The following is a 130308-nucleotide window of genomic DNA, read 5'->3' as shown; positions in this document are numbered from 1 at the left end:
GACTACCCATCACTGCATTCTCCATAGTGCAGGGTTAAAAGACACTTTGTAATGGCAGGCAAAACAAAGTAATGTGTAAATAGCTATGTCCAGCAGGTATAAACCAAGCCTCACTAGTAACAAAGCAGAAATACACTGGTTTAAAATGGCTGCTGCTATTCCTATCCCCCTCTGCTAGTCCTCCCCCTCTGCTAGTCCAGCCCCTTCATTACAATTTCAAAGGCCCATCTGACGACGGTCGCATGTGTTCTTGCAAAAAAAACAAAAACCAGCGATCCGACCGTCTTAACGACCATCGCGGGCACATCGGGATCGGATCTAGATCGTTCCGCAAAAAAACCCACAATTTTTGCTAATCGTTTGCTGGGGACTGCCTGGGAGCTCCCGGGAAGTCCAAGGGAAATCGTTCCATGGTCGTCTATCGGTCGTGAACGACGGTGGTCGTCCTGGTGTGTACCCTACATTACTTGAAGGATTAGGACTGAGTAAGTGTTAACCCAGACATGTCCAAACTATGGCTTACACATCCCAGCATGCATTGCCATAGTTTTAGCATTACCTAATGGCAAAACTGTGGCAAGGCATGATGGGACTTGTATTTTCACAACAGCTGGAGGGCCATAGTTTGGACATGACTGTGTTAACCTGTCAGTCATATGGGAAGCTAAAGGAGAAAGCTAAATCTTGGATCAACACATCTCATGTATGAGATTTCTGTAACCATGGACCTACATGGCAGGATAAGATAGCTTTTAAATGCATGGCTTGATAATATTGTCAATCATCTGGATACCCAGAACTCTTGTATCAGTGAAATAGCAATGTTTGTTAGAGAAAAAAGTTAGATCTCTAACGGAAAATAATTGGAACAAGAACAAGAGCTTGGGCAGGACTTTCCTTGTTAACAGCAATCACTCTGCGATACCATGAGATATAAAGAGGACTCCAGGCACTCAAGGGCGAATAGTTAGCATAGAATAATTGGCTATAACTCTTTGTAATTAAATGCCCTAGTAGAGGATCACTAAAGGTCTCTATGAAAATTCATATTTAAATTAGTTCCAAGGTAGTTTCAAGGTATGTAGAGAGATGGAAGACTAAAGCCTCTGATTTTGTGTTGTTTATCAATTAAACTGATAAAGAACGAGATAGAACCATAACTCTCCAATACCATAAATATGTTAGGTAGTGACTCTTGGGGGAATGCTCCAGTGAACACCACACTGCCTGCAAACAGTAAGATGTATATTTGCTTTGTTTTGATCTGGATTTCTTTTATATCCGGGAAGATGAGAACTCTATCGGGAGCACAGATGTGCCTAGTACCGTTACTCAAACCAAACACAGATTAACTCAATATAGTCAAATAGATTATAGATAAAAAAATACAATATAAAAAAAAATAAAAATAAAACTTCTGTACAAAGAACAGATTTTTTCAGCATCAGCACCTGTAGTGGGATGCGGTCAATATGCCGGCGGTAGGAATCCCGGCGGTCGAAAATAGGAATTTGGTACTCACCGTTAATTCCCTTTCTCCGAATCCGTAGGGGACACTGAAGTCTACGCTGGGGAATAGAGTGGTGTATTGGAGGAGTCGGCACTTTAAGAACTTTGAAGTGTGGCTTGGCTCCTCCCCCTCTATCCCCCCCTCAGACCTCAGTCTTAGTTAACTGTGCCCGAGAGGAGAAAAGAGACCAGGGAATCCCCGATAGAGAGAGAGATACCAAAACCAAGGAACATAAATGATAACCAGCAAGTCACCCACAGACAGACGCATGCACAACCAAACACAATTGCATGCGAAAAACAAAAACAACAAACAAAACAAACCCCCCCTTCAGGCATGAACAGCGCCGGGAGGGCGTTCAGTGTCCCCTACGGATTCGGAGAAAGGGAATTAACGGTGAGTACCAAATTCCTATTTTCTCCTTCATCCTTGGGGACACTGAAGTCTACGTTGGGGACGTCCCAAAGCCATCCCCACGGGTGGGAAGACACTGGGCATCCTGAAGCACCGCGCGGCCAAAACTAAAAGCAGAGGCCGCAAAGGTGTCAAACCTATAAAACTTAATGAATGTATTAGGGCCCGACCAGGTGGCCGCCCTACATAACTGTGAAAGGGAAACTCCCCTGGCTGCAGCCCAGGAAGGCCCCACCGAACGGGTAGAATGGGCCAAAATCCTAATTGGCGGCGACTGAGAAGCATGAAAGTAAGCCTGCTTAATGGTGAGACAAATCCACCAAGCCAAAGTCTGTTTGGTAGCCGGCCAACCACGTTTCGCCGAGGAATAAAGAACAAAAAGAGAATCTGATTTCCTGAGATCCTTAGTCTTATTCACATACACCTGCAAAGCTCGGACCACATTCAGCGAAGCGGAATAACCCGAGAGAGCAGGAACCACAATTGGCTGACTCAGATGATAGGAAGACACCACCTTTGGTAAATAATCCAACCGAGTTCGAAGTTCAGCCCTGTCTGGGTGAAAAACCAGATAAGGTGAACGGCACGAGAGAGCGCTAAGGTCGGACACCCGGCGTGCCGACGCTAAGGCCAGCAGCAAAACAGTTTTCCACGTTAATAAATGCAAATCAATGGTGTCCAAAGGCTCAAAGACCTCCGACTTAAGATAGTCCAGGACTAACGAAGATCCCAAGGTTCCTCCGGGGTCCGAACTGGGGGTTGTAGCCGGAGAACCCCACTCAGGAAGGTCTGTACCTCTGGAATAACGGCAAGCCGCCAATGAAAAAATATGGATAAGGCAGATACCTGCACCTTCAGGGACCCTAGGCGCAGGCCTGCCTTAAACCCTGACTGCAGAAACCGCAGCAAACGGGACAAAGAAAAGATGGCAGTAGGCAACTTACGGCACTCGCACCATGCCACATAGGCCTTCCAAATGCTGTAATAAGGCCGGGAAGTAACCTCCTTCCTGGCTCTCATCATTGTGGGAATCACCGATTTCGGAATTCCCCGTCTGCTCAACAGCGTGGCCTCAACAACCATGCCGTCAAACGAAGCTGCCGTAAGCCTTGGTAAACAAACGGTCCCTGTTGTAAGAGATCGTCCCTTGGAGGAAGCTGCCATGGATGATCTATCAGGAGCCCCTGAAGCTCGGCATACCAAGGATGACGAGGCCAATTCGGGGCCACCAGAATGACCGTTGAACTCTCCCGTTTGATCCGTTTGAGTACCAGCTGAATTAAAGGCAACGTGGGGAACAGATATATAAGGGAATAATTCCAATCCGCGGTCAGAGCATCCGTCGCCACCGCTTCCGGATCCCGTGACCTGGAACAGTACAGCTGCACCTTCCGATTGTGTCTGGAAGCCATCATGTCCACCTGAGGCATTCCCCACCGGTGGACAATCTGGGAAAATACCTCCGGATGTAGCGCCCACTCCCCAGGGTGGACATCCTGGCGACTCAGATAATCTGCCTCCCAGTTGTCCACCCCGGGAATGAAGACCGCCGACAATGCCAGAGCATGACGCTCTGCCCATTGGAGAATCGGACGCACTTCCTGCATGGCCCCGCGACTGGGGGTCCCCCCCTGACGGCTCACGTAAGCCACAGCCATGGCATTGTCGGACTGAATACGAATAGGTTTTCCCCGGAGGAGCAAGTCCGCATTGGACAAGGCCAGGCGAATTGCCCGAAGCTCCAAAATGTTTATTGAGAGCTTCGCCTCCTGAGGAGACCAAAGTCCCTGAAAGTGATGTCCCAACACTACAGCCCCCCAACCTCGGAGGCTGGCATTGGTCGTGACTATAGTCCAATCCCAGATTCCAAACCGGCGGCCCTCCAACAGATTGGCCGTCAGAAGCCACCACTGGAGAGACAGCCGACTGCATGGAGACAATATCACCATCTTGTGCATGTGCACATGGGAGCCCGACCACTGCTTGAGGAGATCTAATTGAAAGGTCCTCGAATGGAAACGGCCGAAGGGATGGCCTCGAAAGAGGCCACCATTTTGCCCAGCAACGGAATGCATAGGTGAACAGACACTCTCCGCGGCCGGAGAACCTGCCGAACCAAATCCTGCAGGGACAAAATCTTCTCCCGGGGTAGGAAGATCCTTTGAACCGCCGTATCCAAGATCAACCCCAGAAACACGATCCTCTGGGATGGAGTCAACTGCGATTTTTTGTAGTTTAAGATCCAGCCATGGTGGGTTAGCGTCTGGCAGGACACCTGAATCGCCTGATTCAACTGATCCATGGACCCGGCCTTGTACAGTAAATCGTCCAAGTACGGAACAATCTTGACTCCCAGAGAATGCAGTAAGGCGATCATGACTGCCATTATCTTGGTGAAAAGACGTGGCGCTGAAGAAAGGCCAAAGGGCAGACCCCGAAACTGAAAATGTTGGTCTTTGATTGCAAAGCGAAGAAACCGCTGATGAAGATCGTAAATGGGGACATGCAAATAAGCATCCTTGACGTCCAGCGATGCTAAGAATTCCCCCGGTTCTAGCCCCGCGACCACAGAACGGAGTGATTCCATCTTGAATTTGTGGTACGCGATGTACCCGTTTAAAGCTTTCAAATTTAAGATTGGTCGAACCGAACCGTCCGGCTTCGGTACCAGAAAAAGAGGAGAGTAGAAGCCCTCCGTGCGCTTTTCGGTAGGAACAGGCATTATTACTCCTGCGGACAACAACCGCTGAATCGCTTGAAGAAGCAACTGGCGGTCCTTTTCCGCGTGAGGCAAGCCGAAAAAACTGGTGGGGAGGAGTACAGGCGAACTCCAGCCTGTACCCTTGTGCAATGACGGCGAGAACCCATTTGTCTTTGCAAGACTCTTCCCAGGCTTGCCGGAAATCCAGCAGCCGAGCTCCTACTCTGGGATCCCCCAGGTAGGAAGGGATGGAGTCATGCTGCGGGTTTATCTGGTTGTTTGGAGTCAGGACGACGGGAGCCTGGGGTCGAGGAAGTGGTTGCGCCACCAAACCCTCTGCCTCTGCCACGAGAAGCGGTAAAGGAACCTCTGGATTTTCCTCTGAACTTGGGTGCACCTCGAAAGGAACGAAAAGCCGGCCCCTGATAAGGCCTTTTAGGAGGAGGAGCCGCAGAGGGAAGGAAGGTAGACTTCCCCCATGTGGCCTGAGCAATCAGCTTATCTAATTCCGGCCCAAAGAGGACATCCCCTGTAAAAGGTCAGGGCCTCTACAGCTTTCTTAATGTCTGCCTCTGCTTGCCAGGACTTAAGCCACAAGGACCTTCTAGCCGTAATAGACTGAGCAGAAATCCTTGCTTCCAGGGCCGCAGAGTCCCTTGCTGCCTCTCCTATGTACATTGCAGATTCACGCATCTGCTCTGCCAACTGAACAAACTCCTCAGGTGGACCCTGATCATCCAGACCAGGCTTGTCCAACCTGCGGCCCTCCAGATGTGCTAAAACTACACATACCAGCATGCCTTGCCACAATTTGGCTATTAGGGAATGCTAGAATGATGGCAATGCATGCTGGGATGTGTAGTTTTAGCACATCTGGAGGGCCGCAGGTTGGACAAGCCTGATCCAGACCCTTGGATAATTCCTCCGCCCATTTCTCCATGGCTCTACTGACCCAGGAAATAACAAAAATCAGGCGAAGGGAAAAACCTGCCTTTGAAAAAATCAGCTTTAACCCCGCCTCCAGACGTCTGTCCGGCGCCTCCTTGAGGGCCACTGCCCCGGAATGGGAAGCGCTGCTTTCTTCGAAAGCTTCGACACTGAAGCGTCTGCTAACGGCGGATTCTCCCATTTAGCCCTTGCCTCCGGAGCAAATGGATAGGACGCCTTAAAACGCTTGGACAACTGAAATTTTTTCTCTGGAGACCTCCAAATGTCCAAGAGAGGTTTCTCCAATTCTATCGACTCGGGAAACATTACCACCGCCTTGGTAGAACGTCCGAAAATAGAGACCTGAGCCGGCGGCTCCTGCTCGCCTACATTGAGCGTAGACTTAATCGCCTGAATCAGGGCCTCTATGCCCTTGGCCTCCTCCTGAGGCACCTCCTCCGCTGGAGCAAGAGGGTCCTCCTAAAACTCACCCTCTTCTTGAGGATCCTCCGGCTCCTCATCCGAAGAGTCTACCCGTAATAACAAAGGGACACCCCGTTTCCTAGGAGGAGGAGCACCGACCGAGCTCCCAGGCACCACAGTAGCCTGGACTAATGCATCCACTGATTTAATCAGATCTCTGGCCCAGGAGGGCTCTGCTGAGGACACGGAGGCCAGTTGCGAATGTAAGATTTCCCTATCCCTACGAGACGCAGCCAACTCTGACGCCAGAGTGGCTAAAACAGAGGTAACCCCCTCAGTGTTCAGGAGGGAGACAGGCTGACTCTGTCAAGAACCCCCCTAAAACACTCTTTACACAGGGATACCCCTTTAACATGCTGTGTAAATTGCTTATTACACTTAGTGCAGGCAAACAGCTTCTGAGAAAAGGTCGGAGAATATCGCCATATTTGCAAGCCATACTTCACCCCAGGATTACAAATTAAGTATACCACTTCTGTGGGGACTGAACTCAGTACTAACCTACTAACTGGCTCTATATTTGAGTAAAATCTTCCGCAATTGCACCTAACAAAGCCTAACCAGCACCAGTTATTTAAGGGGGAGTTTCTGTGTTTTGTGTATGTAAGTCTTTTCTGTCTATTATTGACTGTTATAATATGTAAAATTGCAAATTTTTATTACATTTATATATATTCAGTACAGCGCTGGTCCTACCTCTTTTTTTCTTGTGCATACCTTGGAGGGGTTTGTGGTAATTTCCCCTTAAGGTCCAGCAGCAGTACCGAATATTCAACCAGCGCTCAGTATCATTCTGTGGTGTTTAGCTTCTGAGAAGCCTTTGACTGTGACTTGGCTGCCATATTTGTAGAACACACAGTCCCACACACACACACACACACCACCCTTACACACTAACAGTGACAGAAGGTGTAGGGCAGAATATAAAGCACAATAGGGGGAGAGGAGCGCGCCTTCCCCGAATCAGGCCCATGTGACAAACTCTCCAGCAGGGAACTCCCAACAGGAGAAAACCCCTTTCACTCACCCAGCGCAGACTAGAGAAGAAGCGCAGCTTGAAGTGAAGGAGAGAAATTCATGCTGTCCTGTTCCGGAGACCGTAGAGGCACAGCAAGCCTGGGAAGCAGCGTGGACAAAGAACGGCATCTGTACACGCCGAGGACCGCAGCCAGGAAGAGACAGCTAGGGCCCGCCTCTTCCGTCCATCGTCACAGCGCGCGCTGTAGACAGCGGCGCTGATAGGCAGTCTGCTTCCCTAGCTGGACCAGCGCGTTACACTGGTCCAGCCGTCACCCAGCGTCTTGCGCCTGCACGCCCTGCTCTCTCCGGTGGGTGACTAGTCATGGTCCCGTAACACAAGGCGGGACCCCAGCGCCGATGCACCAGTGGCCGGAGTCAGCAGCGTGCGCCGCAAGCGGTGCCGCTCTGACCCCCCCGGAGAGCTATCCAACGTAGCAGGCAGCCAGCAGGGTATCCCTGGCTGCCTGTTCACTTCCATCAAAAAAATAAAAAAAAAATCACAAAGAGCCCCAAACGGAGCCCCTTGCCCAGGGATCCGACTCCTCCGGGCACTAAACTAAGACTGAGGTCTGAGGGGGGATAGAGGAGGAGGAGCCAAGCCACACTTCAAAGTTCTTAAAGTGCCGACTTCTCCAATACACCACTCTATTCCCCAGCGTAGACTTCAGTGTCCCCAAGGATGAAGGAGAAATACCGACGCCGGAATCCCAACTGCCGCATTGCCGGCAATTTGTACCTCTACCCATAGAATAAAATAGTGTGGCAAACACATCAAACCCGCAAGGGGGGGGATATCCATGGCCCCCCCTTGTCAGCATTGCAGCGGTCGGGATTCCGGCGTCAGTATTTCATCCGCCAGCATATCATACAGGACCCCCTATAGTATTGACACTATACTGTAATACCACTTTCACACTGCAAACCCATGTCGCACCCAGGACTTTGTACACAAGTACATCCCAGGTGCGACCTGGCTGAGACCCCTTTCAGACTGGCAGCCCAACCAGGATTATTGACAGGTCGATGACATCACTAGAGACATGTCTAGAGCTGGCATTGGACATGAGATTATGAGACCAGTTTGCTTTTGCCTCTTTAAAAATACAGGTGCACAGTCCTTGTTCTTGTGTTCAGGTCGTAAATTGGCCTTTAGTCCATAGTTTTAAACTAAGGATTAAAGCTAATAATGACCCAAATGTAAACTGGACAGGTCCAAAATCTGGTTGGCAGAAGACCCCTGCCAGACTGACTGTGAGAACATATACTGACCTCCCTATCAGACCCTATTTGATTTTTACTATTTGCCATCAACTGCAAATGAATGGTCTCTTTTGACAATCAGGGAGAGATTACTCATACGTGACCAGTGAACGTTCTGTGTTCATTCAACTGCAGGAAAATTGCTGGAAAGCTCTGTTCCGTTTTAGGATTGTCAAAGGTAGAATAGAGATATTTTTGATGCCTAGTATATAAATGTTCCAAGCCAAAGCATTAATTTTAATAGAATTTGTGAATACGGTGTTATTCTACAGAAATGTGTTATCCTACAGAAATGTGGCATGAAGCCCTTGAGTTATCCTGTGAGGGAAAACATTATATAAATTACTATTTTAATGCACAGTTATCTAAAGAAATACTTGTCTGATGTTCTAAACTCAACAAAGTTTGTTTATGCCTCACATGCATGAAATAAACACATTTCCATTGGTTGCCCATAGCAACCAATTAGATTCGGTCTATAATTTTCTAGGATGCAATAGAGAAATGACAGACATATTCTGATTGGTTGCTCATTCTTGGAAACTTTAGTAACTTTTAGCTGGTAGCAAAATAAAGGCATCTGCACATAAAGATATATCCATGCTCCTCATGGGTGCGGTTAGTTTTTCTGCAATGCACATGCCGGTATGCACACACAGGTGAATTTGTGGACATTAAGATAACAAGTCATAGCCTGGTGTACTGAGTTGCCCTTGTTACCGCATTGGAGCCATGATGAGTGTGCCTACATTTGTAAAGGCTGATATGGAATCTTATGCCCCATACACAAGGTTCGATGTGGTCTATTTTTCTATCAGATTTTGCTTATAAAAGCAAAACAAATCAAAATTGAACGGAAATCGAATGCATTCAATTTCGATTTGATCCCAATGTGTGGCCCTGCGGCATCAAAATCGAATAGAAAAACAGACTATGCAGGTAAGACTTTATGCCCCTTACACATGGTTCGATGTGGTCTATTTTTCTATTCAATTTTGCTTATATAAGCAAAATCTAATCTAAATCGAATAGAAAGGAAACACATTTGCTTTCGATTTGATCCTGATGTGCGGCCCTGCTGCACTGAAATCAAATCGAATAATAGACTGTGCAGGCAAGACAAATGGAACTGATCTGTACTATATAGTCCAAATTGAATGCGTTTGCCTTGCCATGGGATTCGATCCCGATCGAATCGGAATTGAATAGCAAGGCAACCGCACCATGGAGGTCATTCTAATTCATACGCTCCTCTGTGCGTTCGAACAGGGGAGCGATGGGGAGCGATGTTTAGCTACTTCATGCACATGTGCAACCTATTTTTGTGAGCGGGAGCAGCAAATTGATTATTCGCCTGCCCGTTCGCATGCAGCAGTGTGGACGGGGGGGGGACATGGGTTGGGCTGGCGTTTGCATGAAAACGCTGGGTGTTCCCATGGTGGTTCACCGGTGACGGGTGCCCGTACAAGCAGAGTTTGAATTAGATTTGCAAGCGTTTGAGAAATCATTCAGTGGTCGGAAACCATAGAATGCTTTCTGCCCCGCGCGCAAGCTGTGAATCGATGTTTATGAAAAACATCTATTTGCATGCGTGCGTGGGAATTCTGCGTCAACTAGAATGAGGGCCAATATGCACACCCCTTTACCCAGATTATGTAACCTAGTTCATATGGGTAAATGGATTGTATTTATTTATTTATTTTTAAATCTACACGTAATGTTACATCAGTTGGGAAAGGAGACATAATCCAATAGGTTGGCAGGTATTCAATGCGGCCGGCGAGGGGGGTTAAACAGCGAAGATTGCAGAAAACCAGCAATCCTCGCTGTTTAACCCACTGCGCCGGCCGCTCGCTCTATTCAATGATCTGGGGAAATCTTCACCATCACAGGACGGCGAGAATTCCCTAAAACAGCGAGACTCGCGGCTGATGCAGAAAACTCGCTGTATTTAGCTGTCCCGTATAGAGTCCCGCTGCTTCTGGAGCGGCATATGCCAATTCCCCCTCGCTCAAAAAATGGAGCGAGGGGAAATTGGCGTATTACGGAGGGCTGCGTTGAATCCTGGCAGGATGAGCGGTGACAGCTCGCCCACAGCATTGAATACCCCCACATTTAATCTCGGTGTGCTTTATTGTGTTTGTATATAATATATGCATAGGATTTAAACTTACACAGGAGTGTGTTTTTGAAAGATCTGAAAATGAGAAGACATACCAGGGGCGTAACTAAGTTTTTAGCGCCCCCCCGCCGGATGGTTTTTCGGCGCCCCCCTCGAACCCCCCCCCCCCCCTGCCGCCACCCGCCACCTAACCTGACCCCCCCTTCTTACACTTACCTGTCCCCGCAGTCTGCATCTCGCCCGGCTCTCTGCCGGGACCTGCCTGACGTCACGGTCCCGGCTGGCTCCTGCTGCTGCAATGAAAACTGACTCTTAGAAAATGGCTGCCCCCATACTGCAGACAGAAAACTGTCTGCAGTATGGGGGCAGCCATTTTATAATAGTCAGTTTTCATTGCAGCAGGAGCCGGCCGGGACCGTGACGTCAGGCAGGTCCCGGCAGAGAGCCAGGCGAGACGAAGACCACAGGTAACTATACCTCCGCAGCCCCCCGGCGGCGCCCCCAATTTCTCTGCGCCCCCCCCGCCACCGCGGGGGCTGCGGAGGTATAGTTACGCCACTGAGACATACTGTATATTGCATCTGCATTCTTTCCTGACAAAAAGAGACCGACACCAATGTGGGAATACGGTAATAAATGTGAAGAAACAAAATGCTCTGTAAACAACCAATCGATCATGGAGATGTTTGTTGGGGCAACATATTATTATTACATGCTGGGATAAAGGTACACTTCTCTCACAAGAAGGAGTTTTCCTACAGCATAGAGAGCAGGTTTTATGGTTAATACAATATAAGGATAATTATTATAATAGAAGCGGCTGAGGTTTTAAATCTGAACACGCAAGATTTTATCTGAAGGTTAATCACCTTGTGCTCCATCTGTCTCTGGGTTTAAGCAAAATATACCAGGGATAAAACGGCAAAGGATTTATGAATGCCAGCCCAATTTACTGCAGAGAATAAATTCCTGAAAAGAGATTATTGTGCAAGGTCACAGCTTGGGAACATTACGGGGTTCAGCTTTCACTCCTTTGCTGAAATGACAATTGTTGGATCAGAATCTGCAGTGAAATGCTTGAGGATCCAAGCACAACTCTTTCACTGGGGTCTACAGTATCTGCCTCTTTAAAGTAATATTTTCACATTACACTTAAGGGAAGAGATGTGATACCTGACTGATGCTTTCCAATACAATCTGCATGCTTCATTTATAAATAAATTGTTAGATTTAAAAGAAAAAAAGTGTATTTTTGTCTGAGATGCAGCCCATGGGGGTTATTAAGACTTGATTGCACGGCAGTGATTTGGGGGCAGGTTGATCAAGTGATTTCACATTCGTACAGCTTGCAGTACACATGCGCAAAGCATCCTGCAATAAAATCCTGCTTTTTTTTATATCATCGGCTGTACGCAAGTTGATTGACATGAAACCATCGTTAAGGCGTTGTAACTGGACATTTTCTTGGAGTTTCAGGGAAAACCCAGGCACTTTCAGGGAGTGCGTGTGACGTCAGCTACGGCCTCGATCAGCCTGTTTCTATCGCACCGCCCTGGGTTACGCACAGACCGCACACACTGGGAAAATTATTGGATGGTGGGTGAGTGAGTTGTAAATAGATTTGCGGCTAATCGCAGGGCTGCAATATTATCGCACGCTTTTTGCAGCTTGCACAGGGCCGGATATCACTCTGGCTGGGAGGTGATTACCTGTTTGCAGGGCTCTACAAATTAGCTGCTATGCGATCAGGTCTGAATAACCCCCATATTCGCAGGCATCACTCAGAGGGAGATGTCTTACACCAAGTGGTGATTTTCCCATTAAGCACAGGAGGCACATGCCCGGGAGCACCACATTTTGGGGGACAGCAATTGGACGCTTGTTTTAAGGTGCCCATACACGTTGTAATTTTAGGAGGACAAATGGATTCGATCACTTAGTGGCAAAACCGAGGATGTGTTTAGTGCACCTGTGTGATGTATTTAGACACACAGTCCACCCACACTCCAAAGTATGCAAAGAAGTGGTCAAAAAATCGGGCGCAAACTGTTCTGTTACTACAGAATAATTGGTCTAAATATTTGACACTCCAATAAGTGTTTTTGCAGCTCTCAATTGGGGACTTCTGTGTACCCCAAAGAACAAAACAACTCTAAATTACCAAAAAAGATAATAAGAGAGCGCAATATAGGTACCAATATTTAATAATTCATTCATATATATTACTACAAATTCAACAATCATAAAATTGCATACTTTAAAACATATACATTAAAAAACATAATATTTAGGCAGATCAATGGTAACCATGCAGGGTGAGTGTAAATTGGATAAGGCCACAAGAACTCAGTCCAATGGCACTAATATTTAATGTAGAATTTCAATTACACAGAGTCCTGCTCCAGGTGTAAATAGTATTTGTAATCCACAGGATGTTTTTATCACAGGACCCTTCAGGGTCAGTTGCAGTTTTAAGGTGTAAATATAATTCTCAGTCCATAGACACCTCAGTGTCTAGTGTTGTTAATCCTTAGACTGATAAAGATGCGCATACGAATCTGCACACTCCAGCAGACAGTAAACGTTATAGATGGTATGTCTATATATCCGCGGAGACACAGTGACAATACAGTGTGGCTTTTAGGAAAAGACTACCGGCTCTTACCAGACCTCGGTCGGGAGCTTAAGTTGATGTTGCCGTCTGTAGTGATGAAGCGCACGGCTGTGTGCGTGCTCGCTTCTCAGACCGTGTCTCCGATATCAGCTGTCTGCCCGCACCTCTCAGGGAATCAGTTCCCGATTCACAGCGCTGTTTTACAAGTTGCAGTCCGAGATAGGTGCTGCGGCTTCTCCTGCTGTTTTGGGGTCCGTTCTGTGGAATACACCTGAGGCTCCAGGCGGGGAACACCTCTTAACCAACCCTGCAGGTACAATGATCTGTCCACAAATGCCTTGACGCGTTTCTCTGCCTTGCTCTCTGGCAGTTTCCTCAGAAGGTTTTAACCCATAAGGGCATGGAGGTCCTTTTTAAAGGTCAACTGGCCAATCATTCTGGCCAGTTAATTATCACACGCATGTGACAGCTATTAACAATCAATCAGAGCCTTTGTCTGTATTACACCAGTAAAAAAACACATTTGTGTCTACTTGTTTGCAATGGCAAGTCTCTAAATACATTCATAGCAATATTTATATTTATAGAGTGGGACACATTAGGTCAAAATCATATAAAGAGGAAAAAGAAACAAATTATATAGAAAAGGACACAAATATACAGAGATCAATTTTTTAGAGAGATGTCAATGAGCTACTAATACACACGGAATGCTCATATCAATCAGGTTGTGCTCTGTGGCACACCTCATAGTGCAACAGTCTCATATATCACTGGGTCCCTGGTTCAAATCCCTCATCTAACCACCTTAACCGGTGGGGAGTTCTTTTTAATAAGTAAATAACCAAATATATAAGAAGAGGACAGATAATTTAAGTGCCTAAACCAAGGGATTGTTCACATACAACCACATGTAGTCTCATTTTAATCCACTTTATCTTTTGTTTTGTTTATCAAGACTATAAAATCACCAGATACTATACATTACAGTTTAGGCAATATCCCCTTACGCAAAAAGAGAAAAGGAAAGAAGGAGGAGAGGAGGAAGGAGGATTAAGGGACTAATTATATCACAAAAATAGTTCCTAAACCGAGATGACCCGCAGATGCCCGAGTCTTCATCACCATGAATCCAATCTATAACCCTATCTGTATAGCTATTTTTATTTTTTATTTTTTATTTTTTATTATTTTTATATTTATTTTTGTTAATATTTTTGTCAACAGCAGTCTTCATCCATTTTTCACCAGTCATATTTCTTATTCGCCTATAAGGTAATATCAGCACATTCCGAGTTCATTCAATTCAATGGATTCGTTGAGACCAAGGGGGGTCAGCGAGCCCAATGCAAAAATCCAGAAAGCCTCTCGTTTACATAGCATGGAGAAGCGATCCCCACCTCTTTTGGAGACTGGGATCCCCTCAATAGCCTGTATTTTTAGAACTTCTACATTACCCTGATGTTCATGTTTCACGTGTCTTGAAATACTGTGTGATTGCACTTGATTTATAACGTTTCTTCTATGTTCAAGGAACCTAACATTCAGGGTACGGGTGGTTCGACCCACATACTGTAGGCCGCAAACACAGGTTATTAAATATATCACGTATGTTGAGGCACAGTTCAAAAAACTTTTTATCTGAAATATTGACTGGTTCGATGAAGACCTAAATTGTGTGCTCTTATTTATCAAAAATTTACACGTGATACATTTGTTTCTACCACATTTGTGGCAACCAACAATTTGAGAGTGCTTGGTGGATTCAACTTCTAATGATTTAAAATGGCTAGGTGCTAGGGCATTTTTTAGATTCTGATTCTTTTTAAAAAATGTAGGTGTCCTATGGTAGGTACATAGATGATATGTTTTTTGTTTGGCACGGGGGGCACGAAAAAGCACTTCAGTTTATAGATTATCTTAACACTAACACGTTTGGTTTAAATTTTACACACACCATTAGTCACAATTATATTACATTCTTGGATATTGCTTTAAGCATCCAAAATAATAAAATCATAACCTCAACCTTTGTTAAAGAGGTAGACTGCAACAATTATTTAAATTATAAAAGTTGTCACCACCGCCCTTGGATAAACAATATACCAAAGAGCCAACTATTGAGACTGAAAAGGAATTGTTTAGGTCTTCATCGAACCAGTCAATATTTCAGATAAAAAGTTTTTTGAACTGTGCCTCAACATACGTGATATATTTAATAACCTGTGTTTGCGGCCTACAGTATGTGGGTCGAACCACCCGTACCCTGAATGTTAGGTTCCTTGAACATAGAAGAAACGTTATAAATCAAGTGCAATCACACAGTATTTCAAGACACGTGAAACATGAACATCAGTGTAATGTAGAAGTTCTAAAAATACAGGCTATTGAGGGGATCCCAGTCTCCAAAAGAGGTGGGGATCGCTTCTCCATGCTATGTAAACGAGAGGCTTTCTGGATTTTTGCATTGGGCTCGCTGACCCCCCTTGGTCTCAACGAATCCATTGAATTGAATGAACTCGGAATGTGCTGATATTACCTTATAGGCGAATAAGAAATATGACTGGTGAAAAATGGATGAAGACTGCTGTTGACAAAAATATTAACAAAAATAAATAATAAAAAATAAAAAATAAAAATAGCTATACAGATAGGGTTATAGATTGGATTCATGGTGATGAAGACTCGGGCATCTGTGGGTCATCTCGGTTTAGGAACTATTTTTGTGATATAATTAGTCCCTTAATCCTCCTTCCTCCTCTCCTCCTTCTTTCCTTTTCTCTTTTTGCGTAAGGGGATATTGCCTAAACTGTAATGTATAGTATCTGGTGATTTTATAGTCTTGATAAACAAAACAAAAGATAAAGTGGATTAAAATGAGACTACATGTGGTTGTATGTGAACAATCCCTTGGTTTAGGCACTTAAATTATCTGTCCTCTTCTTATATATTTGGTTATTTACTTATTAAAAAGAACTCCCCACCGGTTAAGGTGGTTAGATGAGGGATTTGAACCAGGGACCCAGTGATATATGAGACTGTTGCACTATGAGGTGTGCCACAGAGCACAACCTGATTGATATGAGCATTCCGTGTGTATTAGTAGCTCATTAAGAAAAGTTTTATTGTTCCTCAGTGAGAAAAACAAAATAGCAATCTAGCAAATATGATACCTTTTAATGGCTAACAAAAATAAATGTTGTTAAAATGCAAGCTTTCGAGACTTCTTAGGTCTCTTCCTCAGGCATGGTATAACAAGGTGTGCGAAGAACCACATATATATACAGCAGAGTAGGAACAAGATGTGATAGATGGACATTCTTAAGATCAAAACAAAACAAAATAACAGAATGAGCTTGTAAATTGAGTCATTGTAGATAAGTAGTGTGAAAGTTTTATTGTCTCTAAGTTGATGACAGACCAGAGTTAGAGCTCCGATGCCCTCACTCTCTCTGGGCCAGATTCCTCAGATGTTGTAGTGGGCCATAAATCCCTCGGATAGATTCAGTCCTGTGTTAAGGGTGTCAAACGTTGTCATTAAATTGTATTCCCAGACCCTCCTGTCTCTTTGTGATTTGAAATTTCCTTTTAGTATAATCACTTTCATATGATCCTGATTGTGTCCTGGGCTGCAGAAATGTTTGGCCACAGGAAAGTGTGTCTTTTTTCCTTTATTGTGTGGCGATGGGACCTCATCCTTGCCTTAAGTTTTTGTCCTGTTTCTCCAACATACAGACCCCCAATAGGACATTTGGTGCACAGAATCAGGTACACTACATTGGTAGTAGAACATGTGAATGTCCCTGGGATCTTATAGTCCTGTTGTGTGTTGGGGATCCGTACACTGTCTGTAGTGAGGATATGGGCACAGGTTTTGCAGCTCCTTACATTGCAGGGATAGGTTCCTCTTTGTGTAATGGATGGCAGTCAACTTCGGATTATAATATTTTTCAGGTTTGCAGGTTGTCGGTAACATAGTAGTGGAGGGTCTGGGAATATTGTTTTCAGGCGGTCATCTTTGTGTATGATGTGATGTAGTTTTTTTGCAGTTTTTCTTAGCACCTCAAGCTGTGGGTTGTAGGTGACTACCAGGGGTACACGGTTGTTTCTTTCTCTTTCTTTATATTGGAGAAGTTGATTTCTGGGTATCCTGATGGCTCTGATAATCTGATCGTTGATTGATGTGGGATGATATCCCTGATTTAAAAAGGTCCCTTTAAGTTGTTTTACCTGGCCGCAGTACCATTTTGGACCTATATATTGACTCTTTTAGAAATGTGGTCCAGTCAACAATATTGGAAAAACATAAAAAGGAATACTTTAACATCAGTGTGCAAGAAAGAAGAGCTATTCACACCTTAAGAAACAACAAGAAAATCACCATCAAGCCTGCAGACAAAGGTGGGGCCATAGTCATCATGGACACATCGGACTATACTAAGGAAGCAAATAGACAGCTGATGGATATCCAATACTATACCAAACTAGACAAAGATCCAACTCAAAAATATTTAAGGGAGTTGAGAAGGCTTGTCAGGGGGCTGTCAGCAGAGTCTACAGAACTTTTGGACTTGATACCCGACAGTCCCAGAATTGGAATATTCTACATGCTTCCCAAAATACATAAGCCCGGCAACCCAGGGAGGCCAATCATCTCATGCGTGGGAACCCTCACTGAAAAAATCTCAGGATGGGTAGAGGGTGTCCTGAAACCACTGGTGAGACATACAACCAGCTTTCTCCAAGATACCACGGACCTACTGAATCAATTATCAACCCTAGGTCCCCTCCCTAATGGAGCCATCCTTGCCACCATGGATGTGGAATCCCTATATTCCAATATCCCCCATGAAGATGGACTGACAGCATGCCAGATATATCTTGAGTCCAATGGGATTGCTCCTGGTCCTGCAACACAGCTTACAAAATTCATCCTTACACACAATTATTTTTCCTTTGGCAAAGAAATATTTCTACAGCGCACCGGGACCGCCATGGGCAGTAAAATGGCACCGCAATACGCCAATCTGTTCATGGCAAAACTCGAGAGTGACTTCTTGGCATCCTGCTCAATCAAACCCTTGGCTTACTTCCGTTACATCGATGATATCCTGATCATCTGGACTGATTCTGAACAAGAACTCATACATTTTCATGAAAAATTTAACAGATTTCATCCAACAATAAACCTGACAATGAATTACTCATATACCGAGATAAACTTCCTTGACACCACTATAACAATTCAAAACAACGCAATACAGACAACCCTATACCGAAAACCCATGGATCGGCCTTCATACCTCAGATGGGACAGCTTCCACCCGAAACACATCAAAAAATCCATTGTCTACAGCCAGGCCATCAGATATCATCGCATCTGCTCCAGCCCAGCAGATAGAGATGTCCACTTAAAACAACTTAAAGGGACCTTTTTAAATCAGGGATATCATCCCACATCAATCAACGATCAGATTATCAGAGCCATCAGGATACCCAGAAATCAACTTCTCCAATATAAAGAAAGAGAAAGAAACAACCGTGTACCCCTGGTAGTCACCTACAACCCACAGCTTGAGGTGCTAAGAAAAACTGCAAAAAAACTACATCACATCATACACAAAGATGACCGCCTGAAAACAATATTCCCAGACCCTCCACTACTATGTTACCGACAACCTGCAAACCTGAAAAATATTATAATCCGAAGTTGACTGCCATCCATTACACAAAGAGGAACCTATCCCTGCAATGTAAGGAGCTGCAAAACCTGTGCCCATATCCTCACTACAGACAGTGTACGGATCCCCAACACACAACAGGACTATAAGATCCCAGGGACATTCACATGTTCTACTACCAATGTAGTGTACCTGATTCTGTGCACCAAATGTCCTATTGGGGGTCTGTATGTTGGAGAAACAGGACAAAAACTTAAGGCAAGGATGAGGTCCCATCGCCACACAATAAAGGAAAAAAAGACACACTTTCCTGTGGCCAAACATTTCTGCAGCCCAGGACACAATCAGGATCATATGAAAGTGATTATACTAAAAGGAAATTTCAAATCACAAAGAGACAGGAGGGTCTGGGAATACAAATTAATGACAACGTTTGACACCCTTAACACAGGACTGAATCTATCCGAGGGATTTATGGCCCACTACAACATCTGAGGAATCTGGCCCAGAGAGAGTGAGGGCATCGGAGCTCTAACTCTGGTCTGTCATCAACTTAGAGACAATAAAACTTTCACACTACTTATCTACAAGGACTCAATTTACAAGCTCATTCTGTTATTTTGTTTTGTTTTGATCTTAAGAATGTCCATCTATCACATCTTGTTCCTACTCTGCTGTATATATATGTGGTTCTTCACACACCTTGTTATACCATGCCTGAGGAAGAGACCTAAGAAGTCTCGAAAGCTTGCATTTTAACAACATTTATTTTTGTTAGCCATTAAAAGGTATCATATTTGCTAGATTGCTATTTTGTTTTTCTCACTGAGGAACAATAAAACTTTTCTTATCAACTGGCTAACACGGTACCAAACTTTTTTCTTTTGACTTAGTAGCTCATTGACATCTCTCTAAAAAATTGATCTCTGTATATTTGTGTCCTTTTCTATATAATTTGTTTCTTTTTCCTCTTTATATGATTTTGACCTAATGTGTCCCACTCTATAAATATAAATATTGCTATGAATGTATTTAGAGACTTGCCATTGCAAACAAGTAGACACAAATGTGTTTTTTTACTGGTGTAATACAGACAAAGGCTCTGATTGATTGTTAATAGCTGTCACATGCGTGTGATAATTAACTGGCCAGAATGATTGGCCAGTTGACCTTTAAAAAGGACCTCCATGCCCTTATGGGTTAAAACCTTCTGAGGAAACTGCCAGAGAGCAAGGCAGAGAAACGCGTCAAGGCATTTGTGGACAGATCATTGTACCTGCAGGGTTGGTTAAGAGGTGTTCCCCGCCTGGAGCCTCAGGTGTATTCCACAGAACGGACCCCAAAACAGCAGGAGAAGCCGCAGCACCTATCTCGGACTGCAACTTGTAAAACAGCGCTGTGAATCGGGAACTGATTCCCTGAGAGGTGCGGGCAGACAGCTGATATCGGAGACACGGTCTGAGAAGCGAGCACGCACACAGCCGTGCGCTTCATCACTACAGACGGCAACATCAACTTAAGCTCCCGACCGAGGTCTGGTAAGAGCCGGTAGTCTTTTCCTAAAAGCCACACTGTATTGTCACTGTGTCTCCGCGGATATATAGACATACCATCTATAACGTTTACTGTCTGCTGGAGTGTGCAGATTCGTATGCGCATCTTTATCAGTCTAAGGATTAACAACACTAGACACTGAGGTGTCTATGGACTGAGAATTATATTTACACCTTAAAACTGCAACTGACCCTGAAGGGTCCTGTGATAAAAACATCCTGTGGATTACAAATACTATTTACACCTGGAGCAGGACTCTGTGTAATTGAAATTCTACATTAAATATTAGTGCCATTGGACTGAGTTCTTGTGGCCTTATCCAATTTACACTCACCCTGCATGGTTACCATTGATCTGCCTAAATATTATGTTTTTTAATGTATATGTTTTAAAGTATGCAATTTTATGATTGTTGAATTTGTAGTAATATATATGAATGAATTATTAAATATTGGTACCTATATTGCGCTCTCTTATTATCTTTTTTGGTAATTTAACGTTGTAATTTTAACATGCATTTTTATTATTATTATTATATTTTTATTTATAAGGCGCCACAAGTGTTTTGCAGCGCCGTACAAAGGAAAAGTACAGGGAGACAAAACAGTATTACATTGAATAAATAACAAAAATAGAGTACAAATAAAGAGCGCCACAGATCAATACACATTACAGCTTAAATGTAACATACAACTAGAGGCTTGAGGCCAATGATGGAGATGAGTATGCAGAAGAAGATGGTCACTGAGTGTTTGAGTATAGGAGAGCTGTGAGTGAAATGTGAAGAGGAGAGGGCTTTGACAACAGGAGGGAAGAGGGCCCTGTTCGGAGGAGCTTACAATCTAGTAGGAAGGGGAGACAGACAGATTACAAGAGGTGCAAGCAAGTGGGTGGTGGCTAGATAGCAGGATGTAAATAGGCAAGGGGTCGGAGAACCAGCTGGTTTATGCAGTGTAAGGGTACGCTTTGATGAATAGATGAGTTTTCAGTGCCCGTTTGAAGCGTTGCAAGGTCGGGGAGAGTCTAATGGAGCGAGGGAGTGCATTCCTTTCAAAGTTCAAAACGCATCGCTTTGGTTAAAATTGCACCGTGTACCTGCGGGGATGCAATGCGCGTCCCCGCGGGTACGTTATTGTATAGAACAAAAAGTATCTGCAGGCAGTACTTTTTGTGCTACATTGCATCACATCGCATCAGTGCGTATGCGATGCTATGTCCAATTAGAGACTATTAACTAAAAAAAAATCGCATCGCATCCCCTACAAGTGCCAAAATCGCATGGCACAATGAAGTACCTAAAAATCACAACGTGTATGGGCACCTTACGTGCTCAGTCTGAAACTTGTAACCACAAAATACTTGTACTTTTCTGTACGTACCGTATGCTTTACTAAATAGTAAAAACATAGGACATTCAGACACTGCCCCTGTGAGTTGTACTACTCAATAAATATGTATATATAATGACTTTTTATTATTAAATTAAGTTTTTAATGTTACGTTATGTTAAGCCCTTACATGAGGGCTTATAACCAAACAATAACAATTATTTGGGCAGCATGGGGGGGGGGGGGGGGCACCGTTACTGTAACTGACTAGGGGCTCCCTAACCCCTAAATCCACCCCTGCTTACACCCAGGATGCATTACTATTAAATACACATACTTTTCAGCTGGGCCATCTGGGGAATGCCAGAGGGGAAAGGCCAGTGGGAAGAGAGGGTGGCATTGCTCCAGGAATCATGCATGGCGTTGTGTGGAGACGAGGGGAGGTGTGATGACACAGAGCAAGGCAACTCTAGTCATTGAGCCCAAGATAGTCAGCGGGTAGTGATCTTACTAGCACCCTGCATCTTCCAAAACCCATGCAGTTCCTCTTCCCTGCCTGGGGTGTCGCTCTCCGCTGCGGTGCTTCAGGCAGGGAAGAGGAACTGCAAGGTTTTTGAAAGATGTAGGGTTCTAGAATTGAAACTATCAGCGAGTACAGTACAATTTACAAGGGGGGGGAGCACAAATGTAACTTCATTTGTTATACACCCTGTAAAAATATGGCGAGTGCATAAAAATTAATATAGTGCATGTTGTTATAGGTTAATAGTTTATTTCATTACATGAGTCAGTTTTTAAATACATGGGGGAAAAAAGGCACACATTAAAGTGGAGATAAACAGATGATGATTAAATTACTTATTAAATGTCCTGGGCATCTATTCATGTATTTCAAAGTGCTGAGCAATTAAAGGGGAGGGAGAATACTCCTAGCGCAAGGTGGAATAGAGTTAAGGAAAAAAGATTTGTTATCTCCACTCTACGCAACACTAAAACAGTCATGACATTGAGAATTAATTAAATGTAAAGTTTGAGCAACAGAACTGTTCATGCAGTGCCTGATTGTTAAGTATTACATTATACCAGCCGCTATAAATCTGTTTAGGATTGTGTTTGCTCCTAGATTTCTATTTGGTAAGTGTGGCTCTAAATTTTTACAAACACCTTGACTGTGTTCAGGCTCAGCATTACTTTTACTGAGCAGCCTTTCCTGAAATAAGGGGGAGGAATATATGCATTCTATGATTATCTGCCGTGTACAGGAAAGGCCGATCATTGTACTCTGACATGCCATGATTGCTGCTCTCTGCTGGACATAAAGAAAATGGCACACTCTATGTAGAGGAATGTTAAGGTGTATACAGTAGTTATATGGAACAAGAAAAACACAAGCACTATCCGCCTACTCAACCATTGCAAAAAGTTCTAACGTTTTGAGATTTTGAACAAAGCTGATATACAGATGGAGTCCCTATCGCCAGAATGTCCCCGCTGGTTGAGAGGGACTCCATCAGATTAGGACGTGCGTTCATCTCACACGCACGCAAGTCCCAGTCACTCCACTTCAGGGAGATGGGCAGGGTTAGTGGGGGCTGCGGGGAGGCGGTGGGGACCAGCAACGTTGAGCAGGGAGGCGGTGGATGGCAGCAGAGAACTCTGTCAGAATGGGGCCTGTGAACGTCTCGTGCGGGTATGCCCCCTTCTGACGGATAGTGGGGCCTGGCGTCTGACAAGGGCTGGCGATTCTATCGCCAGCCCTCGCAAAGCTGACAGGGGCTCCATCTGTACGTAGACAGGGAATGATGGGAAACCTGACATGCTGCCATTCTCCTTCTTTATGATTTTAGGACATGCACTATGATACTGCAAATTTAATTTTGGGATATCTATTAACAAAAAAATACATTCCAAGTCACATAGAGGTTTACTTATCAAGCAGTGAAAACCACTCTGTTCCCGGAACAGTAATTGTGACAAATGAGCATGCTTTCTTGTATCTCCACATGTGCAATAAAGAATTAAGATGTGATTGCTATGAAGCTTTTGCTGGAGTATATTACATCACAATAGGGCCTTAGGTTTCATTGTTAATCATCTGAGTATTTCGATAAATTGCACTAGCATAACATTCTGTATCATTGCAGTAACGACACAGAATGCTTAGTTGGGTGTCAAATAGGAGGACAATAATAATAAGACTACACAATCTGTGTCAAATAATTGCAGAGCCGCAACAAGGCTCAAAATGTGTGATTGGCTGCACAGTCTGCAAGGTGCCCATCTGTAAGATGCACTGGCAGCATGGCAGCAGTCATCCTGGCTGCTCAAACAATAGAGGCCCTTGTGCTCTGTGTGGTGGCACCCTTTTTATACAGCCATGCACTATCATCTGTGAGATATAATACATCAATATGAATATCATAACATGCCCAAAGGGAAGTAGCAACTGAAAATACATATGGATTGTAAAGGCAATGTAGCTGTAGTTTGATTGACAGGAAGCCGGCGTTTGGGGGAGGTAACATGCCGCGTGAGTGTGTGTGTGTGTGTGTGTGTGTAAAAACACTGGGGTATATTTATCCTAAGTTCCACAGGCCCATATAGAATCAGATCCCTGTATCCAAGTTTACTTCCATCAGATCCTGAGTCCATGTGGTCAGGTATGGCGACACTATGGCACTCAGATATTCCACTGGTTACTTCCCAAGACATTCTGACTAAACACCTAGAAAAACTATGAAAATCCTTCATTCCGCTATGTTACAGGAGGTAGACCTAAACACCCTACATAGAGCGTATATATCGCAGGCACAGCGCAAACACTTTGTCCCAGGGGAGATGGGTCTTTGCCTGAAATGTAAAAGTACACACTCCAATTTTTTTCATAGAATGTGGGATTGTGGCAAAATAAGAAGGTTTTGGGACAAGGTAATGGGACTAAATAATAGTATATGCGGCTTACACCTTGTAAAGGGCCCATTGGCTATATTAGTGGCAAACTTTTCTAATTGGAACCTGGAGGGTAGGAAGAGAATATTGAACCCATTTTTAACAATAATAGTGACATTGGGCGAAGAAGGTGGTGTTGCGTTCTTGAACGTCACTCACGGCACCCCTATTGTCCTCTGTTAAGGCGGAGTTGACAAACTTGCTTTATTTTGATAGACGTGCCACGTTACCAGATATTGAAAATGGAGTGAAACGCTTTCATAAAAATTGGGGTTTATATTGACTCAGTAGACCAGAACACAAAAACACATATCTTCAAGATGTTTGAAGGCACCACATGGTATTCAATTAGGACATTGTTATGAGACAAACTGGAATATTTTCTGCAGGGGGGGGGGGGGGATAGGGATGAGGGGAGGGATAGTACTTAGAAGAGGTTTAAAGGGGAATTTGCTAAGTAAAGTATGGAAGTACATGTCATACCAGATATTTTACATTCCAATTCTTCCCTTGTGTTATTATGACTCATTATGACTTTATTTTGTATTATAAAATTAGCAATTTGTGAAATGAGTTATATTGTCAACTGAATAAGACAGCTGGACTGTAATTGATGTTGTAAAAAAATCACAATTGCTTAATAAAATAGTTTGGGGGGGGGGGGGGGGAGACACTGAGGTGCTCAGGCATTTTTTGGGGTAAAATCTTTGACATCAACAATGACCACTTCCAGCCTGTCTCAGATCTAATTGCATTTGCACAGACGGCAAAGACTCTTCGATGTTTTTGGATCTGCGTATGGACCTGCAAGTGGATTCAGGTTAGTGACCTATTCCCAAATCATTTGTAATTTAGCACAGGGCATTTTTTTTTTTCAAGTTGGGTGGCGGCTTTCTCCTCGCAGTCCACTGTGAATTCGCTGATAAGCTATTTATGCTGAACAAGGCCCTAAATGGGGAGCAGGTACGCACAAACGAAAATAAACAATGAAAAAAAAAAAAAAGAATCCACTCAGAACAGCAGAACAAAGGACAAAATATAATAGTAGTGCCTGTTTTCATGAGTGACTGTAGTTGGGTTTGTATTTATACAATTCACAGTTACTCTTTCCTGCCTGCAGCGCTCTCTGCTGTGATGTCTCTATTACATTGTGGCCTGAATCTCAATACAGACCCGACTTTACTAGAAGCACCAATGCAGACAGCAACACCACAGGGAGGAGAGAGGAACTGCATGTGTTTTGAAAGGTGCAGGATGCTAGAATGAACACTACAAGAGGTTTTAAACCCATTCTTAGACATCAGCAAAAGTGCACATTTTGTGGGTCTCCTCTCAGGTGTATATACTGTACATATATTGTATAATGGATGTGAGTATCACATGACACCACATTAGCCTTAACTGCACTGTGCATAGTCTCTACAGCAGATGGTGTTAAATAATGTAATTGACTCTTTCAGCCAGATATTCTCATAGCAATTATTGTATTTATTTGCTACAATTCAAAAATGATTAGGGCTGAAAGAAATGTCACTAATATTACACTGATTACACTGTACACTTGTCTGTTAGTATACATAACATAAGTTATGTTTGCCTGTTACTTAGCAACCCTTATAATAGACTATTTACATGCTATGTGCTACTAATTTGTGATTATTTGTTTCCCCCCTAAAGATCAAAAGTAATTAATTTTAATTGATTGTGTAATGATTTTATGTTGTATTTATACCACTTCATGGTGTTACACACATCTGACTACAGGACTCTCTCAAACAGATTTAGTTTATTAAAATGTTGTGGTTTGCTTAAAGGCCTAGAACCATTAATAAAACAACAGCTATAGTGGCAGCAATGATGCTTATATAATTGGTGAGCTCTGAGGTCATTACTTCAGGGTACAATCTGTGTACAGGAAAATCTATACTACAGGTTGAGTATCCCGTATCCAAAATGCTCGGGACCAGGAGAATTTTGGATAACGGATTATTCCGTATTTCGGAATATTTTAATATTTCAATGATGTATTTTGAAGTATCTTGCATTTATGCTGTATAAACACATAATATACACACAAATATATTTTATTACCACATAAAATACACACAAATATATTTTAATTGTTCAAAAAACAAGGTTTCAAAACGTGAAACAAAATTTGTGTACTATCTCAGCACTGAATTTGAATGCCAAGCAATCATTGTCTTGCACATATATAGTGCCAGTTACATATCATGTCCCCAGTGATGCTGTTACAAATGTCCCCAGGGAGTTTTTAGCAAAAAAAAAAAAAATTTCACTTTCTGGAAAGTCCGTATTTCGGAATAATTTGGATAACGGATATTCGGATACGGGATACTCGACCTGTATAAGCAATAACATACCTTCCAATGTACATTATTGGGAAGATCAAAATGGTGTACACTTATTATGGCCCCCATACATCAGCAATTACAATTAATTGCTTCTCAGATCCAGTGATTTTTTTCCCCCAGATAAATTGTTTCTTCAATCTATTTTACTTGCCCGCAAATACAGATTTGTTTCAGTGATCGGCAGATTTTTCCTGTGAATGCCCACACATACAAAAATGAAACTCCAATAAAATCAGATTTTGAAACATGTTTAAAAATCTGATTCCGTCCCCGACGGCCTCTATCTCTAACATACAGGGTGAGATTTAATAGGATGAGAGATTCAGAAAGTGAGAGATTTTGTGAGAAATCTCCAGTTTTTTTTAAAGCGGCAATCATTTACACTGCAAACCCAGTTTGATTTTGCAGTGTAAATGATTGCCCCTTTAAAAAAACTGGAGATTTCTCACAAAATCTCTCACTTTCTGAATCTCTCATCCTATTAAATCTCACCCACAGTATCTATCAATACTGTAGTGAAGCTAATACCCAATTAAAATTTAAACATATGGAAGACCTGTGGTGTCGTCTCCTTTGGAGACATTTTAGACGCCCACTCTCTACTCCCCTTCACTTTCCTACAACGACATTTCTCAATACCTATATCGGAATATTTTCACTACTTACAACTCGCACATTGGTGGAAAGCCCATTTCACGACCTACTCTCCCTCAGATGCCTCTTCCCAGATAGTTCTTTCCAGGCCCTTTTTGATAAACTCCAGAGGAGATATATCTTTCTGGTACAAAACTTTGATAACCCCCACTGCTTTCTACAAGACGTCCTCACACATGAAATGGAAGACAGATTTGGGCAGATCTTTTACGCCCGCACAATGGCGACAGATCTTCCTTTCCTTCTACACAATGGGGGTTATTCTGTTTGGTACGGTGGGACCGTATACGGTTGGATCCGGCTTTTTTTTGCGTATCTTTTGCAATGCGCATGTGCGGCAACCGTGCGAAAAAACCTGTCCGCAAGAGCACAGTCATTGTGGGCGGCATGTGGGCGTTTTTATAGGAGCGGCCGGAATAATGAGGAAAATTGGGCATAAACATGGGCGTACACGGGGGTGTACACGCCACGTACACGGGTGTACACTTCCTATCACGATCGGTGACACACGCTAAGTTTTCCAATTAAAAAAGGCGAGACCCGTCCGTGCACTGTGGCGTACGCTCAGATGTACGCCAGGTATTGGTGTCTAGGGGGGGAGATCCGTCTTTGCACTGCGGCGTACGCTCAAGTGTACGCCACTCCCCATTGTCGGTGTCTGTGACCGTCCGTGTGCGGCTGTTCTTTGGGCGGACTTGCGCTCACCGTGAGAAAATGCACGGAGTGACGGACCTACGCACATTTAACTGTACCAAACAAAATAGCCCCCAATGTCCCGTTGCCTAAATCATACTGAGATGCACATCAAGCTCATTAACAGACTCCAGATCGTTTGCACACCTTCTGGCCATCTTGTTCAAATCAATGCTGGAGAATGTGCGGATGCGTGGGTAACATTCACCACGTTTTCTAGTCCTGCCCCAAAATCCTGAAATACTGGGCTGAGGTTTTTAATCTAATCTCAACTGTCATTAAGACAGCTATTACTCCTGATCCATCTACTGCTTTATTCCACATATACCCCCAGGAAGTATCGCCAGATAAAAGATATGTCCTAGGACATATACTCATAGCCGCCAGCGGGAACCTAGCCCAGCAATGGAAGCAACCCTCTCCTTACTGCATGTTATTCTGAAAACAAACCACCATTTCCATATGGAAACCAGCTTGGCCCCATTCTCATCCACACCCTCCTCCCCCCATACACGTTGGCTCCCATGGCACATACGGTACAGACGGAGAGGGTGCCAAATTCTTCCCTCCCACTTCCCTAACAGACAGTTCAGTCTAAATGAACTCCAGGAGGCTCAACAATAATAGGACCTTTCACTGCTGCCTGGACACTCTAGTGCACAGGCCTTCAACCTGTGGCCCTCCAGATGTTGTGGAACTACATTTCCCAGCATGCCCTGACAGTTTTGGTATGCTCTTATAGGAAAAAATGTGGCAATGCATGTTGGAACATGTAGTTTCACAACATCTGGAGGGCCATAGGTTGAAGACCCATGCTCTAGTGGTTACAAATGTTCACACTGTGCTCCATGTTATATTCCGTACCTACTGTATTTTACTAATTGTCATTCTGTCGATCGCTCTGCGTAGCGACACTAAGTATATTGTTATGTATCCTGATTATATTTGATGTCCACTACCCCCCCTCCCCCCAAATGTCCCTTCTTTCTTTTTGTACCCCATATAAAAAATTTGTTCCAATAAAAATGTATTAATGGAAAAAAAAAATCTGATTCAGCAATCGATTGGCGATCACTATAAATTTTTGATTAAGATTACCAAAAGGGGGAGCACACACATTAGAGATTAATTGTGGCAATCATCTTCAGAACGGATTGTCACAATTAATTGCTGATGTATGGGGCCCATTAGTCTCTTGTTTGTTTGGGATTTTTTTTTTGTTTGTTTGTGTCTTTTTCTTGGGGGGGGGTGTTTTTAAATATATTTATTGGGGTCTTTTTAGAGGCAGAATATCAAAGAAAATCAACATACTCTCATAACGTTAACAGATTCACAATGACAATATCAAATATAAAGAGTATAGGCAAAGACATAATTGACATTGCACTAAATACAATTTGTGTGCATGCTTAAACTAAGAAAGTCAGTAATTATCATTGTGTATCAAATACAGAGCATTATGTATAATGCATCTTACTAACAATAAAATAATACTGAAAAAAATGGTGCATGTATATTTCTTTCTCTGCTACTATAAATAATAACTAAGGAAGTGGAGGGAAACGGAAACATTTCCCAGAGTGGGGAGGGAGGGAAGTAGGGGGAAGGTGTCAAGAAAAAAATGGCCAGTGTCTGCTATCGTGATTAGTCTGAGATTCAGGGGCAGATTTATTAAGCTTGGTGAAGTGTGATAAAGTGTCTATTTTTTCTCACCGGCCAATCAGCTCCTAACTGTGAAGTTAAATGACAGGTAGGAGCTGATTGTCCAGTGATAAAAACCAGACACTTTATCACTTCAAGGAGCTTAATAAATCAGGGTTGCCTACCCTCCCGGAATGGCCGGGAGGATCCCGAAAATCGGGTTCTCCTCCCGGCCCCCCCAGAAAGGTGGGAAACCCTCCCGGATTCCGGCGGACCCCCACGCCACCCCCCAATTGCGGCGTCTTCCCCCATACCTTTGGATTTGAATGCAGCAATCTGCGGGTCTCAGAGGAGGGGGCGGAGCTAAAATGTCAATCGCGTCATTTTAACCCGCCCACTCCACGGAGATCCGTGAATTGTTTTTTTTTTTTTTTACATCCTGGGGGTGGGGCTTCTCCCGGAGAGGAGACAGAAAAAGTCAGCAACCCTGTAATAAGTCTACCCCTCAGTCTTTTATTTTAAGAGACTAGGGGCAGATTTATTAAGCTTGGTTTAGTGATAAAGTGTCTCATACAGTACCTGTGAAGTTACAGGCTTGGTTTGAAAAATAACAGGTAGGAGCTGATTGGCCGATGATAAAAACCAGACAATTTATCACTTCACCAAGCTTAATAAATCTACCCCTGGATCTCCTACCTCTGGATCTTACTTACCTCACACTAAGGTTTTGAATTTGATTCCCATAAAAACCCTATCATTGCCAAAATGTATTGCCGACTGTTGATGAGGGCAGGGTTGGATGCTGCTCGCCATGACGTCCGGCACCTTTGAACATAATACAGGGAATTTAAGATCTATAAATCGTGTCAAATTGGCCCCACCTTCTCCTTATGGACCTTATATACTTACTTACAGTATTGGGATCCATTAGGATTATATTCCTCAGGATTCTGTTGTTGGGCTTCTGCTTGTCAGGATTTCATACCCAAACAGGTGTGTGTGTGTGTATATATATATATATATATATATATATATATATATATATATAGACAAGTCTTAGTGGTCTGGCACTCACGCTTCGAAGTAAACTTTCGACCAGGTGCCTTCTGTTGCAAATGTGTAGATAGAAGAAGAAATGCAGCGGCACTCATGGACTTGTGAAAAAGAATTGCTTCTTTATTGTAGTATTTCTACGTTTCGGTTTGTCTCCAAACCTTCATCAGGAATGATGAAGGTTTGGAGACAAACCGAAACGTAGAAATATTACAATAAAGAAGCAATTATTTTTCACAAGTCCATGAGTGCCACTGCATTTCTTCTTCTTCTATATATGCACAGCTCCAAGGCAAAGATAACTCCCAGATGGGAAATCCCACCACACGGCACTCCAAAGGACTTTACAAAGCTGGTGACAACTTTTTTATTACAATGCTTCGAGACACTAAATGTCGTGTGCAGTTCACTGTACACCTGACGACGAGACTTAGTGTCTCAAAATGTTGTAATAAAACAGTTGTCACCAGTTTTGCAAAGTCCTTTGGAGTGCCTTGTTTTGGGATTTCCCATCTGGGAGTTATCTTGGTTGTGGTGTCGGGATCCCGACAGTCATTATCCCGACTGGCCGGACCCAGACAGCATGGCAAGCGCAACAAAGCCCTTTTCCATGATGCAGGCACCTATACTATTCTCCCTCTCTGGGGGAAAATAGCCGACGGCCGTCGGGAACCCGGCTGTCGGTATTTTGACAGTCGGGATCCCGACGTCGGGTGAATGCTTGTCGGGACCCCGTCCGGCACCCGTTATCTTTACCTTGGAGCTGTATATATATATATATATATATATATATCTATAGACGTCCAGGAATCGGCACTCCCAGCAAAGGTATATAGCTGTAGTCGGTGCCCTCACAAGAAAGGGTATGTAGACAGGAATGGTGCGGCACTCTCGGCGTAATAAAGACACTCTTACAACCTTGACCACACTTCTTGTAAGAGTGTCTTTATACGCCGAGAGTGCCGCACCATTCCTGTCTATATATATCTATATATATCTATACACACACACATAACTAGTGTTTGTGTCACTCCAAAACCCTGCCATCTCTTGGCAGCAAGTGATACTACATCTACTAGCTTTCGGAGCTTTGAGTGGGCTTACTACTAAAGTGCTGCGGAATATGTGTGCGCTATATCAGAAACTGTTTAATGTTTGGTTATAAATATATATGTATATAAAATTATGATTATTTTACAGAGGAGCCTGCAGCACATAAGGCTCACTGTGATTTGCAGCTCATGCTTGCTTCAGTGTTATATAATACTAGAGAAGAAGCCCATTTTCAGGGCACAGGAAAGGAATAAGCACAATTAATTCAAAGACTTTGTATGCCATGGTTTTATTTACATTTCATTTTAAAGCTAGTCTTACAGTGAAGCGATTAGAATAAATGGAAAAAAGAAAAATATTTAAAGCAGGACCCAAGTGAATAAAATAGTCCCTGAGTAATGAGAGACAAGAAATGTGGTGAGCACTTGGACAGTTTTGCTAAATTAGGCCACCACAATTAATCCTTTGCACTGACAGAGATACCCCGGGAGCATTGTGGCTTCTTTACTAGTAAAACGGAGTAAAATATTTATATTACTGAGACCAGAAATTAAGACAAACAGAGAAAGATTATATTGAGCGCTAGAACCAAATGGGGATATTACACTGGGCAACATAAGGAGTTAGTGGAATACTGATATTAATTGTGCTCATAAATGATAGAAAAAGCTTTACCCATAACTCTTTCATGCTGGATATTGTGACACAACCTGCCCTTTGATTTCAAGGTATTTCTATTGCAAACATTGTTCTTATAGGTCAAGCTATTATTAAACTATTACTTTAAACCTTGAATTATGTAGTGCTAATAGATTACACAGCGCTTTTCAGAGAATGTTTAAGCTTCAGACCAGGCCCTGCCCCAGTGGACCTTATGGATTCTGTACTAGCTGCCAAACACAGGCCCTTATTCTGGTTCACTCTCAAAGGCAAATTCCTTCTCAAATGGACAAAACCATTGGGCCTCAGCAGTAGCGTAACTAAAAATGTTGCCCCCCACCCCAAGCCAAAATATTTAGCTCCAGCTAGGGATATACAGCAGGCAATGCTCTATGGAGGTCTCTCTGCTGGCTTGAAATCTGCACAGCCGTGCAGACTGGAGCTGGAGGGTTCTATGAGGCAGTCAATTAAATAGCGCTGCAGGCGCTATGCAGGAGACATCGTCGGGTGGTGATTGACAGCTCCCCTGGCACACTGACACAGTGTCTCCTTAGAGTCCACTCTCCTCACTACAGGAGGAATGCTGACAGGCACACTATAGCGCTGGGACACCCCACAGCGCTGCAGACACGGACACATAGCGATGGACTCCTGAGGCTACAACAGCAAGCAGCTCTACAATTGGCTGGTAAGGGCACACTGAGGGGCTAACGACGCTGTCACTACTCAGAGATGTGACAGCACTGGATTGTGCTGGGGACCGCCTATAGCCACCCTGCAGCCACCATCTGGGGATGGTGGCTGCAGGGGGCAAACAGCCTGCGGGCTGCTGTTGGGGTTGCCATGGAGATGGTTGCCGAGTACAACTTTCCCCTGTTGCGCCGGCTCCCCTCCGCCACTGCTAGGGCTGTTGAGCCTTAGTTACACCACTGGGCCACAGTTGCAATGCTATGACCTTACCCCTCCATTACAAACAGGCAACATCATTAGTACAGCCTTTTTATTGGCTGTAGCATCAAGGTAGCACCTAGATCCCCTTCACTGAAAATACCTTTCCCATCATGCACTTGGTCCACATTATCTTCTATTTGGAGTAACCTGCTTGAAGCAAAGTGAAGTGGCAGTGCTGGGGTCAATTATAACTCTAATTGCAACAATATATCATATATCACTACACCAGTACCCTGCACATCCCCTCCCAGAGTAGAGTATTAAAAGTAGGCAAGTATGATAATGTGCGTAGCCCTAATTGTGTCAGTAGCTATTACTTTAAAGATACAATTGTTGGCTCTTTATATATGGCTTTTTCTGTTAATATTTTTCTCTCACACATCATTGTGTGGGATAACTATGATTTATCATCTTCCAACTACATCTACAGACTGCAATGGGGCAGGAAGGTTACCTGTTTGAGCAGCCCGAGGAGCTTAATGCGCAAATCTTGACAGAATGAACATCCACATAACAACACAATTGACAATAATCTTGTCACTAGGCACTATTATTTGTATATTAACACTTATTTATAGAGTGCGCACATATTCCACACTGCTTTGGACTGCTTCAATATTTGGTCATTGTCACGGACCCACCGGTCGCCTGCTCCGATACGTCAATCTGAGCAGCTCCGGCCGTGACTGGGGTTCACTTAGGACACTCGGGTCCTTTCCTTGAGGTACACTGCCACCAGCCAAAACCTGATTTTAGCGCTTGAAACTGAGCAAGGGGCGGCTTGGCTCGCACCTGACCGCACAATACAATATATAAATGGTAACACGCTGGAGCGTTCTCTTCTGAGGCTAATGAGTCTTAAGAACACAGAACCAGAACTGAGAATATGTATTATTTATTCCTAGAAATACTACAGAGCTTTAGAAAATAGTTACAAGATTTTACAATGATTTTAAAAGTACACACGAGTTTTAAATGGAATTTCAGAAATAAAATAAAAAGGGAAAAATGACAGAACCGTAGCTTACACTTAAGTACCAATCCTGACGTGGGGGGGTTCTCCACAAGAAATCTCTCGTCGCTTACAGCCTGTTTGCTAGACCCCCAGGTAGTGACACTGACTATAGGGAGAAGGGTCTTAGTTATACCTTGAAGACTCCCTCATCCCTCCCACCCTTGGGATTTTTAACCATTCCCTTGCTGAGCCTAGTGAAGGTCCCCAGATATAGGATCTTTCCCATAAAGAATTTGTCCCTGCTTTGAAGTAGATTTTCTACATTCCTCAAGTGATAAGAGGTAATTTAGGCCCTTATTCTGGTTGGTGCGGCCGGAGCCGCACACGGTGCTCCGGCCGCACAAACCAATCCCCGCCCACGAGACGGATCGCCACGGCCGTCCGTACACGGACGGCTGGCGATCCGCATAAAAATGGTGGGGCGTACGCCTCCACCATGGTGGGAGCTGCCCCCTGCATTCGATGGTCGTCGACCATCGAAGGCAGGGCCGCACGCCACAGCAGCTCCCGCAAGCTGAGACCACACGGACAATCGTCCGTGTGATAGCTTGTATGGGGGCTGAGAGCTGACATCCGGCGACGTCAGCTTTCCGCCCCCATCAGTGGCGTCATACCCTGATTAGCATGCATACGCCCCGCGTTTGCATGGGAACGCCCATGAAACGCGGGGCGTATACATAGGGAAATGAGGGTATGAAGCCCCTCACTCCCCTATACGCCCCCTTTGCGGCGGACGAAATACGTCTGCGGCGAATGGGGCTGCACATGCGCAGATTGACCTCTGTGCATGTGCAGACTAAAAACATCGGCGGTACGGCCGCACGCGGGCCGTACCGTCCGATTCAGAATAAGGGCCTTAGTGTGGAGGGCCAGAGCACCTTTTGGCTGGACCCTATTGCTCTCCCCCCCAATCTGGTTTATGAGGGGTCTCAGATCTTATCTTACATCCTAACTCCAGAGAAGTCCACAGATGGCTACACTCCCTGGGTTACCAATAGTCCACACACTTAATACATGACATGTTCTGATCTCCCACATAATAATCACAGGCGGCATGAATTTACCAAACATACCAGACATACATTGATTGCACAGATAATCATAACAGGAGGCATACGTTAATTTGATCGATCACCTGATCTGATCGTTACACCTCCCCCTTTTAAAATGGCGCACAGAGGCGGTGACCCACGTCACCGTCTCGTCAGTGCGCTATTCACTACATCACCTGGACGGGCAGCAGTGGTCTCTGTGCTGAGACAGACTGCCACTGATTCTGCGGGATCTGTACTAACACTTCCCTATACTTGACGTCTGTCATGGCACCGCCTGACGCCATAGCCGTGGCTAGGGTGGGCAATGGGCATAGTCCCTGTCCCTCTCGCAGGAGATTGCAAACTAAAAGCACACAGGTGTCCTCGAACCCATAGTCTGTGAGCACACTGATATAGTGGGAGCTGTGCCCTTCCCGGCTGGTATTGACACAGCCCACCCCAGCTGTGCGTCGGACTCCTGGACACGGATTCTCCCCTGCAGCTGGCAGTTTGGCCTTACTCACTGAGATCAGTACCAGACCATTCCGCCACACCCCAAACGCTGATCCCCCTGGGACTCGTAACTCAGCACGTCTAACTATACCACAGGTGTGGGGCATTCTCCCAGCACTATATACAGACTTAAACACGTCTTCCCAGCACCTCTCCTGAGCTGACTGACCCCCCCTCCCCTTCACTGGGGGGAAGGTCCACTCACTCAACACCTCATCCTTTTGTGAGGAGATTCGCCCTCTGTGTCTGTGTGTGTGAATTGTGAAGGGGGGCACGTTTCTGCAAGGGGGAATACCAGCAGGTCATTGTCCCCTGTCTTGGGAACATCCAAGCTCAGCCTTTCTGAGGTTAATAGAGCTGAGTTTACCTGTGCTTCGCGGGCCCTCCCACCCTTCTGGTTGCACACAGCAGCTTCCCTACTAGCCACTGGCTCTATTCCTGAAACAACCCTCTCACTGTACCCAGGGGTATCTTTCCCACTTCCCAGGTATGGGGCAGCCTGTGCAGGGTTGATTCTCAGTTCTGCGTGGAAAGCCAAGCTTTCCATGGCAGTCCAGGACACCTTCCTGAGCCTGACCTTCCCTCCCAGACCCGCAGGTTCTGTGGCTGGGGTGGTGCCACTGAGGTTCTCAGGAGAGGCATCCGTTATCCAGTGATGCTGGAAAAATGCACTCTCTGGAGGGTTCTCAGTGTCTGGAGGTAACCCCTGCTGTGTTCCTGTATCTGTGTTTGTGTGGCTACAGTAAGGAGGGGGGTTTGGGGGGAAAGCTGCAGTAAGGGACACTCTCTCCCTATCTGACAGGTCTACAGTGCACACAGGACCCACCGGGTCACTTATTATACCTGGTACCACATTTCCCACAGTAGCGCAAGACATCACATTATCAACAGTAACATCAATATCATAACCTGGGGAGACATCCTGCAATACCTGCAAATTAGCCTGTGCATCTTCCACAACACATGGGGCCCATCCTGCTGGCTTACAATTGCACCGTGGCAAAACATCTATATCTGGATCCCATGGTCTCTGAGCAGGAATGGGGTTATCTGAGCATGTTGTCACCAGTAACTTATTGGCAGGTACATGAGCTGCCTGCAACCAACTCAGATCTGTCCCATTTGTGCAGTTAGCGTCCCCGGGCACCATGTCACAACCAGACATCACTGGAGGAACAGGGTTAACGTCTAGCACAGCAACCTTAATGACATCACCAGCAGCACTCCTACCACTGATGAGTGAGGGTGTCTCATTCCCAACTAGATTAGGGCATTCATTTAACCCCACAAACTGGCAAGGATTACCCACTATACCTGTCTCTAACTCACCCTCCACCTCCACCGAAGGTACGGCACTATCACAGATCATCCCAGGGGCTTCACACAAAATAACAACATTGCAATGTTCAGCATGGTTACATACTACCTGAGATGCATCATATAGTTCAGAAGGGTTAGCGACATTGACAGATATGTGTGGAGTTAATAAAAGTCCCACATCAGTAGTCCCACACATACTTGTGTGCATACAGTCAGAAAGTCCCATTCCTATTTCCGACATAGTCTCTTCCCTGCATACTTTCACTATGCAGTCAGCCTCTCCCGGCAACAAATCTGGAGCAACGGGTGGGAACATGCTGCTCACATCTTCCAGCAGTTTAAACTTGGCCTTGTGATGTGAGGTCTCTGGAACAGGTTCCACACCGATTGTAGCAGGCCCGGGTACCATGTCCATGAGGGAAACCCCGGTAGGCTGTGTCGTTGGTTCCATAGCTGGTGATAGAAGCTGTTCCAGGCGATTCCTTTCAGCATCTGCCCAGCGGCACTGCTCTTTCCACCATGGAGTATCGAGCTTTTTACAATCATAAGCATATTGCTGCGCTATTTCAAAACAGTCCGTCAGGTCTCTCAGCAGCAACCAAGGAGTCGCATCGGGACCCCAGGTTAGAAACTCGCCGCGATACATGCCGAAAACATTGCGCTCATCATTTCGTGCATGGGTGAGCCGCTTGATCATCTCCCAGCGGGAATTGTTGGGGCAGGAGATACCTTGCAGCTGACATTCTGTAGTGAGTTCCTCTGGGCTCATAAGCCTAAACGGATAATCATCACCATATGGGTCAGAATACTCACTGAGCTCTTCTGGTGCTGTAGGGGATTTGTACTCTGCAGTCTCCCTGACTGCCACACATCCTACAGTCTCCCTGGTGCTAGCAGAGATGTCAGCTCTCTGAGCATCGGTGGTAGTGTCCAGGGCCAGCTCTTTACTCACAACCAAGCTGACACTCACTTGGCTTCCTCTGTCTGCTTCCAAGACAGGGAACTGTGCATGACACGGTCCGGTGAAATTCGCGTCAGCTGTGATTTGGGACCTCTGTCCCTTGTTAGGTTCCCCATGATTGATAACAGAGTCCACATCATGATCCAACACATTATTTACTTCCGCAGACAGTAAAAGTTCAGTACGAAGCCCATCTCCTGCTAACTCAGTAGCCACGGCAGATAAAGTCTCACGTAAAGGTTCGCCATCATGATGCCCTGTTCATTCTCCACTGGTTCACCAACAGCGATCAGGCCTCCGAGCCTCACCAGTTCCAACTGGTACTCACGCTCGGCCTGACGCTCTGCAGCCTCACGTACGGCTTTGCACTCAGCAACCTCAGCCTCTCGTCTGGCTTTGCGCTCCGCAGCCTCTCTGTCCACAGTGGCTTTGCGCTCCGCAGCCTCTCTGTCGACAATGGCTTGGCAGAACTGCACCAGCTGCAAAGCGAATACGGGGTTCACATTCTTCATTTGCCTGCTAGCAGCTAGAAGGTCGCTCTGCAGAGTAGACTTGCTGGGTCCAGCAGAAGGGTTTAACCCTGGCGCGGCATCGTTTGTACTGTCCAGTGCTGACTGAGCCCCTGGGGTAGGATTGTCCATGGACTGGTTTCCTCCAGCAGCTAGAGTCCGATCGGCATCCACTAGTGCCTGAATCATACGTTTTCTACTCTGGCCAGACCAAGGGATATTCCTCTGCACACACACGACCGCCAGGTCATCTCTCCTCATCTGCTGGTAATCAGCCATCCGGAGTCTCACACTTGTCAAATAAAATGATAGGAAAGAAAAACAAGAGAAGGGAGGGAACAGAAATTGCATCCACTGTGTGACTTTTAAAACTATAGTAAAGCTCTGAGTTCTGATTCTGGTGATGTGGGTATTTCTCACAAAATTCTACCCACACTCACTTAAGTTCTTAAAGAGAAAAATGAATTCTCCACCCCACCGCTTGCCGCCAAATGTCACGGACCCACCGGTCGCCTGCTCTGATACGTCAATCTGAGCAGCTCCGGCCGTGACTGGGGTTCACTTAGGACACTCGGGTCCTTTCCTTGAGGTACACTGCCACCAGCCAAAACCTGATTTTAGCGCTTGAAACTGCGCAAGGGGCGGCTTGGCTCGCACCTGACCGCACAATACAATATATAAATGGTAACACGCTGGAGCGTTCTCTTCTGAGGCTAATGAGTCTTAAGAACACAGAACCAGAACTGAGAATATGTATTATTTATTCCTAGAAATACTAGAGCTTTAGAAAATAGTTACAAGATTTTACAATGATTTTAAAAGTACACACAAGTTTTAAATGCAATTTCAGAAATAAAATAAAAAGGGAAAAATGACAGAACCGTAGCTTACACTTAAGTACCAATCCTGACGTGGGGGGGTTCTCCACAAGAAATCTCTCGTCGCTTACAGCCTGTTTGCTAGACCCCCAGGTAGTGACACTGACTATAGGGAGAAGGGTCTTAGTTATACCTTGAAGACTCCCTCATCCCTCCCACCCTTGGGATTTTTAACCATTCCCTTGCTGAGCCTAGTGAAGGTCCCCAGATATAGGATCTTTCCCATAAAGAATTTGTCCCTGCTTTGAAGTAGATTTTCTACATTCCTCAAGTGATAAGAGGTAATTTAGTGTGGAGGGCCAGAGCACCTTTTGGCCTGTTGGCTGGACCCTATTGCTCTCCCCCCCAATCTGGTTTATGAGGGGTCTCAGATCTTATCTTACATCCTAACTCCAGAGGAGTCCACAGATGGCTACACTCCCTGGGTCACCAATAGTCCACACACATAATACATGACATGTTCTGATCTCCCACATAATAATCACAGGCGGCATGAATTTACCAAACATACCAGACATACATTGATTGCACAGATAATCATAACAGGAGGCATACGTTAATTTGATCGATCACCTGATCTGATCGTTACATACAGTATATTCACTGCACCAGAAAAGCGGACAATCTAGATTCTCTATCACATGTAAAGGGCTGCACACATGGGCTGCAGGATGGGTGATTTTAACAAAGCGATTTTGCTTACTCAAAATTGCCCAGTTGCTGCCGGAGATAAGCCGGCGGCCATTCCCAGTAGAAGCCTGTGAAAACAGCAGAATAGACAAGGTAGGTCTAGATAATATATTCTTGCCTATAGTGTCTATTTGGCTATAGCTATGGTGCGGGGCTGAACATTGCTATCGCCCGCTGTGTATACACAGGGAAATGCACAGGGAAACATTGTAGGCGATTTTGACGATGTGGATACAATCTATCCCACGGTTTATGATATATATAGAGAAAGAATTGCCACTGGTATACAGGTAACTGTAATGGTTGCAGACCTTATTATTAAAGGTTCTCGAATTCCCCAATCTGGGTATTTGTAAGCAAACCATGCCCTCGCAGCTATAACCTTGGAAATGTTGGAAAAGCCTAGAACATATTTGCAAATACCTTTATCATGTGTTTTTTCCAAGTCAAGACCAAATAAACAGATCAGGGCAGAGGGGAATTTGCATAATATTAACCACACATGACACATGCCGGAAACCAGCATCAGAGGAAACACAAATAGTATCGACCCTATGATCCACTACTCTTTACAACACATACAAGTGAACATGCTGATAATTCACACATGGACCGGTGTTCTTTATAGAAGCAAGCATCCTTCTCCATCTTTCACAAAAGGTCTGCCGTAAAGTGATCTTTGAGATTGTTATTTAGGGGAGAAGAGACCTTGGCCCTTATTCTGATTCACACGCAAAGGCAAATTTCTTTTCAAATGAACAAAACCATGCGCACTGCGGGTTAGGCACATGTAACATGTGCAGAGAGAATTAGATTTGGGTGGGGTTTACTTCAAAGTGAGATCTATATTGCAGTGTAAAATCATGCAGTCAGTATTTTCCCTGCACAGAAACAAAATAACTCACCCAAATCTAAATCTCTCTGCACATGTTACATCAGCCCCCCCCCCCAATGGCTTTGTCCATTTGGGAAGGAATTTGCCTTTGCGAGTGAACCAGAATAGGGGCCCTTACGTGTGGTCTTGAGTGTGTAACATACAGTAGTTTCAATAATATCTCTATACTGATTCTCACAGATGGATACTATAGGATGCAATTTTTCTCTATACACCAGCAAAATAAAACATTTACTTAATGAACAATAATTAAATAAAGGTAAACAACAAATCAGAATTGGGAGTTAACCTGCAATTTTGATGATGATTCACCATTCTTGTAATCTTATGATTATTGATTAGTAGCAATTGATTGTGGTTTGGCTAGGCGCTTTTTTTTTCTCTTTTTGGGAGAAGGAATGTTAAAAGTTATGAGAGACAGTTCAATTATTCATTATATAGAAACTATCACAATGCATTCTTACAAACAGTAAACATTGAAGCCCGTTCTACTTATCCAAGGAACATTAATTATGAAGCTAATTTGACTAATTAAATGTGCAGACCCAAATGTGGTGGGATATTCTTTTCTTTTTTTGTAGTTATGGTTTAATCTGTAATAATAAACAAAGGATCAGAACATTTCTACCCACTCACATTGCACACAGTTCAGAGTGACTAGAAATTCTTTGACAAGCATCAGATTAGTCCATTGAAGCATTAGTATGAAACACAGTCCCTACCATCCGCCTCAGGTCTTATTGATTTCTGGGAACAACAAGACCGGTTTATAAAATTTCAGAAAGTTATTAACCAGCTAAGACCATTAAGGTTCATTAGGTTCATGCGCAGACAATTGCTTTCCTGGCTCAGAAGGTACAGTAAGATGGAAAGGGTCTGTCGGAATATAAGTGCACATGCGAGGAGCTAGCAGCTAGCAGGCTCACCTCAATGGGAAATATTGTAAGGAGAAAAGAGCTGAAATGAAAAGAACGAGGACTGAAATGCACTGAGTGTGGCTGCCTAGAGACACTGCCAGGTCATGTGTAAATACATGCCCTTTTTTTGCACCATGTTTGAAGCTAAAAGCAAAATAATTTGAGTTTAGGATTGGAAGAAAGTATTAATAATACTAAAAGCAGATAGCGCCTCCATAGCAAAGAGGTGACGGAGTTGCTTAGAGACGTAGAAACCTAAAACAATATACGGTAAGGAAGAGTAAACTCTTTGTTTGTAAGAAATGAAAAGACTGAACCTCAGCCAAAAACGCCAATCTGTTTCATAGGATGCCCACTGGAGGATATAATGCATATAAATACATTCTGGGAGGAGGGTATTGAATCGTATAAGGAGAAAGATAGTACATTTGTTTCTGTTATATTCAATTTACAACCATAATCAAAGTACTGAGTGTGGTGGCAAAATGGGCAGTATGGATGGTGTAATGGTTAGCATTACTGCCTCACAGCGCTGAGGTCATGGGTTCCACTCCCACCATGGCCCTAACTGTGAGGAGTTTGTATATTCCCCCCGTACTTGCGTGGGTTTACTCCGGGTACTCTGGTTTCCTCCCACAATCCAAAAATCTACTGGTAGGTTAATTGGCTCCCAACAAAATTAACCCTAGAATGTCTGTCTGTGTGTGTGTGTGTACATGTGGTAGGGAATATAGATTGTAAGCTCCACTGGGGCAGGGACTGATCAAATATTCTCTGTAAAGCGCTGCGGAATATGTGTGCGCTATAAGAAACTGTTAATAAATAAACACATCTACGCATTTACCCCTCTACATATTTATTCAGCAATTACACCTCGCTAATGCAGATTCATTATGATAAGCTAAGTGAGGTTTCAGAAAGTATAAATATAAATTAGAACAATCAAGTTCACCTGTCCATAGCAAAGCCTGAAAGGTTAGTCTGGGGCTACACATAGTGGCCAAGTGGGTCCATTCAGCTGTACCTGCTGGGCCTCAAGGAGGCTGTGTAGATTCACACACAGTGATGTTGCCAGATCTTGGAGAACCGGATCCAGGCACTGCCGACTGGATTTCAGGGAAAACCCAGTGTGGGATACATACATTGAAATGTATGTGTTTGCACTGAACTGCTGTCATCCCGCCGTCCAGTCCAACCGAAGCATACTGTGGTAGGACCTTGCGGCCCCATTCGCAAATGTGTGGGCAGACACATAGGAGATTGTATGCAGACTCCTTAAGCGGGACCCTCTGTGCCGCTATGGGTGCCACATATAACACATTTCAGAATACAGTAGACCAATACAGTAGACTCCTGCAATTGAAAGAATCAAAATCAAGAAGGCAAAATGCAAAGAATCATCTGTATTTATACCTTGACTTCCACAAACAGGTAGAGGTGCGGCAGTGATGTATCAGAAATGTTTCCAAATTACTTCTGGGCCAGCTGAGCCAAATGTATGGACGGTATAATGGTTAGCATTACTGCCTCACAGCACTGAGGTCATGGATGGAGTTTGTATATTCTTCCCGTACTTGTGTGGGTTTCCCCTGGGCACTCCGGTTTCCTCACACAATCCAAAAATATACTGGTAGGTTAATTGTCTCCTAACAAAATGAACCCTAGAATGTCTGTGTGTGCGTGTACATGTGGTAGGTAATATAGCTTTTAGGGAATATAGCTGATGTGAGTGTTCAAATATTATCTGTAACGTGCTGCAGGATATGTATGTGCTATATAAAATTCTGGTAATAAATAAATAAATGTGTAAAGCAGGCAAGCCCAACCACAGTCCTCCAGGAATTTTAAGTTTTAAGGATAGTCATACTTCAGCAAATGCATACCTCCCAACTGTCACGATTTTAGAGGGACAGTCCCGATTTTCGGGTCCTGTCCCGCTGTCCCACCCGCGGCAGGCATTGTCCCGCTGCGGGGGGTGGCAGTTGGGAGACCCCCAATCTAGTAGAATAGACGCTGTGCGCATGCGCACAGCGTCTATTCTCGTATGAAAATGAGGTTGCGGCTAATTAGCATAAACCGCGCCCTCATTTGCATACGCCCGCCCCCTTTTCGGGCGCGAGTGTCCCTATTTCATACGGACAGAAGTTGGGAGGTATGCAAATGTATCTGATCACAAGTGACTAATATGAGGTATGATGGCTTTAATAGAGTCTGCTCTGGGATTTAAGTTCACTGAGTTGTAGTACAGGTTCAGTCTCTCATATCCAAAATGTTTGTGACTGGAGGTATTTTGAAAATCTGATTTTTCTGTGTTTTGCGACATGTATTAAACATAATGAGATATCTTCGTGATGGGACCCAAATTCTAAAACAAAGAATGCGGTTATGTTTTATATACACTTTAAACACACAGCCAGAAGGTCATTTAATATAATATTTATATTAATTTTGTGTAATTAAGATTGTCTGCATGCACAAAATTAATTTATATTTCATAAACACCTTATACAGACATCCTGAAGATAATTTTATTTTATACAATATTTTTTTTTTTTTTAATTTGGTGTATACTGAGAGTGTGACACATTTGCTTTCTGATAGTTCAGTCATATACTCGGGGGAAAAAAATCAGTAATTCTGAACATTTTGTCATTATTTTATACGAGAACCTCAACCTGTGCTTCATTAAGATCCAGTACATTGAATCTGTGGATACAAAAGACCTCTTGAGTGCAGAGTTTTTAGTGTAATTGAGCACTGAGACCCATGAGTCTTAATGAAAGACTAAAAATTAATCCTTAATCCTCTGCCTGGTGACAGCATTATTTCTTAGTGACAGTTAAAACACTTCCTGTGAAATTAAGGATGTTTTTAATGGCAAACAATACCGGGCTTTAAGGGGCATACACACAGGGCGATTTCAGACCCATTTCTAAGCATTCTGAATAGATCGCTTTGGAATGGAGCATGGATCGCTCCATGTGTATGCCCCCCAGCAATGCCAATGCCCGGTCCTGCAAGTCGCCATCACCCGCAGGGAAAGACAGTGCTTGCAAAAGATTGTGGGATTTTGCCGCTGAGCGCAGACCGCTTAGCACACAACACTGGTGCACCGCGCGATCCTGCTGAAGCTCCTTGCTCAGCATCTCCAGCTCCCGTCGCTCCATGTATACGGGGCTTTACAGTACACATAAACAACAGTATCCATAGCATTTAAGTAGGGATAGATTATAATGACATAATTATTATTCCACTTTATGAATTATTTGGGGGTCCTAATTAGCATATATTAGTCCTGTGCGACTGGCATCCCTATATTTTCCCATAGATTATAATTAGCAACTCCCTTTGATATATCCAGTCACCTCTGTTGGCCTTTCCTAGTCGACTAGGAGAACACAAGACTGACACCAGAGTGACCAGACACAGCTGTTTGTATTCTAATTTTATTACAGCTAGTTCACATTCTTATACACCGAAAAGGCATAATTGCAGCACATCTGGCCAGCCCTGTGGGCTGTCTGTACACATTAATCTTCCCTTAGGGGAGGAGTTAAAGAATTGGTTTTACGTAAGTATGTGGACTCCATGTTGTATCATAAGGGACAGTCTTTCCTATAACGAATTAGAATGTCACCTCCCCTAGTTACACCTCTCTGGATCGTTTCTCATGTCCTTGTACAGTTACTTTCTGGTGGGAAGAGACTTGTTTATCTCTTCAGACATTGCTTACGTTTCCTAAACAATCCATGAGAGACACAACTATTTACCTCCTCATAGTACAGAATGAAGGGTGCTCTTTTCTCTTGAGTAGAGACAGTTTCTGTAAATCTCAGCATGTAATAAATGTCATGGCTAAACCTTATTAAGCAGTTTAACTCATTGTAAATCTATATGTCCCATATGGGATATAATAGAACGTATGTCCCACATAGACCATAACTGTAAAGGCCTTTCATAAAACTCTTTCAGCTCAAAGCCGCCCAGTGTGTATGCCCCAGAGAAGAGCAGTGAGTAGGGATGCCATCGATGGTTGCAATCGATGGTGATTCTGCAATGAACCATCGATAGTAGTAAACTATTTGATGGGTAGCCATTGATAGTTTTAGCTATCAATGGTCATCCATTATATATGACTGAATGGCCTGTGGGCCAATCAGAACGTTGGGGGGGGGGGGGGGGGGGGGACTTCCGGGTGTCGGGGGCGGAGCTATGCTCAGTGTTTTGGCACCTTGAAAAAAAAACATTGGCTATCCTTTGCCATCGATGTATAGAAACCATCTGGTTCTTCCACATCGATGGCAAAAGTATTCGACAACGTCCATAAACCATCGATGAATTTAATTTATCGATGGTCGATGGCCATCCATAGTGGTGAGCGCTGCTGCGCGCTCACACATCATCTCCGGGAAAGCCGTTCATCTGCTGATATTTCCAGCAGATAAGCGGCTTTGAGGACGGCTCTGCATAGCAAAAAGCCGTCCTCCCCCCGCTGTCAATGCCGGGGAAGCGGCTCAGTGTGTATGCACTGAGCGGCTTTCCCCCAGTGATGAAAACGATCATCACTGCCCATACACGCTGGGCAAAACCGCCCAGTGTGTATGGACCTTAACAGTAGCAGTTTATCAAAGTAAATATTACAGGAAATAACACGCTGTCATTTTTTTGCGTCAACCCCTTCCTGTTATAATACAAGCTCTCGCAGTCAGTGCCCTCTACCTTATTACATGTTTTAACATGTCTCTATCATACTGTACCTGCTACTCATTTGTTTCTGTATTAATTTGGATTAAGCTGTATCCTTTTATCTTATTCTGCAGAAGTGTTACATTCATGCCCGTTCCACACATCTAATACAGAATTACTCTGTCTGCCTTGTGACTTGGTTAAAATCCCATTAATTTTTTTAATTCTGCCTATTCATACTGATCATGATGTATGTCATTTTGTCACCTTATATCCCATTGTCTGCTGTGTGGTATTAGAGCAATGTTTAGTACTGCCCACAATTTTTGTCTCCTTATAAATGATAATAATTATAACAACGTAGCACAAGAAGGGTTCTGCAGTAGATTTGTACTTTAAATGTAGCTTACATTTATGGTTTATTATGAGAGCATAATTCCTTATGTGCCGTATAATATCAGGATTCTGTGTGGCTGCACTGTGAAATCACTTGACTATTCTTCAGGGAAGCAGCAAACATGTCAGAGTGCGGAAAGTTTAAGCCGAAGACGGTGATGGAGAACAGAAAGGAAAGGCTGCTAATTGCAGGAGATGGAAGTGGTGTTTTATTTTGCACAAACATACGCTTGGTCTGAATTAATTAACCTTCACCCGTTTGAGTCACTTTGCAAAGCTGGAATATGTATTTAAAGTGGCAGATGCAAGCTCTTCCAATGACTGGGTCATATACCAGTGTACTGTATGCAGACAGCAACAATGAGTGCCAGAGCTTCTAAATGCAGGGAGACAGACACGCAGCATATTTTACAGTGTGTGTGTGTAAACAGATACTCAGGACCATTAAACCTTCATTACCAGCGCATAGACACTCAGCATGAGACAAAGTGCCATATTCATCTTAACATTACCATTACGCAAAGCGCCATATCTACTGCGCAATACACAGCATCGTTATCATAATATGTATTTAGGAATTGATATTTAGTTAGGCAGAGAAGCAAAAAACTATAAAGCAACATTGGAACAGATTTAAGAAAATACATCCTATAACGGTTACGCCAATTCTGTATGAAGGGGAATTACAAATTCAAGCAATTAAAAACAATGAAAATAAAATGTTCCCACAAAGGTATTTTATCACGCTGGCTTCCATACTGCATCCTTACTGCCTTGTGGCCTGGCTACATTCTATCATAGCTGGCTACCCTCCTGCATCCTGCAAGAGACTCCCTGAAATAGCAGCAATCTCCCTCTCTCTCAATATTCTAGCAATCTCCCCCATGTCACCTAGCCCACATTACACTGTTACACCATAGTTACCTCCCCTTCCGCATTCTGCAGGAGACTCCCTGACATAGCAGCAATCTCCCTCTCTCCCTCATTAGTCTAGCAATCTCCCTCATTTCACCTAGCCCACATTACACTGTTACATTTTTTGGGAAAAAAGGAATGAGCAAGAGATATAATTACATTGAATTATCAGCACCATTCCCAGCACTTTACCAAGTATAGTATCTCTTACTAACTGCTTTGGGGCTCATCTACATTTGGATATAAATAATTAAAAAATATTCCTCTCAGATGTATCAGCACACACCCACGCTTCTAGGTGTCACATTCACAATCTCTTTTCACAATCTCTCCATATATGTAACTAGACATGCCCTTTGGGGTGAGCATGACAGGCTGTGCAAAATTCTACTACCAACTATAATCTCCCTGAAACTAGTTTTCAAAAGTATGCAAGTATGATTCTATTGTCAGATATTCAAGTGTGGTTTCCGAGAGTTGTCCTCTAATTTAGTGATGTGCTATTAGTAGTATTTCATTGCACAACTGCACAATTAACTGCGCTGGCTGATTAATATACACAGGACGGTTCATAATGATAAATAATATTTATTAACTAGAATTGTAATAAATGTAGAAATCAATAATAATAATAAAACTCAGAATAATGTAAAACACAATATATACAAAATTTGAAAAAAAGTCAATGTCACATTTGTGACTTCAATTGAGGTATAAATTGTTGGTGAATTTCACTTTAAAAGTCACACATTTTTTCCAAACTGGGTATGCAATTTTGACAACATCATAATAGCACACATAACAATGAAACATCCTAAAAGCATACATAGGTGTGTGTGATACATAAGCATCACAGGTTGAGTATACGTTATCCGTATATAACTATGGGGCAGATGTATTAAGCCTTAACAAGAGATAAATCCAAGGGTGATAAGGATAGATAAACGTCCAGCCAATCAGCTCCTTACTGACTTTTTGCAAACACAGCCTGTAACATGGCAGTTAGCAGGTGATTGGCTGGACATTTAACTCTCCTTATCACCCTTGGATTTATCTCTTGTTAAAGCTTAATACATCTGCCCCTATATATCCAAAAACTGAAATATTCAGGGGGGTTTTTTAAGTTTTTTTTTACCCAACACCATTTTTCATACTCACCTGGTCTCCCGTTATCCAAGGCGTCCAAAGGCACTCCCGGTCCCAGTCATGCAATGCGTAGTGGGTGCGCCGAAGACGCCAGGATGTCACCTGCGCAATGCATCATTGGGCCAGGGGATAGTTAGATCCTTGTAACTGACAAGCGTGTATGGTATCCCTCCACCAAACAAGGTGATACATCTGGGTCTGAGAGGGTTAATGCCATTCAGCCACTTTGTATGCCAGTCAGAGAATTTCCATATATATTCCAAATATCAGTACACCACATTTCCAACTCGCTGCTGCCACAACACAATGTAGTTTAGAACAAACATAGAATTGATTGTTCTGCCTTAGGTAATTCACATAGGATGAATGGTACCAAAGACTGGGTTGTCATCCGTTGTTAGGATGACATGTTTCTCAACACTCTTTCCTACCAGATTCATGGGGCTCATTTATAGACCTGATGAATGCAAGAATGGAGACATTACAGCCTGACAAAGGATGACAAGTAATAGCTTTTATCACCTCCAGTTGCCTTGGTGCATTTTAACCTAGTAACATTATTTTAATATTCATGTATTAGTATGCCCTGTGACATGTGACTCAATAAATTATTTTCTATGACGTCATTATGAGATCAATTCAGCTATTTGAATACTTTTAATACTTGCTTCTATCCTAGGGTGAAGCACTTTATTATTATGGGTCACTCCATGAAATATAGGACACACAATGTTATTTTTTACATAACCACTAACATTTTAGTATATTTATGCTGCTAAATGCTACTGATGAACTTAATGTAACCGTCACGGTGACTTCAGATGATGTAGTTAATGCTGGTGACTGGTTCTATGTCAAAATTGATTGAGTGGAGAACAAGGACATCAGAGCCTGTGAATACTTAGGAGGGTATTCAACCCAGGATTCTGACTGTCAGAACATGGAGGCAGTCGGAATACCGGGACATTTTTGCTGGCTTCCAACACTAATTTGACAGCCGGAATTCAATGTTCTGACTATCGAGAGTCAGAAAGTCCGCAGATCGTTGAAAATGGCCACGGATTGATGGAAAACGGCAGCAGTTTAAAAAATCCACAGACATTTCCGACAAAATAGATTCGACTTTGAAACTGACAGCCTTCAAATCAAATCAAAATTTGTCACATACAAAAATCATACATAGTACAATATGTAGTGAAATGCTTTTTTATACAACTGTCCTACATTACATTGGCTGAGGAAGAGTGTAGAGAGAATGTGTCGGGTGGGTCCAGAAGGAAAGAAAGAAAGTCCCGGTACTAGGAGTTCTGGTTGAGGGATCTAATGGCCTGCGGGAAGAAGCTTCTTCTCATGCGCTCTGTGTTTGCCTTCACCGCAACAGAGAGAATAGTCCATTGTTGGGATGGCTGAGGTCCTTCATTATCTTCCTGGCTTTGGTCCGGCATCGCTTACTGTATATAGTGTCCAGGTCTGGGAGCTCGAAATGTCAGCATTGAATAGGTGAGTGCCAATATTTCTACCTGTTGGAAATATCGGCAAAGATGGTATACTCCCTTAGTGAGCATGATGGAGCAAGCTGGCAGCAACTGGAAATGGTCATCATCTTCACAGGTGATCAGGAATATAATCAGGCCTACACTAATTAATTAATGTGGATACTACAGGTTTAAGTAATTTGTATCAGAGTCGTTTGACTGAGGCAGAAATGTAACGTGAGTCACGTTTGTTTCTACCATGAGTCACATGTCAAAACTGATTTTAAGTACAGTTTGGTAAGCATTCAGCTTTTGCTGTGTGTCAATCATAAGTATACCGTCTTATAAGTGTATGGCATAACAAGTATACTGTAAAAATAATTAGGCGAACAGGCCAGAATAAATATATAATTCCCCTCAGATCCTATGTCCATTCTGTGGTAACATGAGCCACACAAATATATAAACAATAAAATGAATCTACATTTTCTTTCTGCTTCCAAGCATTAATAATGACTACCTACCCCATATATTATGACTACCTACCCCATATATTTGTAAGTAATCTTTATTGTTAGATGTTGAAAGGAGGAAGCACAGGAAGGGGCAGGGGGTTCTGATTTTTGTGCAACAGTCAGGATTTTTTGTGACTGTCTTGCTGTTCAGTGTCCTACCCCCTGTACCCCCTGAGCAGCGATAAATACATGTTGTGCACATATATGCACAGCACCTATTCAGAGAGACAGATGGCTTTGGGGCCCACATAGTGACAGGAAACGGGCATCCCCATGAGGCCCTACCGCTTCCGCTGAGGATACACCCCTTTTTTTCAGGTGCGCATGCAGGGCTGATTCCCATAACTGAAATGTTGGGAGGTATGGATAGATAGATACATAAATAATAATAATAATCATTTATTATTATTATTTTTATTATCCTTTAGTTATATGGTGCCACAAGGGACTCACCGTGCCAAATTACAGAGTACATAAACAAGTTAATCAAAACAGGAATAAGTGGCTATCAGTTGGAAAACAATAACATAAACATCAGCAGACTCTGAAATAAGTATCAGTAGTGTTCATTCTAGCACCCGCTATCTTTAAAAACCCATGCAGTTCCTGTTCCCTGCCTGGGGTGTCGCTGTCTGCTGTGGTGTTTCTAGCACAGGTCTGGTTTGCATATCAGTGCTGATATACAGACCACACTGTGCTAGAAGCACTACAGCAGACAGCGACACCCCAGGCAGGGATGAGGAACTGCATGGGTTTTCAAGGATAGTGGGTGCTAGAATGAACACTATATCAGGGTAAGAGAAAACCGCAGGACCATTGGCTGTCGAAGATGGATTAGGTAAGAAAAGGAAAAGCAATGAGCGGGCCCTGCTCAAGAGAGCGAACATTCTAAAGGGGAGGAGCAGACTGGCAGGGGTGACACAGGTGGGGTAAACAGTGAGAGTGGAACAGAGGGTTAGGACGACAGTTTGCTGAGTTTGGTGGTGGAGCAGGTCTTGAGAGCCTGTTTAAAGCTTTGTAGAGAGGTGGAGAGTCTGAGGGAGAGAGGTAGAGAATTCCAGAGGTAGGGAGCAGTATGTGAAAAGTCATGGAGGTAGAAGATGGATGAAGTAATCAGTAGGCAGGAGAGGCAGCATGCATTAGTGGAGTGAAGAGAACAGGCAGGAGTATAAAGAGAGATGAGGTCAGAGTTGTAAGTGGGAGAAGAGGGATTTGTGAGGGAGTGTGAGAAGCTTTTATTGAATTCTGAAAGGAAAGGGAAGCCAGTGAAGATAGAGCTTTGAAAAACAGATAATTTTATTTTGATTCTGTAGGTATTGTTTCCCACTTGACTTGCTTTCACTGGTGGTAAAAATCATTGTCATTGCAACAGATGGATGAGTGCTTAGAGTATTGTCACAACTACTAGATGCTATGCACTATGAATATGCACTACTTATAACACTGCTTACAGAATGAGAAACATTGGTTTATAGCTGAATAGAGATAACACACATCAGATGCATTATTATCTGCACACAAGGGTCCTCAGCATCACTGCACACTCCAGTATATTTAATCACAGTCAAAGATTTAACCAACATTTATCATGCTGGCGAAATAACAAACATCAGGGATTTGTTCTCCCTAGAATTAGAGTGTCCTATAACACTAGAGAGCAAACAGAAATACCACATTTAATCTACACTGCTCATAAATAATTATGCATACCGAGGGAAATTAAGTCCGTTTGCAAAACAAGGCCTGCTAACTTATTTGCTTTTGTTATCGTTATTATTTTGCCTGGGTAACATGGCTGCAGCTGTTAACTCATTGCAAACAAAATATATTAACACATCCATTGCCAAGAAGTCCAATCCATAAAAGGGATTTTTGTGAAGACATTCCAATAATTGCTATTATAGGACAAATGGAACCTTTTTCCCATCTGTCCATCTATGGACTTGACACTTTCTCAAACTGTGGGTCCTGACCCGGAAGTGGGTCCTGACCTTCTCAGCATGGGGTCATGACTCCATGTTGCTGACCATCAGGCTGATGACTTTTCTAATATCAATCAGTCTGCAAAATGTGTTGAATTGTCTGTTATTTTAGACTCCTCCCATCATTTTGTGCCTCCACAATGCTGCCATATATGTGCTGTCTGCTGACTACACATGTGATGTGATGACCTTCCGCAGTCACTTGCTGGGGTCCTGTCATTATTTTCGTTGTCTGATGGAGTCCCAGAACAAAATAGTTTGAGGACCTCTGATCTAAATCATTAATAGGTCAAACCCATATAGAATAGAATAGAATAGAATCAACTTTATTGGCCATGTATGCTTGCGCACACCAGTAATTTTTTGTGGATTTACAGTGCAGCATCAAGCAGGGATGAAGGGGGGGGGGGGGGGGGGGGGGGGGGGGGGGGGGGGGAGAAGGCATTACATACATTTCATTAAGACATTACATGTGGGAAAAACATGCCCACCAAGTTGCACAGCGCCTAGGCAGCCATCAGCGTCGCCACTGGTCACTGCTACAGCCAGGTAGGTAACATTAAGCAGAGACAGTACAGTTATCACACAGGGAACACATACCCACCAAGCTGAACAGTGCCTAGGCAGCCATCAGCGGCGCCACTGGTCGCTGAAACATCCAGGTAGGTAACAATACAAGCAGACAGTACAGTTATCACACAGGGAATATATTTGACTGAGCTGCACAGCTCCTAGGCAGCCATCAGCGGCGCCATCTTGATCATGCTGCTCAAAGGCAGCAGTAATAATAATATTTGTATTTATGAACCACTTTTCTTCCAAAGCTGACACACCCTGCCAGCTTGTTGCTGGCAGGGTGAGCAATCAGTGAAGGAACAGCATACAGGCTTTGCATACAGTGGGGGTAGAGGTATATGATGAAGATCATGGTAAAGAAACAGTAAAACAAAGAGTAATACATAGCTTTCCTCAGCTCAGAGGCGGAGACAGATAGTAATTTGGGAAAAGCAAAATAAAATGTGGCAGTGTTTCGGTTTATGTCCAAATCCAGTCCAAACTCCAGATCTAACTCATTGCTTGCTTTAGATGACTTGCTTCAGATGATGATGCCAGACAAGCCTTGACCAGGCTTCTCCAAATTTCCCATTTTAAAGGAAAGTTAGGTCAGCTGGTACAGGGGGAGGGGTTGGTGTTTGCACACATTGCTCAACTTATCTGATTAAAGGTGGGGGATGTTGTAGGCTCCCAGTAGCAAAACACATTTCCATTGCAGACTGTTCTTTTAAATGAAAAGCATCAGGTTTTGGAAAATGGCATTCATGTACCTGTACAGAGGAGATGAGAGATGGTTTGAAAACTTCATTCCAGTTCTAACTCATTGCTTGCTTTAGATGACTTGCTTCAGATGATGATGCCAGACAAGCCTATGGTTGACAAGATCTAAAGGATCGACAGGTAAATGTTTGACTGTCAAAGGTCAACAAGTAAAAATGGTCAACACACGCTTTATTTACCATCCAGGTTGACTATGATTGGGAATAGTAACCTGTGACTAGTGCAGAAATAGAGGGGGAAGCTACAGTACCTTGCCTGAAGTGTGGCGAGCAATGCGAGACTGGCAAGAGGTATGGTACTGCAACTGTGGTCACATATGCTGAAACATAAAAAATTACACCCCAAACACTTGTGCAGGTATTGACTTTTTTTTGTGCCGACCTTTTGTAGATGTCCCCATTAGACGCAGTCAACCTTTTGCCTGTCAACTTTTTTCATTTTGCCCACATGCGGTCGACCTATTTAGATTGTCTATACCTATCTATTGATCCACATTCTAGTAGAACAATGGGAGGTATATTGTATATTACAATATTTGCAGCTGGCACATTGAAATAATACTGAAATGACCTAGTGACCATTACCAGAGATAATTATTAATTGGAAGAACCATCCACAACATCCAAACCAAAAATATAAAAATATATATTTTGATAATTGGATTTGATTGTGTTTTTTTAACTCAAATAAAAATTGACTTTAATACCAAAGGAAGCCAGCTTCTTATAATACAAAGACAACTTTTTTTGATAGCTATTTAGCATTCACAGTATTTACAGAAATTTCTATATTTTTACTTTGTTTATTAAATCACGATTAATAAAGTTAGGAACATGATATTTTAATGCAGAATGTTCAACATGCCCTGCCACAGTTTTAGCATACCCTAAAAGCAAAACTGACAGGACATGCTGGAATGTGTAGCTCCAAAGCAATTTGACAGCCACACATTAAATACTTTTTTTAAGGCATACAGTACCAATAAGAAAATTTATTTGAATTACTAGTGCATCTCAGGGAAATAACCATCTGTTTTTCATACATTTTGCCTTCCAACTGATTGTTGGGTTACTGGAGGCAGCAGTCTCCATAGATACATATGGAATAATATCACAGAAAAAAATGTATTAGAATTTGAAAACAAATCAACCAGTGCAGCTGAGTTCTCATCCCCCCCCCGACTGCCTCCACTGTGCTGCCTGCTTCTTCAATGCAGTACGCCGGTGGCCAATTAAACTGCTGCACCTGCTTTTGAGCCAATCAGAGCGGCTGCCGGTACACGCGTTCTGATTGGCTTACCAGCCGGTGCTGCATTTTAATTGGCCGCATGCGTCCTGCATTGAAGAAGCCTGTGCTTCGGGACCTGCAGCAGGAGACAGGCGGTAAGTGAAGGAAGGGGAGCGGGGACGAGGGGGGGAAAATGGGGAGGGGGTGTGGGGGGCAGGACTGGAAATCAGTCCCGGGACCCAAAATTCCTAGTGGCAGCCCTGTACCCTTGACTGCCAAAATCCCCAAACTCCTCTTTTCCCCTTCATGTTTGTCTAACCAATGTATTGTGTTTCCCTCTGTATGTACCGCCCTTTTGTACTGTGTGCATCTCTTAATTTCTGTGTCCCCACTGGTACCCCTGTCACTTTGTATGTTTACAAATGTCTCAGTGTCTATCTGCCTCTATTGAACTGTTTGTGTGTTGGGCTGCATAGGCAGACACATGTTACAGCGTACTTAGGACCTTATTCTGGTTCACACGCAGCACTGCAAAGTACACAGCGCTGCATGTCTTTTTTAGCCCGTCCGACAATCGCAGGGCGAATTCGCCTACACGGCTGCGAATGGATGTTTCTCATAAACATCCATTCACAGCCTATGGGGCATTACCCACATCAATCGATGGTTGCCGACCCGGCAATCAGGTCTGAATTAGGCCCTGTATACAGAGCACAACAGTCCTTTTATCATAAAACAGCTGTGGCTGCTGCATCTTAGTGCTTCATACACTGATTCAGAGACTGAGTTGCACACAGATGTAGAAAGGTAACATACAGTAATTACTCAGCACAGCCCCTTAGTGCGTCTTACATGCATTGCATAGCGACTAAGAAGCATTTTCTGCAAACAAAATATGCCCAATGCTAGCAGAGTATTACTGAATCTAGCATGTGGAGAGGGGCTGTGGGGTGTGACTGCAGCAATGATGCCTGAGGACACAGAGCAAAAACATGGGTGCCACATGAAGGCTCGTCTGAATCCCAACCGACAGTATACCAACATCACAATCCTGACTGTTTAAATGCCCGACAGTCGGGATCACAACTGACAGGAGCTATTTTCCCACATGGGGGACCACGAGTGAGAATAGAACCCGTGGCAAGCGCAGTGAGCCACCGAGCCCCCAGCATGGTGAACTCTCCCAAAATACCTCACACCTATTGCATTTGGGCCAAGGTGTATAAGTGGGAAAAATAAAAAATAATATTCCTGAAACCTTCTCACCATGCAATTTTAGTATGTAGCTATTATTCCCCAAATAAGTGCTAGTAATAATACTAGCAGCTATTGTGTTTCTATGTATGTATATGAGAAGATGGCACCAGGAGACCATGTAACAACTGACTCAGAGACAGGTGACATCTCGAGGGGAAGACATTCACAATTAATAGATCTGGAGATTGAATGGGAAGTGACTACATGAGAATCTCACAGGGGGACAGATCTCTGTGCTCTAACACTATGTAAAACAGTAGGGAAATCAAAGCAGGCACAGCTGAATCACTGCATGGAATGAAACCTGCAAACCATCCATTTTCCTGAAACCTCACTATACTATATTTAGGGTGACATTTTCAAAGCTCTGATAATTATCATCTGGAATAAGATGCGCTTTCATTTTGCTGAGTTTTGACCATTAGCTAAAGGGAATCTATCAGTAATATTACATTCTTTCCCCAGCTATGCGCCTTTTAGGTAAGGCTGTATCAGTAGGTATGCTGTAAGTGACAGCAGGTGGAAGTGATTGATGTTCACAAACAAACTGCTAGGTGTACACATTTGAAAGCATATATACTCACAGAGATCCACGCTAATTGTAATAAAGTGACTGACAAATAAACACATTCAATTAAAAAAAGTGAAGAAAAAAAAAACCAACCGTTAAGAGTCCAGCAAACAGACAAATATAATAAAAAGAGAATAAGGTCCTATATACAATATGAAACCCTTCCAGCCTGACGGCCATCATATTCTACCAAAAAAACCCCGCATATTTGCCAAGACTAAATATGGCCATACACTTGTCCGATTTGGCCACTTTTCACCCAATTCCCACAGATCAGGCTAAAAAGTTGTATAAAAAGCAGACAAATCAGATGTGTTGACATCTGAACCGATCCGATACATGGTCATGTGCATATCGGATTGGAGTCAGAGACGTCTTCCAACAAGGGCAGCCTCCCAGCAGCGCGGAGTGGGATGGCATGTGATATATTGCATACGATCTGCGCCGGACGGTTCAAGGCAATTCTTATGCAACTTCTCCCTCCGAGAAGTCGCATAAGTTTATGGGTGCCTCAAGGGGAAGAGCTGTCCAAACCCCCAGAAGATCCCTTTTCATCGATGCATGCCCTATGGGTATGCCTAATTTTTCATGGGATTACAGCAATATTAATATGTATTGCTATTTAGGAACACTATAATGCAGGAGACAACAGAGACATCTTCTGTGCCTGGTACTAAACCAAACACAGCAGCCATGAAGCCACATTTGTAGCAGTTTCTTGGCTCTCCTCAACAAATCATCTGTCAAGCAAAGGATAATGGGCCCACACATTTTAATAAATAGACCCTCCTATCTTAAATGAGCTCTCTTTGTTCATCTTTATACACAATAATCTATTGAAATCTCAAGTTTATGATATAACATGTCCACATTATTCACATCTCACATCCACATGTTAGGTATGACAAACCAACGTACAAGATACACATACAGGTACATGGGATAATATTCAAGATGCACAGATATTAGGATATACCAAATACCATGACTAAAATGTATTCTAACATATTGAAATATCTTGTAGCAAACCAAGCTGATACGATACCTTTACAATAAACTTCTAAAATAAAACTGTAATGTGATATAAGCTGGAAGCAACTTCTAGAAGTGCGGGCAGTATACAAACCTTATTGCTAATAATGCACAATGCTGTTAAACTGTCATCACTATATAAATGTCTCACTGGCTGGGCTCAAGTCATCATTTATTCACATCATTCATTTGAAGCATTGAGCACCACTGTCAGCTTGGCAGTTCTAGTGTTATCATCACTGCAGAGAGCGGGATCGGAGTCATGGAAAATACAATATCTCATACATTCAGGCTGTGGCTAAGAAGGTTCTATAGAGGTTTGTCGCTGGGGCATGGACCCCTAGTATTGCTCAAAACTAACAGAATGACCAGACACTTGTCTTGAGCTATTTCGTATCCATGACCAACATGACCAACATTATCAGAGTCAAGGAATGGGATATATTAGGCAACAAGTGAACACTCTATTCTTGAAATGTATGTGTTGGAAGCCGGGAAAATGGATAAGCGTAAGGATCAACTTTGTGCTAAACAACTGGGTCAGGTGTGCCCGGTATGCTGTTAGTACCAAACGAATGTGATTCAAGGTAGGATGGGGTCATGGGTGCCCAAGGCTTACTGATGTGCATGGCTACAATTAAAGGTGTCAAAGCACACAATGCATCACAGCTTGCTGTTGTATGTGTAGCTGCAGACTAGTCTTAATTCCCATGCTGACCCCTTTCCACCATTGAAATCGCTACAATGTGAATCTGAGTGACATAACTAGTCCATGGAGCATTGAAAGAAGGTAGCCTGGTCTGATGATTTACCTGGAGAACGGATAGCACTATGAGAAGAAGGCATGCTGGCAGAAGCAGTTGGACACCCTGGGAAATGTTCTGCTGGGAAACATTTGGTCCTGGCATTCATGCAAATGTTACTTTGACCAGGCCAGGCCCAGGTTATTTTGGGAGACATGACATAATTGGTGGAGGCGTGGCCAAAACCACTTATAAACAGGTAAAAAGAGGGCACAGGCAAAGGACAGTACTTCTGCAACAGTCTACCTGGCCAAGCACACATCGGCATCTTATGGCCATGGCATCTTTCAGCAGGATAATGCACCATTGTAACAATCGGACAGCAACATACAGGACTTAAAGGATCTGCTGATAATGTCTTTGTTCCAGATACCACAGGACACCTTCAGAGGTTGAAAAAAGGTGGCAAAAGGAGGACCTACAGTACAAAACATTAGGTGTTTTTTTTTTGTTATGACTGTACGGTGCCCTAGAGGAAGTTGCTTCTGTAGCAGCTGTCACCAGGTACCAGTACTACAAAACAAAGCAGGCTTGGCCATATTAATGATGGACTCAATGACAAGCGCCCTTTAAATTTCTGTAGGTTTCAGTTGGATGCAGTTGTTAGGTCGGCACAATAAAGTTTGACAATCCTTAGGTCGACAGGCAGTAGTTCGACAGGGAGGGAAGGTCGACAGGGTCCTTAGGTCGACCGGTGAAAAGTCGACAATGCAGAAGGTCGACACTGGTTTTATTTTCATTTTTACCCCATTGTGGTTCCAGAACAGGTGGTAGTTCATGCTCTACCATCCACTAGGTCATGATGGTAGAGCGTAACGAGGCACCGTGTCTGAAGCATTGTGAGGGGCTGCCGTACACGTAGACAGTGGCCAGAACTAGACGTCTAGATCTAGAAGACTATAAAAACCCAGAAAGAAATAAATTTCGACCTTCCGCCAGTCGACCTAAGGACCCTGTTGATCTTCAACCCCTGATGACCTTCCGCTGTCATCCGTTTTGTATTTTAAAAACTATTTGTTAAAAGTGCTTGAGTGTAGGTCTCTGGTGATTAGACTGGATTTCATTCTATTTATACAAACACACACACACATATACTGTATATTGGCATAATAATGTATTCAAGTGCAGAGTCTGTATTATAGACCCTACTATACATATTGTTCCATTCAGATTTCTTATTGTGGACCAGTATTATGTGGCCTATTGTGAACCAGTGGGATCTTAAAGAAACTTTTTCATACTCATAATTCAGTTTTCTGAAATACTTCAGTATAGTAAATGGTAGCCTGGGTTTTATCAAACCTTCTAAAAAGGGCAAGTGCAGGTATTGCTCATAGAAACCATTTAAACTGAGATTATAGCTGTGATAATCTAGTACTTGCCATAAAATAATAGCTAGCATCTAGTTGCTATGGCCATCACCTCCGTCTTATTACTTTTAGAACATTCGATCAAACTCAGCCTCTTCCCCTGCAGCAAGACTTCCACATGTTGGAACAACAGCTCTAGGGAAGTGTCAGAACAGAATTTATGACCAATCAGATGGAAATGACTGGTTAGTACAGCACCTCTCTATAATATAGAATCAGAGGACTCTAGTGCCAAACATCAGAACACCGTATGTTTCACCCTCAATCTCCGAACCAAAGAAACTGAAAGTGGAGCAATAATGATTTGATGTGTTGGCTAACAGGAGGCAGTGCAATAGCTTGAGTATAAGTGGTATCCATGGAAATATCTCCCCCACAGAGAATAATAGACGTGTTAACCAAAATCTTCAACCAAAATACTAAAGAACTGAATAAGTGGGCTTTCAGATGGAGAAGCCAAGAAATATCCAGGTGCAGTTCATTTGGTTGACAATGTTTAAATCAACACCAAAATATGAACATGCACAAGGCTAACCATGATAAAAGGTCAACACATTGAAAAAGGTCGACACAGGATAAGGTTAAGATGAGTTTTTTCTGTTAGTGTCAACACCTGACTATGTGGAATCCCAACTAGTGTACCCCTTGGCTCGCAATGCCTGTGAACCCAATTTTTTTTTTTAGACATGGTGGAGTCAACTTTGTCTCCTTCACTGGCTACGCCCTGCATGGCATCTCCTAAAAAGAGAGGACTGATCAGGGGAACTCTTTGTGCATTGGATACAGATGGCGGAGGGAGCTTCTGTCCAGGCCAGCTCCCAGTAGCTCCGCTACATAGACATCTGTTGTCTGACTCCAGCATTCTGCCTTCTGCACTTCAGAACCCCTTACCGAAAAGTTCTGAATTTGCCCTTTTCTGTGAAGTGCTACTATTTATCCTGCTTCCATATGGACCATTGAACATAAATAATAAAAACGTTAGGAAAACTTTGTCAATTTTTGGTCTTAAATTTATATTTTATTAAGAGTCTCCCCTGTATGCAAAGCCAAGGAACTGCCTAACAAAAAATATTTATCTGCTGAAAAATTGGTTTGGGGATATTTTTTGTAAAGCGATGAATCTTGTCAGCAACACATAATGAAATACACAACACAAAATCGAATCAATTTGATGCATTACACACTACATTATCAGATCACAAGCAATAAAAAGAAAAGTATAAAACTGTAGCCAGATTTAGGTATTGTTTACTTTCTTGGAAAATTAATTAACTACTTCTGCCGGGGAACATTACATTACATGGAAGATTTAGTTACGGACATACTGAAATGTATCCTTCTGGCAGTTTCATATATAACATACTACCTATTTTAAAGTATCAGCAAGAAATTGGACATAATAGTGGAAAGTGGCAAATGAGGCAAAACATCTAAACATATCCCACTCTTAAAATAATGGAAAATGATAACTGCTTTATTTAAAAGCAGCACAAGCATACAGAGAGAGTACAGGACATTTCCACTTCCAAGGATACGGGGACATTTCCAGACAATGCTTTAAAAAAAATGACTTATTCCATCAAGGAAGAGCAGCTTTCACAAAGAACAATACTGTAGGTGTGCTAGTCAGTCGCAAGCCAAAAAAATGAGTGACTGGTACTGTTAATTTATATTGATTCTAGTACAGTAAATCAAAATCAATTCAGCTGTGAAATGTTTCGGTTACTGTGTTGATTACTCTTGCTGTGCTAGTCTCATCTTTTTTTGCTATCAAACGCCACAAAGCTAAGTAAAACAGGAAATGACTATCACTGGAACTTCGTTCATAGTACTTCATAACAGCTGGTTCTACTGAAAAACTCCATTCACAATAAATGTCACTCATCTCTATAAGGAGTACTGTTGAGGTTATTTAGCAAAGCTTTGTATTAAATCATGCTGAAACTGCAGTATATAAATATCTAGCATATGTAGCAAAAAGTAGCACAGTCCTATTTGCAGGATGGGTGTGGATCAGTTGGTCACCAACAAGATGGTCGACAGGCTTTAGGTTGAGACAATTAGGTTGACATGCATTTAGGTCGACATGCGTCTAGGTCGACATGGGTTAGGTCAACACTGTTGTTAGGTCGACATGGGTTAGGTCGACAGTCAAAAGGTCAACATGGGGTTTTTCACAATTTTTTAACCTGATATGGACACAGGTTAAAGTGCACCGCATCCGCCCGTATGGCTTGCTGCATTTGCCATGCTTTGGGCTCGGTGCCTCGCTAAGCTCGCTGACACAGCTTGCAAAAGTCAGTGAATATAGCCCATTGCATTGAGATTAAGACACACGTTCTGCAAAAAAGTTTGCTCGCGGCCGAGATCTGAAGCTACCTGGTATATTAAGGCAAGATGCATGAGGATACATATGTAATTTTACCATTTATGTGGCAAAACGGACTCTGATTTCAGCCAATCATAGCATTTGTGCTCGGCATATCTACACAAAAATTAAAGCTTTCTGAATCTCCTGCCATTACCAAGTACGCAATAGGAAATATGTTACCCAACTATATATCTACAACTAGAACCGATTTCCATAAAGTTCAACAAAACGCATGCTTAAAATTTGTAAAAAAAAACCTTGGTCTCTTTTACTCTACGAACATTCAACCTATTGATGTTCAATGTCAATTTGCCTACTTACGGTTTGATAATGGCTTTGAGTTAGATTAACAAAGTCAGAATCTATAATTTAATTTGGTCTCCTCAGGAATGGACTCCATAGAAACCTTAAGTCTTTTAGAAGAATACAGCACTTGCAGAAGTCAGAATAAATGTCATTCCACTTGCGTGCGCTCAACAAAGACAGCAAAATAAGAGTCTCCATAATCATCTTTTATGTTTCGATGCGGTTCCGCAAGGAAAAGAGCATATGCTACCATTTCTATTAAAACACATTTATTTTTACCGTAAGAGTGAGCCCAGGTTTGATTTATTAAGAGAGAACACTCTTTTGAAACCAATCGCCTAGCAAACACTTCTCATCCGTGGTAGAGATGAGGCCATTTGCATTATATCGGCTCAGCATAGAAACGCACAGGAGATAATTATTCACAGCTAATGACTTTAATCAGGTCAAGAAGAATTTAATGGACAAGTATTATATTCACGCTTTGGACTTATACATATGAATTAAGCACATATGGGTATCCAAAAGGCTGGAGAACAGATTTATGGAGCGCTGACAAACCTCTTGTTAGTTAAAGCTCTTTATTCTTTTAATAAACAGGATGATTTATAGTCTCTAGAGATTAATTTCCTGCCTTGTGGAAACAGAGCGGAGGAGGGGGGGTGTGAGGTGCAGGATGCTCAGCTTCGACGATGCCCTTTACCCGTACAAAATTGAGATTCGTGCTTCTTAAAACAAACAAGAAGGTGTGCCAGGGCACCTAGTACTCTGAGCTAATGAATGCCCGGCTCAGAAAATAATTTGTCACTGCGCAGTCTTTAAAAGCTGACCTGAGAGCTTTCCAGCTCTGGAAGAAAGCATTGATTCCCGCAGGAGAGGATTAAATTGTATATATATGTAAAAAAAACACACATTGAGCAAAGTGAGAAAGAAGACACAGCGGAAGGAAGAAATTACAGCAAATGAGTAGATGTGTGCATAAATGGTCTGGATTCATTTTTCATCTTCATTTATTAAGATTAAGAGGCTTGTCAAGTATCCAGCCACTTCTCCATCAAAGTGAATGTTTAACCACGCATTGTCATTCTGCATCTAGGAAGAATATCAAGTACACTGCACAAATCAAATTATAGCTACAATGCAACATTTATTTCCTCACTGTCTGCAGAAATACTCATTTAGATTGACTTATACAACCAAGGATAACTTAATGACAAACAGCGGTTTGAATGAAATTTCTAGAAGTTAAAAACGCCACATGAATTTACTCCATATGCTTCATGAAGACATTTGGGTCCTGATTCTAGTTGACTTGTCAAGCTGCGAAGCTTGCAGCTTACCGAGTCCCAGAGGGTACTCCCCGCTGCCCCGCTGAATCTCCACCCAACCCCCCCACAGTCGCATCCCCTCGCAAACCATGGGAAGACACATCCCCTAACATGTCCCGATGGCAAATAAATCATTTGATGGTCATGTCAACTGAAGCAGCCCATACACGGTCCGTTTAACGGATCCGTTTGGGACTTAATTAGCACACATCGGATCGGATCCCTAGTGCATGCAGTGTGCATGCACTGCAATCCGATGTGTACCTAGTACAAAAAGTATGTGCAGCACATACTTTTTGTACCGTGCTATGTGATGCGCGGGAGCGCGCATCACATAGTACAGAACGGAGCCGTACACAACGGACCGTGTATGGGCTCCTTGACTCATGTTTGCGGCCATTCTGCGAATGACAGGGCAGGCAACTGACGTCATGTGACGTCAGCCGCCCGCTGCCGGCACACCTCATCCTGCCTGCACACCCATGGGAATGCCCAGCGGTTTCATGTGGATGCCCATGAAACATTGGGCGTTCCCATTGGCGTGACCTGGGCCCACCACCCCACACCCGCACTGCTCCGTGCGAATGGGCCATTTACCAAGAAAGAGAGAGGGGACCATCACTTCCAGGACTCCTTGTTCTTCTTAGCATTGAAGATAGTTCTTTATGACATCGGTGTACTGTATGCTTGTGGTCGTCGCCCTGCTACAGAATACATTTGGAGCCAATCAGATGCCTCCCTGATGTTACAGCATGATCGATAGTTACCTGCCTGTATTTCTCAGGATTGAGGACACCATTTATCCTAATTTAATCCTGAACTTTATTCACCGAAATGCAGCCCCAAACCGGCAAGGAACCTCCACTTTGCTTCACTGTTGCCTGCAGACACTCATTATTGTACCACTCACCAGCCCATCGGCAAACAAACTACCTTGTGTTACCGACACATTTTAAAGTTTTATTTTAAAGTCACCTGTGAGTGCCTTTGTTTCTAATAATAATTATATATACAGACATATACTGTACAAGAAATGAGTGTCACTCCGGGACTGCAGTATCAGGATAAAGTGACTGTGCTTTAATCAACGGCGTTTCGGGTGGGTGCCCATCTTCAGGTTACACAAGTGCTAAAGATGATAATGTTCAATTCGTCCTGAGTGGACAACAGTAATTTATAATCTCCCTATGGGACCTCTACCTCCTACATGGAAGGATAGCAGAACCTATAGCAGATTCTGCTAACCTTTCATGTAGGAGATAGAGGTCCCATAGGGAGATTATAAAATGCTGTTGTCCACTCAGGACGAATTGAACATCATCCTTATAATTGGTCTTATTATAGGACCCACAAGAAAGGTGTACGTTACACACCATAATTGTACAAGGTTTTAATTTTATTATTTCAGGCACATTGTGTACACCAAAAATATCTTGATTGATAATCGATTAGGAGTAGAAGGAGCTCCGTCTTCCTCTAAGAAAAGGATTTCCACCAGTTTATCTCACCGGGAAATCATGAGATCCAAAATATACTAGGAGATATTAAGGGGGGTATTCAATGTCTGTCGAGCTCGGTCGCCGTAGAGCGTTTCATGGAGTTCATCTGAGAATTTTGGTTTTTTTTGCATCTCGGATATTCAATCCTTTGGGTTTTTTCCGCGCTATGGTTTTTTTTTTTCTCATTTTGCTCGCCTGTCGAGATTATGTGATCTCGAGTAGCCGAGCTCTTTGGACCTTTTTTTAATCGATTTGACACGCACCCTATTCAATGTTCATGTATGGATGTATTTCTCGACACACTTTAGGCAATTATTCTGGGTGTTTTGCTCGCCTCCATCTTGAGGCGTGATGTTTGTATTTTATTGTGAAATAGTTTGAGGTTTCCATCTGTTACTCCTCATACATATTTTGCTACTATGGCCATTATTATAACTTGTTTTGCGAAGGACATAACAGCAGCGGTGTTGTCAGCATGTGTTTTGCAAATGCTGCGTGCATATTTTCAGGAAAAGTTGGGTATACTCGAGATGGGGTACTCAGAGTAGGAATAGGCGCCCTATGGGGTGTGATGATAAGCTGCTCCTGCTTGAGGGGTGTTAACCCTCTGATGGATGTAAGAAAGGAAAAAAATTCCTGAAAATGTTATGATAATAATAATAATAATAATGTCTGCCAAGAGCCTAAGACAGATTTGCCAGCACTCCCCTATGGGACCCCTGTCCCCATACTTTTACCGGAGATGTTAGTAAAAAATAAGTGGCATCATGTGGGATCGATAGCCACCTCTGAAAGTACCAGTAGCCATGTAACAAGTCTGGCCAGCTCACATTCAGCTACAACCCCGTATCCGGTGATTCCCACATTTTTGGGAATCATGGTGCCCTAGAGTATCAGAATTTTTACACGGTACCCCTAGGCGGACACCTGTGAAGCCCGTGAGGGGACGCGGATACCTGTCAAGGTATCCGCTTCCCCTCGCCACGCTTTGGGCTCGGTGGCTCGCTGCGCTCGCCACACTTTCTATTCTCAACTCCACGCCGACGTGGATATTGGGGGTATGAAAAAATCGTAGGACGCGTACCGCTGCGCTCGCCACGCTTTGGGTTTGCGTTGATAGTGGGGGTGGTACAGCCTCAAAAATGCCATTTGGGGGCCATTGAACATGTTTCATACTAATTCCAATGCATTTGGATGCTTTTCAGTAAAAAATCGTATGCGATCGCATGCGATGCGATTTTTTCACATACGATGGCCATCGTGGGAGCCGTGATAATCCACAAGTACCTTCCCGCCTGAATTCCAGACCGAAAGCGAGGCAAAACGTCATCATCTACGCTGTCGGATTCTCACGGGATCTGGATTCTATATAAGACGCACGCGCGCCCCGCCATCTTCACTCCATTATAGGAGAGGGAAGAGGGTGGTTGGGATCTGTGCTCTGTGCTGCGTGCCCTGTGCCATTTGCTGTGATTTATATTTTATGTAGTGACTGGTGATTTTGTATGTTGTTATAAACTAGGTGCTGCAGTGCTAACATGCAGGGGCTGCAGTGTTGCTGACTGTACACTCAGTGTACAGGGGCTGCAGTGTCCATAATATAAGGGGCTGTATCCAGTGTGTCAGGGTCTGTGTCCAGTGTACAGGGGCTGTGTCCACTGTCCAGGGGCTGTGTCCACTGTCCAGGGGCTGTGTCCACTGTCTAGGGGCTGTGTCCATTGTGACAGGCTGCATCCAGTGTCCAGTGTAACGGGCTGTGTCCAGTGTGAGGGCATATATATCTAGTGTCCAGTGTGACGGCCTGTGTCCAGTGTAACGGACTATATCCAGTGTCCAGTGTGACGTATTATATGAAGTGATCAAAATTGACTAGAAATGAGTGGAAATTAATGTTGTTGAGCTCAATAATACTTTAGGGGCAAAAACAGGCCCAAAATCTGTTATTTTAGCAAATTTAACATCCCCCCCCCCCCCCCAAAAAAAAAATCCAGATCCAAAACCAATACCCGCAAGGGTGGTTTTGCAAAAAACAATCCAGATCCAAAACACGAAGGGAGATCCAGATCCAAAACCAAAACCCGAAAAAGTGCCCGCCGCTCATCTATTACATTGACCATAAATAATTTGAATTGGTCCTGGACCACTAACCCAAGGCACCCCTGCAAGTGACTTGAGGCACCCTAGGGAGCCACAGCACAAAGTTTAGGAACCACTGCCTAATCAATAAGCCAAGTCCTGGGGTGGCTCTATTAAAGGTGAATCATGTGAATCCTGTGGTGACAGACCAGAAACGCACCTACTGTATGTGAGAAGAAGAAAGCAGCACGGGTGTTTAGTGTGAGTGCCTCCTCTGTTCTATGAAACCCCGCAATGCGGGTGTTTAGTGTGTGGCGGTATGGGGGAGGAGGGCTAACATTTATTTGGTAATTGCAAGTGAGCTCTTGGCTCATACCTTATTTATGAAGGTTCTGGTTGGCCACACGCTCCTCCTTTAACGTCCAGTGCATAGCACCATATTTTTATGGCACTGTGTAATACAAAGGCACCTTTTTTTTTTTTTGTTCATTTCAATAAACCTTATTGTGTCCCCTACCGGCTGACAGACTTTCATCAGCGGGGAATGTATGGAGTCTGTCTGTGACAGCTCTGTAAATGTAAGAAGTGTTTTAACTGCAAAATCTGTTTCTTTAACTAATGTTGGTACTTATGTAATATCTGGACTCCCGGTTTACTTATGAGCCACGCTTCGGGCACGGTGGCTCGCTGCGCTCGCCACACTATATAAAATCAACTCCATGCGTAGTTGGATAGTAGGGGTATGAAAAAATGGGGTGCATTTAACATGGGAGTCCAGATAATACATAAGTACCGTTATGTTTTCATTATTAAATTAATGCTGCACTTTTAATTTTATAATTTGGCTGACTTAAATTTATTTTAATATATGCATCTATATATTTTTCTCTCCATATATATATAAAGGTTAAAGGTTTTTTTCCATGCAATAGATGTAAAATTTGCCAATACGCCAGTCGTGACAGGCATAAAGTTTGGAATGTTGAGAGAGACAAATCTTTTGACATTAAAAGCAAAATTACTTGTACAACAGAGAATGTTATATACATTCTTGAATGCAGTTGTGGGAAAAGGTATGTGGGAAAAACGAAACGCCCCCTTAAGATCCGCATTCTGGAACATATGAGAAGTATTAAGAACAATGTTTTGCATCATAGTGTGCCTAGACATTTTTTCAACTGTTGTCAATCCAATCTCAAGAATTTTTCCTTTAAGGGTATTGAACATGTAACCCTTGACATAAGAGGCGGTGATTTAAGTATAAAATTGGGGAAACGTGAAACATACTGGATTTATACACTAGGAACCTTGAGTCCGGTTGGCATGAATGAGGGTTGCGAGATCACTCCTTTCCTGCATTGAGTGCATTTTTGGGGACACCCGTAGTGCTGGTGAGTGTAGTTGGGCTAATAACCCCGCTCGCTGGCACAATGACGGATGCCACCAGACTGCTCTCGTGCAGGGTCGTGTCTCTCCCTCAGACCTGCCACCGTTGATTTAGGTTTTTTCTCCCCCAGCCCGCCATTTACTCCATCCTCATATAGTTTTGTAACTTGCCTGGTAATATGATCTTTTGTTGACCTATACACAATTAGTATCCCTTTATTCAGTTATACACAGCTTGGTCCCCTTCTAGGGTATTAGTATTTTTATATTTTATTTATTTATTAAATATAATCACTAAGTATGTAATATGGTTATGTATCTTATTTATCTACTGATATACCGCAAATATTGTTGTTTAATCATGGTTTTATTGTGTATTTATTAAAAATGATGATTTATATGGAATTAGTCTGACTATAACAGACTATTATGTTGATATGTTTTTATATGTATAATGTTTTTTATTTCTCTCTTTTTAGTCTGTGCATCCTGCAGGCTGATACTGAATCGAACAGCATTTATTATTTTTTGTTTATAATATTTATATCATTTATTATACCTTTTTCTAGTCACTTTATTGTTAGATATTTTTCTGACTATGTTTATAGTCCTTATATTATTCATATATAAAAAAAAAAAAAAAAAAAAAAAAAAAATTGTACTTTAGCACTCACCACTTTATCTATTATATATAATGTATTTTTGTAAAATAAAATAAAGATTTTTTCTTAATATATTTATATACTATTTTATATATATTTTTCTATATACCTTTTTGTATTTTTGCATCAGTTATGTAGCTATTTATTCTGTGCTTTTCTGATAAGTATCAGCGTGCATGATTAGGCTTTTGTGTTTATACAATTGTATTGTAATGTGCAGCACCTGTGTAATTGAGTTGTGCTGGTATATAAGCTAGTGGATGTCAGGGGATAGTCACACCCCCTGACGAAGACCGTAGTCGAAACGCGTTGGGCGTGGTTACTCTATCCTGACGCTGTAGACGTCCTGGCTTTGGTCCGCTGTATCCTGTGGAAGTCGTGGCTGGTATTCGCTGTCCGGTGTTCCGACCGCAACTGATCACTGCTGTCCGGTTTCCATCGACACCTGGTATTGCTGTACCGCCTTTTCCATTTGGGAAGTTTTTATTCCTATATGTTTTTACCTATGTTTGTCAGCTGTATATCAGTAAAAATTGTACCTACCTGTTAAAAAAAAAAAAAAAAAAAAAAAGGGCGTGGTTACTCTATCCTGACGCTGTAGACGTCCTGGCTTTGGTCCGCTGTATCCTGTGGAAGTCGTGGCTGGTATTCGCTGTCCGGTGTTCCGACCGCAACTGATCACTGCTGTCCGGTTTCCATCGACACCTGGTATTGCTGTACCGCCTTTTCCATTTGGGAAGTTTTTATTCCTATATGTTTTTACCTATGTTTGTCAGCTGTATATCAGTAAAAATTGTACCTACCTGTTGCTGACTGGTGCGCTTCAATTTCTTTTTTCTTTACAAGCATACTTCGTGGGAGCCGTGGTTGGATCCCTATTTTGAAGCTGCACACATATGGGAAGATTATGGACTTAGCCTGATATTTTGGACACTTTGGGACTGATTTGCGCTGGGTATCTTTCTTTTATATATATATATATATATATATATATATATATATATACTGGTCCAACGGCAGCACTGAACAAAGACCACACACAGGGTTCAAGATCTTTCGAGATTTAATCTCGTCATCAGAATTAAATCTCGAAAGATCTTGAACCCTGTGTGTGGTCTTTGTTCATTTCAGTCGTCTAAGTGCTGCCATGTGACCAGTACATATTTGCCAACCCTGTCCAGGGATTGTGCTTGGGAAGGCACTGGTCGCATATTACACACTCAAGCAAGGGAGTGCCAGCTATTCCACTATATATATATATATATATATATATATATATATATATATACTGTATATATATATATATATATACAGTATACACACACACACAAAATAGATTCATAACGAACCCTACGGACATGTTAATAAATCTACCCCTGAGAGCCTGCAACTTGGTATACCATTGGATGGCTGAGGCTCTGTCAGAGTGTAGGTGGCTTCAGGTGCAGGCTAGGCAAGCTCCCTCTGTTTCCAAGCCTGTGATTGACTCTGGCCCTGGTAACAATAAGGCCAGTGCACAAACACTGCAAGCACAAGATAGCACACAAAATAAATATTACTACAGTCAAATAAGCAGCAGTCAAGGCACAAATATCAGAGGAAAGAAATCTATGAATGTACAAATAATACACTACGTTGGGGACCACACAATTATGTTTTCACAAGTCGTAACCTGCTTTCTGTCCCATCTAAATGTATTTGTTTCCAAAGGATAATATACCTTTAAAACTTTTTTCCTAGAAAAAAGCGTTCAGTACTGGGAAACATTCAACCAGTATCAGTAACCTTAGGTGATGTTCATAAACTAATAAGGTCAAGTCCACATGAGAAATGCAGCTCCACAGAATCCTATGAATATAATTATGGGTATAGCAGTTCTGCGGTGCTTACAAGTGTAAAGTCCATGAAAGATCCCTGACAATAAATCGTTTAAAAACAAATACAAGATTCTCCTGGAGCAGTTCCACCCTTAAGTTTGGTCTGATGTGGTTACATTTTATTGAAAATACATTTAATGCATGGCATAGGTAATATGTACACACACACACATATATATATAAAAATGACAAGCCTGCATAACAATGGTACAACATACAAATCTTATATACGTTATATTTTACAATAAGTATACATTGGGTGCATAAGAGGGCTCTACAGCTACATCTACTGGACACAAGCAATACTGTTGCTGCTAGCTAGATGCGGTCATTAGGTCGACAAGGGAAAAGGTCGACATGGGAAAAGGTCGAAGGTCATTAGTTTGACAGTGTCTAGGTCGACAGTTAAAAGGTTGACATGGGGTTTTTCACTGTTTTTTTGAACCCACATGTGCCGACTGTGTTGACATTTGGGTAAAAAAAATGTGAAAATGCCCATGTCAACCTAGACACTGTCGAAGTAATGACCTGTTGAACTAATGACCTGTCGACCTAGAACCATGTCGAACTTTTCCCATGTCGGCCTAGACCCATGTCAACCTAATGAGCCCAACCCATACAGAGGTATATATTATTTATAACAGATAGATGACCCTTAAATCTGGCAAAAGCTGCTTTTTGTTTTGCAGCCCCTTTGTAACAAGAGCTAAAACTGGCAAAAGTAACCATAGGAGGCTGGGAGCAATTGCTGGCCTACCCCGGCAATAACTTCCCCATATATGTCCCATAGACATTTTATTAAAATATTAAAACACTTGTGGGGGGTGGGCGCTATCCAATAAGTCCCGATCCGGCGCACTGCCCCTGATGCTGACACTTAGGGATTATGCTTCGGGTGTCTCAGGCAGATGAAGCATAAACCGCGAAAGTCCCACCTTCAGGGCAGCAATAACCTATGGGATGGGGAGCTTATCATCTTTCCCGCATTTTATTGCAATAAAAATTACAGGTTGAGTATCTCTTATCCAAAATGCTGGGGACCAGAAGAATTTTGGATTATTGCTGTTACAGATGTCCTCAGTAGTGCCAGTTACATATCATGCCCCAGTAGTGTTGTTACATATGTCCCCAGTAGTGACAGTTACATATCATGCCCCCAGTAGTGCTGTTACAGATGTCCCCAGTAGTGCCAGTTACATATCATGTCCCCAGTAGTGCCAGTTACATATCATGTCCCCAGTAGTGCCAGTTACATATCATGTCCCCAGTAGTGCCAGTTAAATATCATTCCCCCAGTAGTGCTGTTACAGATGTCCCCAGTAGTGCCAGTTACATATCATGCCCCAGTAGTGTTGTTACAGATGTCCCCAGTAGTGCCAGTTACATATCATGCCCCCAGTAGTGCTAGTTACATATCATGCCCCAGTAGTGCTGTTACAGATGTCCCCAGTAGTGCCAGTTACATACCATGCCCCAGTAGTGCTCTTACAGATGTCCCCAGTATTGCCAGTTACATATCATGCCCCCAGTAGTGCCAGTTAAATATCATTCCCCCAGTAGTGCTGTTACAGATGTCCCCAGTAGTGCCAGTTACATATCATGCCCCAGTAGTGCTGTTACAGATGTCCCCAGTAGTGCCAGTTACATATCATGCCCCCAGTAGTGCTAGTTAGATATCATGCCCCAGTAGTGCTGTTACAGATGTCCCCAGTAGTGCCAGTTACATATCATGCCCCCAGTAATGCTGTTACAGATGTCCCCAGTAGTGCCAGTTACATATCATGCCCCAGTAATGCTGTTACAGATGTCCCCAGTAGTGCCAGTTACATATCATGCCCCCAGTAGTGCTAGTTACATATCATGCCCCAGTAGTGCTGTTACAGATGTCCTCAGTAGTGCCAGTTACATATCATGCCCCAGTAGTGCTGTTACAGATGTCCCCAGTAGTGCCAGTTACATATCATGCCCCCAGTAATGCTGTTACAGATGTTCTTTTTCTCACTTTCTGGAATGTATGGTTTTCGGAATAATTTGGCTAAGGAATACTCAACCTGTACCCATTAAACTATCCTCCCTGATTCTCCTTAACCCCCATCTTTTGATCTATTTTTAATTGTGTAAAATGTATTTTCCTTATTATATTGGAACATTCTTAATAAAATATTGTAAAGAAAAATGTTACTTCCTGCTATAAATAAGACATTGCTGCTGTTCTGTGGCAGCAGTATCCATGGCCTCATTGCCTGGGAAAACAGGCTGCTTCTCATAGGTGAGGAATTGGGGCATTTCCGGTCCCATGGTCCCCCAACAAGCCCGGATTCAGACCTGGGTATTTAGTACCCATCCACCAATACCCCTCCCTTCTGCCTAGTACATATTGAAAGTTTGTTCTGACTTACCCATAGGCCTACATTTATCTCTAAAGCTATCCACTATGCTGGATTAAAAATATATCTCGTTTAAGAATAGTTCTACCTAAAACTAATGTTACATTTAATTGAAGCAGAGTTGTATAAGATAGAAATGTTTATCTACATGTACAAAAAACTCGTAATTGCTTGGTGCATCCTTAAGCCCCATACACACTAGATGACTTGGGGCTTCTCCGATACAGTTAACTGAGCACACGGTTACTGATATCATTGATTGACATCACCCAGCCCGCTCCTCATGCAGGTCATTGGCTACATAGCCAGAATTGACCTACATGTACAGCCAACAGAGGGGTCATTAACAAGCGCGGGAGCGCTCATAGTTAACTATATATATTTTTTTAAAGTTATAGCTCATATGAGTTATAGCAAGTGAGTTATATTGCTTTAAAAATCTTCCAGTGTATGGGCTTTACTTTCTTAAAATGAAATTTGATCTCACCAAAACAGGTTTGTATCATTAAAAATAGGTAAATTACTTATTTACACTGTAATATTTTCTCACCTGCACACCAAAAGATATTGGGGTTTTGATGGTCTAATATTGGGAGTAACGGAAAAAAATGACATGCAATGCAAGAGGTGGAACCTTCATAGCTCATTGAAACAAAGCTTTATTCCTCTTAAAAAGTGATCAAATGAATTGTCTTATGTATACCTGCATGTTTTTCTATATCATAGAATAAAGAAAGAAAAAAAAAACTTTGGAAAGAGATAAATGTTTGCTTATATTCGAAAATGGCTTGAACACATTTGTTGGAAACATTTAGAAAAAGATTGAATTAGTATTAATTTGTATCTTCAACCTTGTACTAAAACATTCAGTCAAATTTAAATAGAAGAAAAGTAGTTACACTGCTATTTGGTAGAATTGTGAGCACAACACTGAACGTGGACCAGAGAAAGAACAAGAGAAGACCGAGAATAAAATTAGAGACAAGCATGTTAATGATACAGGCTATACCCCCCTTCCTACCTCACGTGATGTTTGCCTCCACTGTGTCCATCCCCTATACCTTTCTTATATCACCTTGGACCCATCTAGATATTTTGTTGATGAAGATAAATACTATAAAAATATACTGAACCATAGGTGCAGATTCTGTGGGTGCTTGAGGGCCCGAGCACCCACGGAAATTGATTAGCACCCACCAGCTCAGCAGCGGCCCACCCATCTGTGTCCCACTGCACTCCCCCTCCCTCGTCGCTGGCACAGGTACTGTGTGAGCATTTATGTATTTGGCACTGTGGGGGCATTTATGTATTTGGCACTGTTGCCATAATTTGAATAATGGAGACAACTGTGCTGCGTAATATAAATCAGTATTATTTTGTGGTCACGCCCCTTTCCCATGAAGCCACTCCCCTATATTTTTGGCTTGAGCACCCACCAGCAAAAAACATAAATCGGCACCTATGTACTGAACAGAGAAGTTCTCCTAGGCATGCGCAGCTGCTCCCCTTCAGCCATTTTCTATGCAGAGAGCACTGATGATCAGTGAACTTTGACTGAGAGGCTGGCACAAATGTGTGTGTGTGTGTGTGTGTGTGTGTGTGTCTGCACCATTGTCTTTATATGGGAAAAGACATTTATAAAACATTGACTGAGTAATCATACATGAACTGCTGAACTCTCAATATTCCCTCGATCTGTTGATGTATAAATATGGACATGTGTAATATTCAGGGTTGCCTACTTTTAAAAAGTGGAGACTGTCAGCAGCACTTCGGGGGGGGGGGGGGGACATCATCAAGCCCCACCCCAGTAATGCAAATCCAGCAATTCGCGGGTCTTTGAGGAGGTGGCAGGGCTACATGACGGGATTTGCACCTTTAGCCATGCCCCTTCCCACCGAAAAGCCGCGAATTGCGGAAATTTACTGCTGCAGCCAGGGAGATACGGGGGGGAGCCTCCTGGCCATCCCAGGATGGTAGGCAACCCTGGTATTATTTAACAACAAAAAAGGTAATGGTGGCTAGTAATGACAGCCGGGGATTTGAAGTTATGTTGCAGGTACATTCTTCTGATCCTGTAAACTGCCTGCACAGATGCACTTCTAGTGTTCCCGCTAGGCTGTTTTAGTGGGGCGCTGCGCCCTGCCTGATTTTTAAAGGGCAAAATGTGCCCTGCCCCTCTAGCAGTGCCCCGCTAAAACAGCCTGCTGCCTGTCCTGCCGGAGTGCACCGGTGAAGCCCAGTGCCGCCATAGATTGCGGTGCACGGCGCTTTCCCGGCAGCTCGGGGAAGTAGCCAGCCCGGGCACGCCCCATTTGTGACGCGGCGGCCCGGGCACGCCCCCATATGTGCCGTTGCCGTGCCTGGTCCGCCCCTCCAGCGCCCTGCCCCGTTTGGTCCCTAGAAGGAACAATACACTTCCCAACATGTACTGGTAACAGCAGGTCTGCAGAAGTTTCTAGAGCACAAACAGGCCCATTTGTGTAGAAGAATCAGTGGCGGAACTCCCGGAGGCAATGGAGTCATCTGCCGCCGGGCGCCAGCCTTAAAGGGGCCACTGGCTCCATTGCCTCCTGGGAGTCCAGCCAGAGATGATACAGCCCCTGTAAGACAAAGTGCCCCAGCGATATTACACTCGCTGCGCTGCTGTGCAGCAGCTGCAGCAGAAAGAGGCAGAGGCGCTCTGGCGGCTGGTGCTTCCCTCCTCCTCAGTCCCCGTGCGCCGTGTGGAGGCGGAAATGTGAGACGCGTCTGGTCCAGTCCCCGGCGCCACGGAGCAGGAGAGTAGTAGCAGCGCCGGCGGCCGGGCACAGTGAGCAGAGCAGCGGAGGCAGGGAGCAGGACTGAAGCAGCAGCTGAGTGGCCGGGAACGTAGGCGCTGGCGGGAGCAGGTGATTAGCGGCACTGCGGCAGCCAGGGACAATGATAAGGGCAGCGGCAGCCGGGACCACATGAGAAGGCCAGTATCAGGTGAGCAAAGGCCGGTAACAGGTGAGCAAAGGCCGGTATCAGCCAGCAGAGGCCGGCCCCTGTGAGCCACTCAACGCTAGTGGGAACAGATCTGCTTCCTCTTCCTACCTTCTCCTGTACCCCTCTCGACTCACCCTCTGCCACCTCGCCCCATTTCACCAAGTCACCGTGACCTCACCCCCTGTCAGCATGCCCCTCTTCCCCTTCTTGCCTCAGCCCATCTCCTCATCCCACCACCTCGCCCCTTATCACCTCAGCCCATCACCTCGACCCTTCTCACCTCAGCCTGTCACCTTGACCTTTCTCTTCACAGCCCGTCACCTCACCCCTTCTCACCGCAGCCCATCACCTTGTCCCTTCTCACCGCAGCCCGTCACCTTGTCCCTTCTCACCGCAGCCCGTCACCTTGTCCCTTCTCACTGCAGCCCGTCACCTTGCCCTTTCTCACCGCAGCCCGTCACCTTGTCCCTTCTCACAGCAGCCCATCACCTTGTCCCTTCTCACTGCAGCCCGTCACCTTGCCCCTTCTCACCGCAGCCCGTCACCTTGTCCCTTCTCACCGCAGCCCGTCACCTTGTCCCTTCTCACCGCAGTCCGTCACCTCACCCCTTCTCACCGCAGTCCGTCACCTCACCCCTTCTCACCGCAGCCCGTCACCTTGTCCCTTCTCACCGCAGCCCGTCACCTTGTCCCTTCTCACTGCAGCCCGTCACCTTGCCCCTTCTCACCGCAGCCCGTCACCTTGTCCCTTCTCACTGCAGCCCGTCACCTTGTCCCTTCTCACCTCAGCCCGTCACCTCGACCCTTCTATCCTCAGCCTGTCACCTTGACCCTTCTCACCGCAGCCCGTCACCTTGTCCCTTCTCACCGCAGCCCGTCACCTTGTCCCTTCTCACTGCAGCCCGTCACCTTGTCCCTTCTCACCTCAGCCCGTCACCTCGACCCTTCTAACCTCAGCCTGTCACCTTGACCCTTCTCTTCGCAGCCTGTCACCTCACCCCTTCTCACTGCAGCCCGTCACCTCACCTATTCTCACCGCAGCCCATCACCTTGTCCCTTCTCACCGCAGCCCGTCACCTTGTCCCTTCTCACCGCAGCCCATCACCTTGTCCCTTCTCACCTCAGCCCATCACCTCGCCCCTTCTCACCTCAGCCTGTCACCTTGCCCCTTCTCACGGCAGCCCGTCAGCAATTCTAGCGCTCTTCAAATGACTTCTATTATCACACCAACACCTGGTGACCTTTTTGAAGGGTGACCAAGACACTGTACGAGGAGGGGTGAGTGCCGAGGAGACCAGAGAGGTGCATGGAAGATGGCATTGAGAAGTTCAGGGACGGAAAAGTGCAGGAAAGGAGGGTGAATGGGGGGATGGAGAGGTGGAGGAAGAGAGAGGTGAAGAAGTGATAGGTCAATAGAGAGGTCCAAGGAGTGAGAGGTGTAGGGTGAGAGGTCAAAGGAGATGTGGGGGTGACAGACGTAAGGAGAGGTGCAGGGGAGGAGGGAATGAGGTGACAGGGGGACAGAAAGGTGCAGGGAAGGAAGGAGTAAGAGGTGCAGTGGTAACTGGGATCAAGAGGTGGACGGAGTGAGAGGTGTAGGGTTGAACAGTCGATGGTGAGGCGGAGGGGTGACAGATGGAGGTAGAGGAGCAAGGAAGGAGGGAGTGAGAGTAAGTTAAACCATGAATATATGCTGAAGTCCGTGGCACCGTAGCATATTGCATTATATATAATAAAGTGTGTGTATGGGGGGGGGGGGGGGGGCACCAACATTCATCTTGCCTCCGGGCACCTGGGACGAACTTACGCCACTGAGAAGAATTACAACGTACAGCAGAATTATTATTTTTTTTAGTACAGATATGGTATTAAAAGTGTGTGGCATACTATTACATAACAATATGTTAATGCAGGCAGGTTCCATAAAATGAAACAATTATCTTAATTACATGGGTTCTGGTTTTATTGAAGTGTTAAAATTATTTACAACCAGGATAGTTACGGTTAGAAACAAATAATAAAATAACAGTAGCTATCTGAGAGTAGAATCATACAGTGACAGTCCCAGGTGAGGTGATGCCACGTGAAGATCTGTTCCCAGCAGTAATGGATGTCAGTGGCGCAGCATGATAGATGCAATTTATCTCCTGACAGCTGGCTAACGAGACTCTCCCTGATCCGTTCCTCTACCGCCCCATCCTTCTTTCCTCCACTTATCCTGCTTTATCATCCTGCTTTCTCTCTCTCCTGCTCTCTTGTACACCCGGTAACACTATCTAATTCACACTATTAACCCTTATGCTGACAGGTGTTTATGACAAATTCCAACGGAGGAGGTGTCTCCCTGAATTTTTGTGAAGCTTTACGTTTAGTAAAAGAATAAACAGGTTACATAGCCTGACATGTAATGCAGTGGTCACAACCTCGTTCCTCAAGTACCCCTAACAGTTCATGTTTTCCAGGTTACCCTGCAGTTGCACAGGTGTACTCATTATTCACTGACACATTTTAAAAGATCCACAGGTGGAGCTAATTACTGCACTTGTGATTCTGTGTGGAGACCTGGAAAACGTGAACTGTTGGGGGTCCTTGAGACGGAGGTTGAGAACCACTGATGTAATGTAATCCTTTCCACAGGAAATGAGAAAGCGGGATCAAAAATAGGCCTAAACTCCACTATCGCATGAGGGGAAGCAATGGGAGATCATAATTAACCTGGCAATTTAAAGAAAAGGGGCAACTTGAGAGTCGTCATTATTTAAACAAGTGCAATATATGATCATCACGAAGACTGTACAGTCATACAACTATGGAGGCAAGTTATAAATATAATTATCGGGAGGACATGATGCTAGTCTAGACCAGTGTTCCCTCTAAGCTGTGCACGCGTGCGCACGCACACAACTCGGCGAGCGTGCGCACAGACATGACAACAGAGCGCACAAAGCAGCAGTGGTCCCTTTTTGCAGTCGTGGACTCAATTAATGTGTGTTTCACCCATTAACTACATTGTGTGTTGTGTTTTGAATGTTTAAATGTTTAATATCATTTCAAAGTAAAGTTAACACAAATGCTGAACGTCATTTTCCAGTTATATATAAGTGACGTACAAACATTTAAGTTTCCTTCCAAAGTGGCACAGCCAAAATCTTTTGCCGCACACAGCCTTCGTAAAATTTGAGGGAACATTGGTCTAGACCTGGGGTAGCCAACCCTAGTCCTCGAGAGCTACCAACAGTGCATGTTTTGCAGGTCTCCTCACAGAATCACAAGTGAGCTAATTAGCTCCATCTGTGGATCTTTTAAAATGTGTCAGTGATTAATGAGTGCAGCTGTGCAGCAGCTAGGTTGTCTGGAAAATGTGACCTGATGGTAGCTCTCGAGGGCTAGGGTTGGCTACCACTGGTCTAGACCATGGTGACCAGGCTTCATGGGCAAATCTAATCTTCTAAGTAAAACATTTGTGAAATTTAGAATTATTTACAAATAGTATCAAAAATTAGGAAGCAGTCTGCTATTCAACATTAAAGACATACTTACACTGACAAACACCCAACCCCTGATAGAGGGGTAGATGAATGAAGCAGTGATAAGGGAGTAGAAGTGATAAAGTGGCTGGTACTTTATCACCGACCAATCAGCTCTTACTGTAACTGTCCCTTTTAAAACACAGCCTGTAACTTAACAGTCAGGAGCTGATTGGCCAGTGATAAAGTACCAGGCACTTTACAACTTCTCCTCCCTTACCACTGATTCATACACTGACCCCTCAGTTCCAAACAAGGAGGACCTATTTTAGGGCTTTACCACTGTTCTATGAAATGTCTCCCAGGCAAAAAGTTCAGCGGCTAACATTGGAAGACACTCCCAAATCATGTGTAGAAAAGTCATCACTTTACTTTGGACATGCCACAGAAGCATGCCTACCCACCTCAAACAATCAAAGAAGTGGCAGATACAATCTATGGAGGATGTAGAATCTTCCTACCAAGAATTTGGTACCAATCTTTAACTGAAAAACCACTAATGCCATCCTCAGATCTACATCCAAAAGACTGTCCAACAAAACAATATGGGGGAGATTCTCTAAACGAAAAATGCGGTAAAAACACTGTATCTGGGTTTTTACCGCATTTTGGGATGCTGTAAGCATCCCCCGCCAGGTTACCGCGGCGGGGAGCATCGCCAGAAAAATCTGGCGATGCCCCATAGAAGCCAATGGGCTTCTACCGCAACCCTCCGCCGCCCCGCTCCGACCCCCCGCCGCCCCCTCCCCCCCTCACCTGTGTCCGGGCAGCACAGAGCTGTGCTGCCCGGACCGGTGACCTCCTCCCTGCACTGATCCTCTTCCGGGTGCAGGGAGGAGAGCCCGGCACAGCAGCAGCAGCGCCGGGTGTGTGAGGGAGGGGGGAGCCGCCGGGACCTGGCGACTCTCGCCTCAAAGGACAGCTCTTAACGCAAGAGCTGTCCTTTGCTATAATTATCGCATATGTTACAACATATGCGATAATTATAAATGCGATGGGCGGCGAAGGGGGGCGGAGATTCTTAGAGAATCTCCCCCTATATATTAATGACCTGACAGGGCAGCCGAGGGGAGGGGGGGGAGAGAGCGGGTACTAATTACCCGGGCCCGGGCTTGCTGGTGGGGCCCGGCAGGGGCCCTGGTCCAACCCCTCCTTTCCCCCTCTGTCCCTCCTGGGCAGCAACAGCAGCACACACTTCTACAGCATGTGCTGTGCTGACAGCAGGCTCAGCATGAGCATCTCACTGACAGCGTGTCAATGTAAGCACAGCACATGCTGTAGGTGTGTGCTGCTGCTGAGTTTAGAGTTTTTAGAGCTTTCTTTCTCCCCGCCCTTAACATTTTGGGGGCGTGGCCTTTATGCAGGAGGTGGCCACACCTCCCACACTTAGGCCACTCCCCTAAAATTTTACCAGGGCCCAGCATGCCTCTCGGCTGCCCTGTGCATGGAAGACTCTAGAGACAGTAGGCCAAATTGCCACATGGCATACCAGAGCAGGGGGCAGTCCCACAATGAAATTGTTGTGGCACCCCAAACTCCTGCACCTCACAGTAGGAGGCAGACTTAATGTTGGCAACTATTCTCCAAGGAGAGGAGTCTACAATAACAAACTGAAAAGCTGAACAAATGAAACTCCACCTGCTCACCCAGTGCGCTACTAACATTCCATTGGGAGAATGTCTTCTCACTCTGGCAGATGTAACAGCTAAGAAGCAAAATACAGTACAATGTACAGAGAGGAAGAACAAGAAACCTCGCAGCCTTGGAACATCAGAAAGTGTAAATCCTTCTTTACCAGTGCAAAAAGATAAAGATAGATAGATTGTTTTGGTATTTAGACCACTTACTTCATGGTTACTATGATATATGATATATATCCAATTTACAGACAAGGAATATAGTGTATGTACTTTACCAGACCTGAACTCTGCAATAATGACAACATGAAAGCTGGCAGTGTGACACACCATTAATTTGTAATTGTGAGTACAGGTGCCAGGAAGGCAAAGTAGAACAATCTTCCTCCCCTCTACCCTAATCACGGTGTGAGTCACCATCTTCTGGTCTCTGCACATTCACATTGTAGCCTCAGATGGCATAAGGGGGACTTATGCGCCCTGTTAATAAACATTTTAGGTCTCTATGTTAATTATATTTTATATGTGCTGAGTCCATCTGGCTGCTGCAAACATGTAATAAAATGTACCCAGCTAATATGGTCACACGTTTCAATCATGAATGGTGTATAACAGTCAATGTACACAAAACAACTCATTATAACCGATTCTGCTGTTACTGTGAATTAACGTGTGAGAAATAAGTCCGGGTTCTTTCAAAAGTTTAAACAGTTCTTTCTAGAAAACAATGGTCGGAACGGAGCTATAACAAAGCATCCATCCTTTGTTCTAATGCCGTTTTCATGCATTAGTGATTGAAGAGGGCAGAAGAACGGACAGGTGTGAACAAGCCCCAAGCGGTTTGGAAAGTGGCAGCAAAAAGACAATTTGCAAGATTTTGCCATACATCAGTATAGTTATTATTGCCATAAAAACATTTGTCTTTACACACCAATGAGCTAATTTAATAACATGAAGAAATGTGCTGTATGGCATATCAATCAATGAGACGTGTGTGTTCATTTTGTATAGCCTACAACTAGATACACTAGATGACAGTTAAAAATCACATTGTTTGCAATGGGCAACTACTGTAACACGGTAAATAAATAAAAATTCATTTTTTTCACTATATGAAACATAGGAGGAAAATAGTTACAATGTAGTACAGGTTGAGTATCCCGTATCCAAAATGCTCGGGACCAGGAGAATTTTGGATAAAGGATTATTCCGTATTTCGGAATATTTTAATATTTCAATGATGTATTTTGAAGTATCTTGCATTTATGCTGTATAAACACATAATATACACACAAATATATTTTATTACCACATAAAATACACATAAATATATTTTATTTGTTCAAAAAACAAGGTTTCAAAACATGAAACAAAATTTGTGTACTATCTCAGATAGTGAATTTGAATGCCAAGCAATCATTGTCAGCACATATTTAGTGCCAGTTACACATCATGTCACCAGTAGTGCTGTTACAAATGTCCCCAGTGAGTTTTTAGCAAAAAAAAATATTTTTTTCCACTTTCTGAAAAGTATGGTTTTCGGAATAATTCGGATAACGGATATTCGGATACGGGATACTCAACCTGTATACACAGTAGGTAAAAAAAAAAACAGGATTCTACAGAGTACATTTATAGAACAAAGGTGCAGCTGACACAACATGGATGCGCCAGAGTCATTAATCCCAATATGAAATGTGAAAGATTCAACTTGACAAAATTGGTAACTCTACATCTACATGTGCTGGTTACTCCACAGACATTTCTGCAAAATATGCACTCAATAGAATCAAGAAGTAACTGCAAAGATTTCATGAGTTTACCCACGTGATTGAAATTGTGGCACGATTAACCCTTTGAGTGCCAACATCTCTGTGAAAAATGTGCAAAAAGTCCGCTAAAAATGTCAGCTTCGCTCACATAGTTCTATCAATTCAAATGAAAACTGTTGTGTAAAAGAAGATTATACTTCCTATATAAAATAAACATTGTATATTATTAGGATGAATAAAATGTTTGCTTGGAAATTTTCACACCTATTTTGACAAATTCACTTGGCGCTCAAAGGGTTAAGAAATACGTCAATAAATTCATGACCATTATGAGAAAAAAAGCGTGACAATAAATACTAAGAAGCCCTGACATTTGAAAAAGGGTCCCAAATTGAATGACGTTTTTTCACACTGTCATTTAGGAGGGCCGTAATGTACTCCATAGATGCAAGATACCACATCATGTTAGTCAACGGGCAGTATTCAATGTGTTTTAGGATTCGCTGCACATTCGCCACTGCTCGCCGCGTTCCGGAGCCTCGCCGGCTCCAGTATTCAACGAGTCATGGGCTCGCTGACCCTGACCGGCGAATTTTAACTCCTGCGGCGACGCCGCAGGGAGCCTGAGGACGGCGGCAGGTAGGGAGATGAAAGTCTCCCTGCCTGCCCCAGAACATTTGTGGGGGGGGGGGGGGGGTTGCCCCCCGGGGGTGCCAGCAGGGGACCGGGCATATTCACTACACCCGATCATGAATATGTAATGATCGGGTGAAGTGAATATATGAATATGTAATGAGCGGCTCGGCTCCGGCCCCCTGCTGGCTGGTCTGTGTAAAAAATATATATATATATATATATTTTTTTTTTTTAAATAAAATATATATTCATGTGCTTACAGCACATGAATAAAAATAGCATGCCCCTCCTCAGAATAAAATTCCTGATTTTTTGACACCAAATGTAAAAAACAAAACACTTTATTTTAAAAGTTCACATTCCACTTCACCATAAAAAGATAGCGATTGCCCTTACATCTTGAAATGTATTCGCCATCTGGTCATTGAATAGGGTGATTCACCGTTTTAGTCAAAAATTCGCCTAACAGCACAAAATCACCATAAAAACATGGCGAATCAGCCTCATTAAATAACGCCCAATGCGTTTGAAGAGGGGGTCTCTGATTGCTTCCATTGAGTCGCTATTAGTATTTTTGCTGCATTGAATAATTGAAGGCACAATGAATTCTGAGCTTTAGATAGGGAATCAGACGGTTTACTGAGAAGGGTATGTAGAGGGTCTTCAGGAATAGATTGACCGGTTATTTTCGATGCCAACTTCTTCTTATTATTTTTGGTGGTGCAGGTGATTAATGTCTGGTGATCAGTGTGATCACTAGATAGTATGTTTTAAATTTACTTGCCTCTTTCAAACGGGGGTACAGCACATACCTCTCTGTATGTTATTGGGTAATGCAGACAGAAGGAATAAGTTGTTGTCCTTTGTGCTGCCGACATTCATCTGAGCATCGTCAGCACTTTGGAATTTATCAGCGGCTGCTGCTCTGGGACCAATGGGGATAATCTAAATAATCTAGGCCGAGGCAGCCTGGCTAATATCAGGGGGACAAGATCATTTCATCCACCGGGGTATGGATCATAGGGTCGACCTAATTAAGATTGACAGTCAATAGGTTGACCACTATTGGTCAACAGACCATAGCTGGACACATTAAAAAAGTCGACATGGCTTAAGATGACAAGATTGAAAGGTTGACATACAAATGGTTGACATAAGCATTTACGTTTTTTTGGTGTCTATATAGACTTACATTGACATAGACACCGTATAAGTGTACTGCTTTGCTTGCCATGCTTCAGGCACAGTATTATATTCTCCCTCTATGTCCATGTGGATAGTTAAGTATGAAAAAAAACCTGTTGACCTTATATGTCGATCTATTGTATGTGTCGACCTTTGGCCAAGTCAACCTAAAGTATGTCTAACTTTTCATATGTCAACCAATGAGGGTCAACCTATTGACTGACTACCTATTTATTGGCAATCTGCTGACCGCATCCCCCACAGCAAAGGGGTCAATTCATTACAGTTCTGAACATGTTTTATACACTATATTTTATTTCCTAGTTCAATCGCTGTTCACGTTATTTTCTGCATCTTACATTTTCTCAGTAACTTGCGTTTACATACAGTGACATACTGAATAATTCAAGACGATTTCAAGAATTCATTACTGGCTTTTCCAACTCCGAATAACTCAGTGCACATAGTCATATTTTTTTCTCTATTAAACCGTACATGGGAATGACACGAAGCTCCACTTACCCGCATTGACAATGGCATCTACCTCTAGTTTAGTGATGTCACCTCGGAAAACTGAGATTTTCTCATTCAGATCCTTGTTCTTTGGAAACTTGACCTCTTCAGGTTGCTTGGCATGTGTCTCTATAGGATGGAGAAGAGCATCATAAAGGACCACTAAACTAGAAACACAACGAGGAGAAAATTCATTTGAATTCACTAACCATGTTACTCACAAACATAATGTAAGAGAGAATTTATCAAAGCAATTCCGTTTTATGTACATCTCTACGGGATTATTAGACAGTGGATCCCCAACTAGTGTAACGCATGCGCTCGCCGTGCTTGGGGCACACTATTATATTCTCCCTCTATAAGGGTGATGATAAGGTAAGAACAAGGTGGATATAAAAATCATGAAAAACTCGACCTTGTCATGTGCCTACCTTTTTAATGTCAACATTTTGACCCGGTCAAGCTATTGCATGTCGACCTTTGAGGTAGATCTATTGGCTGTCTATCTAGACCAGTGGTCGCCAACCCGTCGCTTCAGGATCCGTCAATCCAGGAGGCTCGACCTCTGCAGCTGCCCCTCCATTGCCTGCTGCCACTTCCCTTCTGAGGGGAGGTAAGTGTATTGCGCGTCTCTCCTTCCCCTCACTGTGTATCCCTGTGGCTGGGCCGGCAGTCAATCAGAAGCCATCCCACGAGCTTTGATTTGCTTACAGCCCAGTCACAGGGAAGGAGAGACGTGCAATGTGCCGAGCTCTCCTGCCCTCAGAAGGGAAAAGGTGGTGGCAGAGGAGATAGAGGAAACATAAACAGACAACCAGGCCAGCCAGTCAGCAGGGGGACACCGGACTCTCTGTTCCCTTACATCTGTTACCAGTGCAAGTCCCTAATATTCGCACCTGGCTACCATATCACTTTCGGTACTTGTGTATTTTGGCGGCGCCCCCGATGTCCGTCTTACGATGAACGGATCGCATCGCATGCCATGCACCCGATGGCATGCGATGCGACGCGATTTTGACCCCCTATACGATCAAAAATCGTATAAGCACCCTAAAGGGTGCTTTTGAGCACCCTAATGGGTGCTTACAATGTTAAATGCACCCCCACGCCACCCCCCCCCCCCCCACTACAAACGTGAACCCGAAGCGTGGCGAGCGCAGCGGTACGCGTCCTACGACCTTTTCATACCCCCACTATCCACGTCGGCGTGGAGTTGAGAATAGAATAGTGTGGCGAGCGCAGCGAGCCACAGAGCCCGAAGCATGGCGAGCCCCGCGAGGGGACGCGGATACCTTCACAGATAAACGCGTCCCTTCGCGGGCTTCACAGGTATCCGCGTCCCCTCGCCACGCTTCGCGCTCGCCACACTATTCTATTCTCAACTCCACCCATTTGTGTGCTTTACATTGTATAAGCACCCATTAGGGTGCTTATACAATGTTTAATCGCATCGCATCGTAAGGCATCGTATGCCATGTACAATGGCATACAATTTGAAAATTGTATGCCATCGTGCACTATCTTACGATATCGCGTCGCATCGCATACCATCGTATGCGTTATGGTATGCGATGCGATGGGCGCCGCCAAAATACACAAGTACCTCACTTTCTACTACGGACTACACCCAGCAGTAATTTACCCCTACTTCTTTCATAAATATTCAAATTAAATTTATTCTTATTTACCAATAAAACAATTTAAAAAAGTGCATCAACATGGAATACATAGCAAATATGCAAGAGAGATACTGTACACTTCCAAAGAATATGTTTGTCAGTGCATGAGCTTTATAAATTATTACTCTTGTTCATAGTTCCTGGGCAAAAAAGTAACATCCAGTATCAAATGCAGATACATATTTCTAGTGTAGAGAGGACTGTAAGCATTGCCATGCATTAAACTGAGTCAAACGTATCAATTTGAAAAACAACCATGAGGGGCAAATATGCTACCATGAGTATTATTGTATACATGTATACAATCCATATTCACATGTAGGCAGCTTTATTTATCAAGAAGATTGTGGTCACAGAAGTCTGAAGTTGTCCAAGAAGCACCTCTCTCACGGACTGCCAGAGAAAATATCGTATACGATCAACTTACTTGAACATCTAATGATTAGGACAATGAAATGTTCTTTTAACATAGTCCAAAAAAAAGTCATTGTCTGAAATCCAGTGTTTCTGTGGCCTTTATATAAGGATTATATTATTACATGATGTGCAGAAACTAGAATGAAGGGAAATTGTGCCCTCTAGTGTAATATTTAAGTACTGTACAACTGAAGTACCACAAAAACAAACCTTTCAAGATTTATTGATATAGATGCTGGACACTACTTTGTTAGCGGCCGGTATCCAATGGATATTTTCATCTGTATGAGACAATCACCACGTTTTGTGGACTTTGGTACAAAGGTACTTCATACTTTTTTAGCATGTAGACACTTTCACATAACTGCTCATAATTTCGTATATATTTATTAGAGATGTGCAGGTCCGGATTTTCCCGGATCTCAAAACGGGATCTTATTGGCTATATGCTGGTCACATGTTTTTGCTACAAAACATGTGACAGCTGGATAGCCAATAAGATCACGTTATTTATGCTGCTGAAATCTTAAAGTGACTGTTTCAATGTTGACTATGATGGAAACAGTTTCCCAGATGAGATGAAGCACAATATAGAGGGCTGGGTAAGTTTACTAAAGCTTCTAAAAATGAAAACAGGTGATGTTGCCCATAGCAACCTTCTTGCTATCATTTTCTATGATGTAAAAGAGAAAAGATAGACAGAATTTGACTGGTTGCTATGGGCAACATCGCCTCTTTACATTTTTAGAAGCTTTAGTAAATTTACCTCAGTGAATACTAAAGGCCAATTTATCCAAGTATATTTGTGGTGGGTTAGCAGCAAATATTAAGTACCCTCCGCATGTATGAAGGAGGGGGGCGATACCTGCTGTGACCCATACATTGCTGAATGCAGACGCATCCCCCTAGGTTTCTGTGGGGGTGCGATGCTGCACAATTTACCAATATCTAAAATGTGAAACATTCCGGATATTGGGCCTAATTCAGACCTAATTCAGCGTATATGCACAGCGGCCAATTATCAATGAACTGTGCTTGCGTATGGGCCGTAATGCACATATGTGACACCTGTTAGCAAAGGAATACTGCTACTTTTTTCAATCGCTACCAGTTCGTAAGAAAATTGACAGAAAGTAGGCGCCTGGGGGTGGTGGCCAGCTGTTTAGTGGGAGTGCCCAAGCATTTTAGGGTAGGGTGTGACATCAGCTGCAAGCTGGATACCCCTGTATTCATCACAGTCATCAAATAAATCCAGGGTTACGCGGCACTTGCAATGAGGGGTGACCATTGTAAAAATCATTTAACAGGAGCGGCTTGTGATGGGATCTGGACATTTTCACTCAGCTGCAATTTCTTCCATTTGCACAGAGTGCACATTAATTCACAAATCCCACTTACTGATAGAAGTGATGGGGGACACACCAGCAAGTCACACTTACTGATAGAAGTGCTGAAGGAACACACCAGCAAGTCACACTTACTGATAGAAGTGCTGAAGGAACACACCAGCAAGTCACAATTACTGATAGAAGTGCTGAAGGAACACACCAGCATGTCACACTTACTGATAGAAGTGCTGAAGGGACACACCAGCAAATCACACTTACTGATAGAAGTGCTGAAGGAACACACCAGCATGTCACACTTACTGATAGAAGTGCTGAAGGGACACACCAGCAAATCACACTTACTGATAAAAGTGCTGGAGGGACACACCAGCAAATCACACTTACTGATAGAAGTGCTGAAGAGACACACCAGCAGGTCACACTTACTGATAGAAGTGCTGAAGAGACACACCAGCAGGTCACACTTACTGATAGAAGTGCTGAAGGGACACACCAGCAGGTCACACTTACTGATAGAAGTGCTGAAGGTATGCACCAGCAGATCACACTTACTGATAGAAGTGCTGAAGGGACATACCAGCAAGTCACACTTACTGATACAAGTGCTGAAGGGACATACCAGCAGGTAACACTTACTGATAGAAGTGATGAAGGGACACACCAGCAGGTCACACTTACTGATAGAAGTGATGGGGACACACCAGCAGGTCACACTTACTGATAGAAGTACTGAAAGTACACACCAGCAAGTCACACTTTTTTTTTTAAATTACGTTTTTATTTACTTTTTTACCACAAACAAGAAAAATACAATACAAACATCACAATACAAACATACATATCACATCACAGCATAGAATGTTCATACCGGCTGATTTTTACACTCACAGCTCCAGTTTAACAACTCTACCCCCCATTCTCCCTCGCCCCAGAAATTGGCTAGGTTATGTTATCGGGATCACTATTCGATTCCCCTCTGCCACGAGTATTGCCCCCTACCCCTCTCTTTCTGCTCTAATTTCTCCCCTATGCCATTCACAATGCCATCCCGACTCTTTGCTAGATTCCTCCTTCTTCCATTATAGCCCCCTATCCTAGGTCCGCCTTGTTCTTCTAGTTCTATGTGGCTCCCCAACCTCTCCTTTTCATACCACCAAGCTCTTTGAGGCCCAGTTTATTTTAGTTTCCCACCATACAGGAGGATTAATCTCCGAACCTGAAAGAAGAGAGGAACAGAAAAATAACAATCAAAAAAAAAAAAAAAAGCACGAAAATAAATGTGTGTGTCTTGAGCCTGACGCAAATATTGAGTCGGCCTTTTCTTACATACCCAATGTGATCGTGTGATCAATAACCTCTCCGAGAGCATTCTATTCTAAACCTTCAGAGCTCTCTGTGACCAAGTGTCATTTGTGTGGCCATACCTATTCCCTCTCCTTCTAGTGTGGGATAACGTGCGATTCATAATTGAATAACTATACATGACATCCTACCCCTTACCGTACGGTCCAAAAGGGACCCCCCATGCCCTATCCATCTATATTTAGCCTCCTGCAACCCCTTCGACCCCTAGGTGTACCAGTGCCTATATTATCAATAGCTCACTGCAGAGCCTACATACGAGACCCTAGCCTAATTTCAAGTGGTCAAACGTGTCCTTCTGTGCTCTTTTTAAACTAAAGTGTCGCTTAGAGAAAAAAAAAAAAAAAAAAAAGGGATTAACTTTTCCCCTCTTCCTTACATAATTGCCCTCTCACTGCTGCAAACTTTAAAATAGCCTGACCTGTTCCATGGGCTCCAAATTGCCTGATACTTAACATACGAGCCTCTAGACGCATATACATATTTTTTATGCTCACTTGTCTGATTTACCAAGTTGACCCATTCTTCATACTGCGGAGCCAGGGGGGACATCCACCGTCGGGCTATTATCACCTTAGCTAGGGCCACAATACTTCTTACCAGCTGTCTCATCTCACCACTAATTACTGCTTCCTTCCAAATACCCAAAACCAAGTTTATTTTAGTTAAGGCTGCTCTCTGAACCCCTATTTGGACTAAGGTTTCCATTATCACACCCCAGAACCTGGCAACATCCCTACAGCTCCACAATAGGTGGTCAAATGTGGCCGGCCCCGCCCCACACTTAGGGCAACCGTCTGATGCTGACCCTGAAAATTTCTTTAATTTAACCAGAGTGATATATATCCTGTGAAGAATATTAAATTGGACCTGTTGAGTCCGCATTAAATTAGTTGACTGCCGCGGACTTGCCATAGCCACCCTCCAGCCGTTCTCATCAATCTGAGGGATATCATCGGTCCATTTGGCCCTTAAGGCCCCTAACTCATCGGATTGAGAGAACGAGTGAAGGAACTGGTACATTTTGGACATACGTTTCCCTTTAGATAATTGCTTTATAAAAGTTTTACATGGGGCCTCCGCCACCTCCCATGGAGCTGCCCTGCCCCCTTGGGTCATGGCACTTCTTACTTGGAGATATCTAAAGAAAACTTCCTTAGGCAAACTAAATTCTACTTGTAGCTGGGAGAAAGATTTCACCATCCCATCCTGGCACCATTGACCAATATTTGCAATTCCATAAGCACTCCAAATTAACCCTCCCTGTTGTTTTTTCAGTTCCAGCATTCCTGGCAATGCGAAAATGGGGGTGTCTGGGTCCAGACCCTCTGCTTTTGTTAATTTACAGGTCCATCTCCAAACCCTCACAGCTTGACTAATCAAGGGAGGGAGATCTCGAGAGAGCCCCCTCACAAAGAGTCTTTGGAGCGGCGAGAAGTCTGGATCCACACGCCCAACAAGGCTACGTAATTCGTCAGAGCCCTCCTCTGGCTTGACCCACGCACAGATTTGTACCAGCTGTGCGGCCATGTAATATAGTTTAAAATCTGGAAGGGCCAAACCCCCTTTTTCCCTATCCCGACAGATAATATCCATTCTAACTCTGGACAATTTGTTCCTCCATATAAATGATGAGACTATACTTTTTATCTTCCTAAAGTGTTCGTCTTTAAAGAAAACAGGGGAATGTTGGGCAATGTACAGGAATTTAGGCAATATTGCCATCTTGACCAAGTTAACCCGGCCTATTTGTGAGATCTGCAGCCTCGACCAGTTTCTACACTTCACCTTAAGATCATTAATAAACGGAATAAGATTATCAGGGATATAATCTACCGAGTTCCTAGCTACCAGAATTCCCAGATACCGAAACTTATCCACTTTTTTTAACTGCACATCTAGCACTAAACTTGTCCCCCCTTTTTTTCCTATCTGCATATAGTTGGATTTGTCCCAGTTCATTGTTAGGCCAGAATACCCCCCATACTCCTGTATATAATTTATCACCCTAGGTAAATCACCGGGCAGTGCCAGTCCAACCAGAAGGTCATCCGCATACAATGAAACCATGTTTCTATTAGGCTCGCTTCCCCCGTTCTCTCCCCCCAGAGCCGCCCGAAGGACGCACGCCAGAGGCTCCACCACCACCGCAAACAGCAGGGGGGATAGAGGACATCCCTGGCGCGTACCTCTGGAGAGAGAGAAGGGGGGAGACGTAAACCCATTTATAGTCACTCTAGCCCTGGGGTTTTGGTAGAGCAAAGAAATCCGTTTAATATACCCTTCCCCAAACCCGAAGGCCCGCAGGACCCTCCACAGAAATGGCCATTCAACCGAGTCGAATGCCTTGTTCGCATCAAAAGATGCGAACAATGCATCCGACTTCCCCAGCTCAACCCCCTGAAGATAGGTATAGGCTCTTCTGAGATTGATCATAGTGGATTTCCCAACCATAAATCCAGTTTGATCTGGATGAACCACTTGATGTATTACTGTTTGAAGCCTAATTGCCAATATTTTGGCATATATCTTTGCATCAGCCGTTATGAGTGATATAGGCCTATACGAGTCTATTCTGGACGGATTTTTCCCACTTTTAGGGATCATTATTATTGCAGCCTCGGTCATTGACTGGGGTATGCACTCCTCCGCCTCCATGTGCTGAAAGACCTTCAACAAGCGCGGGCCCAGTTTATTTATGTATTTCTGATATACCTCCCCAGGTAGACCATCCAAACCAGGGGCTTTACCCCCTGGAAAGGAATTGATTGCCACCTTAACTTCCTCAATTGACAGGGGGGCCTCCAGTAATTCTCTTGAGGAATGCAACAGTTTTGGGAGATCTAACTGTGCCAGGTAGTCGTCAATCTCATCATTACTACAATCTATTTTGGATTTATAAACTTCTGCCAGATGCGTAGAGAAGAGCTCAGTGATCTCAGGGGTCTTAATCACCACTTCCCCTGTTTCTAGCTGGATCATAGGAATAATGTTAGGAGGACTCTCCTGTTTCATTAGATGGGCCAGAAACTTCCCTGTGCGATCAGAGTTGGCATACCACTTATGAGATCCTGCTCCCAACCTCCGGCAAGTCACCTCCTGAAGGTACTCCACCCACTCTTTTTGGGCAGACTGCCATAGAGACCTAGCTTGGTCAGTCTTGTTTATCAAAAAAGCATTCTCCAGATCGACCGCTCTTGCCTCCAATTCAATAGCCCTTTTACGATTCGAGATCTTCAGATAGGCTATCCTTTTGATAAGGACCCCTCTCAAATATGCCTTGAAGGCGTCCCATACGAATATATTTGGGGAGGACCCTACATTTCCCTCAAAGAACTCCTCTATCATACCCTCCATCCCCTCCGATTCTCCCATTTGCGCCAGCCAATAGGCCTGTAATTTCCAATATCTAAACCCCATCGGGGTCTCAAGATCCACCTCCATCACAACCGGAGAATGGTCCGAGATCCCTCGGGCTTTATAGTCTACGTGTTTAATTTTTGTAAGGGCATTGTCAGAGACAAGAATCAGGTCGATCCTGGAAAATGCTTTATGAGAGGAGGAGTAACAGGAGAACTGCTGTACATCGGGATTTCTCATTCGCCAAGGATCCTTCCACCCTATCTCTTCTATGAGCTCAGAGAACCTGTTGCCTTCACTTCGAATTTCCTTTTCAGACCTGTTCCATCTATCAAGACGTGGCTGGAGGACCTTATTAAAATCCCCCAGACATATTACCATATTATCCGGGAATGATGCTGCAAATTCCACGGCCATTCTTACCACATCATAGGAGAATGGGGGTGGAATGTACACTGAAAGTATACAAAACCGCACGTGATCAATAGCACATTCCAAGAATATATATCTACCGCCTTGATCTATCTTAACAGATCCCACCTCAAACACCACCGTTTTTTTTATAAGGATTGCAACCCCACGAGAGGAAGAAGAAAAGGGCGCCTGGAAACTATGACCGATCCAGGGGCGCTTTAATGAGCCCTCTCGTTCCTTCGTCAGGTGTGTCTCTTGTAAACAAATAATGTCAGAGTCCAGGCACCTGCACTGTTTCAGGACCAGGGCTCTTTTTACCCTGCAGTTCATACCTCTGACATTACCAGCAAGTCACACTTACTGATAGAAGTGCTGAAGGGACACACCAGCAGGTCACACTTACTGATAGAAGTGATGGGGACACACACCAGCAGGTCACACTTACTGATAGAAGTACTGAAAGTACACACCAGCAAGTCACACTTACTGATAGAAGTGATGGAGGGGGGGGGGCACACCAGCAAGTCACACTTGCTGATAGAAGTGCTGAAGGGACACACCAGCATATCACACTTACTGATAGAAGTGCTGAAGGGACACACCAGCATATCACACTTACTGATAGAAGTGCTGCAGGGACACACCAGCAGGTCACACTTACTGATAGAAGTGCTGAAGGGACACACCAGCAAATCACACTTACTGATAGAAGTGCTGGAGGGACACACCAGCATGTCACACTAACTGATAGAAGTGCTGAAGGGATGCACCAGCAGGTCACACTTACTGATAGAAGTGCTGAAGGGACGCACCAGCAGGTCACACTTACTGATAGAAGTGCTGAAGGGACGCACCAGCAGGTCACACTTACTGATAGAAGTGCTGAAGGGACGCACCAGCAGGTCACACTTACTGATAGAAGTGCTGAAGGGATGCACCAGCAGGTCACACTTACTGATAGAAGTGCTGAAGGGACGCACCAGCAGGTCACACTTACTGATAGAAGTGCTGAAGGGACGCACCAGCAGGTCACACTTACTGATAGAAGTGCTGAAGGGACGCAACAGCAGGTCACACTTACTGATAGAAGTGCTGAAGGGACGCACCAGCAGGTCACACTTACTGATAGAAGTGCTGAAGGGACGCAACAGCAGGTCACACTTACTGATAGAAGTGCTGAAGGGATGCCCCAGCAGGTCACTCACACTGATATTCTGCAGGATCATGTTGATGGGTAACACCTTTAAACCTGGCAAAGAACAGCAGCACCAGAGAACTGTGCCAGGCACACAACTACCGCATGCTGCTGAGTCTGGCAGACACTGGTGAATTTCTTTAGGCTTTCTTCTAGGGTAATATTAAAAAGTGCACTATCACTTTAGTAGTGGTTCCTTTGCGGAACTACACCTAAACAGTCTACAACTTCAACAAAAGAAATAGCATTCATTATTAAGACCATGTTATGGGATCTCTTAGCACATAGTTGCAATAGATAAATAATTTTCCTGCAACAATTATCTACTCTGGCCTATTTTCAGTCAATATGCATCCACAGTCCATATCCAGGGTTATTCCTGGGTCAGATGCAGTGTGAAGACCGTCATGACTAAAAGGCTGCTGATTGGTAAGCTCAGGCGCACATGAATATAACCACTCTGCAGTGTGAAAGGGGTAGGTATAGCCAAATCTAGGTCGAACACAGGTGGGAGCCGCGGGCTTCAATGCAAAAGGGGTAATACACTGCGGAGCCTTAAGGCACTGCCACTACCTGCAGTTTTATAGAGCAAGTGATCCAGCACTGATACAGAAATCCTATGTACTGTAAGTGATCTTCCCAAGAAGATGTTAACACAAAATCATATGCATCTGTGTTTGTAGTACTCCATCACTGGACCCAGAAGCCTGTGACTGCAAACTGCATAGAAGGAACTAAGCATCTGCAAAAAATTACTAGTCCTCCTGTTCTCTTTTATTTATGTGCGCCACAAGGTGGTCACAGTGCAGTACAGCGGTAATCCTATTTACTGTAAGAAAATCCTAATATACTATAAGGTATAACCAAAACTGGTTTAAATCTTTTCTTTGCCGGGAAAGTTTAAAATGTTTTTGCCCAATCAGCTTATACTCCTGACACATCAAATGAGACTAGATAAAGCTAAGAAACTTGTATAAATGTTACATAATGGGGAAATTTAATAGGATGAGAGATTCAGAAAGTGAGAGATTTGGTAAGAAATCTCCAGGGTTTTTTTAAAAGCGGCAATCATTTACACTGCAAAACCAGTTTGATTTGGAAGTGTAAATGACAGCCGGTTTAAAAAAAAACCTGGATATTTCTTACCAAATCTCTAACTTTCTGAATCTCTCATCCAATTAAATTTCACCGATATGTCATTTTTAATCATATGCCCTTAGAATTGTCTCTCACTTTTTGCAGTATCTTTCCATGCCGGAATATCCTTTAATTTGATGAAATCCTTCACAGCGTAATGCTCCCGTCGCTGCTTGCTGTTGAGTCCCTTTAGGTAATCTGAGTACAGACAAGAAACAAAATACAACATTAATAATAATTAAAAAAAAAAAAAACGCCATCAAAAATTATATTTGTTTTTAAACTACATTTCTCCAAAATGAGATTCAGAAAGTGAGAGATTTGGTAAAGGTGCCCATACACGTTACAATTATTGTATACAATATTGCATCTCATCGCATCTCTGTTTTGCGATGAGATCAGATCTAGTACAAAAAGTACGTGCAGCAAATACTTTTGTACTAGATCTCATCTCATCGCAAAACAGAGATGCGATATTGTATACAATAATTGTAACATGTATGGGCACCTTAAGAAATCATTTACATTTCCAAATCAAACTGGTGTTGCAGAGTAAATGATTGCCGCTTTAAAAAAAACCTAGAGATTTCTTACCAAATCTCTCCCTTTCTGAATCTCTCATCCTATTAAATTTCCCACTTGATTTTCAGGATAGTTATGGCATACACCAACTACAGTGTTGCCTACAGCTTTCACATCAGTAAATATTCAGTACTCAGGACACTATTCTGCAAGTAGGGGTTGATTAAATGCTTAAAACACTCTGTTAGAAGTAAGGGCAAGGTAAAAGGTTTTGACTTTGCTATTAGAGCAGGTGTTTTTATTTCAATGGCCGTGTTTTCTTGGCATTAATGGGATAAATAATGGTTGAGTTCAACCATTCAGAAACATTGAAACAAAACCAAGACTTAAATCTATATCTGAGAAAGTAAAGGTAAGTATAAACTATGCAATTATTGGCCCATTTATCCAATATTTGGGTGATCAGGCAGTTTTGCTGCATAGTGTGAATGGTCCTTTTGTGGTTTCCCCATTAATAGAAATACGCTTCTTTAATTATTGGATCGTTCTTCTAACGCCGAAAATCTTAGCATCAAATCTCTTTATAATCTGAGCAAATTTTCAGAGATTACTTGAGTGTAGACATATGCAAATTCAGTTCAGCATGGCGCACAGAAAATAAAAATATTTTAGTGCAGATATTGGGGCCTCTGACTTGCTAAAATATCACACCGATTGACGGGATGACTGAAATCAAACAGTGTGTACCTAGCTTTACACATGACAAAAATATTCCTGCAGCACAGACTGACCACTTGTACCAGGCAGACAAGTACTGTAACTTACGTTGTTGTTATTGTAGCGAGATGATAAAGAGGTCATGATCTGGCCTCATTTACCAACATTCCTAAATGTTGTGTCTGCAGACATAGCATGAGATTACCAATACGATGGATGGTCACAGTCATTGTCCATCTGAGTAAGCTACGCAGAAAGGGCAAAGAATCGTTTCCACCAGGGGCAGCAAATCTGTGTCAGAAGATACAGACTCTGGTCTCAGCACATGTACAAAAGAGGAGAGAATGACATGTCTCCATTTTGTAACACTTTTCCCTTTGCTGCCCCCCCTATACGTTTTCTGCTGTGGCTTTGCAGACACACAATGCAGTGGACAGGGCCAGTGCGATATTACTTCCACAATATGAGCTTTTACAGCACGTAACAGCAGGAATATCTCCAAAGTGGGTGATACAGAGCTGAATACAATGACAGTATCCTTTAAAAGCACCACCATATTGGAATGTTGTGGTACCTGTGCAACCATTTGTTGCTGTAAGCATGCCTACAGCTCCAAACCGTGTGTGGCACCTACAAATCAAAGGTAAAGGGCCCACATGACATAAACACTAGTCTGTGTTTAGAATTATTTGGGTATCAAGGAGGAAAAACAATAGGCACTAACGGTCACCAATCTTCAGGGACAGTCCCAGTTTTTGATGATTTGTCCTGTGAACTATTGATTACAGCACAGCAGGATTTCAACTTATTGCATACACACGGTGCAGTTTTGACTATACAGGTTGAGTATCCCGTATCCAAAATGCTCGGGACCAGGAGAATTTTGGATAACGGATTATTCCGTATTTTGGAATATTTTAATATTTCAATGATGTATTTTGAAGTATCTTGCATTTATGCTGTATAAACACATAAAATAAACACAAATATATTTTATTACCACATAAAATACACACAAATATATTTTATTTGTTAAAAAAACAAGGTTTCAAAACATGAAACAAAATTTGTGTACTATCTCAGATATTGAATTTGAATGCCAAGCAACCATTTTCTTGTACATATATAGTGCCAGTTACATATCATGTCCTCAGTAGTGCTGTTACATATGTCCCCAGTGAGTTTTTAGCTAAACAATATTTTTTTCTCACTTTCTGGAAAGTATGGTTTTCGGAATAATTTGGATAACGGATATTCGGATACGGGATACTCAACCTGTACTATAGATTGCACACTTTCTATTCAAAATTGTGCTGCCTGCATCGGGGGGGCATGCGTGGGCATCGGTTAGATATATTTTCTACCGATATGGACTACAGTATATAGTCCATATCAGTAGTTCATATTGCACTATGTGTATATTCGTCTCCTTAGTTTAAGAAATGTAATAGCAGCCATGAATTTACCACTGTGGCTTTTTATTTTATTTTTTAGTATCAAATGAGAATCCCCAGCAAGACCATAGCTGTATAATGGTAAAGTACTGTGTAAGAAGGGCACAGGGTTAGGACGGGACACAGCAGACAGTGTTAGGCATATAGCGGAGCTTAGTGCAGTGTTCTGTGCTCACTTTTGGCCTCCTTCCAGCTGGTGGAGGGAGAGTTCAGGTCAATCTTCCCACTGGCTGCCATGCTGTAGGCTGAGATAGTCAGCGGCCTCGCTATGACCCAGTACAGAGCGGCGCTGTATGGTAGGTGCAGCAGCACGGACTGGGGGAGCGGAGGAGCGCCTGCCCTGGGAGTCCTGAGGGCACAATACTGGCGGGCGGAGGTGACAGGCGAGAACTTGCCGCTCACCACTGGGGGGCTATTGAGACAAGGGGCGCTCCGACGCTGCTGCACTGCTCTGGAGCACTGGCGCTGAGGGACTCCGAGCTGTCGGGCTGCAGGACAGGTGGCCGATGTCACAGGCTTGGAGGCGTAGCGCAACAAGGAGCTGAGCGCCCAGCAGCGGGCATTGATCACCGTACAAGTCATGGGGATAAATATAGCTGCGTGAAGGCAGGGGACGCGAGCGGCGTGTTATAATTAGCTCCTCGGGAAAATGCTTCTTCCTTTTAAGCGAGCGCTGGCTGCAGCTGTTAGCGGGCGTGCACTAGAAGGAAGCGGGGCTGGAACGCAAGTGCGGCTCACACAGTGTCACACTCTGTGGCGTCTGCGCTACACTTCTGTCATTGGTGGAGGCATACTGTACCAAGCTGCAATGTCTGCAAATTGCCCCAGCGGAGGCCATTTTCCTGGAGCACAAGCGCCGGTGTTTTACCCCTAAGTGAAAGTAAAAAACTCACTATGATTACTCAGCCTGTTGGCTCATTAAGCCATATTGCAGCAGTCATTCACTGTGGTGTAAAATGTGTAGTAGGTCCAGTCAAGCACTTGCTCCAAAACATCCCCGGCTGTCACCACCTGCAATATGCCCTGCTCTGACTGAGCCTTGGGCTGGTTTCACAAACTCCGGCTCCTGCCGGACGGTGAAATCCCGCACGGCCAGGGAGCCGTGCCGCACACATTAGTTGTGAATGGACACTATTGTGTCCATTCACACGGGACAGCCACGACCCGGCCGCACGGTTGCAGCCGGATCCCGCCACTGGAAGGGACGGCTGCCGGGCTGTGGCCATCCCCTCCATGATAAACTAGTGTGTGCGGCACGGCTCCCTGGCCGTGCGGGATTTCACCGTCCGGCAGGAGCCGGAGTGTGTGAAACCGGCCTTGCTCTCGCTTTCAGTTACTGCTGGATTTTTCCTTGTGCACTCAGGAGAGGAATTATCATCCCACAAAGTGGTTAGAAAATATTCAAAAGAAACAAACTATTTTATCTGTATAGGTTCTGTTCAATATAAGTTCGGTGCCCATACACGTTACAAATATTGTATACAATATCGCATCTCATCGCATCTCGGTTTTGCTGCACATACTTTTTGCACATACTTTTTGTACTAGATCTCATCTCATCTTATCGCAAAACCGAGATGCGATATTGTATACAATATTGTATACAATAATTGTAACGTGTATAGGCACCTTAAGAAAAGTTTCTTATTGATAATATACACTATATATCTCTATTAAAGACATTGGATTATTATTATATTTAAACATAATGTATGGATGAAAGAAAAGGCCCCCATACATTAGGATGATTTCGGAAAAGTCACCCGTAATCCCCCTCCCCTTTGAGCCACCTGGAAGGTCCTGGGTGGCAGGATCGCATGCCTTCAGTCCTTTTGCATGTGATATATTGCATGCGATCCCAGCCAAGCCATCCTGGCTCACAAGTAATCCACAAGATTGCTTGTGCTGCTCACAGGCTCCGGTGTGATGCACACAGGACCATGCTTTGTATCAGACCTGCTATCGTTCACCTGCAATTTGTGCTCTATTCCTGCATTGATAGTCGCAGGAGAAGAGACCAAATTGCAAGTAAAGTGCCTAAAGGATTTTTTTATTTTTAAATGAATGCTGTTCTGCCCTGTCCTTTGGTTGTGCTGCAATGCCTCCTGGTGGCAAATCAGGGGTAGTAAATTCAAAAACAGAGGGTGACATTCTATGGGATGAGATTTGCGTTTTTTGGCGTTAATTAGTAAACAAAATGGCGCTATCGTATTTTTCCATCAAATCGCCTATTTAATAGGATGCGCTAAGGGACTGAAATCGCATATTATGTGCGTTAAGGCATGCGGATCAAAAGTGCAAGACTATTTCGCATTTATATCGCATCCAGATGTTTTCGTACAGAAAAGTATACAATTCGCTTATTTAATGCAATGCGTTTTCTCAAATCGCACTTTTTAGGTGTCTAATAATCGCACTTATTTCAGACCAGGTTCTGTTTGGCGATTTGGCCCAGAACTCATTTTGGTCAAGTGCACACATGGTTAATTTCACCACAGGTGTCCTCATTTTCACTCACAAACACCCCTACATAAACCCCAACATCATTAAGGACACCTGTGAGCGTTTGAGACATGGAGATTTTGCAGAGTGGTTTGGAGTTGCTTATTTGTGATGTGGCCCATTTGGAGGAGCTGCGCAGGAGGGAGGAAGCTGCGCGCCAGATCCAGGTAGCCCCCCGACTACTGCGTACCCCACGTATGTATCGTGCTCGGCTGTACCTGGACTCCCTCTCGGATCAACAGGTTGTTGGGATGTTTAGGCTGAACCGCATTAACCTGTTGGATTTATATGAGCAGGTGAGAGACGATTTGGACCCTTTTGGGGGAGGCAACTATGCAGTGTCTGGCCTGCACAAATTAATGTGTGCCCTCTACTATTTGGTCACAGGCTCCACTCAGTCTGTGACCTCATGGGCCTTGGGGGTATCACAGGCCACTTTCTCTAAGCATTTTACTCAAGTGTTACTTGCTTTAAAGAAGTTGTGGCGCACATACATCAGATTCCCCAGTTCTGAGCTGGAGTGGCAGGACCACAAGTTGGCTTTCTATAGACTCTCAGCATTCCCTCACGTGCTGGGAGCTATAGACTGCACACACATTGGGATTAGGGCACCGCACGTGCGGGGCCACGTCTACGTCAATAGGCGTGGGCGGCACTCCCTGATTGTGCAGGTTGTATCCAATGCTCACTTGAAAATCCTGAGTGTTGTCGCAGGCTTTCCTGGGAACTACCATGACGCCTATATTCTGAGACACTCAGCCCTCTGGAACAGATTTACCGACCACCAAATGCCAGAGGGCTGGCTACTAGGTAAGTACCTTTTTCATATTACCCTGTCTGTCCTTATTTGTATCTGCTCTAATGTGTGTGTTTCCTGTTTCACAAGCATATTGCTCTTCTAACAGTGTGTCCTGTTTGAAAGAAACACATACCTTACCATATAAGGCATTCACTTCCTATCTGTGTTTTAGGTGACTCAGGATATGGTTGTGTTTCCTGGCTCATGACACCTTTGCGCTCCCCAGAGGGCCCTGCACAGCACCGGTATAATGAAGCCCACATTGCAACCCGCAATGTGGTGGAGCGCACATTTGGCGTTTTGAAGAGTCGATTCCGGTGTTTGGACAGGTCATCGGGTACACTGCTTTACCACCCTGCCAAAGTAGTGATGATCATCCAGGCTTGCTGCATGCTGCACAACATAGCCCTGTCCCAACCTGCCTATGTGGAGGAGGAACATGCAGTAGTCGTGCAGGAAGCCCAACCTACCACACCTCGGGTAGTGAGGGGTACGCAGAGGGGGAATCTGGTGCGCACACACATCATCAGCCGTTACTTTTTTGGTAAGCACATGTGCCCTGTACTCCAAAATCTACCTGTGCTGTAAGTGTACTCATAAACAAATTATTGACCAATACCATCTGTTTCCACCCACATTTAGCCTAATACACAGAGCCCAACGGATGCAGCTGGTGGTGCTGACCTATCCCTTGCTGGTATCAAGCTTGTAAGTACATTTGATACATGTATGAATGAAGTTTGCAGTAAAACATGGCTGACTGGTGTTGTGGAACTACACGTGCCAGCATGCCCTGACACACTATAACCATTACAGTCCAAACCATGAGTGTCAGAGCTTGCTGGAATATGTAGTTTCACAACCTTTCACGGGCCAGGAGTTACCCCACACTACTTTAGTGCAATCCCATAGTCATATACCATTACAATATGTTATAATTCACACAATAATTGGTTTAAAAGTAATACACAAACACAATGGCATGCGGTTAGACATTTTACTTCAGGCTACTTTGTCAGACGCAATCTGCATTTTTGCAGGTGAAACATAAATACTGTAGGGGGCATGTTACAAGATGTATTGGGTATTACAAAACTAACAAACATATGAGCTACCTTCTCCCAGCATCAGGCAACCCTACACCACTTCTAGAACCTGCACCAAGCCCACCACGGGTCCTAATACTCCGACGGGGTGGGGAAGTGGGGGAGCCACTTATTGGGGTGCTGGATACACTGCTGAGGGTTGATGCTGCGCCACCTCCGACATTGGCTTCCAGCTGCTGTAGTTGGGCCTGCATACCTATTAAGGCATTGGTCTGCGCTGTGCATGATTGGCTTAGTGCAGCTATACTTTGCGCAAGGCTGCCAATATGGCTATTCTGGTCCCTTACAGCAGAAGTTAAATCTGCAAAACGGGTGTCAATGCTGTTAGCAATGCGCACATGAGTGCCTACACCTACCCGTACACTACGTGCAATTTTGCGTAATTGAAGAAACGTGTCACGCATGTACCCCTGGATGTTACCTATTTGCAGGCTTTGGGAGGCCATGAATTCTATCTGTTTGTCCTTGAAATTGACCAAGGAGTTAGCTACTTGGGGTGTGTTTGTGGGTGGGGGTGGGTTGGGAGACACCCCACTTGGGGGAAGAGCACTCTGTGATGAGGTCTGTATTTCTTCCTCTGCCGCAAAGGTCTCCACGGGTTCAAGAATGATGTCCATTTCGTCTAACACCATTATTGAAGAATCTGTTTGGTCTGTCCCTAGTTGTATAGTACCTGTGGATACAGATGAAGAGGTAAGTACTGATGCATATATAGGCCAGACTGTCATCTATACTGTTTTTGAAAGGGCTTGAGATGCTGGATGCACATACCTAGGGGTGTTATGTACTTACAGATGTACCCCAATACAGCATATAACATTGACATTAATAATAAGTCACATGCCTAGCTCAGATTACATTCTTTTCCATTGCAATGTAGCAGCAGGAGATGAATGTAGTGTGAGTTATTGTTGATGTGACATGGGTGTGTGTACTGTATGTGTAATGGCGTGTTTTTTGTTCATTTACCTGCTTCCACAGATTCTGCAGCAACGGGCCTTCTTTTCTTGGATGCCGCAGCACTTCGGGATGGACAATCTGTGCAAGGAAAGATGGGCAGCCATTATGGACCTTACAATGGTTAAGCATTTTCATAAACCATGCATTCAAATGACAATAATGGACAATACTTCCTTTGGATAAGGACTACATTATTTATTCCCCCCAATTTTTTTTTTTTCACAATATTATTTAGTTAATTTATTATTAAATTAGTGGACACATGACAACTATTGGATAATCTGTGGTATGTAGTCATGGCAGGTAAACCACCAGTACACCTCTGTGTTTTTGGCCACATACATGTTAGGCTGCTAGAAAGAATGTTACAGTGTTGATCAATATGAGCAGTTGTGGAACTACAAGGCCCAGCATTATGAGCAATTTGAAAGTAGGAGCAGGCAATTTCTTGTGCATGACCTTGCTGGGCTATGTAGTTCCACAGCAGCACTTTACTTAGCATAACAATTCAAGTGAACATTACAGTTAGAAAACATTGGCATGTATGTTTAAGTTTGCATGTGGTCACACTTACCAGCTCTGGATGGCGTTTGCGGCCTATCGGTATCCGCCACGTGCATGCCAGGCAGGACCTCAGGGGGTATGATGCGCTTCAACTTCATCTCATACGATGTGTAGCACACAGTGGTGGGGCTTCCTCCGCCAGTCTTGGTGGCCTCCTCCAACTCCATGGCCATTTTACTTTTCAACTGCCTTTTGATGTCGTTGAATCTCTTTTTTACATTGCGGACCAGGCGCTTGTGCTGACTGACAGCGTTCACCGCCTGGGTGATGTCCTTCCACATAGCCCTTTTGCGCTGTGCAGTGGTCTTGTGGTGAGATTTGCCAAGTAAACGGTCAAACACAGGCATGATAGCCCGGACAAGTGCAGCATTTTCCTCATAGGAGAATCTGACCTTTCGGCCACTTTTGGTGCGGCCAGCTTCCACCTCCTCCTCCTTTTCTACTCCAGCCATGTACCCCTCCTCCTCCATGCCAGTGTCTTCCTCCTACTCATCTCTATCTTCCTCCACCTCTGACATGTGGCCCTCCTGCAGCTGCTGTGGGGTATGGTCTAGGTCTTGGCTATAGGATGGGGATGCCAGCGAATCCTCCACCTCCTCCTGCTGGGGCTGGACACCCAGGGCCTGGTCTGGGGCTGGCCTTGCTGTGGCCATGCTGCCTGCCACACTGCTGGCTCTCCCACTTGACTGGCTGCTGCCACTGCTCCCTCTGCCACTGCTCCCTCTGCCACTGCTCCCTCTGCCACTGCTCCCTCTGCCACTGCTCCCTCTGCCACTGCTTCCTCTGCCACTGCTTCCTCTGCCACTGCTTCCTCTGCCACTGCTCCCTCTGCCACCAACACCTTTTCCTCTACTCACACTGCCACTGCTCCTCTCCATGCTCCTTACTTCCTATCAAAGAGTGAAATGGCGCCAATGGCCCTTTATATAGGGGGTGTGATGCATAATGGAGGGGACAGAGGTGGGCCAATAGGTTGGGGGGTTCTTAGTCATGCGGAGACAATTTTGTAAATCGCACTCCGGTTGGTCCAAAACTCGCACATGACCGGCGGAAGAATTCGCACTTTTTTGTTACTTAAAATCGCACCACTTCGCCGCAACTCGCACCACTTCGCACTTTTCAGCCTCCAAAGCGCATCACATTAAATATGCGAATTATTACTAAAAAATGTGATTTTAAAAAGGGCGAATAGCGGCAATGTGGTGCGCTAAAATAACATGCGCATTTATCACATCCCATAGAATGTCACCCCAAATGTGCTTACACAAAATATATATATATTTTTAAATGCCACACCATAATACTTTTCTTTATGTTTGCTTAACATAAGTTAGGTTTATAGCAGTAATCAGGAGGCATGTTTACTGTCAAAATGTTTATTGATATGATCAGGGCCGGCTCTACCACTAGGCAGCTTTAGGCAGCTGCCTAGGGCGCCGGGATCTGGGGGGCGCCACCAAGTCTGCAAATCAAAAAATCAAGGAAGTCTATGAGGATCCTTGTTGTACTTAATGCAGGTGGAGGCTGTGGAACTTCTAAGACCTCACCTCCATACTTTCCTTTGAGTCATACTTCCTACATTGCTGCCCCCTCCTCCTTGTACTCTATTGTGGGTGGCAAAGGGGAGGGTGCAGAGGTAAAGCAGGGGACTTGGCCACCTTCCGGGGGAGGGGTCATGGGGATTGGATGACCACATGATCTAAAAATAAATGGGGGGGGGGGGGGGAGTAGGTTGAAGTTTTGCCTAGGGTGCTGAGAAGCCTTGCACCGGCCCTGTGAATATCCTTACAAAGAAATAAGGGGAAAAAAGGGTTGAGATTACCTGAAGGATAAAAAAGGGGCAGACTAGATGGTTCTTATTTGCCATCAAATTCTATGTTTCTATGTAACCACTGGGATAATGGTTACTTTTCCATAGTTGTTTTTATGTACAGACATTCCCCACTTAACGACCTACCTGTTTACTGACCACTCGGACTTACAACCTGGGCCTTCGTTTAGCGTCCGTGCTGTGACTCCTTGGATTTACGACCTCGTCTGCTCTGATTTACGACCTGCCCGCCTACCCTCTCGCAGTTACGACCTGCCCTGCTTGTTTAACGACCAGCGTCTCAGAAGTCTTAAGGGGTTTATATAGGTTCGTTTAACAACCAATTCGCTTAATGACCTGGTCGTAGGAACGGAACCTGGTCGTTAAGTGAGGAATGTCTGTACTAGGTAAATGGGATGCAATACAGTGGTCCTGCCGTAGGCGTTGTAGTGATGGCCATTGGTGCAGTCACCATCTATGGTTGCCATCAATGGTGATACTCAGTGGTGCAAGTAGAAAAAATGTCTTAGCGGTACCGTGCGTGGTTAGGGGCATGGTCAAGGGTGTGGTCATATGACATGAGGGGGAGTGGCTACATGACAAAACTTTAAAACACAATGACATTTCTGTTTGGGCTTGTGCACATATATGCCCCCACAGTGTCAGATATAATTTACCCCCACAGTGCCACACATATATGCCCCCACAGTGCTAAGTATGCCCCCAGTGCCAGATATGCCCCCACAGTGCAACACATATGCCCCCACAGTGCTAAGTATGCACCCACAGTGCCACACATATGCCCCCACAGTGCTAAGTATGCCCCAAGAGCCAGATATGCCCCCACAGTGCTATGACCCCAGTGCCACACATATTCCTCTGACAGTGCTAGGTATGCCCCCAGTGCCGCACATAAATGCCCCCACAGTGCCAGAATAAGCCAGCAGTAGCACAACTCACCCTAGGTATCTTCTGGTGTCTGGGTGTCCTCTCCCCCTCCAGTCGCCCACTGCAACTGCTTGCTTCTATGCAGTGTGCTTCATTTGGCAGGGAGGAGAGCGCATTGCGCGTCTCTCCTTCCCTGGCTGTGACTGTTCGTCAGCCAATCACATCCTGATTGGCTGCCGGCCCGTGAGCTCTGATCGGCTGACAGGCAGCCCAGTCACAGTGAGGGAATCAGCCAAAGGGAGTCAGCTGTGGCGGGGCAGCGGAGACCAAGCCCCCCGCCACTCATTTATGCATGCATGCGCAGTACTCAATTCGGGGGCATTTGTTATGGCGGTACGGGGTACCGGCACAATATGTTTTACTGGTACGCCGTACCACCATACTTGCACCCCTGGTGATAATGCAACCAGCCATCAATAGTCATAAACTATGTGATGGATAACCATGGATAGTTTTAGCTATCTATGGTCATCCATTATTGTGGGCCAATCAGAGTGTGTGGCTTGGCTTCCGGGTTGTCGTGGGGAGGTGGCAGAGCTCTTTGTCATGGCACCTTGGAAGAGATTAAAAAAAAACCTAGCCATTGATGTAGGGAAACCATCTGATTCTCCCACATCGATGGCAAAAGTATTCAACATCGGCCATAAACAATCGTCGATGGCTAGCCTACCCCTAGATTTGCTAAAGTTAGGAAGTGTGTAGCAGCGGGATTGTAGAATCCTGCTGCGGTCCCTCCTACATACATCCTGGTGATACTTAATACGTGCGGTTAACTTTTGGGAATTAGTAACAAATATTACATGGTAAACGGCCCCTATGAAACAGAGAACAAAAGTAAATAAAAGTCTAAACATGCAGCCCGACTCCGAGGTCACATTTTATCAATGAAGGCAGAAAGGGCGGGATATCCTGATTGACAGTTACATTGGTCCAATGAACACAGCAGCCCTTGAAAGCAACCAATCCTCGGATTAGAAGCTTCCAGAATTCACCAGCCAATTCCACCCAGTTCACTAGACCCTCAGCAACCAATAGGCTAGCGGTAGGCGGGGTTTATGGAAGTCCGGCAACACCTTGCGAAAGGCTGAGAGAGGAGCGGCTTCTTGATGGACGTATGTTCCACCCAATCCACTGTGGAGAAATAAAGCTATTTACCAATGATATCACGGTTCCTGGGTGGGCTTTGAACTGTCATCTTCTAGTAGGTTCGAGAAGACGCGTGGAAAAGGCCGGAGACACAGAGCAGCAATGGAGAAGGTAAGAGAGCACAGACTAAGCTGTGCCCGGCTTAGTGGGTTAGGTTGATGGCTGGCACCCCGACATGCTAATGCTTGCGGGAAGATGGAAGCCGGCGTCCTGTGCGTGGCCGGGCGGTATGAATGAGAGCAGTGACCGGCCTGCCCGCTCTGTCACGTTGCTAAACTTTACAGCCAGTTCCATGGGACCCCGCTGACTGTACGGCGCCGGCCTCCGCCCCGAGGCTGCCGGGCTGTGCTGTGCCCTTGCTCGCTCAGGTGCCATGTAGGACCCGGGAACTCATGTTCACTGGGACTATGTAAAAAGCGGACCGGACTAGACTCCTGACCGCGGGACAGGACATCAAAATCTGCAGTCCGGAGCTTGTAGGGTCCGGTCCGGGGGGTGTCTTGTCCGGGGGGTGTCCCTGTGATAGCTATCACCAGGGACGTGGGGGAGGGGAGATTACAGCCTCCCCGTGTGGTCCGGACCGTCCGGTTTTTGCTACATGCCCGGACCATACAGGGAGGCTTTATTCTCCCCCTCCTCCACTACCTGGTGACAGGTGTAACAGGCAGGACACCCCCCGGACAGGACACCCCCCGGACCGGACGATAAAAGCTCCAAAATGCAGTTTGATGTCTGGTCCGGGGGTTTTGTCCTGGTCCGGTTTTTACCCATACCCCTGTGCACTTGTGGCTGCAGCACGCTCATGGTCCTAGGGCAGCGCTTGTGTGGGATGCACCGATGCAGAGGCTGCTAGTGCTATGACCTGTGCTAATGCTTCCGGTCTACGCCACAGGGGCACATTATGGTTCATTACATTGGAAGACAATGTTCCACTTTGTGTATCTGTGTGGAGTATATTTGCTATTACTATCATTTTATCTTATACATATGTCCTATAACTTTAGTATTTCAACTGGAAATAGCCCAGAAACTAGTTCGGCAATTGTCACCCACCTTCTGGAAACTTGGTCAGTGTTTTGATGAAAATACAGGAGTCAGTTACTGCAATCTGTCCTACTTTCACACCAAAATCCTAGACCCAGGGTTTGGAACATGGTTCTGATATGGGATAGATAGATATTGACACATTGTGGCACCAACCTGGGTTATTCCTAGTCATCGCTGTTTACAACTACTTTGCACACAGGTATAGTGGAACTGTTTGGCTGGCAATTGGGGATGACATCATCTCCAAGCGCTGTCTCCAACAGATGTAAACAGGACCCAGGTGGGATGACCTGTTTAACCCATTCACACTGTCCCTTAACCAAGGTCTATACATTGTCCAACCATGCACGTTACGTGGGTTGGATTTGCAATTTACCTGTTCTTTTTCCGAGCCGCCACCACGGCAATAACCCCAGTCATAGCAATGGTGTAAACAATCTTAATGATTGTCCTTATACATTGAGTATGAAGGGGTCTCTTGCCTCTTCAGATTTGCACACTGACAGCTGTTACTGGTGTTTAAAAATGGCATTTGTCACACTGTAAACATGGGTGCTTAGGGCTATACTCTTAGGGCTATAGTTGTATTTAAATCCCATATTTTACAGTAATTTAACATTCCAAAATCCTAGTTAGTTTGTATTCCTGCCACCTTACCAGTATTCACGCAGGAATATGTTCTTTGGATTAGCTATTTTAATTTTTCTTTTTTGGGGGATTATTCACTGCTATCTGAATCTTGAATTGAGTACTAAAATTATAGTGTACAGTACTTATGCTTTTGAGAAGAGCCCCGCAGCTCGGAGTTTGTATGCTTGCCTGTGGAAAAGAAAATCGTTAAAGCTGTGCTTTCTTTCTCTATCCAACCCACGCTGCCCGGAGTGACTCAGAGCGGGGGAGGTAGTAATTTGAAGGGCTATTGGGGTTGGCGATAGCATCTTGCAAGGAAGGGGTTAGTATGTGCAGCGTTCTCATTGTATAGCACATAAAAGAACTCTCAACACTAAGCCGGCTGCATGATTATTTACCCACATAGTTGTTAAATTTAGCAGCCCAGTATTACTTAAAAGGGTGTCCTACAGTAACCTGGGGGTTGTAAGGTAAGGCAAGCCAGACAGAAGCTGTGTGTTTCATTCAGGCCCTGGCATGGTAGCTGGGTAGCCTTGGCACATATGTGAGGAACCTTAGACGCTGGTGCATTTGTTACCCACTTCATTTCAATATGTAGACAACATATGCTATGCTTTTACAGTACAGTTATCTTACTTAGGGGCACATTTATTTATTATTTGTGGCTAAAGCCCCTAAAACAGGTTAGCTGCAAATATTAAGTATCACCTGAATATATCAGGAGATACCGCAGCTGGAATCTCCAATCCCTCCTGCACCGCTGCCAGCCGCATCCCCCATAGGTTACTATGAGGGGCATACAAAGCTGCCCAATGTATCCACTTCGGGCAGCGTCTGGTCCCTGGGCTACCACCATTCTGAGATGGCGGTAGCCCATTGTAGCTTTTGGGCTACAGACTGCAGTGGGGTCTACATGGAGTCAATGCTTACCGTTTGCACAGACCCCCCTGGTACCCGACTGAGCACATTGCAGGTACGGGCTCCTGTGCAGGATGATCCATCCCTGTGATAGGATCACACATTACAATGCGATCCTGGGCGGTAATATTCCACTCAGATCGCATTATATATGCGTTCCGTAATAGATTGTGTGTGTGTGTTATATAGTGTTCATTCTAGCACCCGCCATCTTTGTAGACCCATGCAGTTCCTCTTCCCTGCATGGGGTGTCGCTGTCTGCTGTAGTGCTTCTAGCACAGTTCAGTATGTATATCAGCACTGATATTCAAACCAGACCTGTGCTAGAAACACCACAGCAGACAGTGACACCCCAGGCAGTGAGCAGGAACTGCATGGGTTTTCAAAGATGGTGGGTGCTAGAATGAACACTATTATACAGTATATTGTAAATGTAAATAAAATAAAAATTGCAGGCTGTGCTATTGTTCTCTAAAACCCACTTGTATTTAATCTATCCCTTTGTCAGGCAAACGAATTAAAAGAGAAGGGCAACAAAGCTCTTTCAGCTGGAAATTTGGACGAAGCAGTGAAATACTACACAGAAGCCATCAAGCTAGACCCCAAAAGCCATGTGTTGTATAGTAACCGCTCTGCGGCCTATGCCAAAAAGAAAGAATATGCCAAAGCCCTGGAAGATGGCTGCAAAACGGTTGAGCTGAAACCCGACTGGGGCAAGGTATGCTGTGGTCTCCGCTAGACAAAATCATTAATCATGTTATGGCTGTGTCTGATGCACAAAAATCATTTGTATTCTGCCTCCATTCCACCATTTAATGTCCCGTTTTGTTTAGGAACACCCTTCCTTTATTGCTGCTTATTTTATAAATGACTATGGTGTTCCAAGCTCAGCATTTGTCCAACTGTACATATATTGCCAGAATAGTTATTTGCATTTTTAAATGAAGACCAAACTCTGTAATCTATACTGAGTAGTAATCTAGAGGTGAATAGTTTCCTGCACACCTGCTTACAGGCATATCGGATAATATGAGTTCATTACAAGAGGATAAGGGCTATGTTGGTCCAGACTTTTTGCCAGGATAATAAATGTGTAGTGGGCTATGTGATCTGCACACACCGCAGAATTGGACCGAGGTCAGAAGATTGAGTGTAGAAAGGTGCGTTCAAATTCTGTGTGACCTGTGGTGTTTTTGTGGGTTCTTAAGAAAAAAAAGTCTTGTGCCAGGGAGAACATTCCAGAGTGCAGGTCAATTGAACCTGTGTAACCAGGGACAGAAGCTTGTAGTGAGTTTGGCAAGAGATTCAAATGTTGCGCGTTGGGAAATATTGCTGTAAGTGAAGTGACGTATTTTGGTATAGTCACCTTGATGACTTTTTTGGTGAAATAAAGCATAAGAAAAAAAGTTCCATGTCATCTGTTAGTTAAAATGCTTACAGTAATCCAATATCTACATTACACACAAAGTTACTTTATGGGCATTCAGAAGTAAATGTAGTTTGTCTCCATTTACAACCACATGTGTTTAGCACCCTTATTGTCTCTGCTTTCTTAATGCCGTCACACAAGTGGAACGGCATAACAAAATTCTCCCGGCCATAAACTGCTCTTGGGACTGTGGCACAAGGGGAGTTTGACTGGGGCAGTTCCTGTTAAACCAGAGATGAGGAACCCTTGGCCCTCCAGCTGTTGTTCAACTACATATCCCAGCATTCCTTGCAACAGGTTTAGCAGGGCCAAATAGCAAACCTGTAGCAGGGCATGCTGAGATGTGTAGTTCAACAGTTGGAGGCCTGGAGGTTCCCCATCCCTGTGTTAAACCATAATGCAGGTGAGCTCATGGAGGCCAGAAGCCTCCTGTAGAGCAGATAGTTAGTCATGTCATGGATTTGTTATGCAGTTTTAAAGCATAAGATAAACAATGTCAGATGACGGTTTATACATAAAGATGTATGCAAATTGCAAACTTTCTGTTGACTTATAGCTATTATTATACAGGGTTATTCCAGAAAAGCCGCAGCTCTGGAATTTCTTAATCGCTTTGAAGAGGCAAAGAAGACCTATGAGGAGGGCCTTAGACACGAGCCAACAAATGCACAGCTGAAAGAGGGTCTACAGAATATGGAAGCAAGGCTAGCTGGTACTAAACAAGATCGCGTGGAGTAAAATACATGTTTCTTCGCTTACATACTGTATGTCTCATTCATTTTCTATCTTTTTTTTTTTTTTCCTTTCACAGAGAGGAAGTTTATGAATCCTTTCAATTCCCCAAACTTATTCCAGAAGCTGGAATCTGACCCCCGTACACGAGCCCTCCTTAGTGACCCCAGTTACAAAGAGTTAATAGAGCAACTGCGAAACAAGCCATCTGATCTTGGCACGTGAGTAAGATCTTCATTTCTTCATTTGTTAAGTTTTGAAGATGTCTGGGTTTTTTTTTTCAGAATGAGTAGTAGATTGTTTCGATATTTTTAAAGTGTCCGTTCTTAGAACTTCTTTAACTTTACAGGAAGCTGCAGGACCCACGAGTCATGACGACTCTAAGTGTGCTACTTGGAGTGGATCTTGGAAGTGTTGATGATGAAGAGGAGGAGCCTCCAGCGCCACCTCCCCCTCAACCTCAAAAGAAGACACAGCCTGAGCCAATGGAAGAAGATCTCCCTGAAAACAAAAAACAGGTGAGCATTTGAATGATGTAGGGTTCAGTGTTTTGTAAGTTTGGATTACCTCCATAAGAGCTTCACTACCTCAACACCTTTTGGGTGCTTGTTGGGCGCACAGTGCCACACAAAGGGCAGGATGCATTTTGAGGTATTAAAAATGGGCAGGGTGCTTCACCCTGCAAAAGAAGCTTACAGGGAACACTAGAGCTGGATGACGCTCCAACAGTTGGGGATTTCAACAGTCAGTATACTGACATCGGAATCAATACTGTTAACTATCCTACATTTGAGATTCCGACTGACAGGGGCTATTCTCCCTCGGGTTCCATGACCCCATAGAGGAGAGCATCCCAACCTGTGGCGAACTTAGCGAGGGGAGCCCGCAAAGGGCTTCATTGTGCTCCCCTCCTGTCCTAGTACAGGCAGTGGGGATTCCGATGTCGATATACTGACCATCGGAATCTCGACTCTCGGAGCATCATGGCACACCTTTCTATCATAGGATGAGAGATTTGGTAAGAAATATCCAGGTTTTTTTTTTTTTAATGCGGAAATAATTTACACTGCAAAACCAGTTTGATTTTGCAGCATAAATGATTGCTGCTTTAAAAAAACCTGGAGATTTCTTACCAAATCTCTCACCTTTCTGATTCTCTCATCCTATTAAATTTCACCCCAGATGTTTTACATCTACTATTATCGTTATTTATACCAGGATGAACTTTTGGTGCTTTACCTTATTTTTAGGGAAAATAAATAGGGGGTTTAGCTTGATCTGCAAAATAACTGAAAGTCTGTTTTCTTGTCAGAATAAGAAACCATTGCGTTCCAGGCAGAGACTCACTCTCCTTGGCTTAATCGATTGGTTCCACAAAAAAAAGTATTTGGAACTATTAAGCAAGTTTTATAATTGTTCATATTTTAGGGCCTAATTCAGCATGGATTGCTAATCAGAACTCGTAGTGGTTTCTGTGTAGAAAGTTACGGCCAGACAATGCGTTGCAAAAAAAAAAGGAACCCTGGAACATATTTTTCTCTGTATTGTGATTTAAGATAAAAATATATAATAAGGGGTCCAAAGGCGGTGATTCTTCTGGCAGAGTGCGGTCTCCATCATTTAGTATGCAATTCTAAACATTCTTTTGGATGTATGGGATCTCCAGAATGGCAGCTTTATTGACAGGGTTAAGTCCTAGATATTTGTCGAAGGGGAAACTCAGTGAAGTGTGTTGTTCCCCTCAGGCTCAGAAGGAAAAAGAGCTGGGCAATGAAGCTTACAAGAAGAAAGATTTTGATACAGCTCTGAAACATTATGGACAGGCCAGGGAACTTGATCCAACTAACATGGCCTATATTACAAATCAGGCAGGTAAGTTTCTAACTTGCATGGAGTCTATAGAGTTGTTGTTGTTGTTGTTGTTGTTTTTTATTTTTATTTACCACAGAAGTTTATTCTTCGCTATAGATCTTATGTGTCATTGACCTGTTTGTATCCTTGTTATACAGCTGTATATTTTGAACAAGGGAATTACAATCAGTGCAGAGAGTTATGTGAGACTGCCATTGAAGTAGGAAGAGAAAACCGCGAGGACTATCGCCAGATTGCCAAGTGAGTGTTGAAAGAAGGGTATCCGGACTGATCATAGACTGACATGGTAGACAGTCATATGGTCGACAGGGTCAAAAAGTTGACATGGTCAAGAGGTCTACACACGCCAGGTCGACATGGTCAAAGGGTAGACATGCGTTTTTTGTTTTTTACTAAATTTTCAGCCGACCTGTGCTGACAGGCGGTATTTCATGCCCTACCATCCACTAGGGCATGGAGGGAGAATAAAATAGTGTGCCGAGCGCAGCAAGCCATGCGAGGGATGTGGTACACTAAGACAGTGGGGCGGGCGGCAACTGGTGGACTCGCAAGGCTGCGAAAGGCCTTGCGAGTCGACCAGAATAATGTATACCTTGATTGTTGTACTAGACCACTAAGTGACAACCGGCAGGTGCCTTGTGGCTCCAAGTTAGGAACCACTGGTATAACGAATGTTTTTCTTACAGTTCTAGATATGATGTGGAGGTTTTTTTTGTTTTGCAACATATTTTTTTATAAAATGAATGAGCGTTCTGTAAATTGACTCCATATTGAACAAGCAATCTTTTGGTAATTATGCCTTCAGTAGAATCTAGCACTGGGGCTTGAGGTACAATATTTAAAGATTCAGCTTAAAGCCACTTGCCCGAAATATAGCTGTAGATCATGCAGGCTACAGCAAGAAAGCTGAGAGCTAGTGAGACTTTACTTCATCAGTGTAGTCCGTGTGACCGATTCTGCCAAGCGGACATGGAAGCAAAAGCTATACTCCCGTGTGTATCCATAACGTCACCTTTGTTCTCTTTGCAGAGCATATGCCCGTATTGGAAACTCCCATTACAAAGAAGAGCAATACAAAGAGGCCATTCACTTCTACAACAAATCTCTAGCAGAGCACAGAGTTCCAGAAGTACTCAAGAAATGTCAGCAGGTCAGCATGGGTGTAGTAATCATCCTATAACTATTTTTTTATTGTATCCCAAATGCACCACATCAATATTCTAGGAAGACTAAGCATGAGAGTGAGTTATTCGCTTTTTCATCCTTATTCTTTCACCTAAGGATAAACACTACACACAAGAGCTCTACTATAAAAAGTATGCTGAGCACATATAATATAATACATAGGGCCTCATTTAAAGCTGTCCTTAAAGCAAGGACTGGAAATGGTGATCACAATATCATGCTTTTTACGGATATATTGGGGGAAATTTACTAAAGGAAATTTGTAAAAAAAAAAATAGGTGTATTTGTATCCAGAAATACACTTATTTTTGACATTTACTATCCCGAAAATACGGCAATTCGTAGTCGTATTGGTGTGCTATCAATACGAATGGCCGTATTTTCAGGATAGTAAATGTCAAAAATAAGTGTATTTCTGGATACGAATACACTTTTATTTTTTTACAAATTTCCTTTAGTAAATTTCCCTCATTATGTATTACACGCTGGTCAACATTTAATTCATACATTTTTAAACCAAAAACTGATAAAAATATGTACTATAAAAATAGTTTACTTGGCTTCGGTGACACTGGCGTACAAACCACCATTGTGAAGACCCCCTACTTTACCATTAATCTTCACATTGAAGAGAGGAGAGCACCTTGATATTGAATACCCATCAAGGGGAATTGTAATGTCCACCCAGCTCTCATTTTTATTAGTTTCTAAAGTCAAATAGATAAAGTGCATCTTTTACATACAGTTCATATTTTAGTGATACTGGATATGGAGTCTAGAACAGGGGTAGGTAATGTCTGCCACTCCCAAGTGTAAAAACTGAACTGGTAGGGTATACTGGGATGTGTAGTTCCACCAGTCATTTGCGATCATATAAGCTACCCTTATATGGCTGAAATTTATTTTATGAACATCTAAGTGGGCACTCTTTATATATACAGTAAGAGGGCAATGCTTTCAATCTATGGGACAATAGAGGTTTGTTATAAGGTAAAGTGGCGCATTTTTCCAATTGGTCCTGTCTGTGGTGCAAAAAGTGCTAATTGATATTGGCTAGTCTGTGCATGTGAAAATAATGCCATGTTTGCCAGGGTACATACTTTCTGGCACTGTGATGGTGTGCAGTGTGGTGCCACACACACACTCCATGCACCCGTTACACATATGCCTATACTGTCTCATTACCTGATGTCTCACCATAGTGGATGGTGAGCCCATCATTACATCTGGGTCTGTGGCAGCACACTGGCCTGACGGGGAGAAGTTGGCGTGTTCCGGGAACCTTGCTGCATTCATTTTAAAATGAGAATCCACTTTCTGGTACCAACTAGACTGCTTAGTAACTGGTCCCATTAGGTGGAACTAGATTACTTAATCTCTTACAGACCTGGATCTATAGCAACAATAAGGCATCTAGATATTGGAAGTCCAACCTGGGTATACTAGTATTGCGGTCAACTGATATTACCAATAAGTTGAATGAAAGGTTCAAAACTGTTCTGTTCTTAGCAGGGAGCCATTGCAATTGTTTGTGGCTATTGCCAATCCCATCCTGGAGAAAGGTAGTCGTCCTCCACTGGTCTAAATTAGTGTAGTGTGATCCAGTTTGTCACAATGCAGGAGAAATGCTTGACTCTTTTTACTGATGTATTAATCCTCGGAAGTCTGTCTAGCAGCAGTAGTGACCATGACCACAGATAGGCAGTGCCTAGTTGAGGCCAGCAGGTAAAGGCAGCAAACAGGAAGGGGGAAGGGTATCTGGTACCCAAACTATTTCCCTGTATAACTATTTTAACATTGGACATTGTGTCATCTGTCCAATTTAATGGGATACATTATACTACATGTAATATTGACCACTAAAATTTCTGTATCTGACTCTTTAGGCGGAGAAAATTCTGAAAGAACAAGAGCGTCTTGCATACATTAATCCTGAGCTTGCTTTGGAGGCAAAGAGTAAGGGCAATGAAGCTTTTCAAAAAGGTAAGTGTGCACTCCTCCTAGTGCTGAGCATGTCAGGAACTGTACTGTATCCCTATAGATTGTAAGCTTGCAGCAGGGCCCTCTAACCCCCAAATCTGTCTGTTACCCAGTTTGTTTTATCCCTGTCTACTATTGTAAAGTGCAACGGAATCTGCTGCGCTATAGAAGAAACTGTAAATAAATAATAGGGACTTTTGTTTTATAAGCGAACATTCCTAAGGGCGCCATAGAATCAGTTCATGGATAATCATGGTGGACCAGAAGTGGTAAGTATGGAGAACTCAGTCAGGGGTGTAAGATTATTCCAATGGAATAGAGCCGTAGTAAAGTGTGGTGCCCCACACACTCTAAATAAGCGGGAGGGGGAATATGGTGTGTGAGTGTATGTATGTATGTATTAATATTGTATATTTATATGGTGCCACTAGGATTCCGCAGTGCATAAACAAATGAGCAAAACAAGAAAACGACCTACAGAATAATATAGATTGTAGACAAGCTGAGACTGGCGCCCACAGTATTGTCAGGGCTACAATGCAGTGAGGGTATGACTGCAGAACCCACCGTCCAGCAGCAGCTGAGCACTACCAGGCAGGAAACATACGGTCTCCTATTGAGTGTTGGCAGGGCTTCTGGGATAGAGCCTGTTTGCTCTGTTCAGTAGTGGTTTGAAGAAGTAGATGAAGACACATGGCGTGTACTCCTAGGAGCTATGTCTCTTGTAACACTGAGATGAGTGATTATTAACCCTAACCGCACATCTACAAGCTTCTAATTTCATACAATGACCTCTCCAGCTGTAAGTCATTAATGACCTTTGCAGTTGGACTTCAGGAGATTCCCATTTTAATGGGAACATATTTTTGATTAAGTTTTGTGTTTGGATTGCATTTTGTATTGAAAAACGTTTATAGAAACTGTCAAGTTTCTATATTTTTCTTTTCTAGTTTTAGAGTTCACCGAGTGTATTGCGACTTAACCGTGTACTACTAAAAGAAACCTATCTTCACTCTTGTGGTAGCCTTATCCTCCACCCAAAGGCTCAGTTTTTTTTTAGTAAGATTTTTCTGCTTTTAAGCCCCGTACACACGGGGGAGATATATTGCTGAGCAATATATTGCTGAGTGTCTCTCCTGTTCATCAGTGACCAGAGATGGTCGCTGATAATCAGGAGACTCTGCCGGGGTAGGAGGCAGGGAAATAGCTCCAGCGACCATCAGGGGCTGCACACGGGAGCACGCTTCATCGCCGACAGCACACACAAATCACTGGCAATATGGTCGCTCAGCGACCATATTCCCAGCGATATGTGCTGAAATTGCACCCGTGTGTACGCACCATTACAGTTTTTTTTTTTTTTTTTTGTATCCTAAAAAAAACCAAAATGCCAGCATTTTCTGGGAGTGCCCCAGAAATGGCAGAATGCACCTGGGTTGTTGGAAGGAAGAGCCGCTGATGTTGGCAGCACTCTCCCATCTCCTCATGGCCATCGCAGAGTAGGTCCTGTGAAGCCGCAAACGAGGGAATATCCATTCCAATGTGAGGTGATTGCGAATGGATTCCTCTTCTCCCCCCCCTCTTGTGCTCTTGTTTCTACAGCTGTGAACACATTTGCAGCCATGCACAGGGGTGGGGAGGAAATCTGGCGGGGCGGCATATGCCCAATTGCTGGTCTGTGAAGATTTGCAACCCAGCAATCAGGCCCTATGTGTGGACAGTGAGCTGTTATGTGTAAAGAATGCCACTTCAGATCAGACTACTGCCAGTGTATAGGGTTACATAGGGGGAGGGGCCCTAAACTGCACACCCTGGACATATGAGGTGCTACCTGCTGAGACCTGTAGTGCAGCAAGCAGGAGGAGGAGTTTGCAGGTGCACACTAAATATAAATGCTAAACCTTTTAATAACTTTGCTATATTGCATTGGAGGTTATTAGCATAATGATGGCCATTATTATCGGCTTGTCCACCACGTCCAGGTTACCTCAATAGGACAAGTCCCTAACACTACTCTGAGACAGGTCCAAGGCACAGGACCCCCCAGGCCAGCCCAGCAGAGCCACCCCATGGCATCACATTAGTGTGAAATTGAAGTGATAGTAAAAGGGATAGGGGAAATTATATGTGATAAGACTAACCTAGGTAAGATAATAAATGTGAAGGGTGCTACATATATATTAAACAAACTAAAGGGGTGATGGAAAGTGTACGATATGATGCCATCATATCGTACACTTTCCTTCACCCCTTTAGTTTGTTTAATATATATGTAGCACCCTTCACATTTATTATTACCTCTTACTTAGGTAAGTCTTATCACATATAATTTCCCCTATCCCTTTTACTTTCACTTCAATTTCACACTAATGTGATGCCATGGGGTGGCTCTGCTGGGCTGGCCTGGGGGGTCCTGTGCCTTGGACCTGTCTCAGAGTAGTGTTAGGGACTTGTCCTATTGAGGTAACCTGGACGTGGTGGACAAGCCGATAATAATGGCCATCATTATGCTAATAACCTCCAATGCAATATAGCAAAGTTATTAAAAGGTTTAGCATTTATATTTAGTGTGCACCTGCAAACTCCTCCTCCTGCTGAGTGTATAGGGTTAGGCGGCAAGGGTTTGTTCAGTTGTTTTTTTTTTTTTTTGTTTTTTTTTTGTTATTCCCTAATTTGCAGACCGCTTGGGATTCAAAGATGTTAGAACCCAAACTTGCTCTTGAATTAGTTGATTCTGAGATGGGTGGGGTGTGCTGGATGTGTCTGCCATTTTTAGTTTCTTAATTTTGACATACTCTGCCTTGCTATAGTGTTATCTACCCCGATAGTGGGCGAACAGGATGTCCATTGTATCAGTGTGTTAGCTGTGTTGATGCCAGAATGTTGGCACATAAATGACTAGTAGTACTCTTGCAACAGTCTGATTAGAAGGTAACCTCTATCGTGCCCGACCCCCTTAGAGGAGCTGCTATCTCGCCTAACAGGAGGGCAAAGCTGGGTACATACACAGCCCAGCTGATCAGAAACATTTACCTAGTCAGCTGAAGATCGCACACTTGTGTGTACCCAGGTTAGGGCACGCTGTATAATCTTCTGTTTATCTGTGTGCAGAACGAACTATGAGTCGCCTTACTAGAGGCTAAGGCTTGGCTGAGTGTGCAGGTCCTACTTAGGTTCTTTGGTTTGGTGAGGGTCTACTGCTCTAAAAAGAAGTCTCTGTGGCAATGAGGAGAAGTTGGAGCATTGCACCTAGTAGGGACATTCAAGGGTTTCCCCTTTTCTAACCAATTTTTAACTTTTTATATTCTGATTTTACCTCTTATGAAGGTATAAAACCTAGTCTTATGTGTGTGTGTTTTTCACTTTTGCAATCCTTCGAGAAATAAAATAAAAAATGCAGCAGGTACTGGTCTTGTACGTATTTGGATAATTTATATATTCTCTCTGCAGGAGATTACCCTCAAGCAACAAAACAGTACACAGAGGCAATTAAGAGGAATCCTAAAGATGCCAAACTGTACAGCAACAGAGCAGCATGTTACACCAAACTACTGGAGTTCCAGCTTGCACTTAAGGTGGTTACGGGATGGGTAACATAGTTTGTTTAGAAACTACTCTGGGGGAATATATATATAATTTTTTTTTTTTTTTTTTTTTTGCACCCACCTTGTCCTAGTGTCTTAGAACTTTTCCAGATAACCATTAACAGTGAAACACGGGCATAAAAGCTGTAAATGTTCCAGGGTAGTTGCTACATTTGCAATAATTTGCTTATGGCTTTTTCCCCTGAATGATATAACCGTACATTGCAGTCTGTGTGACATTTGCATTTCTATTTCTCTGGCTAGTCACTAATAAGTATCCCCTTGTGAAATCTTATTGATCAATAGGCTACAGTCAGAATGAGCAAATCTCCTATTACTGTCTAACTATCCATTTGATCATTTTGTGCTAGCTATGAGGATAGTTGATCGATGCTGTCTAGATTGACCTGTTACAAGATCGACCACTGTTGGCGTCAAAGGTGTCTAGTTAGACACCGGAAATGGTATTTAGGACACTGGCCGGTGTCTCTGTGTTAAACATCCTTGTTACTGTTTTATTTCATAATGTGAGCAATGTAAATGAAGACTGAACTGCATACAATACTTGGCGACTTGACAGAATGTGAATTCTAACCCTTTGTTCTCTGTGTCCAGGATTGTGAGGAGTGTATACGACTAGAACCCGCATTCAGTAAGTTCTTAAATGCTTTGTGCATGGGACATTCTGCTACAGCATGTGTGTCTTGTATTTATTTCTACTACAGAATATGTTATTTAATTGTGCGTTCATAAGGGTGCACCAATACGTGAGGTTAGTCTTTCAGCCTACAGAATATAGTGTTCCTTCTAGGGGCGGGTAGGGCGCCGCTGCACGGGGGCAGCATCAAGGGGGCGGTCCCGGGCCACCGATGTGACTAAAAGGGGAGGGCCCAGCCGCCGCCGTCACTGAAGGGGGCGGGCCCGGCCGCCCCGAAGGCTCTGCACTGCCGTGGAAGCGCCGGGCATCGCTATCTACTGCGGCACCGGCTTCCCCGGTACCACCAGAAGAGTAGGAGGCAGGCTGTTTTAGCGGGGCGCTGTGAGAGGGGCAGGGCGCATCTTGCCCTTTAAAAATCAAGCAGGGCGCAGCGCCCTGCTAAAACAGCCCACCGTGAACACTGGAATACCTAACTGCCACTTCTTGTTTTAAGGCCTTCTGTGTGGTACACAGATATGCTAAACATATAGGCACAGTGGGGCAGTTGTATGAAGAGATACACAGGTGAAGAGATAATGGGGCAGATGTATTAAGCCTTAACCAGAGATAAATGCAAGGGTGATAAAGAGAGCTAAACGTCCAGCCAATGACCTGCTAACTGCCATGTTACAGGCTGTGTTTGAAAAAAGTCAGTAAGGAGCTGATTGGCTGGACATTTATCTCTCTATCACCCTTGCATTTATCTCTTGTTAGGGCTTAATACATCTGCCCGTGACCCATCCAACTAACTCCCAACTGTCATATTTCAAACACAGCTGATTGTCTGGTGCCTCATCTCCTTCCACTGTATCACCAGTTTATCTATTTGTCAGGCTTAATACATCTGCCCCAATGTATGCAGTGGTTATGCAAGCACTTGCATCTGAGAAGACAGAATACTTTGCCTATAAGTGGTAGATCTGTAGTGCAATGCCTGACCATGTTGGCATAACACTGCCTTTTTTCCCTCCAGTAAGAGGCTACACTCGCAAGGCTTCAGCGCTGGAGGCCATGAAAGATTACACTAAGGCTATGGATGCTTATCAGAAAGCCCTGGAACTGGACTCTGCATGCAAGGTAGGACTCCAATAGATGCTGCGGCCTGAGACATAACTTGGATAGTAGCAGAAATTATAATGAAAATCACTAGGGTACAATGTGCAATACACTGAATGTACGGTCCGGATGCTTTTAATCTCTTCTAGAAGGTACTAAATAAGTAGATTCTGATTCTTTGCCCGTAGCAACATACCATCAGAAATAGAACTCTCATCTTGGTAAATAAACCCCTTAGTATCTGTCCCCATTTAAAGCTAGGAGTTACTCCAGCAAAATAGGGTTATGTTGCACTTTGCCATATCATGTTCGTGGGGAGATTTGTGTAGAACCTCCTCCCATGTGGCCAGTATCCCCATGCTATCGGATCTCTCCACCATATACTAACCACCCTGGTAAATGGTGGGTGAAGGCAGGGTGACAACGTATAGTCCTGGGCATCTGACTAGGCTACACAAGTAATACTTTTGATTTGGCCCTGTAATTATTACTTTTTTTTACATTTTGAGTAAAATACGTTCTATAGTGTGGAAGTGCGATCCCTGAGCACGCTGCAGATTGTCCACTCCCACCAAGTGTAAATAGGATGGCAGACTTTCCAGGCAGGAATACAAAACCCTAGATACACTGGCACATATATAGTAGTGCACCCATATTATTATATTTGCTTCTCCAAAGTCCCGGCTGTTAGCGCATGTACAGTAGAGAAGACCCCTGGAACAATGCTTCGTACCCTACACTGCCATAAAGCCAAAGTCGACTGTCTATATGGCTGGTAGGTTAATTGTCTCCCAGCAAAATGAACCCTAGAATGAATGCGTGTACATGTGGTAGGGAATATAGATTATAAGCTCCACTGGGGCAGGGACTGGTGTGAATGGCCAAATATTCTGTAAAGCACTGCAGAATGAATGTGTGTGTTATATAAATAACTGTTAATAAATAATCTCCACTACTATTATGTTACAGATATTTCCTCTCCATATTTCTCCATAACCTACTTTGCACTAAGCTTAGTCCTTACATATAGAACTGCTTACACTGGGTGAATGTGTGCCATGCCTTGTACCAGCGTCGCAGTATGGTACCGCTGGTAAGAGTACAGCGAGTGCCTTGTTTGCCAGACTGATCGCAAGGTTTCATGTGACGGATAAAACTTTTATATAGACTTCAGACAATGGAAAGCAAACGAGGTCTCTGCAGGATTGTTACATTTATTTTATAACCAACTCTCATCCACAGGAAGCGACTGATGGTTATCAGAGGTGCATGATGTCCCAGTACCACCGGAACGACAGTCCTGAGGATGTAAAGCGTAGAGCAATGTCTGATCCAGAAGTGCATCAGATCATGAGTGATCCAGCAATGAGACTTATACTGGAACAGATGCAAAAGGACCCACAGGCACTGAGCGAGTGAGTACTTCTAAAATCTGACCACTCATGCTGGAATATCTGGCACGGTATTATACAGATGGAGCCTTCTTCAACTAGCCTTCTCTGAGCAATGGCTTATTATCTATTGTTCTCAGCTGCAATACAATACATGGAACAATACAGAAGGGGATTATGTTGGCTCTCTTAAGGTGCGTACACATGGGGCAATGTGATCGCTCGCAATATATTGCTCAGCAATCATATTGCTCAGTGTCCCGTTTTCATCTGCGACCAGAGATGGTCGCAGATGAAAATGTCACACTGCCGGGAGAAGAGGCAGGGGAAGTCTCTTCATTCAGGGGCTGAAAACAGCAATTTATCGCTGGTGCACACTCCAATCGCTGCCAATATGGTCGCTCAGCGACCATATTGCCAGCGATAAGTGTACCGTGTGTGCACCGCTTGAGTCTTAAAGGGATAGATGGTGAGGGCTCTATCTGTATTTCAACGTTAACCTGATCCATATTGATAAATTAATCCTGATAAATGTTGGTAAATACAGTTTGACCTCTCTAAGCCTGCGTCGTTTATCGTCTGAACACAGGAACCCCTGAGTGACCAGATTTACTTAAGATGGTCCTACACCTTGTGCGTTTCTCTACCTTATTTTGTAGATAGACTAGGGTCTATTTATCATACAGATGTAGCGGGTCCCATCTTTGGCCGGCGCTCACCAGATCCATTGCGCCGGCGATAGTCTCACATGCACGTGCGTCGCGGGGGATTGCGGCTGGCGAATCTTCCGCCATCCCCTGCAAAGCTGGGACCCGCGCCATCTGTACCTAGCCATAGTTACTGTGATATGACACTTTGCAGTGATGGAGAATGTTGTACCGCTGCAATTTCTGAAAGTTAGCACCCTTTCTGCTAAAAAGGTGCCTCTTTTTGAAATGTTAAACTAACATCCCCTTGATATGCCATTCGTTTGTGTCAGAAAGCTTAGCATTTAAGCACTTCATAGATTGACTTCATTTGTTGCCCACATAGAAGTCTATAGGCTGGAGATGATGTGGAACAGTCCAAAACGCTCTAAGGCTGTGGAAAAGTGAGGTTTTGCAAGGCTAACCTCTCAATAAAAAGTGGGAAGTGGTGACCGAGTCAGGAATGCAGTCGGCAGGGTTACCACTATTAGTTGACACATAGAACAGGTCAAACATGGTCAACGCCTACAATATGCAGACAGGAGTGGACATAGAGGGGGGTTGCTTTAGCCATTGTACTTGCTATAGGTTAAAGGTCTTCCTGCCTAATACATACTTTCTTGATTTTTGTTTCTCTGCAGACACTTGAAAAACCCAGTTATTGCCCAAAAAATTCAAAAATTGATGGACATTGGTTTAATTGCCATCCGGTGATGACTCCTTCATCCCCTCCACCTCCCCTCATGTTCAGAGTTGGTCTCCCTTCTCCTTGCTGGCATCCCCTTTTCTGCTCTCCCCACATGAAGAGCCTACAGACCCGTGGGACATACGTGATACAACAATGAATGTGGGGAGATCCATGCCTCAGACACTATCTACTTTCTTGCTCTTGTTCTGTCAATCTTTTCCCAATTGTTAAAGTTTATTGACTGTAATAATGTTAATAAAGAGCTGCACGTGGAGACATCTGTGTGCTGCTGATTTGTATGACAAGGAGCAGATCTCAGCTGAGCCAAGTGTAAGAGCATTAATAAACCTAGTTTGTAATGTATTGATGTACGGTATCTATATTTCATGTACTAGGACATATCTCTTAACTGACATTTTATAGTAATATTGGACACCTGCAAAATTCTGAAGTCTGGTAGTGGCCATTACGGATCTGGTATTTCTGTCACCTTCGTTTCATTTCTCTGCCTCTTAGATACTTTTTCTTTAATATGGTGTATATTCCTAAGGTTAAGGGTCCTTCCGTTTAATGGAGCCCACACACGCACCGATGCCAGCGATGGGGTGCGCGCTCCTGCAGCACCTCATCGCACAGTACAAAAAGTATGTGCTGCACATACTTTTTGTACTAGCCGGGATCGGTGCGTGTGCGGGCTCCTTAACTCATGTTCCAGTTCATGTTGAATGTAGAAGTTAGAATGCACCACACACACATGGAGCTGAAATGCAACATTTATAAAAGTAAAAAAAAAATGGACATATTTGGGGTATGTATTCATAATTAATGTTTAGAGGCAGAAAATAAATGTACACTCTTATTTTTAATTTTTTTTGCAGTTTCTTCTATAGCGCAGCATATTCCAATCCATTGTGCTTTACAATTGGAAACTGTGATAAAACAAACTGGCCATGAACAAACCGACATATAGGTAGGAGGGCCCTGCTCACAAGCTTACAATTTATAGAACTCTTAGTACTTCTGTTTACATGCGTGATTTGTTAAAACAGAATGGGGTTACAAAAAGAGGATAGCTTCATTAAAGTCCTCTTATGAGCGAATACAGAACTTTTCTCTCTGAGAAAGGCTAGCCATATCACCACCTAATGCTATAAATTACATGTTTTATAGCCTTAATAACTCTGAATGGTACTGTATGTACCATGAAAAAATGTTTAGAAGCTTTAACCAACTTTTTCTATTTATTTTTCTTTTAATCCCTCTGACATTCTTCTTCATTCATTATATCACCTTCATCCACTAGGGGACACTGGAGATTACACTGTGGTGCGGGAAGACCACGTAAACATCTCTTCTGGCTCCTCCATCTGTATCCCAGCTTGCCTAGCTAGCTCAGTTTACGTTAAAGCTCCCATGCAGCTGGGCAGTTTTTCCTCAGGCTTTTAGCCCTAGGGCTATTAGAGGCGCTGGTAATATGTATCGAAAGGATCCCCAGTTGCTATACACTGTTGCAGCCCCTTGTCAGAGGTTGTGTGCCTCAAACAAGACAGAAGGAAGGAATAAAGCACATGTAGCTTACACTAACCTGAACTTCCAAGGGGCGCAATCGTGCTTAGCACAATAATAAACCATATGTTCCAATAAAATAATTTATTTAAAAAATCATAGAATAAAATATCTATCAGAAGTGAACTTCATATGGAATTCAATAGACAAGACAAACTACATATAACATCCAGCTCCTGATGAAGGCGT

The 130308-nt window shown here is 43.8% G+C and overlaps 3 protein-coding genes across 3 annotated transcripts; 1 reads left to right on the top strand and 2 right to left on the bottom strand.

The window, feature by feature from the left end:
- Positions 1-54025: 54025 nt before the first annotated feature.
- Positions 54026-101551, bottom strand: LOC146045580 (uncharacterized). The gene is made up of 4 exons (XM_083164544.1): positions 101000-101551; positions 98227-98328; positions 87227-87346; positions 54026-54815 (listed from the first exon to the last, which is right to left on the bottom strand). The coding sequence occupies exons 1-4, from the start codon at positions 101403-101405 to the stop codon at positions 54808-54810; spliced, it is 636 nt and encodes a 211-aa protein (XP_083020670.1). The 5' UTR covers positions 101406-101551; the 3' UTR covers positions 54026-54807.
- Positions 101552-105189: 3638 nt separating this feature from the next.
- LOC146045175 (uncharacterized) lies at positions 105190-107869 on the bottom strand. The gene is made up of 3 exons (XM_083163878.1): positions 106765-107869; positions 106200-106268; positions 105190-105903 (listed from the first exon to the last, which is right to left on the bottom strand). Exons 1-3 carry the CDS (start codon positions 107222-107224, stop codon positions 105236-105238), a joined length of 1197 nt encoding a protein of 398 aa, XP_083020004.1. The 5' UTR covers positions 107225-107869; the 3' UTR covers positions 105190-105235.
- A 2589-nt stretch (positions 107870-110458) lies between these two features.
- STIP1 (stress induced phosphoprotein 1) lies at positions 110459-128829 on the top strand. The gene is given in 15 exon segments (XM_083164171.1): positions 110459-110740; positions 110743-110769; positions 113762-113971; positions 115253-115394; positions 115494-115635; positions 115764-115932; positions 117160-117286; positions 117424-117526; positions 118316-118436; positions 120358-120454; positions 123902-124026; positions 124651-124687; positions 125706-125809; positions 127031-127203; positions 128507-128829. Coding segments are annotated over 15 exon segments (1764 nt in total). The 5' UTR covers positions 110459-110626; the 3' UTR covers positions 128580-128829.
- The last annotated feature ends 1479 nt before the right edge of the window (positions 128830-130308 follow it).

This window comes from Crinia signifera, chromosome 11 (assembly GCF_055691185.1).
Source record: "Crinia signifera chromosome 11, ASM5569118v1, whole genome shotgun sequence".
Lineage (NCBI taxonomy): Eukaryota > Metazoa > Chordata > Amphibia > Anura > Myobatrachidae > Crinia > Crinia signifera.
Note: the sequence above shows the minus strand (reverse complement) of the source record. Positions and strands in the feature narration are given on the sequence as shown.

Excerpts from the sequence above, each read along its gene's own strand:
- LOC146045175 (XM_083163878.1), bottom strand. The coding sequence starts at position 107,224 with ATGGAGGAGGAGGGGTACATGGCTGGAGTAGAAAAGGAGGAGGAGGTG. Across the intron at positions 106,269-106,764 it reads GCAAACGCCATCCAGAGCTG|ATTGTCCATCCCGAAGTGCT; the intron begins GTAAGTGTGACC and ends TTCCTTGCACAG. Across the intron at positions 105,904-106,199 it reads TGCAGAATCTGTGGAAGCAG|GTACTATACAACTAGGGACA; the intron begins GTAAATGAACAA and ends CTGTATCCACAG.
- LOC146045580 (XM_083164544.1), bottom strand. The coding sequence starts at position 101,405 with ATGACTTGTACGGTGATCAATGCCCGCTGCTGGGCGCTCAGCTCCTTG. Across the intron at positions 98,329-100,999 it reads CAGCTGGAAGGAGGCCAAAA|ATTACCTAAAGGGACTCAAC; the intron begins GTGAGCACAGAA and ends GTCTGTACTCAG. Across the intron at positions 87,347-98,226 it reads ATGGAAAGATACTGCAAAAA|AGACACATGCCAAGCAACCT; the intron begins GTGAGAGACAAT and ends TCCATCCTATAG.